Source organism: Ochotona princeps, chromosome 10 (genome assembly GCF_030435755.1).
Source record: "Ochotona princeps isolate mOchPri1 chromosome 10, mOchPri1.hap1, whole genome shotgun sequence".
In the NCBI taxonomy this organism is placed as follows: domain Eukaryota; kingdom Metazoa; phylum Chordata; class Mammalia; order Lagomorpha; family Ochotonidae; genus Ochotona; species Ochotona princeps.
Window position 1 is genome coordinate 7,352,385 of NC_080841.1, and position 144,179 is coordinate 7,496,563.

Genomic DNA, 144,179 nt, shown 5'->3' on the forward strand with positions numbered 1-144,179 from the left:
GGGCTGGCTGGGCAAGGATAGGCTGCAGCACCAACCAGCAGGAGTTGGAACTGGGGGCAAGCTAGACTGAGCCAGGCTGAAGCACCCACAAATTGATGCTGAGGTGAGGTGATCCGTGTGAGTCTGGGAGAAGTGGGGCAAGGGGCCATGAGCCCTGGGACCAAGGGATCCACTGAGGCCCAGGTCACATGGTTTGGGTGCTTGGGACTGCCTGTGTGGTGGGTGCTAGGTCCATGAGCCCCTGGGGTAGGGGGTCCAGTGGAGCCTGGGTCACCTGGCCTGGGTCCTTGGGGCTGTCAGTGCAGTGGGGGGCTGGATCCGTGAGTCCTTGGAGTGGGGGATCTGGTGGGGTCTGGGTGACCTAGCCCCTGTCCTTGGGCCCACCTGGGTGATGGGTGCCAGGTCTATGAGTCCCTGGTGTGGGAGGGCCCATAGGGGTCCAGGTCACCTGATCTGGGTGCTTAGGCCAGCCTGAGCAGTGGGTTCCAGGTTCCCGTGGGGCCTGGGTCACATGGTCATGGTCCTTGGGCTCACCTGCATGGTGGGTGCTGGATTTGTGAGTCCCAGGGGGCAGGGATTCTGGTGGAGCCCAGGTCACATGGTCGGGGTCTTTGGGCACGGTGAGTATCAGGTCTCTGAGCCCTGGGGTGGGAGTTCTGGTGGGGCTCAGGTCCTTGGACCTGCCACAGCAGTGGCTGCTGGTTCCTTGAACCTCTGGGGCACGGGTCCCACAGATCTTGGGCTCACCTGTGAGAACTGGTCCTCCACAGTGGAAAAGATGGAGGAGTGGAGGCCTAGCCCAGATCCATATGGGATAGGGCAGCCCATTTGGGGCCTCCAGAAGACAGCTATTACCATAGCAGAGGCAAGAGAATAGAACAGATTGGACTACTACCCCAGCCCAAATAGGACAGCAAATATGAGGGCAAATGGATATGCTAAGCTGGACTATGTCAGCCAATGGATATTGAAAGTGTTCCCTTACTTACAGTGATGCAGCTAATAATCTCCTACATTGATGGGGGAACACCTTAGTGGCAGCATGATGGACTTGTGAAAATTCACGAAAGACAGCCATTGTAAGACTGGAGGGGAGAAGAATGGGGAAGGGAGAAAATTTGGGGAGGTGGCGGGGAGACCCCAGTGCCTATTAACCGGTGTCATAAAACAAACAAACAAAAAAGTGTTCTCTCATTTTGGATTGGCAAAATCAACATTTCAGAACTATCTCAGCCATTTGGGCAGAACGCTCAGAGCATATGCCATATCAGGACCCTGGGTTGATATTGGGTGGCCATCCCTCACCCCTGGGTGCTGGGGCAGGTGGGAGGCTGGGTGCTCCTTCTCCCCTGGTGTCCCCCTCTCCCCAAGTACAGGAAAAAGAAATGGAAAACTTGGAAACAATGATCACGCCCACCTCTCCCCGACCCTTGATCTTCCCACCCTGACACCCTGATCAATTATGTTAACATCATCTAAAATAAAATTGAAAAACAAAATAAACACCTAAAAATCAAAAGTGAAGGCAATTGTCAGGAAAAACATACTTTCAGTTTAATTTTATGCCTTTTTCTGTTTTGTCTTCCATGTGGTTGAAATTTCATTTATCTGTTCTTGAACTGATTTTGTATTTTGTCTTTGCCTGGAGCTGGTGCAGCTAATTCAGAACCACAAGTTGAATTCAATTGTTCCTTCCAATGTACATTATTAAGGATTTCTGCTTGGTGAATTTCAGAACGTGGTAGGAACTTTCTGAAGATATTGCTGCTTCTGAGGGAGCAGTTTGGTGGTGAATAACCCTGCAACAATGAGAGCACCTTAAGAGAGCTTGGCCTACCCAGTCTGGTGTCACCAAGATTTTTTTTTTCAGAATCCTTGTTGATGCTCCCAAATGGCAGACCCGCCCAGCTGGAGCACCATGCAGCAGGAGACACACTGATGAGTTCTGTTTTCTTTACCAAAAGTCTATTTGGCATCATTTGTGGTGAAATTCTGACCTCCAAAATGAGGAGAAAAATGGCCCTTTCTTGCAGAGAAAAACATGGTTCTTTGCTTTCTTTTCTACAATATACAAAGTTGGAATAGAAAACACATTGTATACCAATGAAATGGGGGCCTGTGACCCAGCAATCCTATCTGTTGCTGAGCTCTAATCTATATAACTGTAACTCAACGTTTTGGATTGGTAAGAGTTTAGCATGTACCGTGAATCCTGTCTAAGGCAAGTGCTTGAGGACGCTGCTGAATCAGATAACTCTAAAGAACAGATTTCAAGATAGCAAATGGAAGGAAGAGAAGAAAAGTGTGGTGAATAATGGCTCTTGCTAACTGTTGGTGATTAAATCTAAAATAGGCACTTCACAAAGATTAACAATGATACAAACTTACTCAGTAACATCTCACGAATATCTCAGTTTTTAGGGCCAAAAGTAGAACACAAGGGAGTATAATGTCTTAAACTTTTCCTTAAAGATCTTTCTATAATTTGTTCTACACACCAAGGCAGACAAGTGTATGACACTACGCTGTATTCATTCAGAGTCCAGAGTGCTCACCATTACACTATGGAACCGACGCTGTATTCATTCAAACAGACAACAGACAGGTTCACAGGTAAAGCAGTAATTTAAAAAAAATTATTGAGTGCTGTAAAATTGAATGGCCATCTTGCAGTGGAAAGCTGGGGAGCGGCTCTTAGGGTAGACCATCAGGGAGTACGTCGAGGCAGTGACCTGATTGGAGAGTTGATTGGGAAGGAGCAAAGCGAGGAAGCTGGAAATGGGCTGGCCTCCTCTGGCTCAGCAGTTCCCTCACCTTTGTGACTCTGCTGAGCCCACTGGTAGCTGGGAACTGCGGCTGCGTGCAGGCAAGGGCCTCTCCTCCCCATGGAGATGGCAGTGTTAGTTCTGGAGGATCAGGCATCCACCTGGAGAGGGCCAGTCTCTGGATGGAGAGTTCTCAATCCCATGACTATCCTGATCCCCCGAGGCCAGAGGATCGAGGCCCTGCCAAGCCTTTCCTGTTATATCTGTACATGTAGAAAGGACAGAGAACAGGGTGTTTCTTCTGGCTTAGCAGAGGACCAGGCACTGGCCTGTCTCCCTCTTTGGGAGGACCAAGGAGGGGAGGCTTTGTCACCTGCACGTGCTTGTGAGTGTCTCGTGCTGTGTAAGCTCCTTGAAAGCTGCATCTGTGTTTCCAGTGAGAAAGTCGTGCCTGGTCATCTCAGGGAGGCAGAGAAACCAAGTGTTCAGGTGAATGTTTCCCATGAAGAATAACTCATGTCACAGAATCCCAGGAGAAGGGAGATCACATAATGAAACACCTGTAAAACCTTGCACGTGGAAGGTATGACCAGGAAGTGAGAGAGCGTCAAAGTGCCATGGGAAAAGCAGGCTGAGGGAGGGAGAGAACAGCTTCCCCTCCGGACAGGCAGAGCCCTCCAGGGCCACAGTGCCCACCTGCTGGGGTGGGGTCGGGGCGAAGAGGGTGGACATCAGCCAAATAAGCCAGCGTTATACGCACTTATACAGTCAAAATCACACAGAATTCAAATTGATTCTGAAGGGAAGCTTTGAGCAGTTAGGAAAATATTTTCCTTCCAGATAAAAGGGAAAGGATGTAAATGAGAAAACCAGGCAGAAATAATTAGCAATAGGAGGACAGTTTGCAATGAAACCGTTCACTATATCTTGACAATAGGATGCTGAACTCTCTGCCATTGTCCATGCCCGCAGTGATGGACATATGACTGTGTATGAAGAACTATATTATAGTAATGATATAGAGGAACTAGGTGGGGGGAGGAAATTGGGGAGGGGATAGGGAAATGCCAGGAGCCTATGGAACTATATCATAAAATGATAATAATAATAATAAAATGTTAAAAAAATAGAATACATAAAATAAAGTGGTTAACATGGAACAATATGTGTGAATGGAGCTGAGCTTTTCCCATGGGCAATTTTTGATTTCAGTTGTAAGATACTTCTCAAATCAATGCTTTTTTTTTGCCAAAAAAATCCACATAAATACAATGATAAAAATTGAAAATAACAGACACAATGAATTTCCAGATAAATGCAAATCAGTAGAAATCAGTATTGGTAATACTAACAGTAAAAGTGGAATTTATGGCTGTATGAATTGGACAAAGAGAGATGCCCTTGATATTCTAAGATAAAGCTGGAATCTGTAATAGATGATAATCATATTTAACTGGGAATAAAGAACCTGACCCACAGAGGGAGTTAGTAAGAAAATTAGTTTTTTTCCCTCAGGTTTAATTTTGGAAGAAAAACAATGTGCAGATTTCTTACCAAAAGCTTGCCTGTACAAGAATCCAGGGTTAAAACTAACTCAGAGCCTGGATATTCGTCTTCAGGTCGCCTCGGATCATATGTATCCTGCAACCATGAGAGGTCTGACGTTCTGAACTTGACACTAATAGTTGGCTTTCCATTGGTTCTCAAGACGCAGAATGCAGGGAACGGGAGGGTGTGGATCTGAGAGTGTGTACAGCACAGCGCTGAGAGTTGGCATGGGGGTGTAGAAGGGTAGTTGCTAGTCCTTGGCCTGTGGTGTTGGCATCCCGTGTGGGCACCTGTTTTGAGTCCTGGCTGTTCCAGTTTTGATTCAGCTCCCTGTTCATCATCTGGGAAAGCAGCTGAGGACAGCCCAAGCCCTTGGACCCTGCCCACAGAGGAGACCAACATACGCGTCTGGCTCCTGACTTTGGATTGGCTCAACTTTGACTGTTGTGGTCAGGTAGGGGGTTAATCAGTGGATGGAAGACCTGTCTCTTCGTCCCTCTCTGTAACTGACTTTTATATTTATATAAACAGAAAATTGAGAACAGTTCAGCATTGACCGCTGAGTCCCTCAGCTGTGATCCCCACTGGCTGCGATGCAGTGGTGGCTGACAGTCCCTGTGTTTTGGCTGTCGCAGGGGAACCCCACGTGGGGAGAATCTGAGCTTCTGTAGGGCAGCTCGCCCAGGTGCTGACTGTGCGTGCACTCAGATATCCCTGGAGTGATCCCCCGGGGGTCGTCCCCAAGGCCTGAGTGCACCTCTGCTAACCCGTAGTAAGTGCTCACCTTACAGGGCCCAGGCGGTGCAGAAATGTGAGCATGCTCATGGGGAATTTCCTCCCAGAGGGCTGCGTGCGCTGCCGAACACCTAGGGAAAGATTCAACAAAGCGTTGTCCGAGGAATGCGCTTTAAACGTGGAACTCAAGAGTATCCAGCGATAAGTTTCCAACAAAGATGAACTCCAACAAAGAGCGTTGAAACAAAGGAAGCCAGGATGATTCAAGTTGCCTGAATCTCCAGCCATGACTGAGGATTTCAAAGTTGGCAGGTATTTGAATTCACACACATGAAATAAAAACTGAATGTTTGCAATGTCTAAAGGAAAGAAATGTGTATCATAGTTACTATTCAGTAAAAAGAGGTTACAAATACTAATATAGCATTGGCTATATGTAGAATTTGTAGAGATAAGCATTTTAATGATTGAAATAAAAATTGTTGCTGGCTGAAGAGGTAATTAACCCAAAGCAGGTGCAACAATGGAAAGAAAAGATGACAGCAAGTTTTATTTCTTAATTTTTTAATTGGAGGTCTGGAAGGAGGGAATAGAAATATTAAAGAGTTAATGGCTGAGAATTTCCTGGAATTGCTGAAAGATAACAATTAGCAGATTCAGAAAACCCAGCAAAGCTCAAGAAGATAGATAACCCTACACAATGTGGAAACCTGCTGAGCTGCCAAAGGAAGGATATACAGCATGGCAGGCTGGTGGCAGACCCCTCGGCAGCAGGGTGGGATATAGCCACCTTCCAGGGCCTGAGTAACACAGTGATATGCTGAGCAAATACACCTGCTCAAGAGCAAGGGCAAAGCAGTTTTCGGAGCAAATAAAAGTGGGAAGAGGATAGCAATTTTCAGTTCATTTAAAACATGTGCTTCACAGGCAGTCAATGACAAATGGGACTACATCAAGCTACAAAGCTTCTGTACAGCAAAGGAAGCAATTAACAAGATGAAGAAGCAACCAACGGAACAGGGGAAAATCTTTGTATACTACACAACTGATAGGGGACTAATATCCAGGATTTACAAAGAGCTCCAGAAACCCAGGGACAGCCAAAAAAACAAAAAACAGAACCCCCCCCAAAAAAAAACCAAAAAAAAAAACCCCAACCCTGTAAGTAAATGGGTGAAAAAAATGAACAGAGATTTTTCAAAAGAGCAGATCTCAATGGCTAATAGACATATGAAAAGATGCTCAGGCTCCCTTGCCGTCAGGGAGATACAAATGAAAACCACGTTGAGGTTCCACCTAACTCAGGTGAGGTTGGCCAACATCCAGACTTCACTTACAACACCTGCTGGTGTGGATGTGGGGAGAAAGACACCCTCCTTCACTGCTGGTGGGAGTCTAGACTAATACAGCCACTATGGAAATCAGTATGAAGAGTGCTTAGAGAACTCCAAACAAACCTGCCATATGACCCAGCTATCCTACTCGTAGGAATATACTCAAAGAAAATGAAAACTGCATATGCAAAGGGGATCTGTAATCCTGTGTTTATAGCAGCACAATCTACAGTAGCAAAGACATGGAAATAATCCAGATGTCTGTGCAGAGAGGAGTATTTAAAGTAACTGTGACACATTTACTCCATGAAATACTACTCAGCCATGAGAAATAATGTAATTCTACCATTTGCAATGAAATGGTCCCAGCTAGACACCATTATGCTCAGTGAAATAAGTCAATCCCAAAATGACAAAAACCATATGTTCTCTCTGCTGTAAGGGTCTTCATGTAAATTTTAAGATCAGTAACCCTTTCCATGCTTTTTTTTGCTGCATTCCATGTGTTTTTATAGTTTTGTTTTTACTTTGTTTCTTCCAAATAGTTTCTTTTCTCTTGTTGAAGTCGTTGCTGATTCACGAATCACACAGTGGCGTCATTTTACCAAAGAGGCTTTCGTGTTTTTTCATTTCTTCACCCATGCGTTGGTAAATCAGTGGTGCATTTTTTGACTCCATGGAGCTGTAGATTTTTTGTTTTAACTTCATACCTGTTGTTGACTTTGTTTCATGGCTTCTCATTTAAGGGAATGCATAGTGATGACACAATGGAGACTGTCATATCCAGATGTGAAAATACACTGTAGTATGCATCTCTACTTTTAAATCAAAGATGGGCTCCCAATGAAACTCTTGGGCATATCGAGACAATGGGATGCTGGCACAATGTCAGGACACTCTTAAATAAATAACAGACTGATGGATTTATAACTGGTTATGAAGGACTATGTTACTGTAATAATATGGGGAAAATCATTTGGGGGTAGGAACTTGGGGAGGGGGTAGGGAAATCCCAGATCCTATGGAATTATACCATAAAATTAAAAGTTAAAAATTAAAGCAAAACAAGTGATAAAACAAACAAAACCCCAAACATGTGCTTTATGAAGAAACATGAATGAAGAAATGGAATGGCTGTGAAAAAAACCTAAAAACAAATGCTAGGTATAAACAGATATGATATTGTTTTAATGTAATTCCTAATTTGTGCACCTCATGAGTGAAAATCAAAATATGGGCACAAGTAGCACATTGTGGAAGAAAGTACTTGTCATACTCTACAGAATAAGATGTAAAAGTAAGATTCTAAAATTTGAAGATTGTTAAATGCTTACTGAATTACTTTGGGGCAGCTTTGAGAGAAATGAGATCAACTTAAAAGCGAAGGGCAGAACTTAAATATGCAAGAATCTGGGGAAAATAGCAGAATCAAGTAGGACAGTACAGGATGTTAGAAATTGATGTTAGTAGTAACCATACAAACAGTGTCTTCTCACTTAAAGGGATTGTTTTAATAACTCAAAGTAGCAGGAAGGTTAACAGCTTTTTTGTTCACAAAGAACTCAAAATATTAGGATGCATAAACGTTAAAAGGATGGGAAAAGATAATAATAGGAAAAGCCATCATAGCTACTAAAAGAGTACAAAATGCTGCCTTTAACACAACATGAAAGATTTTACTCCGTGTTAATAAAGGGTTCAAATCTTCAGAAAAGACAACTTTATGTATATGTAATAATAGCTTCAAATATGGAAGGCATAAATGGACAGAAGTAGAAAGAGAATAATGCGTTTAATCATTGTAGTAAGAAACTCTGGTAAATACAAAGTGTTCCCATAATTGTCCAGCCAAAGGGACACTGTATCAGGACATGAATGATTTCTGCGGCACTATTAGCAACACTGAGCTAGTAGACATGTGTACGCAGAACAGAGCACAAGTCAAGTAAAGAACATTCCAGTTTTCTTGCTCAGAGGAGGCATTTCATCAAGCGACATTTAGCAGACCATTTACCATCAACTTACTTCACCGCCTTTGCCACAGCACAGCTCAGGTAACTAAGCCTTCTTGATGGAGCATGCTCATTATCCTCCAGTATGCAACCCAACCCCTCTTTGTTTCTTTTTAAAAGAGCATGCTAAGTTGCGGCTAGAAACATGATAGTACTGCTTTTGAACTGGGACTGCAAATGAAGCTGCTTGGTGTAACTTCAAGGTGAAATGTTTTAAAAAGGAAATGGTTCTTGGGGCCAGCTGTGGTTTAGTAGGCTGAGCTTCTGTCTTTGGTGCTGACATCTGTATGGATGCAGTTTGAGTCCCACCAGCTCCACTTCTGATCCAGCTGCCTGTTAATGGCTCGGGATAAGTCCTTGAACTTATGCACCCGCGTGGAGACCTGGAGGAGCCTCCTGACTCTTGGCTTTGGATCAGTTCAGCTCTGGCTGTTGCTGGCTGTTAAGGGAGTGAACCAGTGGATAGAAGTTCTCTTCTTTTTTCTGTAACTTTGACTGTCAAATTAACATAAATAAATAAAATAAATCTTAAAAACAGGAAATGTTTTTTTAAATACATTTATATATTTTTATTGGGAAGGCAGATGTATAGAGAGACAGAAAGATCTTCTGTGTCTCTAAATTCCCGCAATGATTAGAGCTGAGTCAGTCTAAAGGCATAAGCCAGGAGGCTGTGAGGGATCTCCCATGAGAGTTCAGAGTCTCAAGGACTTTGGCCATCCTCCTCTGCTTTCCCAGGGCATGAGCAGGGAGCTGGATTGGAAGTGGAGAAAGCAGGACGTGGACCAGCATCCATATGGGTTGTTGGCACTTGCAAGCAGAGGATAGCCACTTAAACCCTTGTACCAGCCCCAGGAAACGGTTGTTAATTCAGTCTTTTGCTTTGCTCCATCCACAGACTGCAATGCAGGTCATGTTTTGGTGAGGGTCAGCCCTCCTTTTGCACAGGAAAGGTGACACTGAACGGTTGGAAGAGCAGCAAGACCCATCCTCAAGCCCCGTCTGCTCTCCACTCCTCTCTGAGAGAGAAATACACTTCATCCTTTCTTCCAGGCACTCCATGTTAGGCATTGTTACATTAGCTTATCACATAACTCATTCAGACTCCACATGTATGGAAATGGAAAAAAACTAAACCACTCCACAATTTTAAGTAATCCAGCAAAGAAGAAATTGTAATGGAAACTAGACTGTAAGTGAAAAGTAATAAAAGTGTTTTACTTCCTGCGTTTGTGTGTGATGTGTGACTATGTATCTTGTGGCATACCACTAAAGCAGCACTTATGTAGAAATTTATGGTCTTAAGTGTCTGTATAACAGAAAAGAAGGTAGGCTGAATTTTAATGAGCTGAGCATTGAGTTTGGAAAGCTAGGAGGAGCAGCAGAAAAACTCAAAGGAAGTAAACAGCCAGGATATAGGAAGTAGGTGTCAAAAAAACCCCACAAAACCAGAACGTTGTTTCTCGAAACACAGTCATGAAAGTGACAAGCCAAAGGCAAAACAGACCAGAGGGATAGAGAGCAGAGGGAAATCGCGTTTGGAGGAGAAGAGGGTGTCAGGCAGTTAGGATGGAAATGAAACAGAGTATTTTGAACAGATGCTCCCCAGTGATTTGAAAACTGAGGCCAATTAGGTCTAGGTCTAGGTGGGAGTGCAGGGTCCACAAAGGGGAGAGGTTGAGGGGAGAGCGGAGCCTGCGGCTGGCACCCAAGGGCCCAGTGCTCCTGAGGACAGGCTCACGGGATGTGTGGGACATGGCTCTGATGAAGGTGTCACACCTGCCATGCTTCCCTCTGCTAAGTGGCTGTTCTTTCCATTGTGAGCGCAACATGTGTCTTCTAGGGGTACTTTGAAACTATGCAAACATTCTGTTCCTCAGGGAACTGTGAATGCATTTGCTTATATCAGTAAAGATTTGCTGTTTGCAATTTCATAACATTGAGTTAATCAATTATTCTCCTGATTTACTTGGTGTTCAGACTGTCCCTGGTTTGGTGAGTCAGCAAGGTGACCCAGGGAGGTGACTGTGGTGTTAGGTTAAGCCATGTAAGTGAGGGCTCAGTAGATGTCCTTCGGAATGAGTGCTTTAGGTTTCCTGCAGCCTCTTGTCGCTACCCCAGGCCTGATGTTGCAGGCTGGCTTGTATGTCACCACAGCCCAGTTATTCAAATGAATCCCTAATTTCTGGACCACCAAGATGTGCCATGCTTGCCCAGAAACTTGTCAAATAGCCCTGGCTTCTTTTTGCAGAGGATGGAATTTTGTAGTCAGATCTTGGCACCGATCTCCCAGATATGGAGGTGTCCCTGTACCCAGGCCCTTCCAGGCAGAGCTGGAGTGTGTGTTTGTGTAGACATATTAATATCCATTTCTGTGTTCAGATGGATGAGTGTTATATGTGTACGTGCACAAGTTTGCATTGTTCATGTGAAAGTGTGTTGTGTGTACTTATGTGTAAGTATGCATGGACATATGGCTGTAGATATGAATGTGTTTGCACATTTGTGACTCTACATATATTGATATCAATATTTTACAAATTGCAATTTCCCATTATTAGGGTTGTATCCAATTCCAATCCAATGCATTGGATTCATTCTAGTTTTCCCCTCTTCCATACCTGTAACTTACTTCTTAGAAAATACACTGCATACTATTACATTTAATATATTTTTCACTTGATGAAACTTCTCTTTATAACCAATCTCTTGTGCTTTTTAAAATTTTTATTGTGTTTTACAATACATAGGAATTTCCTCCTTGTCCTGCTCTTTCTCCCTCCGCACTTTTCCTTCCAGCCGTTCCCCCTCTATGATCACAGCTGAATGGTCTTTTAGGGATAGTTCCAAGTTTACGTTCTACTATTTAACTGCATCACGGCCTTGTAGGTATTGACAAAGGTAGAAAATCAAATATCATTATAATGAAGGTTATTTAACTGTGAGTGCTCCTTTTATTCAGGAGTAGAGATGCCTGCTTTGACATAATCACTTCCTGGAATGCTGACTAGTCCAATATACAATTTATCTATGAGAAGACTTGTTATACCCGATCACCTACATAACCATTTGCATTTTCACGACGGCTGCCTTACAGCAGAGAGCACATGCAGTTTGTTTCTGCTGCAGGAAGGGCTTGCGTTTGAGCCCACTTCCCGTTTCACCTGGGCCCGAGCGCCCTGTGCTCACAGCCCCTGGAGCGCAAAGCTTCCCAGTCCACACGGAATTGTACTTCTGTTCCAGGGATTCTTTGTGAAGATTTATTTATTTCTTTAAAAGGCAGAGTTACAGAGAATAAGAGAAAGAGAAAGAGCGAGAGAGAGTGAGGCAGTGCATCTCCAGCTGCTGGTTTTATCTCCAAATGATCACAAGGACTGGAGCTGAGTTGGTCTGATACCTGGAACCCAGAACTTTTTCTACCTCTATGTGAGTGCAGAGGCCCAAGGACTAGGATCAGCCTCATACTTTCCCAGGCGCATTGGTAGGGAGCTGGATCGGAAGTGGAGTGGCTTTACCTGTTGTATCATAACCCTCACCCCTTCCCCCGCCCCTGCATCCTTGTGCATTCCTCTATGCTTGGTTTTCTTTCTTTTTTTCTTTTTTAAAGATTTATTTATTTCTATTGGAAAGGCGGATATACAGAGAGGAGGAGAGACAGAGAGGAAGATCTTCCCACCACTGATTCACTCCCCAAGCAACCGCAACAGCTGGAGCTGAGCCAATCCAAAGCCAGGAGCCGGGAGCTCTTCCGGGTCTCCCACGCGGGTGCAGGGTCCCAAGGCACTGGGCCGTCCTCGACTGCTTTATCAGGCCACAAGCAGGGAGCTGGATGGGAAGCAGGGCCGCCGGGATTAGAACTAGCGACCATATGGGAACCAGGCACGTGCAAGGCAAGGACTTTAACCACTATGCTATCGCGCCGGGCCCTATGCTTGGTTTTTAATGTTTGCTGTCAGGCTGCTAATTTGCATTGCTGCCCTCTATGGCTCTCCATCTGTGCCATGGTTCTGATTCTCTGTGGCTCAGTGGTGATACAGTGTTCATTTCTGCCTTTGGTGCCTAGCTCTTTGTTGTTTTAGCTAAAGGGGTGGTACAAGGTAAGAATGATTGATATTCCATTGACTGGTTCATTCCCAAGATGGCTACAAATCCAGGGATGGGTGAGGCTGAAGCTGTCAGCTTCATGGTGATCTCCCATGCGGATACGGGGTCATCTTGGACCATCCTGCTCTGCACCTCTCAGACCATTATAAGGGAGCTAGATTAGAAGTGAAGAAGCTGGGACATGAGATAGCACCCACATGGAATGCTGACTTCTCGGAGAGTAGCTTAACCTACAATGCCAGCCTCGTGCAGGGTTGACATCTGCGGTGGGTCACTCCCCTGCACGGATTCCCTCCAAAACCAGAGAGGGCTCTGACTGCCCATCATGAGCTTCTCCTAGACCACATGTACTGTTTTGTTTTCATTCTAAGCCTGGCTCACTCTCACACAGGGACACCTTTCCGTAGGGTCACCAGTAGACCCATGTGAGCTTGGACATCTGTTCTGGGAGAGGCTCCTACCAGATCATGTTACCCAGAATCATACTCTTGTGTTGGATTTCTCTGTACTGTGAGCACTGTCTTTAATTTGCTCTGACTCTGAGAATCGTTCATCACCGCGGGTGTTTTCCTAGTGCATCTCCACTTAATGACTGAAGCCCTGAATAATTCAGAATCATCCTGGAATGGAGAAGAAAGGAGGAATGAAAAAGGAAGAATATAAGCCCAATCTTTTCTTAGGCCTGATTAAACTCTTAGTAAAATCTGACAAATGTGCTAAGAAACAAGGAATCTACATGCCAATCCATCATAAACATAGATGCAAAAATCCTGAAGAAAACATTATACTCAAATCAAAATGATCCTCTAATAGAACACATAAATATGCCATGACCAGGCTGAATTTATTTTATGGATTTAATGTTAACTTGATATTAGTGATGAAATCAATATAATATATCATGGTCAGAGAATAAGCGGTGGAAATCATGTAATTTTAATAGGGTAGTAATGGCATTTGTTATTTTTTAATATATTCTGCAGTAAAATGTTTCACAACATAGAAGGCTTTTTTTGGTTTGTTTGTTTATATTAACTGACTCATGGATGTATAGTTTCTAGGGTCCAGTATATTACTTGTATGCAACATATAATGACCAAATCACGACGGTCAGCTTTTCTGCTGCCATGTTGTGGGGACCTTTGTACGCTTCTAGTTATTGCAGAACATATCCCAGAGAGTTGCAGATGATGGCTACTCTTGTAGATGTAGGACACCAGAGCTCATTATGCTGATCTGTGTTACAGTGCAGTTGGGACAGGAAACTCAAAAGATGTTGATGGCAGGAGCTCAAGACCTTGAGCACTAAATGATCGCAGAGTCAATATCTTGGGCACTAACTTGATATCTCTCAAGTGCATTAATGGGAAGCTAGATGTGAAGCTGAGGTACGATCCTAACCCAGGGATTCTGGAAAGGGATGTGGGCATCCAAAGATGTAGCTTATCTTACTGTGCCACAACACCCATCCCGATTGCCATCCCTCTGCTAGTGACCATCCCGACTGGGTGAGATGATTTTCCATTGGAATTTTGATTTGAGTTTCCCTGATAACCAATGATTTTGATTATTTTTTCACATGTTTGTCTTGGATATTTGGCTTTTTTTTTGAGAATTATCTATTCGCATAACTTGCTCATAAAAAAAGATCTTGGGCTGGCTCAGTAGTGTATCATGCTAATTCTCTGCCTGTAGTGTGGGCATCCCAAATAGGTGCCAGTTTGTGTCCCAAATGTTCCACTTTCAATTCAGCTCCTTTAATGGCCTTGAAAAGCAGTGGAAGATAGCCCAAGGCTTTAAACTTGTACTCATGTGGGAGACCCAGAAAAGGCTCCTGGCTCCGGATCAGTTCAGCTGTGGCCATTGAGGGCATTTGAGGGAATGAACCGGTGGATGGAAGTTCTCTCATTTTCTGTGTCACCGTTTCTCTCTTTAAAATCTGCCTTTCAAATGAAAATAAATAAATCGCATAAAAATATATCCGTTCATTTAAAGTTGGAGCCTCCAAGAGGGGGAAAGGTAGGGAACTCATCTATCTGTTGGTCACTGCCCAGATGGCTTCAGCCATGGCTGTGCCTGCCTGAAGCCAGGAGTCAGGGGCTTCTTCCAGATCTCTCACGTGAGTTGCAAGGATTTAAACACTTGAGCCATCCTCCGCTCTACCTCCAGACCACAGCAGTGAGCTCTATGCGGAGTGGAGCAGCTGGGTACAAACCGGTGTCCACATGGGATGCCGGTATTGCAGGCAGCAGCTTTGACCGCCACGCCACAATGAAGGGCCACATTTGTCCATTTAACAATTATTTGGATTCCATTTTTGCTTTTGAGTTGTTTGAATTTCCTATACACTCTGGCTATTACTCTTCTGTCAGATGAATATTTGGAAAATGTTTTCTCCCATACAATTAGTTTTTTTTTCTGTTTTTTTTTTTCTCTTTTTTTGTGATTGTCTGCTCTTTTGGCTGTATCTCATAGGTTTTGATGTTTTTATGTCAGTTTGTTTGCTTTCAAATAATCTCTTTTCTCTAGTAGAATTCATCAAGTGCTCATGAAGTATACGATGGCATCATTTTCCCAAAAGACTTCTGTGTTTCCTTTTAGTTAAGCATGTGTTGCTTACTTAGTGGCACATTATTTTAGCAGGTGCTACAATTTGTTGTTGATGTTGTTGTTGTTGTGATCGATGTGGCTGTTATGAAATGATGTCAATCCGAAAAACAGTAATATTATCTCAACCCCAAACAAATTTCATTTAACAAGTTTCTATGATTGGAAAATTTTCCCAAATTTAGATAGATGCTGCAACAGTTAAGTTTAATTTTTCAACTACCTCAAAAATGCAGATTTTACAACTCAAAGTAGGATGTCAATCAAAAGATTCTTCCCACAAAACAATCTAAGCACAATTTCTACATTATTTTAATCTTATACAGTATTTGCGTCCCATCATTTAATTCTTAGATTCTTGATTGTGTAGTGTTAGTTTTTTTCCCACAATCCCAAGACGCCAGACACAGCAAGCAAGCCACACAAGAGGCCTTTATTTCAACGAGGGAGGAGCATGGGGTAGGGAGAAGGTGAGAGCAGAGACAGGCAGTTAAACAACAGAGCAGAGGACAAGGAGAAGAACAGAGAGAGACGGAGAGCAGGAGGATAGGAGAGAGAGACAGACAGAGAAGAGCAGAGAGACAGCACAAGGAGAGAGAGGAGAGGGAGAGCAAAGGAAGAAACATCTTTACAGCCTGAAGTGGGTATGGGAAGTGTGGGGTCAGGGACTGGCAGTGGGCTCCAGTGATAAATGCCTCAGGGGATTGGTGGAGCACACAGTTTAAACCAGAAGGGCACTAAGCTTAATTAGGTGAGTGGGCCTTAAGGGGGCTGAGAGCTAGGAGGTTTATGGTAGTGCTGGGTAACCAGGCATTCAAGGGAACCGAGATCTAGGGTATTTAAGGCAGCACGGGGTTAGCAGGCATTCAAGGTGGCGCTGAGTCCAGGATGCTGGGGTCAGTCTTCAGAGTTCCTGTTTACATGCAGAATCAAATTACATCTAAATTTTGTTTTTTAATAATTGCAATTAATTAAAAACACCCAAAGCTGGAATTGCCTGATACTCTATTTTTTGGATATTCTGATGAAAGGTTTTTAACTGATTTTAAAAGAAACATAACTAAAGCTAAAACTACTGATTAAAAGGAAAAAAATTCCATTGCTACAATGGGACTTCATTTGTCATACTAATTAGATCCCCAGTAGTACAGGTTTTATTTTGGTCAGCAAGAAAAAAAAAAAAGGAAAAAAAAAGTGGAAGGCTGTTGTGGAAGTGCATAAGGTGTTGACCTGGTTAAAACCTTTGTGTCTAGGTTCAACCTAAGAAATGGAGGAGGTTGGTGGCAGGAGTACTGGATGCGAGAAAGAGGTCAGCTCTGGGAATCTGGGTCCTAGGCTTGGGACTTTTTTTTTTTTTTTAAAAGATTTACTTTATTTTTATTACAAAGTCAGATATACTGAGAGGAGGAGAGATAGAGAGGAAGTGGAGCTGCTGGGATTAGAACCAGCAGCCATATGGGATCAAGGCGAGGACCTTAGCCACTAGGCCATGCTGCCGAGCCCCATTGACAAGTACCAGAGCCAAATGGGATATGGGATAGACTGGACTAGTCTGCTACACATACTGGCAAACCAGAGTAGGGGGCGGGCTTGGTGGGGGTTATTGTGGGTCGCCCCGACTAGGCTGCAGCTCCCACTGGTTGATGTAAGGGCCGAACCAGACTGGACTGCAACACCCATTGGTTCCAGTGCAACTCGGGACTGAAAACAGAACCAACACAGCAATTGCAACCACCAGCTGATCGGGCTGATGGACTGTGCCGGGCCCTGTGCTTGCTAGAACATACAAGAAACTAATCTGGGAATACCTCAAAGTATCTTGGGAGATCTCCCCAATCGAACTGCTGGACTCAGAACTCTAACCAAGAAAAGACAGAAGACAGAACAGGACAATCATTCATCTCAGCTATATGTTGGCAGCGAAATATGGGGCAAACGGAGACTTTATGATGGACCATATCAATCAGTGGACGACCTCATCGAGCAAAACTGGCAGCGATTCATAACTGGTGAACTATTAAAACCACTTGAGCACATATCTCAGAGCATGCCCCACATCCGGGACTTGGGGTGGGCGGGAAACCGGGTGGGGCTTCTCCCTCAATATCCCCCTTTACCTCAGATACATGATGGAAACAATATTGACATAATAGTATTACCCACTTCCCTATCCCCCTGAACTTTTTTTTCTTTTCTTTTTTTTTTCTTTCTTCTTTTTCCTTTAAGTGTAATTAACTATGTAAAGATTGTCAACAATACAATAAATTAGATTAAACAAACAAACAAACAAACAAACAAAAAACCTTTGTGTGATTCTTGCAGTCCACCTCAGCTATCGGAACCCAACTGTTGAAACCGATCAGCTTTGCCACGGTGGTATGAAAATAGACACAAAGAAGTCTCCACACACATGACAGGTTCTCTGTTAGCGCACCTGCCAAGGGAAGCAATAGGTACTGGCTGTCTCTCCCTCTCGGAGGCCAGAAACCCCAAGTCAGGGTGCCAGCAAGGCCGTGTCTTCTGGCGGATCTGGAAGAGAGCTGTGCACCTCTCTTCTGGTTGTGGTCGTGGTCGTGGGCTGGTTGTGGGCGTGGGCTGGTTGTGGTAATGGGCTGGTTGTGGGCGTGGGCTGGTTGTGGTCGTGGGCTGGTTGTGGTAATGGGCTGGTTGTGGGCGTGGGCAGGCTGTGGGCGTGGGCTGGTTGTGGGCGTGGGCTGGTGGTGGGCGTGGACTGGTGGGCGTGGGCTGGTTGTGGGCGTGGGCTGGTTGTGGGCGTGGGCTGGTTGTGGGCGTGGGCTGCATCTTCAGTCGTTCTTCACTCTGCTTCGTGCCTCTCTTTCCTGTGTCGTTCGCCCATCGTGCCTGTCTGTGCAACTCTGCTTATGCATCAGAAGTTTCTCCTTAGCGAAGGATCTTAGAAACTACGTGTGGGTCATTCTAACCCAGTGGGAGAGCAGCCAGCCGCATAGACACTTTTTTCCTCATAAGGTCACAGAAGTACCAGGTGTCAGGATCTGAGCATGATTTTTTTTCCTTTTTCTTTTTAGGTGACACAGTTCCACTCACGTACTGCATTACATCAAGTGGGATATTTGAAAGAGTTCACAGATCTAGCCTGTGAGCTGTTTGCTGGCTTCTTGTTGAACTTCAGGTCTACTAAATTTGTTTCACAACTCTATATTTTACCTTGATTGGTAGAATTGTGTAGCTTATTTCAGTGCATTTATCAATCATGCAGGCACTGAACCACTTCCAATTCCATTTCTGCACAGAAGCTACTAAATTTAGTAATGACATTGTTTTACCACAGCACTATGTGTAAAAAAATTTATGTTCACACTGTCAGGACAACAATTATATACATATATATATAAACTTTTAATCAAATTTTAATAGCATTAATAATCATTGAAAATGTCATCTTTTATAGAATGACTCTCCTAATGCTTTGGTTCCTTGAATTTTCATGTATTTGGAATTCACAGTAACAGAAGGAGGGAAGGAAGAAAGGTTGTGAGCTGGTGAGAGACAGTGAGAGAGGGAGAGAGAAAGAGATCTTTCCACTGGCTCCTTCCCCAAATGGCTGCATTGGCCAGGGCTGGATCAGGCTGTAGGCAGGAGCCTGGAACTCCATCTGGGTGCCACCGTTGGTGGCAAGTGTCCAAGTACCTGGGCTTTGAGCTGCCCTTTTCCCAGGCGATGTGGTAGGGGTTGGATGAGATGTGGATCGCTGGGGCTAAAATTGGCACTGTGACGTCAGAAGAAGCAGCTTGACCTGCTGTGGCACAACACTGGCAATTTATCTCCCTCAAAGTCTTCTTTTTCTTTTTTAAAGTTTGTAACAGATTCAGTATAGTTCATAGATGAAGTTCTCTTGTTAGTATAGGCTTATTTTCCTTTAAAGTCAGAATTATTGAGAAACAGCGAGTGACAGAGATTCACTCTTCAAATGGACACCGTGCCAGGGCTGGGTTGTTCCGAAGCTGGGAAGCAGAAGCGGCTTCCGGGTCTGCCACGTGGTGCCAGGGCCCAAGGATGGGGGCCATCCTCTGGTGTCAGGCCATTAGCAGAGAGCTGGGCTGTAAGTGGAGTAGCCAGGGAATGAACTCGTACACATACGGGCTGCCAGCACCACAGGCAGGTTAGTCCGCTATGTCCCCACACTGGCCCCCATGGATACAGCTGTAAGATTATGATGATGGTCTCTGCCTCTCCTTTCCTCCCTTCCTCTCCCTTTCTTTTCTTCCCCATTCTTTCTTTTTCCTTTTGGTTTTTGAAGTAATGTATTTTTTACTTACGTTGCAGTCAAGTGCTTAATGTGCCACCAAATAAAATGTTTAACAAGTAAGGATGAGACCCGACATAGTTGTAATATAGGCAAGGGCCATAAACAGTAACTGAATGGGAGGATGGTCGGTTCCTCCATCTATAGGAAATGTTAAGGTCACATCGATTATTAAAGCAGCATAGCATTCTTAACCATAGGCTTGTCAAAGATTCCTAAAACTGTATTTGTAGCAATACTAAAGCAATTTTTTTTTGTTTTTCTTTTTTTAATATTAGCTTCCACACATAGAAGGAAACATGTTGTATTTGTCTTTTTGTATCTAGCTTATTTCACTTAACCTTATGTCTTCCTGTTGTATCCATTTTGGTGACAATTGGTAAAATTTCATGATTTTTATAGCTGTAAAAAAATACAGTTTTGTACATGCACATTTTCTTTTTCCACCTAATGATGGACAACTTGGCTTATCCCCTATTTTGACTGCTTGAACAGTGCTAATATAAACATGGTGATACAGGTATCTCGTTGACACCATGTGTCATCTTTTTGTGTAACATTGGCCCTGTATATGACAAAATAAAACCATGATTAGAATCCATGGAATTTCAGAAAACCATCTAATGACAACAGTACAAAATCAACATCATTCAATAATTTACAAAGCTATGCTTCTACTAGTGAAATTTACTTGCTACTTTTAAAAAATACTTATTTTATTTGAAAAAGAGAAGTACAAAGAGAGAGCTTCCATCTTCTTGTTTGCTTCTTGTTCACTTCACTAGTTCATGGCAGCTAGCACTGGCTCAGGTGAGACCAGGAGCCAACAACTCCAGCCAGGAGTTCCCTATGGGTGATGAGGCCCAAGTGTTTGGGACATTCCCACCCACCTAGTAGGGTATTCATTAGCTCGACACGGATCAGAAACAGAGGAGTTGGGACTGGACACAGGCACTCCAATTGGAGTCTGAGAGTCCCAAACAATGTTGTAACGGCTGCTTCCTGCTTATCTTGTATAAGACATTCTGGAAATAAGAATAAGCAGGACTAACTTGGGAAAGTGGCATTGATCTAAATGAAAAGTCATGTTTCATGGAGTGATGTGTAAATTGAACACTGAATGTTAAATTGTCACTCAGGAGCAGAGCCTTATTAAAATAGTTACTAACTTTTGACATTGTTATTGGCTTTTTCACAGATTTAAGTTTTTGAAGTCTCTTACAGTCGGTGTTATTGCTGCAGTCCTTAGAAATGGTAAATACTGATATTTTGTGAAATTTATGCTTTATCATTAAGCCTGTGGATATTTAATAGTAAATTTTCATTAGCTATGTACTGTTGTTTTTATTTCTTAAAGTGATTGATGTTAAAATGTTTATTGGGAAAAAATGTTTACCAGCCTCTCCCCTACCCACTATAAATCCTCAGCATGCATTATGTGATGAAAATGCCACAACAAAAGTATTCAGGCTACGCGATGGGATTGCTTAGTCTCCATTTCTTGCATGCACTGAATGAATTAATGGCCCGTGATGGCTCATCCTGCTCACTAACCCCACAGATTAGAAGCCCGATTTTCTGGATCAAACCCACTGAGCACAACATGAACCACGTTTCACCTGGGTGGTGCCAATGTCCGACAGGGTTGGAAGTTTGCTCACCACCATGACCAGAGGAAGGTAGCTGTTGTCAACTCTCCCACGTGGTGTTTTTATTTGCAAGTGCCCTGTATGCAATTCTAAAAACAATGGGATTAGTTGGGTTTCTGCAGCTTTCTTGCTCTAGGAAACACTGTCATTCTAAGTATACTGCTCCCTGAATGTTCATGGTCTTGCTGGTCATTACCATGACAGAAGATGATTGTTCCAACTAGGATTGCACAAAACTAGTTTATACTAATTTTAATGTAAGCACTAGCAGTATCTCACTTAAAAAACTTTGGATAAATGCTAGCCTTCCAGAATGCAGGGTTCTTAGGCTTGACTTGTGGCTGTCAGGGGACCCTGGGAGTTGAGCTCATCTATATGTGTTATGATGTTTTATGATCAAATAGACTTTTAGCAACTTCAACCTGGCAAAGGTCATTTATTCATAAAACTGTAATTTGGGTTTCACTTCAGCATATTATGTCCTATTTATTATTTAATTTTTACTAAATTAATTTGCCTAAATAAGTGTCTTTGTAGTAATGTGTCCCTCTGTCAGAATATATTAACTTTAATTGGGTTACAGCAAGCAGCTTTTATTTTTCTGTTTTTTTTTTTTTTTTTTTTTTTTTTTCTGGAGAATACAGCGTTTTTAGTTCCTGGGAGAGTGGGAAGATTATTTCCTGAGTTGGTTGTTTTCAAACCCTTGTATGCACAAGAACTGCCTAGAATACTTAGCAAAATGGCAAATTCCTGGCCTTCACTGACAATAGAACTTAAATGTTCAGTTCAGTTGCATTTTGAATGTTACTGACTCACTGAATACCTTTCCCTTTTTAAGTCCAAAATGCTTTCTGTTGTTTGATGTAACAAATACTTGGTTTCTATTCTGAATCAAGTAATATCTGATAAGTGAGTTTCCTGACTTAAGGGTACAGGGTGACACTTTGAATGTAATTACTGAATGGAGTGAGGTGTGTGATCAAAAACAAGCCTGGATGTTCTCAGGACAAGACTGGAATCTATAAGAGCTCCTGGAAGACATCACAGAAAAAACCACACATCAGTTTCAGAACTGTGTACTAAAGAAAATTTATCTTTTAAATTTAATTTTCTTCTTGACTCCTGTTTCTGTTTTTGAGATTTATGTATTTTTATTGAAAGGCATATTTACAGAGAAAAGGCGAAACAGAGAGAAAGATCTTCCTTTCAGTGGTTCACTCCCCAAGTGGCTACAATGGCTGGAGCTGAGCCTAACTGAAGCCAGAAACCAGGAGCTGCTTTTGGGTCTCCCATGTGGGTAGGCAAAGAAATAGTTAAAATGTTCACTGTGCTAAATTTGCTGATTAAAAAAAAAAACCTTAATAGAGGGTCTGGCACAGTGGCTCAATAGCTAAATCAGATCTGCCTTTCTAATAAGAATAAATAAATGTTTAAAAAACTTAATGGGATATTTACAAATATCATAATTTTTTATTTATTTTAAACATCTTTTTCTCAAATGTTACATGTGTGTTATTCAGTTTCTTAAAATGGGAGTTTTCTTTTTGTTCTTTAGAAAATATTTCAGTATATTGTTTATAGCAATTCCATGGTGCTAGGAAGACCAGCTACTAACAATGTAGCAATTCAATAAAAAATTTTAAAAATTGTTAAAAATGTATTGACAGAAAGATCTATGAAAAAGTCTAAATGGTGTTTAACTGAAATGTATATTGGTTTATCTCCAGTAAAGCATAAGTTGAAATGTGGTACTCCATTATTTTTTTTTAAAGATTTATTCATTTTTATTACAGCCAGATATACATAGAGGAGGAGAGACAGAGATGAAGATCTTCCATCCAATGATTCACTCCCCAAGTGAGCCGCAACGGCCGATGCGCGCCAATCCGAAGCCGGGAACCAGGAACCTCTTCCAGGTCTCCCACACGGGTGTAGTGTCCCAATGCATTGGGCCGTCCTTGACTGCTTTCCCAGGCCACAAGCAGGGAGCTGGATGGGAAGTGGAGCTGCCGGGATTAGAACCGGCGCCCATATGAGATCCCGGGGCATTCAAGGCGAGGACTTTAGCCGCTAGGCCACGCCGGGCCCGGTACTCCATTATTTAATGGACACTGTCTTTATAAAATACGCCCACCTTTGATTTCTTCAGGTTTCACTTGTTGTTCTGAAAACAGAGGCACTGAGTTGCAAGTGTCTTTTTCCTAGAAATTATTGTGATGGTGTAGTGATTGGAGACATTGCGAATTAGTGAATGCTACAATTTGCTAATGAAACAAAGACTGATGTTATCATTGCTTTTCTAGACCACCACTAAAGCCACCATCTGTTTGACAGTATGGATGGAGTAGTTCAAATTCATGCCTGCTCCTGAAAACAACTTTCTGTTAGAAAGCCAGTGATATCATTTTGATAGACATGGAATGATCTTATACTCAGAATTTAATTTGTGGTCTATATGTTTAATGTTTTAGAAAATATTAGTGGACTGGAGAATTGGACCAGAGGTTGAGAAGTGCAAGTGGTGAGAACGGGTTGAGGACAAGCCAACAGCTGCAAGCCCCTGGCTCAGGGCAGTGTATCAGAGGCTGTGGAGACTGGATGATGTACTGACCAACTGTAGACTCAACACAACGGTCAGTTTTGAAAGAATGATGATGCAGCCACTGATCAAGACATCTTAACCCTTTGATGTGGTCAGCAGAGGCAGGTCTGTGTGGAAAGCCAGAAAACTTCTTGTAGGTAGCGGGGTCCACCTTTAAGGACAAGTGGGAACACGCCAGCATGTTCAAGAGGGGGGCCAGTGTCTAAGCAGTGTTCCCACTGCAACACAAGTGCAGAGGCATGGTACTTTTAAAATAGCGGCAAGATTCCCCATTTTAACTGTGATGAGATTGCTTCTTCTTTGACCTACAATTCCAAGTTTATGGACTGGAATATTATAGTATTTTTAAAGCTCATCAGAAACTATACAGATTTGACGTTATGGTGGAGTTATTTAATGAAATATTTACTAAATACAGATCAGTATCCCAACCTGTACTTTCAGTATTTAAACTTTATTACTTCATTTCTTTCCCTCATTTCAAAGCAATATCTCTTTTGGAGTCTTAACATTCTTCTTTATCCTGTCCCTGCAATGGAACTGTCCCTTCACTTGTCCAACATTGAGCAGAGGTGTCTAAGGTTGACATGGAGAAAGACCGTTCCTTGCTAGGCTCCTATATGATGGTCCAGGCCTGTGTTCTTACAGGACCTAACATGCCCTTGGAGAGCTACACGTTTCTAATTACATTGCTTACTCCTTTTTGACCCTGGAAAAATAGAACCAGTCAGGATTTTAAACTTTGGACATTGGAATAAATCAATAACAGCAAAGTCATTTAGCAGACCTTCAAAAAGCAGAGGATTATAGGGGATGCCAGCTAATATCACTTCAAAAAATGAGTATTTTAAAGAAGTTATTTATTTTGAAAAGCAGATTTTATAGAGAGGAGAAGAGAGAGACAAGGTCTTCCATCCACTAATTTACTCCCAAGCTAGCTGCAATGGCCAGTGCCTATCTGAGCCAAAGCTGGGAGCAGAATCCCTTGAGGGTACAGGATCCCAAGGCCTTGGGCCATCTTCCATTGCTTTCCCAGGCTGTGGGCAGAGAACTGGATGGGAAGTAGTGCTGCTGGGATGTGAGCTGGCACCCTATGGGATCCTGATACCACAGAGAGGATTGGCATGTAGTGCCACTATTCCAGCCCCTGAAAAATTAATATTAATGCGTTGTCATGAAAATTTAGTGGCTGGTGCCATGGTTCAACAGATTAATCCTCTACCTTCTAGTGCTGAGATCCCACATGGGCACTGGTTTGTGTCCTGGCTGCTTCACTTCCCATCCAGCTTTCTTGTGGTCTGGGAAAGCAGCAGAGCATGGCCCAAAGCTTTGGGACCCTCTAACCATCTGGGAGACTAGGAAGGCCTGGCTTCATATTGGCTCAGTTCTGGCCATTGTGGCCATTTGGGGAGTGAACCAGTGGCTGAAAGATCTTCACTTCTTTGGCTCTGATCTTCTCTGTAAATCTGTCTTTCAAATAAAAACAAATTAATTAATTAATCAACTAATTAATTATAAAAAAGATTTTATTCATTTTATTACAGCCAGATATACATAGAGGAGGAGAGACAGAGAGGAAGATCTTCCATCCAATGATTCACTCCCCAAGTGAGCTGCAACGGGCCGGTGCGTGCCGATCCTAAGCCTGGAACCTGGAACCTCTTCCGGGTACCCACGCAGATGCAGTGTCCCAATGCATTGGGCCATCCTCGACTGCTTTCCCAGGCCACAAGCAGGGAGCTGGATGGGAAGTGGAGCTGCCGGGATTAGAACCGGCGCCCATATGGGATCCCGGGGCTTTCAAGGCGAGGACTTTGGCAGGTAGGCCACGCCGCCGGGCCCAATTAATTAATTTTTAAAAGAGGAATTTAGTCTATGTTGAAAATGTAACTGAAAACTATTGAAAGCTTTACTTTCTTTGCCATATCATCTTATTTGTATTTCTAGAACAGTTTAAAAGTATTGTGTATTTGTTGTGCCACATATGCTGTTGGGAAAAATCTGTCTAAATTGATTTTAAAACAACCAAAATGGCATAAGACTAAAGACTGAAGGCAATTATAAGCAACAAAGCAATAACTCAATCTGAGTAAGTTTGGATTTTTCCTTTTGATTTTTATTACATTCTCACAAGTAAAGCTGATGCTTAGTACTGCAATGCTAGGGATTTTCAAAATCCTGGCTCTTTGTGAACAAGCATAAAAGGAAAATAAACTGCCCATGAGAACCTAAGAAAATCTAGAATAACTTACACAATCCAAAATTTGGCAGCAAATATATTTCTTCTTTGTACAGTCCCAAGGAAAAATGTCAGATATTTATAGACGTACTAGATAAATGATATGAACAGGCTTGCTGATGGAAACTTTAACATTTAACATTTCTAATTTTATTAGAAACATTTCAAAGATATTGCATGCTTCCTTTTTTATTATTTTATTTTTTTATTCATTGATTACATTGTTTTATGTGATACAGTTTCGTTGGAACTGGGACTCACCCCACCCCTCCCCCCCGCCCTCCCCCCATGTGGAATATTCAAGATATTGCATGCTTCTTACAAAGGAACTGGAAGATTTATAACTCTTCGGCCATATTTGCTTTTGGCTTTCTCAGCTCTTGTGTGGAGGATTTCCTTTCCAGTGGGAAACATTCATTGATGTTTGTAGAATTCTTGATTTACCGTTGAGAATTAAGGTAGAATTTTATTTATTCACCTACTTATTAAATGCTTCCAGCCTTTCTGCCTTCGCTCTGGAAGAGGCACGTTTCATGCAAGGGTTGGCAGTGACATGTGCCCCTCTCAGCGATGGAGAGAGCCGGTTTAGAAGGCAGATGGGGAAGGCTGTATAGCAGGCTTCCCTACTTAACATTCGCATGATGTTGTGTGTGGCCTTTCAAGTCCCCAGGCTCCCTCTGCCTCATCTGAAATGGGAAGAATAATACTATTACCCCAGAGGTTTGTAGAAATGAAAAGAGAGCGCCTGGTTTGTAGACAAAAGGCAGAGCTGAAATTTCACTGAGGTCATCTAATGTTTCTTCACATGTATTCATGTTTTTGTTAATAAAATGAAATAATAATACCTGCATTACGTACCTCATTGTTTACACAGAAGTGTCCAGCATATATTAATCATATACTGATGCGCTTTTTAAATTCAGCAACATTCGTGAATCCATAGTCTGAATGCATTGTGGGTGGACACAGTATGCAGTAGGGATTTATTGAGACAGTAGCATGAGAGTTCAAAAAGATTAAAAGATGCTTTTTTTTTAAAAAAAGATTCATTTATTTAGTTGAAAGACTTATACAGAGTGAGGGAGAGACAGGGAGAAAGAGAGCAATCTATTCCCTTAGTACATGAAATTAAGAAGCAAAAGATAGAAGTTTGAAGTGCTTACCATTTTATACAGATCATCTGTTGAGATTAGCTAATAGAGGTAGTCCTTTGATTTAGATTTTACCTTCAAGTTTTCAGAATTTTTTTGAGTCCAAGTCCATTGAGTAAACACTTATTGAGTTCCAGTTGGTCCATCTGCAAAATGATCCCTTCAGAAATTCACAGTGTAAGGACATACGGTAGATGGAGGTACTGCAAAAAGTTCGTGGAAAATGGAATTAAGTATGAAGTTTGCTTAAAGAAATCTTGAAATTCATCCAATGTTTTTCTGTGACTTGCATTTTTCCCATGAAGGATTTGAAGACCCACTGAATGAGCCACATGAAGTCTGGACAAGATGAAGACAAGCACTCATCACAAATGAATTTATCCCGCATCCATTGACGTACAGTTTTCTGATATTCTATTAGGAAACCTGTGGAGGAGAGGAGAGTTAGCAGCAAACATGTAGGAAGTAAGAATGACCTCCATGCTAGCATGCATATGCTGAATGCGGGGGCGGGTAAGAGCAGTGTACGAGACACGTGAACAGCTACTGGCTTTTACTTCTCAAAATAGGAACGTGTCTTTGTGGTGACATTTGATAGTGCACAATTTAGAGGCAAGGTTCAAGGTAGTGGGACACTGCACCACAACAGAGTTCATGGTTAGAAGCAAGGCATGAAAGGGAGGAGTGTGAAACCAAAAGGCCAAGTTCGTTTTTTTGTTTTTTTTATTGTGTACTCAATTTAAACTTAATGATTGTTTGCTCTAAGTTTTGAAGAGCTTAACTAAGCATTTTAACTTCCTGCGATTCTTTCGTCGTGTACTGGCAGTTTGTTTGCCAGTACACTGTTAATTACAGTTTTCATTGACAAGAGGGGTTGTTAATATAGTGAGCAAGTAGCCTGTTAGAGCGTTAGTGGGGCTTATTGGCATTAGTGTCTGCCTTTCCAACAAAAATAAATAAATCTTAAAAAAAAAAAAAGAAAGCAATTGTCAAGGTCAGTAGCTGTTGCTGAGGGCAAGTTTCTTAGAAGTTGCTACCCGTTTCCCAGCCTCAGCACAGTTACCGCTTTGGTCCTGAGTGGAAAACCGAGCAGGTGACTAAGTGTAAATCGTGATCTTGCACATGCTGCCTGTGGTAGACAATCAGATCTTGTAAGGAGGGGTTAAATGCACTGTCAGTTTGATAGGGATTCACCCTGGGCCATAATGTTCCCAGTGGCTGATGCTGTTCCTGTAAAGGAAAGATGGCCACACTGTGAGCTCTGGCCTCAGAGCACAGCGTGGGTGGTGTGGCTGAGGGTGACACGTGCCAGTCTTTGCTAACAGGAGCTGAACAGCTCTCCGTGCAGCGTTCCAGGCCTGCTGATGTGCTGCTTGCCCTTGACACCGAGATCAGGAATGTGCAGCTGATTGTTCAGGTCCAGGCTGGTGGTTTTTACTTGGATTTTGTTTCTAGGGAAGAGTTAGATTTTTCTTTCCAAACTTGATTTTTTTCTTTATAAGACAAAATTCTAGTTCCAACCAAATAGGAATGGCTGTGGCCTGTCTGGGATCCCCGGTGTTTTCAGCCTACATAGCCTAATGGAAATCGGGCATCTCCTCCTGATATTAGCATTTCAGTTAGCAAAAACACTTTTTTTGTTGTTGTTTTACCAACTTTTGGCTGGGATTTTATTGCTAATCTCTTCTTAATTACGTGCTATGGTGGCTAAATGTGCTGTTCATTGGTGAAAATTTGAATAAATGGATGTTTACTTAATAAGCATCTCTAATGAAATATTCTAATCACGGGATTCATGAGGATGTTAACAAAAATATATTTCATTGTACAAAAGTTCACTGCTACTTTTAGAATTTCTCTGTTAAAGTCACAGTTTCCTATCTACTGGAAATGACTATCATTATTATTATTCTTTTAACTCAGGCACTGCTACCAAAGGCTAGCATTTACTAAGAACAAACGGGCTGATGCTGAACTGTCCACAGGGCCTGACCACCTGCCGATTTGTAGAGCCAGGTGGAGGTTTGAGGACCAGGCTGCCCCTCCCAGCTTCTGCTACAACTTCACTGGGTGCAGATGCATCTGGCCATGGCCTGTGCCTCAGGGAGAGGCGCTGTAGACACGGTGAGTCATTGGAGTTTTATTTACTGCTGAGGACTATGTACAGGCTGGCATTTTTATTGCTATTCTGGGATTGCATGCATCATTTTCTATGACTGCTGTTGCTCAACCAGGTTGCAACTTGGGGCGTATGGCTGAGAAAGAAAATGTTATCTTATTGCAAATTCTCCTTTTAATTATCAGGGATTTGGAATTTTAATCCAAGAGATTAATGTTGTACAAATAAATTTTTAAAATGTGTAATACAAATAAAACCTCCAAGAGTTCAGTTTCCAGTATTATTTTTAGATGAGTTTACAAAAATCCAAATGACTTCAAGGTGATTTCTACATTGCAACAGTGATAATCCTTTGTTACATTTTGGAAAAAAAAGGATCTGTAACCTCCATTTAATTATTTGCATTGTTGTTCTAAGGTTATCTGAATGGACGTGCCAACCTGCTTTTACATTCTAATTATCATGGAAATCACACAAATTTGGACACATGAACGCTGAGTAGCTTTTATCAGAGATGTTTCCACTTTTTGCTACCAGAGGCAAAAATGCACTCTTGAAACACTGGGTGTTACATACTGTAAAAAATGTTAACACTTCACTGTCCTTTGAGCATTTCTGTGAATTTTGGCCATATGTGGTATCAGAAAACCCAAATAGAAATGATGCAATTGTAAAAGCTAGCATTTTGTTTCAAATGCTTACAAATAAAACTTTATATAATTGAAAATAGAGATGTATCACTGGTAAATAGTAAGTTTTAAAGTAGTAATATGGCAATCTTTTTGCTTTTGCAGGTGGCTCAGATAATTAACTATTTTTGGAAAAATGGAAATGTTAAATTAAAAAATAGTATCACACTGATACTACATCTCTGTTATGATGGCTGTGACCCACTGGGGGTCCGGCAGCTGCTCCGCCACTTCTCCCATGGAAGCAGCTCTTGGGGCTGAAGGTGGAGTCCGGGCGGGTCCTGGACCCTGCTTCCCAGCCACATCCCAGCAGCAGGAGGATCTCTGACACAGGAGGTGTGTTTTGTTTGTTTCAGATTTGATAGGAGGGTATCACATAGGTGGCATCTAATTTGTAAGTAGAATCTTGGCTACAGAGGGAGTTGGGGTACGTGCCATTCACCTGTCAGCCCTGTGACCTGTGCATGCACAGAGGTAGAAGGCAAGAATGAATTCTGAGCGCCAGTCAACTGGGTTGACTTCTCGCTGCTGTCACCCTTAGCTTCTCCCGGAAGTTCCCAATTCAGTGTGTTTGGGAGCTCATCAGTCCTAGTGACTGGAGGAACTGATTTGCTCTTTTTACCCTGTTTCAAGACAAAGCTGATGAGGGGCAGCACAGTGGCTCCCTTGCATGCACTGCCATGTTCTACGCCGGTGGTCTGACTCAGGGTCTGGGCTGGTGCTTTAGGTTTCATGAATTACAGTTGCACACTTTGTGCTCTAGTGAAAATCTTGATGTTCTTGAGGATTGATTCAGGTGGTCCCCAAAGCACAGCGTGGATTGGTGAGGCAGTTCTGGGAGGAGGAGAGAAGAGACATCAGAATGAAGGGCATCAATCACCTTTGTCACCAGCGCCCAGACCCATTAAATCATTGTTGCTTTGTCCAAGCTGAGCAGAGGCTGGTCGCCGAAGAAAGGGTTACAAACAATTGAAGAATTATCGCTCATCCCTGGGCATTCAAATATATTTCTTTTGAAACATACTTTTTCGCAATTTTCTGTTTTTTAAAACATAATTCCCCTTGTTAAGATTCCAGGAAATAATGTAGTTTTGTAATATTCTAATGAAATAAATGGAACCTGGACTCTCAAATATTTTCATGTTTTTAATGATTTGTTCATTTGTTGAACACATACTATATATGTATCAGTATTCTGTGAACTTGCAATACATTGGTGAAAGATAACGCATGGTGTTACCAGTATCAATTTTTTAAAATTTTATATCATTTTATGACACAGATTAACAGGCTCTGGGACTCCCCCAGCCCCTCCCCAAGCCCTCCCCCATACTGAATTCCTCCATGTTGTTACAGTAGTACAGATCATACCCAGTCATGATGCCTTCATTGCGGGTATGGACCATGCGGAGAGTCCAGCATCTTATCAATTTGTGAGGAGGACAGGCACACAACTGCTCAGTCACTACCTGAGGAAACAGCATATTTGGAGAGTTCCAAAAGTAAGAAGACAAAAAGTAAGTATATAAAAAGTAGATAAAAGTAGCTAAAATAGATAAAAAGTGTATAAAAAGGGTAGTAAGTGAGGGCTTTATCAGCTTTCTTTGGGAATTGGCATCTGAGTTGAGGATGTTGGCAGTGTAGGTCATATGGATGCCTGGGGAAGAATGGTATAGTCAGAGGAAAAGGCCAGTGCACAGAATGAGAGATGGGATCACTTCAGCATCTTTGAGGACAGGAAACGTGTTGACTATGAGTGGAGAAGGCTATAAAAAGAGGAGAGAGAGGGTTAGATACAGATGGGAGGATTGGTAAATGCAGGTTTTAGTATACTTCCATGGGAAGCTGTATAGATGGTTATTGGTAGAAAAGTGATCTAGCCGAATCAGAGCCACACAGAAAAAGACACACACACATACACACACACACACACACAGAATATGAATCTTGCATCTACTGCTTCACTCCGCAGTGGCTGTACCAGCTGTCTAGCCCAAGCTGAAAGAAGCAGTCAGGGACTTTATCTGTGTTTCCCACGTGGATGGCAGGAGCTCAGCTATTTCAGCCATCTCTGCTTTTCTCAGCCCAGTAGCAGGGAACTAGATCAGAAGTGGAGCACTTGAGTCATGACCCAGTGCCTGCCCTAGGGAAATCATGTTACAGGTGGCCAGCTCTGCAGGCCTTGGCACCAGGATTTCCCTCTGGGTATCAGAGTAGGTGAATATGTTATTTACTGTGACTTTAGGATAGAAAACCAGGAATTCTCTTCTGGGCTTTTTCAATCGGAAAAATATACTAGACATTTTCTTGGCAATATAGAGCATCTGGAGATCTAAATCTGCAGGCTTAGGGGAAAGATGAGCACTGAAAATTTGGACCTGGGTTTGGCCACAGTGTCGATGCTTTGGGAATCCATGAGCCAGGGTGAGATTTCCAAGGGAACATAGAATGAGAAGAGAGCCAAGAGCAGAATGTAGGAAAAATGAAATCTGGCTGAGGGGTCAGCAAAGGAGGCTGGGCAAAAGAATGAGCTGGGAGGAAATTTAGGGAAATACAGATGAGGGAGAATGCAGAGGCTAGCATAAGGCACACTGTGTCAGGTGTTAGAGGGTATCTATTAGGAGGGCATTAGAGAGTGATCCCTGTGATTTGCAAGATGGAAGGACTTGAAAAGGTGGGTTGGAAGAACAATGGTGAGGATAAAAGCATGTGTAGGAGTATCAGCAGGGCTTCCCTGGCTTCCTACTTGCACATCTGAGGCTCCATTATATCATTTGGGGCTATTCCTACATTGCCTCCCTCCAGCTTGACTTGGGCTGGAATGCACACCAGCAAAACTGTATTCTTTAAGAAGAGCACCCAACAGCCTTGGATACCTACCTGATGATGGCCTGTTTTGACTGGATGAATAGAAAACTGTAGTATTTTAAGCATAATTGAACGTTGTATCTAGGGCAAGCTCAGCAGAGATTAAGTAGACAGTGGATGCCCTGGTTCGCAGATGGAAAATTTGAATAATTTACGAATGAAGTTCTTTCCTTAAATATCAAGCAGTTCGTTGAATTCTGTTGGCATTCCTGGATACTAATGCACATAATGAAAGAATCTACTCCATGATACATGACATCTGGACTAGGTTAGGATAACGGCTACAGCCAATCTGGCTGACAATAGTGTGTGCTCTTTTGACTGCCTGCGGGTGAATAAGACAATCTTTTAAAAGCAAATAAATACATTAGCACAAGACAGGCAATGTTCTGAGGCGGTGCCAAATCGCCAGCATGGTGCGTGAGGATTTCTCTTGGGGGTTGCGGATCTGGGGAAGATGTGTTTGGGGATATGCCATGCTGTTCTCTGATTGGCAGTGCATTCTCTCCTCCTCCCTGTGGAGAGAAGTTGGAAGTGCTGTTTAAGGGTTAGTAGCTCACGCCAATATGTGAATGTGGCTGTCCTAGCTGTTTCCTGACTCCCCCTCTGTGAACATATGTTCAGCTTGGCTTCTCCGCCATGTCTGGAGGAGGCTTCCAGAGTGGTTCTGGGCAGAGTTTGGCACTTGGCTAAGAGCATCTGATCCCACTTCATTCCCCACAGTCTGGCTGCCTGTGCCAGTTACCGGGGGGTAGGGGGAGGTGTGGGAGCTGGCAACTTGAGATTTGGGCCTGCTCCATGAAGTGGAATGTGACAGTTACCGCACGTGTGAGACCGTGTTTCGGGGTTAATGAAGAAGATACCTTGACTTGGCTGGCTCCAGCTGGGGCAATGGAGACATGTTGTAACCATTTCTCCATCAAAAGGACTGAGGTGACTGTCACATTGAAGTAATGTGTGTGAAACCAGTTGTCAACCGCAAGACATACTGGAAGTGAGGTTGGAGCTATTGTGTATTTCACAATGATTAGGGTTATTTCCTGTGGCCCATGGCTTGAAATACGTTCCAAGTCCATGATGCCGGCATGTGGCTGTATTAGGGTATAGTAGCCTCGTGCAACATTGATGCTTCTACATCCATCTATACACAGTCAATCTGATGGTGACAACACAGCAATATCCCTCCAGATAAAGAAAACTTGCGGCATGAGTTGAAGTCCTGCTAACTGCTGGCTTCTGAAAAACAAATTGTATATAAGCTAGCTAGTATAATTATTTCAAAGGAAAGAAGCTTTGCAACTGAGTTGTAAATCCTTCATTGCCACAACAAAGGAGAAGTCAACTCTTCAGGTTCTCCTTGATGTTGGACAGATGCTAGAGGTCGAATCACGTCTAGAAGCCATGTCGTCTTGGTTAGACGAGGTCAGGCCTCAAGGCCCTTAGAGCAAAGGCTGGGCCCAGTACAAGCCCTGGGATTCAATCCACTGTGGTGCCAGGGTATTTTTTTTTTTTTCGGTTTTCAAGTCCTGATCATAAAACTTTTTGAAACAAATTCTTTTTTTTTTTAAAATATCACAGAAGAATATATTCCTGGTTGTTACAATTTGAAAGATTAGTGTAATGTGTCTGGAACTGAAAAAATTACAAGTGTGGGGGAGATAAGGTTGTCTGCAAATGAAAAGTCAATGTCAAACAGGAAAGAAATGTGTCACATGAATTATTTATAGCCAAATAGCATAGACTCTCCACACTACAAGAAATAGAGGACCAATTTGTTGATAATGTTATTTAAGTAGAAATGTGGTTTTGAAAAAAACAAGAGCTTTATATTTCTGGAGGAAGTGTCAGTTGTAAAGTCACTTTGGAAAATACTTTTGCATTTTAGTAAACACTTCAAAACGTACGCCCTCAGAGGTGCTTCTGGCATTTGGAAGAGGGAGAGATGTCTGCCAGGGGTCACTTCTCGGTGTTCCAGGACATTGTCCCTGAGAGCTGAGAAGCTGGGTACGTGCCACACAGTCATCTGTACTTTGCTGGATAGCTGCTATTGGAGTCGTCGCATGGAGTAATAGTGCGAAAATGGATGGACTGAAGTTTCATATATTAATAAGAGAGAAGCAAAAAGGAAAACTTCATAGCAATATATCCAGAATTTCATTTCCATGAAATTGGCAAAAAGCAGCAAGACAGAGCAACATGGTGAAATAGAAAACAACATGATTTAATGTACAGAGAAAAGTAAGGGAATAAGCACAATAAAGATAGACAACCTATGGCGGGAAGACACGAATGAAATGGGGAAATCCAGTGGACTTCAAAGATGCTGATGATACTGTTTCTTAAGATGGTTTGTCATTGTTCTTACTCTTCAAAAAATGTACTGGAAGGCCTGGTGTGATGGCTCAGTGGCTATTAATCCTTTCTTTGCAAGCTCCAGGATCCCATAGGGGTGCCGGTTTGTGTCCCAGCTGCTCTACTTCACTTCCAACTCTCTGTGTCCTGGAAAGAAGTAGAGGATGGCCCAAAGCCTTGGGAACCTGCACTCACAGGCGAGACCAAGGGGAGGCTCCTGGCTTCAGACTGGCTCAGCTCTGGCCATTGTGACCACTTGGAGACTGAACCAGCAGACAGAAAATCTTCCTCTCTGTATCTTCTTTTCTCTGTAAATCTGATTTTCAAATAAAGATAAACAAATATTAAAAATGTACTGGGTATGTTTATCTTTTAAGTATATTTGGAATTTTTTATTTTATTTTTTGATAGAGTAAGAGTAAGTAAGCGTGTGCACAAATCAGCTCTCAGCCACTGGTCCACTCTCCAGTTGTTTACAATGGTCAGGGCTGAGCCTAATAGTGGTGATGGGGCCACAATCTATTTTTCCCTTATGCGTTGGAGTACCCAGTCAGCCACTGGAATTGTCACTGATTCCTCCCACATTACTGGAGTTGGGAACTGCAGCCAGGAACAGGACCTAGGCACTCCATTCCTGGTCTGCCACTAGACCCAATTCTTCATCCTTTTCATGTAGATGGCTCTGCCTGCTGACCCCAGCCTCCTGGGAAGCAGCTGTGACGGCTCAAGCAGTTGGGTTCCGGCCACTCACTTGGGAGACCTTGGTTCAGTTCCCAATTTTGATTTAGGTGGAACCATTGCAAGGATTAATGGAGTGAGCAAGCTGATGGAAATTTTGTCTCACAAAATACAACAAAAACGGTCATTCGAACGGGAGACCTGAGTAACTGTTTTCTGATACTCTTCTCTCTGTGACTGAATTACAGCTGAGGATTTCATTGCAAGGTATAAATTGTGTGCTTAATTTTATTTAAAAATTTTATTTTATGGGGCTCTGCACGGTGGCCTAGTGGCTAAAAGTCCACTCCTTGCATGGGCTGGGATCCCATATGGGCACCAGTTCTAATCCTGGTGGCTCTGCTTCCCATCCAACTCCCTGCTTGTGGCCTGGGAAACCAGTGAAGGATGGCCCAAAGCCTTGGGACCCTGTACCCACGTGGGAGACCTGGAAGAAGCTTCTAGGTCCTGACTTTGGATAGGCTCGGCTCCAGCCATTGTGGCTGCTTGGGGAGTAAACCAAGGGACAGAAGATCTTCCTCTCTGCCTCTCCTCTCTGTATATCTGCCTTTCCAATAAAAAAAATTTAAATATTTAGTTTTTTAAAACAAAGTTTTCAAAAAGTTTTGGATGAAAATGAGATTGAAAGGGAATATGCATTTTTTCTGTTTACTTGTTAAAGATTCCTGCTACATACAGTATATCCTTTGGGCCATCTCTGAAGGTAAGCTTCATTACTGTTACATGCATGCTTATTGTCATATATGTGATCGCCAGAACTGAGCAGATTGCAAAACGGTGAAGCTCTTTATGCGTTAAACATCACTTCCAGTTTCTGTTTTCTTCAGTCCTTGGTAACCACCATTTAGTCTTGAACCAGGCTAGAGCCCTTGTCTAAGTGGAATCGTACGCTGCTTGCCTTTTGTGATAGGTTGATGTTGGTTAGCGTCATGTTCAGGAGACTTTGCTACATTGTGGCATATATCAGAATTCCTTTTCTCCAGGCTGATATTCCTCACTTGGGATGCTTCTTTCTGTTGGCTGTCGTGAATAGTGCTGCTAGTCACAAGCATATGCAACTACCCATCTGAGGATGTACAACATCTAATGCTGCTCTGTACTGGCATCTGAAACAGCAATCTTGCTTGAGGAAAATAAAAAAAAACATGTATTTGCCTTTCTTGGATGGTTATGTTACCATAAGTCAATGAATTCTTGCCTCTTAGATAACAAGATCTCCAACCATCAATGTGCCCTTCCACTGGGGAAAAGAAACAAAAGCTGATGGGAACAGACAAAGTTGACATCAGGGGCTCCTTGTAAGGGCTTCATTTGAAGACCTTCTTGGGATTCCTGCCCTAGCCCGTGCTGCCCTGCTGCAGTTACATCTGTTCTCCGTAAGACCACTTTGAGACCACTTCCATTTCGTCCAAGACTTTGTGTAGAGAGCTGCTGGGAGAGGGTAGAAGTGCAATGGGGCGTGAGTAGTTTCGGGACTGAGTGGATGCGCTGACCTCGCTGCTGCTGCTGTTCCTCCCAGGAGGTTGGTCACTCGTGGCACGTGGATTGGAAGTGCTGCGTGAAGGTCTGGGCGGAGGTGATGGCAGAGTCCTGGGAGTTGTTTTCTCCTTCAAACACCCCACTGAGACAAAAGCAGAGCCTGATTCCGTCTGGAACCACATATCTATAAGAAGGAACTAGCCATGTCTAGCTGTGCCACTTGCCGAGGGCATCGCTATGCCACTGTGTCCGTGCTTCTAAGGAGGGGCACGGTGTCCTGGATATCCACTTGACTCTTCAAGTGCTCACACACATCACTCTGGGCGAAGTCTGTAGGGTTGAAGGCGATGGTTGGTGAGTAGACCATATCAGCAAGCACCTGGGAGACCATGGCAGTCCCGGGTGCTGGGTGAGGTAATACTGAGGCAGTGACTGCACGGCCCGATTCTGCAGCACTTCAGAACCCTTTGCAATTTCCTTTTACAGGGTCCTGCTTAACCTGGGAGTATCAACACCACTGACAATAGGTGGGGATATCTGAGGGCCACCCAAATGCAACAAGTCAGGGGAATAGTACTTGTACTAATAGGGCATGTACTAAGGCAGCGGAGGTTAGGAGAGTTAGGGGAGGTGCTGCATAAGGAATACCCTTCCAGCTCTGTCCTTCAAGCTTCAGCTCTTTCCTTTTGTCTAACGTACCTGCTTGACTTGGAGGCCTTCTTCGTAATGTCACACAGGCCATCCAGTTGGTGCAGGTTTTTGTTGCAGAAGATCAAAAACATCAACTCAGAGAAACTCACTTTGATGATCTTCAGTACGGCAGTTGTAGGAACATGTCCACATCATTGTCTGCCAAGCCTGGGTCAATGTGAAGTTTCTGGAGGTCAAGAGCTTGATGGGAAGCATCGTATCATTTGTTCAAGGTCACCTGTCAGTACTCCATTTCCTCTGGTTTTGCTTGGCACAGAGTTGGGTGCAGTAGGCTGGCTGCTGGAGACAGGTGTCTTTTGGTGATCAGCATCTTGGATTTCATGTTCTATAGTGGAGAGGCCATGATAGAGCCTTTGACAAAGAGCAGGCCTAGTTATTGATGCTATGAAAATTAACCAGTGTGAAGTGATCAGTGAACTTACTCTGGATTCAGTTCACCTTCCATGTCTTGTTATACTTTCTGCCATATGCAACTGTGGCCTTTAAACAGTCCAGTGCAGTTCCATCCTGCATTTTATCATTTATTTCTTTCTCTCTGAACACTTTTCATAACTACATGCATGTATAAAGTCACTATTACATTTCAATCTCCTTTTGGTGCACTGCATGATATATGGAGTACATCATTTTTTTTTAGGATGTATTCACTTTTATTGGAAAGGCAGATTTACAGAATGATGGAGAGACAGAAAATTTTTTCATCCATTGGTTCACTCCCCAAATGGCCTCAATGACTGGAGCTGAGCCAATCTGAAGCCAGGAGCCAGCAGCTTCTTCCAGGTCTCTCAGGTTCCCAAGGCTTGAGGCCATCCTCCACTGCTTTCCCAGACCCTAAACAGAGAGCTGAATGGGAAGTAGAGCATCCGGAATGTGAAAGAATGCACCCACGGGGTCCTGGCTCCTACAAGTAGAGGGTTAGCCTGTCACACCGGCTCCGGAGGATCTCTTGATGGAGTTCCTGTGTGCATCCCTTGTTGCCTGCACTCCAACACCCTGGTGGCAGTATGAACGTGCAAACTCACTTCCATCATGTTCATAATCAAGATTCCTCTTGCAAGAATTACCCTGGGAAGAAGCCCCCCTCGTCTTCCTTCCTTCATGAACACTACTGCTGGCAACGGGTTCTCCTCATGGTGCTTTGCCTGGCTGCACACACCCTGTACCACCAGTGACTCGAGCGAGCTGACGTTAATACTATCACTTTTACCTTTGTCCCTTGTGCTTCTACTTCCATTTTCGGGCAATTGTTACCATACTCAAGGTATTGAAGATTTCTTCTAGGTTTTTCTTTCTAAGTTTAATAGTTTAGGTCTTTGGTCCACTTTATATTATGTTACCTATAGTTAGTAGGTTTTTCCAGCACTGGTGTTGAAAAGAAGGTTCTTTTCCCACTAGGTAATCTCAATGTTCTTGTTGAACATCCTTTGTGGGTGCAGAATTTTATGTCAGCGTCTTGAAGACTTGATCCAGCTGTTTCCAGCTTTCATTTCAGTTTCTGAAACTTCTGCTTTCAGTCTCCTTGCCCTACTTTTCTTCCGGTTGCTTTTAGCTCTTGTTTCCTTTGGCTCACCATCGTGGGTTACTGTGTGAACTGCTTACCATTCATTTGGCTTGAGATCTATGGGATACATAGGTCAGAAAAGAGGTCTCGGGCATCAGTTCCTCAGCAACATTTCTACCTTGGGTGCTTCTCCATTTTTGAAACTTCAGAAAATCTGAGCAGGTTTTTTTTTTTTTTGTAGTTTCTCAGTCCAAACTTCATTTCCTAATGTCACAGACTCCATATTTCCCATCTCTATCTTTGTTCCATTCTGTGTTCAATCTTTACCTCTGTTTTTTTTTAAAGATTTATTCATTTTATTACAGCCAGATATACACAGAGGAGGAGAGACAGAGAGAAAGATCTTCCGTCCGATGATTCACTCCCCAAGTGAGCCGCAACGGGCCGATGCGCCCTGATCCGAAGCTAGGAACCTGGAACCTCTTCCGGGTCTCCCATGCGGGTGCAGGGTCCCAATGCATTGGGCCGTCCTCAACTGCTTTCCCAGACCACAAGCAGGGAGCTGGATGGGAAGTGGAGCTGCCGGGATTAGAACTGGTGCCCATATGGGATCCCAGGGCTTTCAAGGCGAGGACTTTAGCCGCTAGGCCAGGCCGCCGGGCCCCAATCTTTACCTCTGTTTTACAAATCATTGACTTTCTCATTGCTATGTTATCAAGTTTTTTAGTTCATCCTTAAATTTTTCAAAGTTAACGTAACATTTTAATTTCTTCTGGTCTTTGAAATCTGCTAACTCATAGTATGGTTTCTTACTCCGTCTGGCTGTCCTTTTTCTATTTGCTATATATTGTTGTTATCCTGCACCCCCCACTGAGCAGGTGCATTCATCCCCTTATCCCCAATGTGCTTGCATTTGCAGTAGGGCCTAGGCTTCAGTGAGGTCCTGAGAGTGCAGCCCTTGTGATGGTACGGATGACTTAAGGTAGGGGAGGAGCAGGGCTCTCTAATTCTTTGCTATGTATATGTAGCGGACACTGTGTGACTATATTCCCAGAGGACGTCCTTAACCCAGGATTCAGTCTCATCTCAGATTTCTAACCACTAGAAATGTGAAAAACAAGTATTTGCTGTTGAAGCCATCTGATTTGTGGGAATCTTTTAGAGCTATCCATACAGGCTAAGATATTACCTAATTCCCTCTCTGTTTTTTTTTTTTTCCCTTTAAAAGTCTTGATTATTTATCCGTTACAGTCAGTGCCTGTTTATTTAAGCAGCATCAGAGTGAGGCAAGGGCTTTGGCTGCTTGGCTGTTCCTGGGGTCTCGCGTCCTCATACTTGCTGGTTTCCACTCACGTGTGCTGACTGTGAGTGAAGGACGGCTGGAATGTCTCTCTGCAGGCGTCCTTGGAGGTCTGGTGCACCTGGTTTCTCCAGAGAAGCAGTGTTTGCTTCTGCCAGACAGTGAAGGGCACTATGGTTCGGACTGTTTTAAACTAATTTTCCACTTGAAGTTTTCCCTGCCATAAAAATGATAAAAGTGGTGAGATTGTGTCTGTTCTTAAGTTAACCTTAGTGTAAGGAGTTCTCCGGAAGATAATTTTTTTCTCTGCACCCATGGCCAACCCTGGTTAAAAAGTCTTTCTCACTGTGTCTCTCTGGGACTGCTTTCAGCTTGCTCTTAAACCAAGAGGTCACCTTTTCTGGACTTTGACTTCCCGGAGGGTTGGGACCAGACTCCTACATATTTGTTTTGTTCACCTCATCTGTAGCAAGGTAAAGCAAGTTGACCTGCATATACTGTTTGGGAATACCTTGGTTTCAATGTTTAGTTATCTTCAGAATTTGTTATTTCTTAATGCTTTTGACTTTTGATTTTTCCCACATTCTTGCCAAATCAGATGAATTTAAACGTGCATTGTTAAAGAAGTATTTAATCAGAGGATGACCAGCCCAGTATAATAGTGGACATGGAATTCCCATCTGACTTATATATTGGAAGCTTCTCTGTGATAGTATTATTTATATCTATCTCATTTTCATTGAAATGGAATAAATTGTTCTGTTCACTCTTTGAACTCCTAATTTAAAACATCATTTTATGGGATGTTTTTATTATATTTATATTCATACTGCTGTATATTAATGAACCCTGAAATACCGTGTCTTTAAACAAGTGAAACTGATTTCTTGCTAACAAAAGTTCCCATGGTGATAGAGGAAAGGGGTAATTTTGCTGCGCTGAGCATTTTGGGATATAGGTTCCTGGCATCTTTTCTTTTGTACCTGACGTTACGATGGCAGATGGGGCAGAGTTTCTCTACACAGTGTTTTGGGCCAGACCCAGATGCTGTGGACAGGCTCCCACCTGAATCCCAGGGCCTACTGCTCCAGAACAAGGCTAATCCTTGTGCGGCTGGCACATGGAGTCCTCGCCTAGGAAGCTACCTTATGGCAACAGATCTGAACCTTGGCATGAGCGCCCCAATCTCGGGCAGACACCTGCTCAGACTTCTCTGCAGGGTGTTTCTCTAGGCACCCTTCTTCCTAGGCACAGAATAAGCTTCTCCCTTTTCCAAAGGAGACAACTCAAATCCATTCTAGCTATACAGCCTGTGCAATATTTAGGATGCCGCCTGGCACTGACACTCAGGCCTTTCTGAGCAGGAATGTCTGCGGTCCAGCCACCTATGTAATACAAGATTCTGAAAGTTTTTAGATGGGAGAGGTCTTCCAGAATCCTTATGAATTAGTCTACCAATTATCACGTGCATTCAGTAGCTCTGCCTGCTCCTCACAATTCTATAACCTCTTTCCATTTTATGTTACTAAAATAACCTCTGCTCTTGGACCAGAATCACTTTTGTGCTCCTTTGTTCCCAGGGATGGGAATATTTCCCAGAAGTGAGATGCATGCTGATTTGCCTGTGTCATGGGATCCTTCATCAGGGCTGCCTGCTTCTCTGGTATGTCAGTGTTGGGTGAGATAACTGTTTATGCTTTAAATCATGTTTCTATACCTGTGTGCACCTGCTGTGAGTACAGCTGGGCTCAGGACAGGTTCCAGTTCCAGCATCATTCTGTGCCTTAGCTAGCTGGCCAGTGATGGTTTGGAATTTCAAAGATTGTTGCTTCTCCAGATCCCTCTCCAATTTGACTGTTTTTCTCAAGCTCCCACCGCCCTGCCAAGATCTTTACAGACATTCAAAGCCTAATTGCGGATGTTGTTATAATCCTGCCTCTAATTGTGTTTCTATAGTTCCTTGGTTTCACCTCTCTGTTATATATACAAAAACAAAACAGAGGAGAGCAAGAAGTGTCTTTAATTGGGTCCATATGCCAGGATTTCTGAGTCTCAGCTCCCACCCAGACAGAATAACCCAGTGTATACTTAACACTTCACTATATTTTATGGTGGTGATTTGGGTTGTTTATTGGAATTATTTTCATTAGCCAAAATGGTCCTAATGCATACATGTTGAGCCTTGAAAGAAGCAAAATAAGGGTAATGGTGTTTGCAATAATGTCCTCTATCAAATACTGAGTTCCATTCCCTTCTCCGTGATTGTGTCTTATTTTGGTAATGCACTTTTAGTAGACACTCGCACCTGCAGTTATGACAACTTGCCTGGAAACATTGCTTTGAAGTAACAGTGGAATTGCTTTGAATGAGATGAAAAATCAGCCCCCACATAGAACAAACATTATCTTAAGAAAATAAGAAAAAAAAAAACAGATCATTTTCAGATTCAGAGACTGTGACATGTTGTTCTGTTTTCTGCCGCCTCTGTTTAAGACTCCCCTGGACCGGTGTGTAAAGCTCAGCCCAGCCCGGCTTTCCCAAGGTCAGAAGCATACTGAGAGTTTTAGGACGGCAAGGAGGTCACTGGGGCTTTTCTAGTCTAGGTTACATCCGAGGAAATAGGATGCCTCTCAGCTCAGTGTTACATGCTTTTGGTTTGGATCCCCCTTTCCCTGGCACTTCTTCCTTTTCTTCTACCCAAGGCTGCAAAGCAGAACATGCAGCCTGAGATTTGCAGGGAGGAAAGGCTCGTTCCGATTCAGCCTTTGGTAATTGCAAAGTGATCAGGAGTTGGCGAAGGAGCACCAACAGACCATCTATTCTTGGAAATGCAATGAAGAAAAATACCAAAAATAGACTCTGAGGGAGGAGCAGAGAAGGGCGTTTCACACTTCCCCATACTCTTTTTTTTTTTTTCCAAAATGCTAAGAGGAAAGTGAGGTATTGCTTCAAAAATTAGCCTGTAAAAGCAAGAGTAAATTGTTTTGATGAGGAGAAGCTCTTAATGAAACAAAAATGGAGCAAAATGCAGCAGGATGTTCTGTGCATAAGTGTCCTGGTCATTTGAAATTGAAGATTTCTTGAGGTGCCATTTAAAAAGCTCCAGAGAAAAAGTCTTATTTTAAGAAAATTCCAAAATATTAATGACCCCCCATCAAACCTCATCTATTTGCTGATAATCTGTGTAATCTGTGTCAAACTTACCTCTTTCAAATTTAACAATTCATTCAATAAATATGAAGCAAAATCTGGACCCTTTAACAACTCTGTCGGTTTTGCAGCAATGTTACTGTCCTGAGAAAAGCTGTGTTTCAAAATCAACTCTTGAAGCATTCTCTGTTTCCTCAGCTTCCCAGAGCCGAGATTCATCCGTGGGAAGGGCGTCTGCTCGGGGCCAGCCGCCAGGTGGAACCCTGGGCAGAGCAGTGGTAAGCGAATGCCAGGAGAGCAGGGGTCGGGGGTCTGCTTCTCGCTGGAGCTGTGTTGTGTGAGCGGGAAAACAGAACTCCCCAGGGCCAGTGCAGGAGGGACAAGCGTGAAGAGATGGAGTCTTCTCAGGGTGAGAGAAGAGTGGGGAGGAGAGGAGAATGTTTGCAGGTGTAACTCTGAGCTTAAAATTCTATTCTCTTTGAAGTACTTTTGTAGTGTAAGTAAATATTGAAATACATGTTCTTGATGCTTTGAATAATTCTTCTTGATGCTTTGAATAATTGTTGGAGTGTGGTAGGGTCAACGGGATGCCCTGTAGACCCCTCCCCTGGGTTCAAGGTCTGTGTACGTGATAATCCTCATGGCCGACTCCAGCACTGAGGGGCTCCAAGAGCAGCTTTCGCTCCTGTGAGTTGCTTAGGCCTCTGGCCAATGCTAACTTTAAATCAATGGCTTCCTCCCTTCCTGTCCCCCTGACTGAATACAGTTCAGTGCAGCTAAATGAACAGCCTGTTGTAATTATTTACTGAAGAATGAGTAGTCAGGGTGGGAGAGAATTACAATAGATTTTGCTCACCGTACATGAACAACACTGATGAACTGTGATGACTAATACGAGTATTGAGAATCATGGAGGGTATAGTTGGAAAGCTAACTATTGCAGTTCTTTCACTTTTCTGATGTTTGAAGGCCTTTGAGTTCTGTATGTCCTGGGCATTGAAAATTATGCCACTTGAGCAATTTTTTTTAGAATCCTGGGCTTCAGTCCAGGCACCTGCAGCGTTGGCTCATGCTAAACAGAGAAATGCAGGCAGTTTATCTCTGGCTCTTTCCTGTTCCATATCCCTAGTTTCTCGCTGTGCCTCAACTGTCAAGGATTATCCTGCCATTTGTCAGTTGTCATTAGCTCCTATTGGTGATGAGTGAATGTGACTTTTCTGGTGGAAAACCCTTGAAAGACTCAAGTTGCTTTACCAGGAAACACAATTCTTTGATTCTTCAAACTGTTGTAGATTCCGGGTGATACTGAGTGAATATTTTCTGAACACTTAGCCCATTGCAACTAACTCTTCTTGGCACGGCTGGCTCATTTCACCTTCTCATCAGCTCTGTGACACAGATTCCATTTTCCTGATTTTCCAGTGCAGCCAGGAGGGCATGTTGTGTAACTTTCTGAGGTTTCCTTAGCTAGTAATGGCCCACTCTGGGCCCTGCTGACGGTCTGGCAGCAGGGCTGCTGCTTGTATCAGGCAGTGCGATTCTGCCAGAAAGCATGAAGGGGAGTGGGGCGTTGCTCCAACGCTGTCCTTTTCTCCCCTTCCTGTGTCTTGCTTGTTTTCTCTATGATGTCTCCATCATTTTTGGAGAACACCTGAATCGGAAGATGAGCTCCAATGGTGTCTTAAAGGCCTGTAATCACAAAGTAATGTTAAGAAGGGAAAACATTAATTACCCTGATTGGCTCAGCTCACATCGTATGAAGGCATTGAAATGTCACAGTGTAACTCATGAATATGGACAATTACTGTTAATATAAATGTGGAAAGTAAGCTAGAGGTCAAACGATCCAGCTGTCACCAAGTAGGCATTCAAAGTAATGAGATTGTTATGTAGAAGAGCTACTTGCACTCCCATCTGTGTTGTGGTACCCCTCAAGGGGCAATCACATGCAAAAGAAGCATACTATTTACGTATGGGATAATGTTCAGCCATCAAAAGAAAATCCTGTCATTTGCAGCCTCATGGGTGGAACTGGAAGGTATCATGTTGGAGCCCAGTAATACATATACTGCATATTTTTGTATATGGAACCTTAAGAAATTTCTACAGATATAGAAAGTGTGACAGAGATCCTTGGAGACTGGAAAGTATAGGGGGTAGGTAGGAGGATAGTGGGAGGTGGGACTATGGGATTAAACCAATGAGGCAGTGGACAAGTTCTTGTGTTTTATATCATAGTGGGGGGGGCTATTGTTCATAATAATCTGTTATATATTTCATTAAGAAATCTAGGGGAGAAACTCAGAAGCTCCTAACATGAAGAAATGAAAATCCAAGTAGAAATGCCATATACCTTGTTTAATCATTGTATTTTGTACTGGCATATGAATTATTACACTTTACTGAAAAAAAAGTATGCAATGATTATTTGTCAGTTAAAAAGAAAAAAAGCAGAGGAAAAGATAAAGATGAGAGAATCTTTGTTTTGGAGCATGCCTAAAGCAGAACTAACAGACCTTGATAACCTTATCTTACTGCATTTCCAGCTTTTCTAAAAATGGTGACATGTACCAGACACGAAGCTCAGTGTTCAGAATTGCTTCATGCTCTGCAGCTTGAAGTGTTGATGTAGTAGTTTTCTGTTCACACTGAAATTTCTCAAGTCAGTGGTTTTCAGATGTTGATGAAGCAAATAATTATCACAACTGCAACTAAACCAATCAGTAAGGCTGAGATCAAGATTAAGGTGCACTCAGAGTTTATCCCAGTGTCAAGCCTTTTAGCCTCTGTCAACAGTTTTCTGGTAGTTACTTGTAGATGTGTTTGAAAGGCTTTCTGTGCTTGTTTCTGACTTCATCCTCTTGCCTAACAACCAGAGTGTGACGCCTGTCATGGAGAGCAGGGTATCAGAGCCCATGTTATCTGAAGAGTTTTAAAAGGTAATATTGTTGAGCCCAGAGTTGTGGTGTAATGAGTTAAGCTGCCACCTGAAAAATCTGTATTCCATTTGGATGTCAGTTCATGTCCCAGTTACTCCACTTTCCACTTAGCTCCCTGCTAAAGGCCTGGGAAGCGCAGCAGGTGATGGCCCAAATATTTGGACTCCTGCCACCCTTGGTAGAGACGCAGAGGAAGATTATTGCTTTGGCTAGTCCCAGCCCTGGCCATGGCGTACATCTGCAGAGTGAACCAGCAGGGAAGATCTCTCCGCTCCGCCATCTCTTTCTGCAACTCTGACTTGCAAGTCGATCAGTCATTGTTTTCCCCTTACATAATATTGTTGCCTGAACCCGATCACATAGGACCCTTTGTAAGGACTGCAAGGGCTGTGGGATTATTGGTGAGTTAAATAGGAGTGACTCAAGAGTGTAAAGTGACTGCTTTACTGTCCATTGTAAAAGGTACTATTAGTTAATCAAAACCTATTTTATTTAAAAATGTTTCAAGTCCCAAATAGCACTTATTTATTCGCAATCAATAATTTCATACTTTGTTCATTTTTACTGTTCAAGGCATAGCTAAATGGCATCATTAGAATAAAAATCAAATTATAGCACAGCTGTGTTAATTATGAAAACAGATGAAAGCTCTAGTCCTTCTCCTTCTGTTGAGTCAGGCTTCTGTGTCTCTACGTTCCTCCAGCCTTCTCTTTCTCAGGCTTTCCCTGCTGCTCCATTTAACCTTGCAGTGGGATGGAAAGCCTTGACTTCCATGTCGCTTCCCCAGGGTCCTCCCATAGTTCCAGAAGGCATATTTTGCATTCCTTGTCTGCAGTAGGGCAAAGCATGAGAATGTAGGGAGATTAAAAGCGCTTTCATGATATATTTCCTCGCTTTCACATTTAATCTGTGCTTGAGGATACTGTGACCCCAATTATAAAATGTACTATTGTTTCAAGAAAGGCAGCTTTGCATCCACTTTTTATGAGTTGAAATTGAACTCTATGGAATATGGACCAGGAGAAATTATTTACAATCTGTCCAGCTGCCCACTTTTCCTTTTGGCTGGAAAGAATATCCAATTGTAGTCCCATAATGTCCTCATGTACTCTTCCATCAGCCGCCATCCCTTAGGGCAGGGGAGCTGGAAAGGAGGAAAGCCACGTTTGCTCGGCTCCAAGGTACCTGGCAAGATGAATAATGTAAATGAACCTACTGTTTAGCCCAACAGCCCTTCTTAACCAGTACACAGATAAATAGTATACTGCAAAAGTCTATGGCCAGTGTAGACATAAGGTTCATCTATAGACATGTAATCTCAAAAACACAAGAAATTCTTTTTCCCCCTGGAATCCATGCTGGCGCCTGTAAGAAAGCAGCCAAACCTGGTTTAATTATTATGCAAAGAACATGATTTAGAATTGTGATGTTCATCACTACTCTGAACTGTTAAAAGGAAAAAGGAGGAGTGACTAAAGGGTCACAGTGAAGTTCATCATCTGAGTGGCCGTGCAAAGCTGTCCCCATCAAGAAAGTGAAAAAAAAAGTATCAATTCCCAGCAAGAATATCAAGATCTTGGAATCATTTTCAACCTTGTTTTTTTTTAATAAGTTCTCATAAAAACTGATACATACATATTCCTTGGACCTTGCCTTTTTAATGTTTAGGACCAAACGTATTGAGCAGTTTTATAATATCCTAATTGATGTTGTTTTCACAATTGTCAAATTGTAGTGTTGGGATGCCATGTTCCTATAAGTGGTTGTCATACTTCATAGCTAGTATTTACTTTTAGTATAAGAGTTTAAGTATAATTTTTTGTGTGCATGAGCCAGTGCACTGGATAGTTCATTTTGGGGTGAATCAATAATACAGAAGAATGAATACCATTTTGGTGGCATTTGTATTTGGAAGGGATATTTTCAATCTGCCTTAAAAATTGCTTCCTGTGCATTGTTCTTCACCTAATGAGGGAATTTCTGGACCCCAGATGAACTTGGCTATTCTCTATTGCCATGTTCAGTTCTGACTTGTGGACCGTGATGTTCTAGATCCAAATTGAAATTCATCAATGCCTGTCTTGTTGGGAAAATCACTAGGAAGCAATGCATCATGAAAGCATCTTTTAGACACTTGGGGTCTGGAATTGCTCAGGATCATGTTTTCCTGTGGAAACGTGGTGAGTCCTGGATCTAAAGCTTCAAGCAGCGTTGGAGCGTGGCAGGGAACATGTGATATCTGCAGTAGATAACTTCACGTGCCAGCTGTTTGTCTGTCCACCAGCTGAAACACGTGGAAGTTCAGCCAGCAGGTGATGGAATCCCCCGGCAGGTATATCATAATGTTGAATTTCTTTCCCACAAGAACTTGCTGGTGTTGTAGCCTTTCCATCTTGCCTTTCCTGAAGGGTACCAGGTCTAGAGGCTGAGGGGAAAGTAGAGCCCACCCGTTGCTGATTTTATAAGTGCTTATCAAGAAAAAGCAACAAAGCTATAAAAATGTACAGGCAGCTTCAAATGTCAGGCTGTATTTTCCAAGACCCACTGTGACTTGAGGCCGTCTGCTGTCTCTGGCTTTTGCCTGTTTGCATTGGTCTTTTCAAAGCTTTTGATTGTGTTTTATCCTCAGCGTTTTCACTATAGTAGATACATTTTTAAACAAATACATTCACGTTAGCCTTCACTGTGAGAAAGAATGAGCTTGCTCAGTTGCTTAGCTTCGTTCAGTATGGATATTTACAGTTCAAATGGTTTTTGTCGTATTCCAAACATCCCTGGTGTGAAAATAATGGTCATTTAACTGGTATGGGAGCAGTGAGTGTGGAGAATATATTCAAACAGGAAATTGTTTTATTAATTACTCAAGTCCTTTTAGACGCGCTTAGGACACATCCGTCGGGGCTTGTTTGCAGAGGTTGTGGCAAGTGGTATTTTGCTAGGAGTATAATGGTAGGGTACTGAGTTTCCACACTGTCTGGATGTAAGATGAGAAAGCTTTTGTCATGGCACCAAGAACATTCTCTGGTAAAGGACACTCATTTCAATGAATGGCCTTGGGACAACTGGATATCCATATGCAAATGAATGCAAGCAGGCTGCATATAAAAATAAGTTCAAACTTTATCAGACACCCAAATGTAAGACCTGAAACTAAGCTGCACACATAAGGGAGGAAATCCTCAGGATCAGATGAAGCAAAGGTTTTTGACTAACACCTCAAAAACATAAGCAGCAAAATAAAAAAAAAAAGGTAATTTGGATTATATATCAAACTAGAAACTTCTATACAAAAAAAAACAGAAACAGATTGAAGAGGCAAACTTCAGAATCAGAAAATTATTCATAAGCATTCATTTGACCAGGGATTAATATGTGATGCATTAGATGTATTTTAGCTAAGCAACAGCAATAACAAAGAATGTGAGTTTAAAGTGGACAAGGGGTCTAAATAGACACTCTCAAAAGAAAACATGGAAGTGGCCAAAAAGTCTGTGAAAAAAAAATGCTCGATGTATCTAATCATCATGAGGATGCAAGTTAAAAAACATAATGAGGTATTACGCCACTCCAGTTAGGATGAATCACAAAAGACAATAATACATACTGTAAGAGCAAAGAGAGCCCTTGTACAATAATTGGTGGAAACATAAATTAATGAGGTTAAGTTGGTAGAGGTTACTTATCAGAAAATAGAACTTCCACATCCAGTCATCACCCTTTCTGTATATATATGAAAAGGAAGTACAATCATTATGTAAAAGTAATACCTGAACAATCACATTTATTGCAGCAATATTCATAATACCCAGGATGTAGAATCAGTGGAATGACCATTCGGTGGATGAAAAGGCCGGAAAATAGACATATGTACAACAGAATATTGTTCAGCCATAAAAAAGTTGAACTCTTTTCCTTTGGATAGAACTGGAAGACATTATGTTAAGTGAGATATGGCAGACACAGCAAGATGAACACCACATGTTCTCACTCATTTATGGAAGCTAAACAAATGGATGGCGTATGTGTAGAGAGTAGAATAGAGGTCAACAGAGCCTAGGAATGGTGGGGGGAGGATGGAAATGAGGTTGATAAAGAGTACTGAAACTGTAACATGGGTGGCATTAGTTCTGACCTAGCACAGAAGAGAAGCTGTAGGCTAAAATAATTAATTATATGTTTCAAAGTATCCGGAGAACAGTATGAAGATTGCCAACATGTGCAAACAATATTGGTGAGGTAGCAGTGCTCTCTTGTCATTATATACATATTGTATATGTGTATAAAATAACATTGTATCTCATAAATAGCACGGATGCTGTTTGTCAATTAAACAAAAGCAATGGACAGGCATGAAGCGAAGGACAGAGGCATTTTGAATGGAAGAGAGCCTCTCCGTGACTGCGGTGAGTTGGATGACTGCAGTCTCATACTGGCTAGAAAGAACAGCAGAGGTAACTGATTTTGTTTTTAACATTTATACTCCTATAGCCAGGCTTTGTTCAAGCACTTTATGTGTGTCGTCTAACTTAATCCTTACAAGAACAACACATGGTAGGTGCCACTGTGACCTCTTTTAAAGGGGTGGCGATGGGGGGATGGTTTGAGGGGTAATGAGAGAAAGGGAACTGTGAGGTTGGCCTCCAGGGCCCTCATTGCATCCTATGTTCTGCAGTGTTAGCTTTCCTGGCAGACAGGTTGGAAAGGGTCCTAAGACATTCAGGATAGCTGAGAAAACAGACCCTAAGGTCATGAAAGTAATCACAAGCGAATCTAACTAGCTCATGGCACAAAAGAGACTAAAATTGAAATCTTCTGGTACATCAGGCAATATATGATTGAGTACAGGAACTGGGAGTGGGGCTTGGTACTGTGCCTCCAGTATGATTCTGGGGCATCCATCATGCCTTGATGGTGGTGGACTGCCTGAGTGTCCTGCTTGCTCTGGCCAGTGTAGCTGGTTGAATCAGGACATCTTAGCTGCTGAACTGTGGTTCAGTGTGTATCAAAACAAGTCACATAGTATGTCATGAAAAGTGTAGGTCAGAAAACTTTTTCTGTGAGCAGCCAGATGGTGTTTGAGACTTGGGAACTTGATCACCTGTTCCTGGAACAGAAAATCACACAACACCTTATTTACTCATCAGATTTCTTTACATCTAAAATGTTAGGACAGGTACTAGACATCTCCTTAAATGAAAAACCATAAAACAAAATCAACAATAGGAAGAAAAATAGGAATTTTACGACAACATGAATTAAATAACATGCTAATGAATGACCAATGTATTGCTGAAGAAATGGAAAAAACAGTGTATTCTCTGTAGAATGAAGGTTTCCATAGATATTAAGTCCATTTGCTCTAGTGTCTGGGTGAGCTCTGTTGTTTCCTTGCTTAGTTCCTGTCCCAATTAGCAGTCCATTGATATTAATGGGATATTATGGTCCTCCCCACTATTATTTTTTGTAGTTTGTTTCTCCTTTTCAGTCCATTAATATTTGCTTCACATAGCTAGGTGCCCTGGTATTTGTGAATATACATTTACTATGGTGATCTCTTCTTGTTGAATGGGTCCCTTGACCATTATGTGGTGTCCTTCATCTCTTTTGATGTTTTCCACATCAAAATCTGTATTATCTGACGTAAGAATGGCTACACCAGTTTGTTTTTCTTTTCCATTAGCCTAGAATGCCTTTTTCCATCTTTTCACTTTTGGCTTCCACCTATATTTGTTGTTGAGATGCGTCTCCTGAAGGCAACAGTTAGATCAATTTTGTTTTATGATCCAGTCTGCTAATCTGTGACATTTGATTAATGAGTCAAGGCCATTTACATTCAGGGTTAATGTGGATAGGTAGTAATCTGGTCCAGTCATTGTTTAATTTACTCTTCTGTTGTTCTTTTACTGGGGTGTTCTCCACATTTGCCTTTGGTTTTGGTAGGTGCTATTCCTTTATTCTGTCAAGAGAACATCTTTAAGCAACACTTGCAGTGCAGGTATAGAAGAGACAAATTCTTTGAGTTTTTCTTTACTGTGAAAGAAGTTTATTTCACTTTCAAAGACAAAGGAAAGCTTTGTTGTGTGTTATTCTGAGCTGACAATGATTTCCTTTTAGAGTCTGGGATATGTCACCCCATTCTTCTCTGGCCTGTGAAGTTTCCTCTGAGAGGTCAGCTGTGAGCCTTCCTTGGGTTCCTCTGTAGGTCAATTGATTTTTTCTCATGCATCTTTAGGAATCTTTTGCTTCTGCTTGACTGATAAGACCTTGATTATCACGTGTCATGGTGAAGATCGCTTTTCTTGAACCCTATTGGAGTTCTGTGCCCCTCCTGTATGTTGTTTCCCAATTTTTTCTCCATACTGGGTAAGTTTCTGTTTATTATTTCGTTGAATACCTCTTTAAACTCAGCTTCTGATTTTGCACCTTCTGCAACTGCCATAGCTTCTATATTTGGCTTTTTTTTATACTACCTCTTAATTCTTCAGTATTTTTATTTTTATTATTTTTTTAGTTTGACTCAGTTCCACTTCCAGTTTTTTGGTGGTTTTCCCATTGTGGCAAGAAGTAGATTCTAATTCAGAGATTCTTTCTTCTGCCTCACTCAGTCTGTTACTGAGGTTTCCACTGAATTTTTAATTTATTTCATTGTGTTCTTAATTTCCAACATATCAGCTTTCATTTGATTTATTGCTGCTATTATGTGTACAGCATATTTTTTGAATTCCTTTAACTCATGTATGTGCTTTTCGTTGTTGATAAAAAGCTTTATAACAAGTTTTTGGAACTTTTTAAAAAAAGATTCACTGGGCCTGGCGGCGTGGCCTAGCGGCTAAAGTCCTCGCCTTGAAAGCCCTGGGATCCCATATGAGCGCCGGTTCTGGTCCCGGCAGCTCCACTTCCCATCCAGCTCCCTGCTTGTGGCCTGGCAAAGCAGTCGAGGACGGCCCAATGCCTTGGGACACTGCACCCGCGTGGAAGACCCGGAGGAAGTTCCAGGTTCCCGGCTTCGGATCGGCTCGCATCTGCCCGTTGCGGCTCACTTGGGGAGTGAATCATCGGACGGAAGATCTTCCTCTCTGTCTCTCCTCCTCTGTGTATATCTGGCTGTAGTGAAATGAATAAATCTTTTTTTTAAAAAAAAGATTCACTTACTTTTCTCAAAAAGTAGATTTACAGAGAGAAGAAGATACAGAGAGAAAGATCTTCCATCCTCTGGTTCACTCCCCAAGTAGCTGCAAGAGCCAGACTTGAGACCAACTGAGGCCAGGAGCTCCCATGGAGGTACAGGGTTCCAAGGCTTTGGGACATCCTCTGATGCTTTCCCAGGCCACAGGCAGGGAGCTGGATGGGAAATGGAGCAGCCAGAATGTGAACCAGTGTTCATATCGGATCCTTTTGCATGCACTGGGTCCATGTTTTAAAATCCTGTACTACCATCTTGCTCTCCCATTTATCATATTGTTAATAAAGCATTTAGATGGAGGTAAGTGGTGGGGGAGAGAGAGAGAGAATGAATGAATGAATATGAGTCTTTGGAGAGACAGAGATGACAATTCTTATCAGGCAGCCAGTAGTAACTTGGGCAGAGCCTTTGTTGGCTCATGCCAGGATGACTAGAGTTGCATGGGATTCCACATGGCAACTTGCATTAGATATGACATGATCTGACGAGGGAGTTTGGTCTGTTTATCTTACAGAGTCAAGGTGTGTAGGTTACGGCCCTATGCAGGAGTGGTTCAGGGTGTGTCAGTTACACCCCTATGCAGGAGTGGTTCAGGGTGTGTCAGTTACACCCCTATGTGAGGGTGGTTTCAGGTGTGTTGGTTATGTCCCTGTGTGGGGCTGATTCAATTGCTTGTACCTCTGAGATGTTGGCAGTTGCATTTGTTTTGAAAATTTTCGAGGTAAAAGTCATTTAACTCAGAGTTCTAAGTCTCTCAGATGAAATTTTTTTTTTTTCCTGTGCAAATCTTTCTGGGACTGAATCCCTGCTTGGAATACATATTGCTCCACAACAGTTACTGGAAAGTAGATTTATCTAACCTGTGGCTAAAGTTGATCACCTTCCTATTGGCTTACAAGTGTCCTTTCTCATTCCCTTGTCCTATCTTAAAGCCTGTCTTTTTGTGAACAGTCTTTCACTGATTTTTTTTTTTCTCTGAGATTTCCACCTGCTAAGCTTGTGGTGTTAACCCAACAACCATGTTTCAGGCTAAAATGATTCCTTTACTGTAGAAGTTTGAGCTCTGAAGCACATATATAACCCTGTGATGCAAATAAATATGGGAAATACTACTCTTCAAGATATTATAGGGTCTTCCTTTTCCCTCTAGAAGCTTTGCTAAAGTTGCAATTTTCTGTTGAGAATATAGGAAGAAAAAAGAAATTCAAGCATGCTTCAAAAATAAATAGGCTTTTAAGTAATTTAAAACTTTTTTTTTCAAGAAGAAAGATGAGCATAGAATAAGAGGGTTTCCATAGTAATAGCAATTTTAGCTATTAATTTTTTCTTACAGATTTTATTTAGTGAGAATTTTAAAGTAAAATTTGTCATAGATATTGGGCCTGGGATTTGGTTTTCCTTACTTACAAAATAATAAATTAGTCTGTCTTTGTCATTTTGTGCATGCTGGCAGAAAATGTAAAATATGTCTAGGCTAGAGACAAATGATTTTGGTCATGGTACAACATGCTGCGGAAAGCGTCAGCGTATTTGAGTGGTCCCACAGCTCTGAAGTCCTACAGAAGTCACACAGTCTAGCTCAGATTCATGCTTAGTACAAAGTGTTGGCACTGTGGATAAGTAATCCCAAGTTTGGGGGATCGTCTGTTTATATAGCAAGCAATAAACAAAACCTATTTTTCATTCCAGGGCCGCAGTTACAGCAGAAAAGGTGTAAAAGCAACATACAGAATAGGAGGCTGTCTCTCCCAACCATAATTGGAATGACTGGAGTTAAGGGATTGTATTGAACTGATCTGCAGCAACGCACACAAGGTGATCTGGCCAGCTCCTAGAGGAGACACTGGGAGAAAGAGAGGCAAGCGTGTTAGGCAGCGCAGTGTCGTGGAAGGCTCCATCCAACCCCAAAGGCTGTTTCCCAGCCACGATCTCTAAGAGCAAATCAACGTTTGCGTATTTCATCTGATACCTCTTTTTTTTTTTTTTAAATTACCAAAGTTTAAAGCACACAAGCCTAATTAAACATAGAAAAATTCTGATTAAGTAAAATTAATTCTAATCTCTGAATATGGAAACTTGTTTATTGAAATTGATTATTGAAAAAACATTTGTTTCTTTTTATTTTATTGCCAATAAGAAATTTTTGCAAAATATGTCATCAAATTAACAGGCGTCTGTGGCAGGGGTGAGATAGCTCAGAGCTCATGTTTAGCACGTGCGCACTTAGATCAGAAGAATGAAGAAACTGGTGTGAAGCTAATAAGCAGACAGTCATTTTTGTTTCATTAATGTCGTCAGTCATTCATGGCCATTGTTCATTCTGAAACTCAGATTGAGTTAATGGATTAAGAAAGATATTTGTGCTTTTGTTTCTGTCTGGAGGCATGTGACATAAAATCCCTCGAAGAAAAGCAAGCAAAAACTCTCTGTCCTCTTCATGATAAAGGGTGAAACAACTGTGAGTGACAAATTGAAGTTTGTAAATTTGTATAAAATCGTAAACTAAATGACAAGTTGTAAATTAAGGAAATATTTTTAAACTTTCATGCAACAGCTACGACAGGGCAGAGTCCTTTAGGACAAAAGCAGTCCAGTGAATCATTTTTCAAGTTAAACATGAATAGTAAAGTGCATAAGAAAACCAGGATGTTTTGAATTGTGAAGTGCTGGTGCTGTATCTTTAAGGAAAAATTTCATTTCTGATTGTTCAGTGTTTAAATTGTAATAACTAGAAACTTGGTATTATTCAGCACCAACAAGTCATGTGTGGATGTGTTGTTCCATTCCCTTTTGAGTTTGCATAGAGTTGGCACCAACAGAGTGTAGGTTTGGGAGAGGGGAATAATTTGGCTCCATTTTACAGGGGTAATAGCCATCGATCATGTAAAGAATTCAACTCCTACAGTATGGATTCTGCACTTTATCTGTTAGGAGTTTACAACCGAGACAGAGTCCACACACACACACACGAAATTGAACAATTTTTGTAAATTTCAACATTTTGGAGTAGGGCTTTCTTCATTTCGTTCTTCCATGTATTTTGTGATATTTCAAAGTCTGTAAATTAAATTTTACATTTAAGACTGGAGAAAATGACTACTTCATAATTTTCTGTGGTTTTTACAAGTAGGCAGAGAATGGAATTTCTTTTTTTGTTTTAAAGATTTATTCATTTTATTACAGCCAGATATACACAGAGGAGGAGAGACAGAGAGGAAGATCTTCTGTCTGATGATTCACTCCCCAAGCAGTTGAGGACGGCCCAATGCATTGGGACACTGCACCCGCGTGGGAGACCCGGAAGAGGTTCCTGGTTCCCGGCTTCGGATCGGCGCGGACCGGCCCGTTGCGGCTCACTTGGGGAGAATGGAATTTCTGAAATGATTTCAGTGTTGCCATCGTTTTAAGCAGGTGAAACTGGAGGTTGGAGTCTGTCTTCAACTGTATGCTCAGGTATTTTTATATCTTTGCAGAAAAACAAGCTAATATACGATGCTGGCAATTTACAAAGATAGAGTAGGCTACTGTCTTCAAAGAGAAGTCTGAGAGGCAGCTAGAGCTTCCTTCCACTGGCTTCCTCCCCATATCGCCTCGACAGCCTGGGTTGAAGCCAGGAACAGCAGAGTCAGGAGTGGCCCCGTGTCTCCTGTGGGGGTGCCAGGGACACACGGGCAAGCCAGCACAGCTGCTGCCCCGGAGCTGAGGACTGAAGCAGCTCAAGCTCCTCAAGCAGGATGTGGGCATCTTACCAACCAGCCTAAACACCTGCTCCCAGAACTGCTGTCTCCTTAAAAGGACTTGGAACAACATTCATTTGAAGGTTTATCTTATTTATAAGAGTCTGGTTTTGTTGGGGGAAAGGTTGTGTTGGATTCTCCATACATAGTGAACTAGAAATATCTGATTTTCTCAGATGCAGAATATACTTGGAAGACATCTACAGATCTTGTGTCTTAGAGTAGGAAAATTTGCTCACTGATGCACAACTTGAGCTAACATTGAAATTTCCTGTTATGAGATAAATGTCCTGCTCAATAAAAAAGTGAGCACCATGGAAATGACTCTAAATCTCAGAGACTAGTTGGTCAGAATTTCCTCTTTCTCTTTAACCACGAGAGCTGTCAGCCCTATTTCAGTGTCTTAGACCTAAGTCTCTGATGCTTCTCTGCTATGTCTGCCAGCATCGCGGGGCATCTGGCCCAGCTGTAGCTTACACAGAGATGTCTGGTTCGCATGAATGTGCCTTGAGCGATCTTAACCTGCCCTTGCTTGGTGCTGTGATCTGTTGGATGTTGTCCAGCAAAAAGTTTCTTCTGTTGTAAACCCATAGTCAAGGTCAAGACTGTGAATTCCTTGCTGCAGTGGAAAAGCTTCGCAGTCCTGTCCTTTCTCTTTACACCAAGATTTCTTTCTCTTGACTTGGTATTGGCGTCAGAAATGACTGACTTGATTGAATAGTACACATTAGACTTCTCCGGATGGAGTAGCTACATTCCGATTCTTTTTGCTTTCTGTTATGAAAGTAATCATTTTTCTCCTTGGTGACAACAGTGATCTGGCAGCCTGCAATTGTCATCTTACTCAAGCTGTGCAGAATGGATGCCAGGGTGCGAAGTGTGGCTGCAACAGGGCGGCAGCCTGGCTCTGCCAGCAGCGTACTTTCAAAAGGTTTTTAAAAATACATGACAATTTTGATCAGAAGAAAATGTGCTTGACACTTGGGTCTCTAGGAGAGTGTGTTTTATATAAATAAGTAAACACATATCTTGAGTAAGTGATATAAACCAGCTTGACTCTAGTAAATCAAGCGAAAATATTGTCTATTGGATTTATGGTTTCTGACAAGGAGTTTTTTTAGAAAGGAGATTTTTTCCCCCATTCCAGTATTTCACAAACATAACCCTGTAGCTGTAAGAGATTCATGTGTGTCGCAGAGGGTCTCGGCTTCTAAAGGCCTCTTGGGTGGGAATGTGCTGCAGCCTGAATTGGGATTTGAATCTCCAACGCATCTTTCTCCTTTCCATCTCTGAGCAGGGGAAAAGTCAGTCATAAATGGATACAACGGGACTAGAATATGGGCAATGGGTCCTATTTTAATCAGCAAACCAATTAAGGGCAAGAGCCTTTTCTATTTTTTTTTTTCTGTGTAAAATAAGAACTAAGTTGAGTGCTACAGAAGTACCCTTAAGGCACTTAAATGTTTGATGACTGACTAAAATTACCAGAGAACTTTGCTTCAGTTGGGAAGTGGAGCCAAGCTTGACCAGCTCAGGCTAGGCAGCTCTGTTGATGGAGCAGCCTTTCAGCCAGGTGTGCCAGCCTTGTAGAATGAGGTCATACACAGAGCTGATGCACCTGGGTGTGCAGGAGAACTGCAGCTCGCTGTCTGCAAGCTCTCTGATCGGAAGCTGAATAGGATTTGACACTTGAAGCGGCCTGTTTGGGTAACATCCAGAGGCTCTTGGACAAGAGTGCCCATTGTCCCAAGGAATTTGTTCCTGCATCTAGGAGGTGGTTTCTGGAATGCTGCAATGAGGTAAAATGGCCATGACTTCATGGCGAGTCATGGACCACACTTCCAAACACCAGCACAGTTATGCATGCATGCCTGGGCTGAAAGAGCAGATTCCACTGAATGCCCGTCCTGCAGGTCACAGGTGTTGTAGAGCTTGTGAGCCACCTTGCTATCATCCTTCCCCAGCCGATGCAGTGGGCCTTTGGCAGGACAGCTCCCTTTGAACTCTGGATTTACCAAGTGAAGAAGAGGACACTGGGAGGGACCTCAGATGTTTGCATCTGTCGGCATTTAGTCCAACATGTCTCTTAAGAGTATGTCTGGGTTCAGGTTAGGAAGAGGTGAGACCACTCACCCTCCATGTCACTTCTGTTTGTTTTTGGGAGCTGTGGCTGCCCTTCCCAGCTTGTCAGTGCCCTGGGCCAGCCAGTGGCTTGTTCCGGGCTAAGGAGTATTGCTGGATGCAGAACTCCCGGTGTGCAAACCCAGCAAGACCTAGGCTTAATGAAGATGAGTAGGTAAGTTAGCTCCTCAACCCCAGTCATTCAATTCTCATGAAAATATAGGGAGAGAATGTCTTCAAATAAAGAAAACTATGATTCAGATTCTTTCAGCTTTATTGATGATTTTCTTTTTTTTTTTTCCTTTTGTGTTGATGATTTTCTAATGAGAAAGCGAAAGGAACACAGCAGATGTTTTTGTAAAAGTTGTTTCAACACACTGTTTATACATGCTAGAAGTTAGAAGAATATTACTGTTCTAGAACTCTCTGTTCACATCTTCAAAGAAGGAAGTCCGGAGCCAGCTCTTGTGAGGACAGCACACTGAGAAAAATTGGCAACATGAGAACTATCATCACCATGACACACACAAGTTTAACAGTTAATACATGTTGTCTAACCTAGGTAGTGCTTTTTCTTTTTTTAAAATGATTTATTTATTTTTATTGGAACGTCAGATACACAGAGAGGAGGAGGAGAGACAGAGAGGAAGATCTTCCATCCAATGATTCACTCCCCAAGTGACCGCAACGGCCGGTGCTGTGCTGATCCGAAGCCAGGAGCCAGGAACTCTTCCGGGTCTCCTACCTACATGGGTTCAGGGTCCTAAGGTTTTGGCCATCCTAGACTGCTTTCCCAGGCCACAAGCAGGGAGCTGGATGGAACGGAGGTGGAGTGTCTGGAATAGGAACTGGCACTCATATGGGATCCTGGAATGTTCAAGGTTAGGACTTCAGCCACTAGGCCACCGTGCAGGGCCCAAAGTGGTGATTTTTCAACTCAAATTCCTTCAATAAGGAAGTGATAGTAGGCTGTTTATGGGTTTGATTCAGCTTTTGCTAAGCAACATGTGTACATTCACTGTATGCAGAGACTTGACAAGATTCATGGAAAATGGGACTTAAAGGTCTCTCTTTTGTTATAAATGAATTCTGAAATCCAACTCAGTTTTTCCTAATGCACACTGCTCATGAACTTTTGAAAGATCCCTTGTGTAGTTATATTTGTGTATAGATATTTACATTTGTATGTGCTTATGAATAAAAGCCTTTATTAGAAGTCCACACACTCTCAAGATAATATATTCCTTAAAACACTGCCAGATGGCACGGAGTTTCCAGAAGAATATATTTTTTGATTGATACTTTATACACAGTAACTTCTCCTGCCAGAACTTGCAGCAAATCTTCTGTCATCTCATTTATTGCTCTTTATGTTCTAAATTACTGCATGTGGATAGAGACTACATTTTTCCTCATATTACAGTGTTGTATTTCTAGCACCTAGTTTGATTACAGGTCCGTGGGTAACTTACAGTGATTTTTTTTGAGTTCCAAAATGATGACTACAATCTGATTATTTGGTTTTTCTTTTTTCTTTATTTTGTAAAGATTTGGTTTTTCCATAATAGATATCCTAATCTTTTAAATGAGTGGCTAATTCTGAAGCTGTGATCTTTTGTCATATGTAGTTTGTACCTACAAGCATCAATCCTTATTGTAAAGCATGCAGAGTAAAAAAGAGTAGTGAATAGAAAAGGGGGATTGTTTAATAGTGTAACAAGTCTGGGCCCGGCACAATAGTGGCTAAATCCTCCCACTGGTGCTGGCTTAAGTCCTGGCTGCTCCACTTCCCATCCAGCTCCCTGCTTATGACCTGGGAAAGCAGTAGAGGATGGTCCAAAACCTTGAGATGCTGCATCCATGTGGGAGACCTACCTGAAAGAGGCTCATGACTCCTGGCTTCGGATCGGCTCGGTGTCAGCCATTGTGGCCACTTGGGGAGTGAACCAGTGCATGGAAGATCTTTCTTTATTTCCTTCTCTCTGTAAATCTGCCTTTCCAATAAAAATAAATGAATCTTAAAAAGATATTAGTGTAGCAAGTTTGCATAAGCTAGTGAAAGAGCTCTGTGTGTTTTGTTGGCCCATATCCTCAATTTATGACTAGCTTCCATTTCTCGCAATGGTTCAATAAATATTATGTTAGTGACACCTGTTCAAATATTTGTAGCCACTGGCGACTAAATGTGGCCCCTATACATGTAAATCTTCTACATCCTGGAAACTCTGACATGGGGCAGAGGGCAGATGGAGCTGAAGTGACTCACCAGGTGTTCTTGTTAGGCAAGTGAGACCCATGTGGTCTGAAGTGCACGTGAATGGGGAAGAATGTGGCAGAAGCGATAAAGTGATGTGACTTATGTCCAGTACTGCTGGCTTTGAAGGTGGAAGGAGTGTAAGCCAAGAACTGCCAGCAGAGAGAAGGCAAGATAATTAATTGTCCCGTAGAGCCTCCAGAAATGCAGCCATGCTAATAGCTTGCTGTTGACCCATTAAGACCCGTTTTTGGACTTTGGATTTCTCTAAACACAGAATGAGCAATTTGGGTTGTTTTTAGACACTTTCTGTGTTGAAATTTATTGCAGTTGCTGTGGGATGGCAAGATATTCATGTGTCATTGTTCTCTATAATAAGTAAATATTTTACCTTTGTACTTATAAAAATTCTATTTGTACTATGCTACTCATTGTATGTGTCACTTTAGGTTTAATTAAGAGATTCTGTTGGGTTAAATGTCTGATGTTGGATTTAAGAAATTGTTTAAATGCAAGCGTGAGAGTGAGAAAGTTCCCATCCCATGGTTTATTTCTCAGATGTTTCCAACAACCAGGACAGGGACAGGCCAAGGTCAGGATCCCACAACTCAGTGGGAGGCTCCACATGGTGGCCGACCCACCTGAGTCACCTCAGATGTCTCCAACAACCAGGACAGGGACAGGCCAAGGTCAGGTTCCCACAACTCAGTGGGAGGTTCCCACATGGTGGCCGACCCACCTCAGTCACCTGTTACCTCACACGGTGGGCTTTAGCTGGACTCTGCAGCTGAGGGTGAACCCGAGGCTTGACCCAGGCGCTCCCCTGAGTAGCACGGACACCCCAAGTGTCATCTTCACCATCCAGGCACTCTCCAGCCCCAAAGGCTTGACTTCACAAAGTGCACGTAGTGGCGCTGGCTGTTGAAGTCCTGGCATCTGCTTTCTCCTGCTGAGTAACTTCAGTGTTTACTCAAGGGATAGACCACTGGGGGGACTGAGAGGTGGATTCAAAAACTCGGGGAAGCTGAGTGTGATTCATTATTTGTGACAAATCTTCTAACACAAAATGTTAACTCGGGAGAATGGTGTGGGATATGAACAGACTGATTGTATGACAAGTTTTCTAAATTTAAAATGAATCATACAAAAAATTGAAGGATAATTTTTATAGCATTTTATTACAAAAGAAAAATTTCACAGTGATGTTTACTGTTAACTATCTTCACAAACAAAAAACAGATGTCCTAGCTATAAAACTTCTCTTATCCAAATACAGCCACTTTGTTTGTGTGTCCATCCACTTGTCTTGGAATTACATGTGTGTATATGTAGATACATATATGCATAGCTATACATATATGTGTGCACATATACATATAGAGTTGCAAACTTGCTCATTATATATGGTTTTACTCTATTTTTAACATTTTAAAATATTTTTCCATATTAAATAGGTGTCTATAAAACATTTATAATATGTATCTATTTATCTATCCACATATATGTATGTATGTATATAGCATTGTGTAGTAGCACATACTCTTATTTTGGAATTTTTAGGATTTTCAGTAACAATTTTTTTTGCTTCTGTATGCTTCATTAATTGTAAAAAATGTTCAGATAAACAAGAAGGAAATTAATATTTATAATAGTAAAGCTGAAATACTGCTCATTCTACACCCATCAAAAAATAAGTGTGTGGGCCTGGCAGCCTGGCCTAGCGGCTAAAGTCCTCACCTTGAAAGCCCCGGGATCCCATATGGGCGCCGGTTCTAATCCCGGCAGCTCCACTTCCCATCCAGCTCCCTGCTTGTGGCCTGGGAAAGCAGTCGAGGACGGCCCAATGCATTGGGACCCTGCACCCGCGAGGGAGACCCGGAAGAGGTTCCAGGTTCCCGGCTTTGGATCGGCACGTACCGGCCCGTTGCGGCTCACTTGGGGAGTGAACCATCGGACGGAAGATCTTCCTCTCTATCTCTCCTCCTCTGTGTATATCTGGCTGTAATAAAATAAATCTTTTAAAAAAAAATAAGTGTGTGGATATAATAGCAATGTTGTCTCAGAGAATATATGTTTCATATATGTTTCTTAATACTTCCTGCATCGTTTTTAATGACTCATTAGTATTCCATTTCACTTTTTAAGATTTATTCATATTTATTTGAAAGGAACATTTAGAAAAGGAGAGAGAGAAAGGGAAAGATCTTCCATTCACAGGTTCATTCCCCAAGTGGCTGCAATGGCTGGAGCTGAGCTGATCCGAAGCCAGGAACCAGGAGTCTCCCACTCAGGTGCAGCATCCCAAGGTTTTGGACCATCCTCTATTGCTTTCCAAGGCCACAAGCAGGAAGCTGAATGGGAAGAGGAGTAGCTAGGGTATGAACTAGAGCCGTTATGGGATCCTGGCAGCACTTGTAAGGCAAGGATTTAGCCACTGAGTCACTGGGCTGGGCCCAATATTTTATTTTACTCATGTGTGGAAGGTTAGTTAACCAAAATACTTTTAGTTATGTAACATTTTGGCAAACAAACCTTAAATTGTTCTCTTACGATAGGTTTAGAGAAGTACAATTTACAGGTAAAAAGGTGTTTGAATTTTATGCCCTTGGATTCCTCTTTCAACGAGGGTTTTGTAGAAATCTGAGAATGTTTGCATGATAATTCAGAAATGCACACGTAGGCACTGCACGTGTGCAGTGTGGCTTGAACTCATGTTTCAGTTTGCTTCACTCAAATATTATAATGTCAAGGCTTGGTTTTTGCTCTTTGTGAATTGCCTTTTTTGTGATTGCTCATTTTGTACTGGGTTGTGGTTTATCTTTTACACTAAACATATTTACTGCATGTTTTGTTGTCAACGTTTTAACTCTCAGTTCTATGATTCTTGTTGGAAAATGGATCATTCAATTCTTAGCCAGGCAAGTCTAGTTTTCTGAGATTCTTCCTTGGTTGTCTTATGCAGAAAGGAATTCTCTAGTGTATAGTGAATATTCACCAGTTTTCTAACTAGTGTTTTCAAATTTAAGACTTTTCATATCCAGTAGGTTACATGTTTGTGTTATATGTGACATTAATTGAAAATGGTTTAAGATTGATAATTATACATTCACTTATCTGTTCATATTTGCGATTCCAAGTAGTCCTGTGACATTATGTAATTCTCCTTGCTACTGGGATCTGATTGTGGGCTCTTTATTTTATTGTGTTAATCTTTTGTAGAGTTAGTATTGTGATATTCACAAAATAATAGTTTGAAAATGCTTATAGCCATTAAAAAGGAACATATTCAGTGTTTTTAGTACTCAAAGTTAAGCCTATTAAAATTCAGTTTCTAATCCTTCTTCCTGATGATGTGTCTTCACAGTGCTCTTTAAGCTTTCTATAAGCATTTATTTTGTATTCTTTAAGGTGTGATATCTAGACATGTGGAATATATATTTGTGTAGATTTTACTTTTATTAATACAAATTTCTATTTATGACATACAGTACATTTCTCTTGGATTTTTCTTTTATGATATAATTCCATAGGCTCTGGGATTTCCCTTTCTCCCTCCTCAAATCCCCTCCCCTTTAAATGATTGCCCCCATATTATTACAGCAGTATAGTCCTTCATAAACAGTCACAGGTCCATAATTCTGCTATTTAAGTATATCCTGACATTGTGGGTATGGACAATGACAGACAGTCCAACACACCAACTGTCAAGACAAATTAAACTGTTTCACTGGGAGTCCATCTTTGATTTGGAAATAGAGATGTATATTGCATTGCATCTTCATGTCTGTATGTGATAGTCCGTACTACCCAATTATTATCCATCCCCTTAAATAAAAATCAACAGAGAAAAAAATAGAAACTTTATAACATAAAGTTTAACATGCTGCTGAATGTTAAACCAACCTGTATGTCAGGGGTATTTCCCAGCTGGTCTGGGTGAATGATCTGAACTGATGTGCTGCTGGATTATGCTGGCTAGTGCTTTGTTGAGGGTTTTTGCATCATTGTTCATCAGGGATATTGGTCAGTAGTTCTCTCTTTCTGTTGTATCTGTATCTGGCTTTAATATTAAGATCATTGAGGCTTCGTAGAAAGGATTAGGAAGGATTGCCTCCCTTTGTATTTTGTTTTTTCACAGCTTGTGGAGGATTGGGGAAAGGGATTTAATTACTAATTCAATCTCAGTCCTTGTTAAAGTCTATTTAAACTATGAATTGCCTCATGATTCAGTTTGTTAGATTGTATGTGTCCAAAAATCTATCCATTTCTTCTTGGCTTTTTGATTTGTTGGCGTATAGTTGCTTGTAAAGTTCCTAATAATTCTCTGCATTTCTGAGGTATCTGTTGTTATATTTCTCTTTTCATCTCTGATCCTATTGATTCATATCTTCTATCTCCTTTTGTTTTTTTTAATTATTATTTGTCGGACTAGTGGGGTATTTTTCAAAAAATCAACTCCTTGATTCATTGATCTTATGTATTGTTCTTTTGGTCTCCATTTGGTTTATTTTCTCCCTTATTTTGTTTATTTTCTTGCTAATGTTTGGATTGCTTTGCTGTTGTTTTTTCTAGCTTCTTCAAATGTATGGTTAGGTTTTTTTTTTTTTTTTTTTGGTTGGTGCTTTTCTATTTTCTTTACTTAAGCACTGATTGAGATGAACTTTCCTGATAACAATGCCTTGATAGTGCCCGTAAGTTTTGATATATTATGTTGATATTTCCAGTTTTTTCAAGCGATTTTTAAATTTCCCATTTGATTTCCTCTCTAATCCATTGCTCATTTAGAAGCATATTATTCAGTGTCCAGTTCTTTGCATGTCTTATGGGGTATTTTGACTTATTGGTCTCCAGTTTCACTCCAAAATGGTCTGAGAGAATGCGTGGTATAATTTTGATTGTTTAAAATTCGCTGAGGCTTGTTTTGTGAACTATAATATGATTAATACTAGAGAAAATTCCATGTTCTCATGAGAAAAGTGCATTCTTGATGTGTAGGGTGAAAGGTTCGGTAGATATCAGCTAAGTTTGTTTTCTCTAGTGTCTGGATGAGCTCTGTTGTTTGCTTGCTGAGTTCCAGTCCCATTCATCTGTTCAATGATTTTAATGAGGTATTAAGGACCCTTAAAATTGTTGTATTGGAGTCATCTCTCTCTTTCAGTCCATTAATATTTGTTTCACATAGCTAGGTGCCCTGGTATTTGTGCATATTTATTTATTTATTTATTTATTTATTTTGGATTTTTTTTTATTGTATTGTTGTTGACAATCTTTACATAGTTAATTACAGTTAAAGGAAAAAGAAGAAAAGAAAAGGGAAAAAAAAAGAAAAAAAGAAAGAAAAAAAAGGTTCAGGGGGATAGGAAAGTGGGTAATGCTATTATGTCCATATTGTTTCCATCATGTATCTGAGGTAAAGGGGGATATTGAGGGAGAAGCCCCACCCGGTTTCCCGCCTACCCTAAGTCCCGGATGTGGGGCATGCTCTGAGATATGTGCTCAAGTGGTTTTAATAGTTCACCAGTTATGAATCACTGCCAGTTTTGCTCGATGAGGTCGTCCACTGATTGATATGGTCCATCATAAAGTCTCCGCCTGCCCCATAATTTGCTGCCAGGAAGGGTGGGACTGGGGCCCAAGGACTTGAACCTCCGGCAGGCAGCTACCTTGCTGCCTGCCGGGGGGCCTTGGGATGGCCACGCCTCAAGCCTGGGAACACACAGTAGCTACCACGTACACGTGGGGAGCTGCTCCCAGATTTGCCGGAACCTCGATGGCTACCCCTTTTCTGGGTGAGTCCCGGGGGTCTGTGTAGCGAGTCTGGGCCTCCCCTACTGCTCGCCATGTGGCTTGAGCTGGGGGAGGAGCCAGGAAGGGTGGGACTGGGGCCCAAGGACTTGAACCTCCGGCAGGAAGCTACCTTGCTGCCTGCCGGGGGGCCTTGGGATGGCCACGCCTCAAGCCTGGGAACACACAGTAGCTACCACGTACACGTGGGGAGCTGCTCCCAGATTTGCTGGAACCTCGATGGCTACCCCTTTTCTGGGTGAGTCCCGGGGGTCTGTGTAGCGAGTCTGGGCCTCCCCTACTGCTCGCCATGTGGCTTGAGCTGGGGGAGGAGCCAGGAAGGGTGGGACTGGGGCCCAAGGACTTGAACCTCCGGCAGGAAGCTACCTTGCTGCCTGCCGCGGGGCCTTGGGATGGCCACGCCTCAAGCCTGGGAACACACAGTAGCTACCACGTACACGTGGGGAGCTGCTCCAGGGTGGCCAGTGCGCCATTTGGCGCCAGGCTCCGCCTGCTGGCCGCCCGGCCAGAGAGTTTTTGACTTTTGGTTCATTGACCTGCCTGGGAGGCTCCCTCCTGAACCCACAGTTCTGGGGGCGTGAAGCACTGTGCTTGCTAGTAACCTGATCTCTGAATACCTCAAAGTCTCTTTGGGGATCCCTTCAATCAAAATGGAGGAAACAGAATACTGGCAATGAGGGAATCCCAAATGAACTTGAGGCTTGCACCTAATGGTCCTCAGAGCAACCACGGGCAGGTGCGTGATTTACGGCTAGGAACAGGCCCAAACTGGGAGGTAAGGGGACATCACAACTGGGATTAGGCTCCCACCAAGGAGTGTATGTGCTGGAATGGGGGCTGCATTCTATCTAGGAAACAGTTGTAGTCACCCGAGGCACTAGTGTGGGCTGGGATTGGATGCACCAGGCCAGTTCAGATCCCAATACCATCTGGTGTTATGGAGAACCAGGGTAGATGTGGGACTGACTAGGCTGGGTCTCACTTCTCTTCTGAGCCATGTTTGAGCTGTATGTGGGTATGGACGAGCCATGGCTGGGCTGAAACATCCAACAACAAGAACCAGAATGGGGTGAAAGCCAGCCAGGAAAAACCACTGTTCCTGCTAGGACAGGAGGTGAACTGAGTAGGGTTGGCTCAAGAACCCCCTGGCAAGCGCAAAATCTGGCATTGGGAGGGGTTCTGATGGAGGAGCCTGGGCAACTCCTCTGGCAGGACACAGTCCCTGCAGGTAAGCGCAAGAAGCATGATAAGAAACAGCCCAGAATAGGCCATGGGAAGTTTCCCACTGGCATACATTCGGCGTGGGTCAGGAGCAGACCAGGCTGAATCAGTTCATGTCAACCACTGGCAAATCCGAACACCAGAACAGAGTGTGGGATGGGCCGGGTTTGGTTGTGACAAAACCAGTACACATTATGGAACGCCAGGGCGTGGTTGCCTGTACTGGATATGAATGCAGCACCCATCCAGCACACGTGAGATCCAGGAAGGAAGGGGCAGAGCTGGCGGGGGGATTAATGGGCTGGTCCCCTCGCCGGTCAGCTACTCCCACTGGAGAGTGTTGGCTGGGATAGAGACAGACCCGACTAAGCAAGGCTATAACACCTGTACGCTGCATGTGGACTAGATCAGAGCCGCAGCATCAGCTGGCAGTAGCTGGCACTGGGGACTAATTCTGTGCATATATATTTATTAAGGTGATTTCTTCTTGTTGAATGGGTCCTTTAATGATTATGTGTTGTTCTTATTCATCTCTTTTGATTTTTTTCACATCAAAGTCTGTATTATCAGATATAGGAATGGCAGTGCCAGCTTTTCTGGAATATCTTTTTCCATCCTTTCACTTTTGGTTTCCACCTATATTTGTTGTTGAGATGCGTCTCCTGAAGGCAACAGATAGATCAGTTTTGTTTTATGATCCAGTCTGCTAATCTGTGACATTTGATTAATGAGTCAAGGCCATTTACATTCAGGGTTAATGTGGATAAGTAGTAATCTGGTCCTGTCATTGTTGAAATTACTCTTCTTTTGTTCTTTTACTGGGGTGTTCTCCACATTTGCCTTTGGTTTTGGTAGGTGCTATTCCTTTATTCTGTCAAGAGAACATCTTTAAGTAACACTTGCAGTGTAGGTGTAGAAGAGACAAATTCTTTGAGCTTTTCTTTACTGTGAAAGAAGTTTATTTCACTTTCAAAGACAAAGGAAAGCTTTGTTGTGTACATTACTCTGAGCTGACAATGATTTCCTTTTAGAGTCTGGGATATGTCACCCCATTCTTCTCTGGCCTGTGAAGTTTCCTCTGAGAGGTCAGCTGTGAGCCTTCCTTGGGTTCCTCTGTAGGTCAATTGATTTTTTCTCATGCATCTTTAGGAATCTTTTGCTTCTGCTTGACTGATAAGACCTTGATCATCATGTGTCATGGTGAAGATCGCTTTTCTTGAACCCTATTGGAGTTCTGTGCCCCTCCTGTATGTTGTTTCCCAATTTTTTCTCCATATTAGGTAAGTTTTGTTTTGTTTTTTTATTATATTTTTGATAATCTTTACATAGTTAATTAGGGAAAAAAGGTCCAAGGGCTATAGGAGAGTGGGTAAGACTATTATTTCCATATTGTTTCCTTCATGTTTAAAGGGGGGTATTAAGAGAGAAGGCCCCACCCAGTCTCCCACCCACCCCAGGTCCCGGATGTAGGGCATGCTCCGAGGTTCTTGCTCAAGTGGTTTTGATGGTTCACCAGTTATGAATCGCTGCCAATCTTGCCACTCCAAGCGTGATGAGGTCGTTGAAGAATCCACTGATTGACGTAGTCCATCATAGAGTCTCGGTTTGCCCAGTATTTCACTGCCAACATATAGCTGAGATGGTTGATTGACCTGTTCTGTCTTCTACCTTTTGTTGGTTAGGGTTCTGAGTCCAGCATTTCGATTGGGGAGATCTCCAAAGAAACTTTGTCTGAGGTGTTCTCAGACCAGATTCTACTAGCAAGCCAGTAGGAATAATCAGCCCAGCCTGGGTTTGCCCTAATCTAGTCCACATGAGGCGCACAGGTGTTGTAGCCCTGCTTAGTCTGGTCTGCCCCCATCCTAGCTCATGCTCTCCAGTGGGAGTAGCTGTCCAGCAAGGAATCCACCCCTTATTCCCCTGCTGGCTCTGCCCCCTTCCTTCCTGGTTCTCATGTGTGCTGGTTGGGCGCTGCGGTCACATCTGGTACAGACAACCACACCTTGGCATTTTATATTGTGCACTGGTTTTTGTTGCAACCGAACCTGGCTTGACCCATACTGTTCTGGTTGCTCGGATTTGCCAGTGGATGACGTGGACTGATTCAGCCTGGTCTGCTCCCGACCCATGCCAAATGTATACCAGTGGGTAACTTTCATATTAGGTAAGTTTTTGTTTATTATTTCATTGAATACATCTTTAAACCCACCTGCTCTTTTTGCACCTTCTATAACTCCCATAATTCTCACATTTGGCCTTTTAACAGAGTCTCTTAAGTTTTGACTACTGTTTTTTGCCTTGATTCAGCTCTACTTCAGCTTTTGATTGTTTTCCTGTTGTGGCAAGAAGTATATTCTAATTCAGAGATTATTTCTTCTGACTCACTCATTCTGTTATTGAGGCCTTCCTAATTTGCTAATTTGCTCTGTTGTGTCTTTCAGTTCTAATAATTTCACTTGATTTGATTTCTGTGTTGCTGTTTCTTTGCGTGATATATTCCTTGAACCTCTGTATGTGCTTCTTGTTCTTGATAAGAAGCTTTATGAAGAGTTGTTTGAATTTCTTATCCTCCATTTTCTTGATGTATTCCTCAGTTAACTCTGAGGTTGGCAAGGATGTTTTCTCTCTCTCTCTTTTTTTTTTTTTTTTTTTTTTTTTTTTGTGGTGGGAGGCATCAGTAGTATCCATCGTGCCCCTGTCTGTCCTTCTGCTCTTGGTCACTGTTATTCTGGTTAAGAGCCTCTCCTTTTCTTAGGACAGGTTTCTAAGCTGTGTTGCCCATAGACGTACAGGTTCATTTTACTGATTGCGTTGGTATTACAGTTCTCTGTTTGCAGTCACTTGTGTTGCTGCCTCCATCAAGTTTCAGTCCCCGGCTCTTGTGCAAGTCTTCCAGCATAGTCTCTCTAGCCCCAGCTCCTGGTTCACTATTTCTTACTCCCTGTGATCCTATGCCATTCTTGTACTGTTGTCTGTACAGGTTTTCTCCCCCTACTGGTTCGAGCAATGCCCAGGAATAGGGAGACACCAGCTGTCCTGGGGATGTGAGTCTTGCCAGAATCTGCTGACCTCTAGGTCTGACAGCTACTTGGACTTATTTTGGGTGGGACATGTATGATGTCAAGTTGCCATGGTTTTCCCTGTGGGACCAGTGTAATCACTGAGCCATAATTGATTTTGCTCCTGGCTGTGTATTTGCACAGTACCTCCAGTCCCACAGCCTTTGCCAACTGAGCCTATTTTGGGAAGACCCTGTAGGTGTCAGGTCGGCCATGCTTTCCCTGTGGAATCAGTGCGATATGCTGTGCTGAAAGTGCTCTCCTGCAGCTGTCTGGGTTTTTGATAGCTCTCTTCTTCCTGTTCCTTACCTTGTCATGATTTGGCTGCTCAGCATTTCCCACTGGATGTCTCTACCGCCCCCTTTTGTGTCTGATACCATTTACGAATAAAGTAGGAGTTGAACTTGGAACATGTGAAAAACGCATGTGATCATTGGTTGGTGTGGAGTTTTGACAGTCACTTGGCAGTCTGATGCTTCTGTGTGATGCCCTTTGAGAAAGGGCAGTGAGCTGGAGTTCACCATTCTACCTCCTGAGGTGTGACTGCTCTGTTTAACAGCCTTCCACGAAAATATTAAAATGAAGACTTCTTCTACTTCACCAACTTGCCTCTTGTAGCTTTTCTACTTTTTCTATTGGATTTTCTGGAATTCTTCCATTTTTCTTTTGCTTCCTTTTTTTTTTTCTTTATGTCCTCTGCAGGTTTAGTCACATTCTGCAACATAGGCACTTTGCTAAAAAAAATCTCTTTTTGGTATTATGATCTATTAAGAATTAGGGTCTTCTATGATTTAAAAATGTATTTATTTCATTTATTTGAAAGGCTGGGTTACAGAGAGAGAAGGGACGGGAGATATAGAGGTCTTCTATCCGCTTGTCCACTCTCCAACTGGCCACAATATTTAGGGCTGGGCCTGGGCAAAGCTGGGAGCTTCTTCAAGGTCTCCTACTGGAGCATGGAGCCCCAAGGGCTTGGTCTGTCTTTGGTTGCTTTTCCAGATACAAGCTCAGGGAGCTGGATCAGAGCTGGGACTCAAAACAGCATCTAGGCGGTGGCTTCACCTCTCCTGCCACAACACTGGCTGTAGTCTTCTAAGACCTTACCCTAAATATGGAAAAGAATAGGCATTATATTTGAAGTTTTCTTGTGGAAAGTCAAGGCATTTGCATAAAGTCAGCATTAGAAACAATCCTTTCTGGTTTTCGTGTAAGGGGAAATGTTGGAGTGAAGATTTTACAGAAAGTTTTCTCCCATTCCAAGAGTTAATTGTTTCTATTTCTAGTGAGTATGATAAAATGATTCTCTACATTTTATACAACAGTATAATTTTTTATTACGTGACCCAATGCCTTCCCTTTATAGTTCCTTCACTGATGTTCCAGGGAGAGTTTTATTCATATATATTTTTTCCTTTTTGGAAACTTGGTTGAGATTTTTATTGTTCCTTAATACTCAAGTCATTTTTTTTTCTGTTTCTTTCTAGGTACAGAGAAGAACTCTTTTCTAGAGTATTTTAAGAATTCTCAATTCTAATTTTCAGTTAAAAAAATAGATACAGTCCATATTGATGTATAAGCCCTATTGGTTGTCATTTATTCTGTTACAGCCATTCTGTGGTGTTCTAAGATTTGGGTGTTTGCTGTGTGTGTATGTTATTAGCAGCTTCATCCATCGCTGGATAATCCAAAGGAGAAATCATGATTGTGAATATTAATAAACATTTTCTTTTTGTGGGAATATGTTACAAATTTTTTTCTGGAAAGTAAAATTAAAAGATGTTTCTTCTGATGCAAAAAAATTAAAGTCTTTATGGTTGAGGGCTTTTGAAAAAAATTAACAAAAATGTATACTACAGAAATATTATACATGGATTAAAAATTTTGTATACCAAAATGTAGTTTTCTCTTAATTCCAGCTTTCCACGTGCATTTCAAAGTGTCTGTATTATGGATGAAGTGGGACTTGTATGACTTTGGAAGACAGGATGAATTGTTTTTGATGAAATGGCCCCTCTTTTAAGCACACACTTGCTGTAAAGGAAAGTGAAGATTGGGGAAACAGTGGCACTTACTGTGACAGGCAAGTTCTTCCTAGTTTTCTCAGCTCCTACCATATGGTGTTTTTAAGATAAGAAGATAGAAACTAAAGAGTTAGGAAATTATTTTTTATGACAGCTCCTGAATGAAAAAGAGTTTTATAAAAAAAATACAACAGGCGAAACTCTAAGGAGCCTGTATGTTATATCAAATGTCATTATTTTTCAACACATACTTTGGCAGGACACAGTTCTCCTAGAGGATCCTGTGAAAAGTGTCTACAAATGGTCTATTGAAATTCAAGGCCAGGAGTGGAAGCTTGCTACCAGAATGGGGGTGCGTTGGTTGTTTGTCCTTTCTGCTCATGTTGATATGTGAGAACTGGGGAAGCTGCCCACAGGCCCGTCTCCCTTGAGGCTCAGTTCTTGACTGTGGGGTTTTTCAGTGTATGGAGACAGCTCCTGTGGACATCCTCTGTAGTGTTTATGGTGTGTGTCTGTGGGCTCTTCCCAGACCTGTATGGAGATTTCTAGGTGAACTTGAAAGATAATTTTACTTTGGCAGAAAACAGTTTGAGATCCATGCATGTAAAGAATCTTCAAGAAATCAATGGAAAAATGCATGTATGAGACAGCAGTTCTTGGTTTGCAACATATGTTTTCAGCCTACATTTAACTCTTCCTGTAGTTGCGGTTCTTATGCCGGACCAAGGTCTCAGGAGGAGCAATTCGACATCTGCCTTACAGCATATGACTGTGAAAGAAGAAAGGCCACAGGGTCACCTTGCTTTGGAAAGAATTGTCAGCCCTTCCTCTCTCTGTGGCTAAGTCAAATGCAGCCTGGATATGGGCTTCAATCTGGATATGCCTTGAAGTTATGGTAAGACTGGATGCTCCTGTGTTTTCAGTTGATGGTGAGATTAGTTTGCATACATCCTGTGCACCATAAAAGGAGTGAACATGAGGACGCATGTTAATTGCTTGGTCTTGCTGAGAACTAGGGACAGGCAACAGCAAGGCCTGGAACAGGAGCGTCGCGTTGGTAAGTTTAACAGCAAGGACACACAGGTGCTGGAACATTCCTTGTGTGACTTTTTCTGGCCTTAGATTTAGGACACTGCACAGCAGAAAGAACCTGTGATTGCAGCTAGACTGCATTTGAAAACCTGACTCTACCACTTCCTAGGTCTCGTTACTGCAATTGGGGTTCTAATCTGTTCTCACCTCTGAAAGGGAGGCTCTAGGAATTTCTCAAACAATTAAATGAGATGATGCATATAAAGCACTTGGTATCTTGCTAGGCTTATAGTAAGCGCTCTTTCTTGGAGAGAAAGAGAGGTCAGCCCATGGCAAACAGGTATGACTCCTTATAAACCATTCCATCTTAATGAGCGTGGAAAAGGACAAGGTCAGTAACCACTGGTGCATGCTCATGAGCCCGTGCTCCTTACAGTATCATTCAGCAGGTCTCTTTGATGTCACCCAACCCACAGGAAGGGCAGCAGGTGATCACACAAGGGACAGAATCTCCAAGCATTCACCATAACCTCAGTTAGAGGGTTTGATGTAGGCAGACATAGAACACCCCTCCCTGTTGCCAGGCTTGCATGGTTATCTGATACTACTGAGGAAGGGCTCATTTGGTGGACAGATAAGCTAATATGATTACATAAGGTGGCAAGTGTGGCTTCCAACTTGTGACTCTAAGCTAGCTACCTACCTATCCCATTTTATCCCCCACTCAGAGATTTCCAAGCCTTAATGTTAAGGGTTGCTGTAGGATGCAGATTCATTACTTATTCTGTAATGTATTCTATAATGTAGGCCTTTCATATCTTGGGTTCAGAAATCCCTCCCTATCTCATTTATCTCTCCCTATATCATTTATCTCTCCTTATCTCATTTGATGAGTCCACTTGACAAGCCAGACCCTTTCCAGTCAGTGCCGATGGCTGCATCCCCCACAGGGTCCTCATTACTCAGAGAAGTTGTTGGGATTCTTCTTGGCTTTTGAAGATGCATTTGTAGTCCTCCAGTGATTTACCAGAACAGTCTTATCTTTTGGATGCGTCTGGATGTCTTCCTCTCCTTTGCACCAGAGTCTGAAAAAGAAGGGGCCCAATATGCAACAGGCGCGGCTAGTTAAGGCACAAACCCGCGGAATTTGGCCCCTGAGATCAGAAATCCTGAGATATCTGGAGCCAAACATAAATGAGGTCACAGGCCACCCACAAATGCTAAAGGCTATCAGTGGGATCAAGAAAAAATTCTGATAAGGGCAGGGCTTTGTGGAAGGCTGAGATAACTGGCCTGCGGGACATGAGCGGGAAACAGGTAGCAAAGCTCCTGGAAGGCTCCTGCTTGCTCAACTCAAGCCCCAGGTCCCACACCCTGTTTATGAGAGGGAGAAAGGAGAGGAAGAGAACAAGAACTTCCTCGTCAGTTTTGTTGGGGCTTTTAAGTTAATCTTAAAACTGAAACCAATCTCTGTGATTTTATGCTTCATAACTATTCAGCTTAATTTGCAGGTCTATCAGCTGTTTAGTGATCCAAAGCCAACTTTCTTCCTTGGGTTCAAATTGCTTAGGAAACAAAGTTCCGGATGACTTTCAGGAGGAAGGAGTGTCCGGTGCACTCTGTTTCCAGAACATTCTTCTGTGGGGTCTTATGTTTAAACAATGATTCAGCTTAGCAGCTGCATCTGAATTGGTATTTGATTTTCCACATTGCCTCAAATATCCTATTGTATTTTTAAAATTAAGATTTATCTTATTTTCATTGGAAAGTCAGATATACAGGGAGAAGAGTCAGAGAGGAAGATCTTCTGTTCAAAGATTCGTTCCCCAAGTGGCCTCAACGGCTACAGCTGAGCTGATCCGAAGCCAGGAGCCCAGAGCCACTTTCAGGTCTCCCACATGGGTGCAGGGTCCCAAGGCTTTGGGCCATCCTCGACTGCTTTCCCAGGCCACAAGCAGGGAGCTGGATGGGACGCAGTGCTGCTGGGACTAGAACCGGTGCCCATATGGGATCCCAGGGCTTGCAAAATGAGGACTTTAGCAGTAGCTACTGTGCCAGGTCCATCTTGTTGCATTGTTCTCTGCAAAACTGTTATGGAAAAGACAGCTATCCCAATTTTCACTATTTCACGGAAAAAGTTCCTTTGTTGCCAAATAGATTTCTGAGGGAACAAGCAGCCTCTCCTGGCTCCCTGGGCTGGTGGTCTCAGCAGTGAGACCAAGGAGGGCTGCCCAGCACTGCCCTGGCTTCATAGTGGGCCTGGGCCCTAGGTCTTTCTGTGTAAACACTTCTGTCCTCCCCTGGGTTTCCAAACTCCAACATGCTAATGTGTGAAGTCCATATGTCATGCTAAGCCCCTCCTAAAGGCCCATAATCAAACCTCTGCTGTTCCGTTCTGCTTTCGTCTAATGACCTGACCATGTCCCTGCCTTCCTTCCAAGATCTGTTCTGTGTTTTGTCTTAATGGAATATTTTAATGAACATTATTAGGTGCTTGTAGTGTCAAAATGAACTTTATATCCGTCATATAATGCATTTTTTACCCAAATGCATTTTTAACCCAAATGCATTTTTAAACTGAATTTTCTCCTAATCATACATTATGTCTCACTAATTGCAGGCCATGACTGAAACATTCTGCAAAGGCTCTACTTTTTGAGCTCTAATTATTTCAATTTTGGAATTGAATTCAGAACAGGCAGGCCCTGGACATTCTAAAGTCTTGTTGACTTGTTGGTCCCGACAGTTGACAACTCATGCAAAGAAGGGTTATTGCCTGAAAGCACCTTGTCACTTGCAGTTCTGACAGGAGACAGATGGTTCATCCAAGTGGGAACATGAAGGAGAGTGTGGTGAAGATCCTAATTAAGACTGGGGCACAGGAAAAGCAACCAGTGAAGGGAGAACCCCTCTGGGACCTGCGTTGCCGGTGCGGTCCCCTGTAACTTCTGTGACTTCGCTCTAGAAGTCAAGAGAACCTCGTGGCAATTCCGGTTCCTGTGAAATGTGGCAGAAGCAGTTGGTACTCAACAGGAAGACAACACCTAGTGCTTCCCTTTGTTTTTGAAACCTGAAGGAAGCTGATGAATTATGGATCTCGGATGGTGTGATTCAGTAGGTTTTTCCTTATTTTTTTTTCTCTGCTTTCCAAATGTAGCATTGCTACCAAGGGCATGACTTAGAGATATTGATGAGGGTCCCTGGCAGGAACAACCTGGAAACTTACAATGTCTGGAGCTGCTGCTGGGGGCAGAAGACAGGACCACAACTTGGGGTCTCTTTATTGCTAGGAGAACCAAACATTCGAGCACACGATGGAAATAGATTGCCAATGGACAGGAGCCGGGACTAGACAAAGTCATAAATCAGAGATTTCACATATTGAGCCAAACTCTCTCAAGCTGAAAACTTTGTGTCTGTCCCAATATACTTATTTCTATACAAAGTTATGTATTCCAACAAAAAGCAGTATGACTCCTTACCTCAGATTTTGCTGCAGCTACTGGACTCTTAATCTATTATTTCTATTTCATTTTAACTACAGTCTTCAGGAATTGTTCCTGCTGGATATCTATACAATTCTCTTATTTTAATCCATTTTTTCCTTTTTAATTTTTGTTTGTTTGTTTTTCCTGCTACATCCATGCCACATCTCAGGCCCTGGTGTGAGGTTTGTGCTCCAAGTCTGTCTGCTGCCTCTAGGGTGTTTTTGACACTGAACTATTCCCAGAGATTTTCCTGAAATATGTTTCATCTGTTCATGTCCTACATGACTTTGTTTCTGATAAGATTTGTTTGCTTTGTTATTTATCCTGGGATTTTAGTTCTCGAGTTAAAATGTGAGTGTTTGTATATGTCCAGATGTACTCACATGAAGCTATTTTATAACTTTACAGAAAATGGAGATAAGAATACAAGCTGGGAATGTTGCCTGAGAGATTTCTAGTTAACATGAAGGTTCACTGAAGCATGGATACGTGCAGACATTGCACACGGTGCTTCTGGAATTAATATTCATTATTTACTTACCTGGAAATTAATGACATCCCTTTGACAGAGAGATCTGAGAACCAGGTCTTTGTTCTTGTCTGCTTCATGTTGTTTTGGTTTCTTTATAACCTCACTGTCATTTATGTTAGCTTCTGTGCATGGGAGTTCAATGTCATTGGCAGATCTTTCTTAGTTTTGTGCGATGTTTTGTGTGAAACCAAGTGTGAAGGCTTTAGGATCCGTTATTACTGTTGCTCGGATACCCTGCAGGATGATGCTGTGTGGTTTTCCTGGATGAGTTCTTGCTGAGTGGTGGGGATTTCTTTTTACTCAGAACACTCAAATCGGCCCCATGGGACTGCCCTCCCGGTTTTTGTTATCAGTCTCCCAAACGTGCTTGATGCCCAGTCCCTGTCGCAGTTTCCATGACCTGAATTTTGGAAGTGACTCTCTTTACTTTGCAATGACAAATAAACCCAATGGTTATGTCCCACTAAACTTATTTTGTGAGTGTCATTTAATGTATCCGATTCTCACTGCCATTACTCTCATGCTTTCTGAATGGAGTTTCTTCCCATCACCAAGAAATGAGAAAGTGATGGTTCAGGGTGAAATGCTATGCCATTCTGACCCTGTCATCTCCAGCTTGCACTCAGAGTACCGTGACAGCTGCAGCAGCCAGAGGCTCAGGCGGGTCGGCTTCTCTGTGTTCTCTTCCTTTCCTGTCCCTACCAACTTTCGTATTTTATACTCTTGTACTTCTAATTGTGTTAAGGCAACTATCTAGCTGCCTTTCATTATGTGATTTGGGGGGGATTGGAATGTCCCTTCTGCCCTTTTTTTAAATCTAATTCTTGTTCATCCTTTCAGACTCAGTTTAAGGATCTTCATCCCCAGGAAAACTTCACGTTACACTAAGTGGCTCCCTGTGTTCCCTAAGCATACAGCCTTGTATGCTTAGCCCTGGGGTGAGTGGTTTGTGCCTCTCACCTCTCTTTTGAACAGCACATTTTCTTGGCATTGGGACTCTCATGTTTGTTTTTTCTAACCAAGCTTTCACATAGTATATGCCCCACAAATCTCTAATTTCTTACATAGATTTAAGTTCCATCATAAAATACTGTAAATACTATTATCCAAAGGGGTCGCCAAATGTCTTCACAGGATAGCTCCAAGAGTTGAAAATGTATTCCCCTATGAAACTGTGTCACATAATACAATGTAATTAATGAATTAAAAATAATAAATAAATAAATTAATTAATTAATTAAAAAAGAAAATGTATTCCCACTGAGTACATTAACCAGAATATGCTTGATACCTTGAAGGCATTGCCAATGGGGAATCTGAAGTATTTTTGAGTATTACTCACATTGCTGCAACCAATTTAGTATATCTCTCAGATGACCAATTTGGAGAAGTAAACAACCATTTGCTAAAAAATATGCTAATTAGATTTTAGCATTCATCCAGTTTAGCTCTTGCTATCTGTATGCAGTTCTTAGAAAGTGTGATGTGGAGTTTGTGACAAAGTGGGACTGCAGTAGAGTAAGTTCTAATAGGGAAAAGAGCATAACTTAAATCAAAATCGGTGAATTATAGTCACAACAAAAGTGTATGTCTGAGCTTGCCATCAGACCCCTGTTTATTCTTTTTTTTTTAAAGACTTTTATTATTATTATTATTGGAAAGCCAGATATACAGAGAGGAGGAGAGACAGAGAGGAAGATCTTCCGTCCGATGATTCACTCCCCAAGTGAGCCGCAATGGGCCGATGCGCCCTGATCCGATGCCAGGAACCAGGAACCTCTTCCGGGTCTCCCACGTGGGTGCAGGTTCCCAATGCACTGAGCCGTCCTTGACTGCTTTCCCAGGCCACAAGCAGGGAGCTGGATGGGAAGTGGAGCTGCCGGGATTAGAACCGGCGCCGATATGGGATCCCGGGTGTTGAAAGCAAGGACTTTAGCCGCTAGGCCACGCCGCCGGGCCCCCACGTTTATTCTTAATGTTAGCTCCTTCATTTCTTCTTTCTTTTTTTGCTTTCTTTGTTGTTCTTTGTCCTAGTGAATGTATATATGTACATATATACCTATCCCCATGTATTAAATATACATACATACATTATATATATGTGTATGTATGCCTATTCCTCTAAGTATACCTAAAAGAGTGTACACACACACATACCTTTATTCCTAAATATACCTAAAAGTGTGCGTATATGTGTGTATGAACAACTTTTCTCCTACTCTTAAAGGCACTATGCCTCCTCCAGGTGAGCAAGTGTGACACTCTCTCCAACATTTAGACTAGACACAGCTGCAGGATGGTATCAAGTGAAGCCTAAACACTAGTGAAGATGTAAATCATCCAACAAATTGAGCATCATGAATTCTTGATGCCAGTGTGAGGAGAGAGGAGAGGAAGCTTCACCTCCTACCGAGCGTGCTGTAAAAATTCTGAAATTTATTCGGATGGATCTGTGTTGCAGAAAACCACATAGGACCCACAACTCTTATTATTATTATTATTATTATTATTATTGGAAAGCTGGATATACAGAGAGGAGGAGAGACAGAGAGGAAGATTTTCCATCCGATGTTTCACTCCCCAAGTGAGCCGCAATGGGCCGGTGCTGTGCCGATCCAAAGCCAGGAACCAGGAACCTCTTCCAGGTCTCCCACGCGGGTGCAGGGTCCCAAAGCTTTGGGCCATCCTCGACTGCTTTGCCAGGCCACAAGCAGGGAGCTGGATGGGAAGTGGAGCTGCCGAGATTAGAACCGGCACCCATATGGGATCCCGGGACATTGAAGGCGAGGACTTTAGCCGCTAGGCCACGCCGCCGGGCCCAGGACCCGCAACTCTTATAAATTAAAGGCATCAGAGAGGATGGTATTAATGATAGCAGAACACATTGCAAGTTTTTGTAAACATTTCACCACAGTACACATATTTTCTGGTAAGGAGCTTAGTTCTTAATGATCTAAGAAAAGGAAACCAAGTAAAATATTTAGCAAAATTGGAAAGTTTCAAGCATCTGTGTTTGCCAACTACTAGCAAACCCTTCCTGCTGAGTAAATACCGCTTCCCGCCAGGTGTGGGGGCTTCCAGGGCTGCTGGCAGCTGAGTGTTCACTGGCGGAAATGTCCCTCCCCTGAGGACAGACAAAACGCATTGGAACTGAGAGGCAGTGGGATTAAAGGGTGAATTTGTCTTCTTGGACAGGGAACTACAGCACCTCTGAGACTGTTGCCATATGACTCTACACGGTTGATAGCTAGTGGGAGAAGATAATCAGTTAACTAATTGTTGCCTGTAGAGTAGTCAGCTCTGTTTTTTTTCCCTAATCTTCAAAATAGTATCTATTTGTTTGACTGGGGTTGATAACTGGTATTCTGGTATCAGAGACATAGTGTGTGTTCTGGGCTGTTTATAAACGTGGAGAGTGGTGGTGAATGTGTTTCCTTGGGTTATAGACTCAGTGTGGAAAGCAACAGCTATGTCGGCATTGCTAAGATGTACCCCCTTGTTGGACTCTGAACTTCAACTCAGACTACATAGCCTGAATGTTAGAGGATGCTGTCTCTGGGTTTCTGTTCAAGGTCTATCATGGAAAATGTTCTCATATGAGAGAACTCATGTGAAGACAAGTTACTTGTTTTCTGAATTTCATCTTTCAATGAAAGGGAAGCACATAAATGTTACAGCCAAGCATAGCTTCACTTGGTCCACATTGATGCTATCTTCCCACAGTGGCAGTATTGAATGATAGCTCCTGTTAGTTTAAGTGTTTATGAGACAAACTGGCATCCCACATACACGGCCCCTTTCCCCTACTGCAATACTGTCTTGGCTATTACAATTTCTGGAAGAATTCATGTTGGGGATTAAGTTTGGACAGTGCAAGCCTGTAACCATGAAGGCTAGTTAGTGCCTGACAAGACCAGGTTTTTACATCCAGGTAATACACAATAGGCAAGTCAAGTCGAGTGAGTGCAATGAAATCCTTCCTTGGGAAAAGTAATCTTTTCTCTAACTTATTAAAGTTTCCAGACTTTCAGGCTTTTGATGAGCTTATTTAAAATCTATTGGGGAAAAATTAGCAGCTTAAAATGCTGACAGCATTAAAAACCAGTGAAAAACACTTGATTCCTCAAGGGCTCCTTCCATCACCTCCCCAACACTTTGATTTTTCCTATTTATCTCCTTCGTCTTTCGGTGAGAAGGAGAGAACCCTTTGAGAGGACCTCTCCAAGGTCTTAATCCATACTTCTTTCCAGTTTATCTTTTACATTCAAAACAAACACCTTTAAAAGAATCCTTTTTGGTGTGTGAGAGCTGAGTGCTAAGCCAGGTATCAGCAGCTAATTAGCTTCACATCTGGGGGGATTGTCAATGAACTCCATCTCTTGAATATTTATTAAAGGATTTGCCACGAAAAAGCCATTTCCACAAAAATGGAGCCTGCTGAATATTCTTAAACCAAGTGAGCTGAATGGGAAAGGAGGTGAATGTTGGTCCATTTCAATCCTGCCCTGCTATAGATTCGAGTAATAAAATCCAATGTCTGTCTTGTAATGACAGCATGACTCATCGATCTCATGTAAGCATTGCTTTTCATTTCAACATCTTAATTGGCTTCTACATTGGAGAAATTTTTTCTGTATGTCCAGGAAATGCTATGCTTGTTCTGATGTTCTTAAATCTTAGTATCTTTTTACTACCGTCTTTGCTGCCACGGGGGACCCCTGGGGGTTAGGAGAGTGTGCTGCCAGGGGCACAGGGTGCCTAGGGATTCTGGGCTGGTGTGTGGGAACTGTGTGCTCTGCTCTGTTGCCCACCTCAGTATTGAGTAGTCTCACTTTATTTCTCCTCTGATCAACACCCTGCCTTTGCCAAGGACCAGGCAGGTCATGGTTGCCTCCTGCGCCCTCTTACCAACATTGCACACCTGTGCCAGCGCTGCTGTCACATTCCCCTGTCAGCTACCTTCTCTGTGCCATTGCCAACATGGGTGTTAGTGTCATTGCTGCTGCTGTTCTCGGAACAAGGGTCCTCTTTGTTTTCTTGACTTTGACAGAAATGTCAACACTAACATCAAAATGACAAGCCGTGACAAAATTCTTCCAGGGACTTCCATTTTAGTGTTAACCTCCTTTCTGTGTCCATCATCCGGGAACCGAGAATTCAGGGTGACTTGGGTGTTCCACGGCTCTAGTCCCACTTCCTCTCTGAGCATGGTGGTGGATGGGGACAGAGAGAGGACTCATGGGAGTATCTGACCACGTCAGGGGGTCAGTGCCAAGAAATTTGAGACCCATGTTTATTGAGGAGATCGGCTGCTGCTTCTGTTTCCTTGAAAAAGGGCGGGAGGCAACAGCCAGTATGCTCTCCAGCAGAATTCTTGGAACATGCTGTGCTCAGGTAGAACCAGTAGTGCTTGGTGATCGCTTTGTGGCAGAAAGGTGGGAAACTTAAACTTAAGCCAAAGTTTTCACCTTGTGAAGTTGGAGATATTAACAGAAAATCAGCAACAGGATAAAGTTAAGGGAGTGTAACTGGAACCTGATTATAAATTTGTTAAATTTTTGACAGTCATGTCAGCGTTAAACATGTTTATAGGGGAAGCAGTAAATTTAGGGAAAGGCTGGGCTGAAGAAACAGATTTGAGAAAAATTTAAGCAGAGGTGATAGCTATAACCAAGTGGGTGAAACGACCACTTTAGGGAGGATGCTGTGAGGAAAGAAATTAGGAGAAAAGTGGACAGAAAGGCTGAGAAAGGATGGGAGAGGTAAGGTGGATTGTGTGTAGTGTCATGAATGATCAGGGACAGAGAGTTTAGGAATGAAGGAATGGCTACAGATCATGTGTAGACTTCAAGAACTGTGGAGACAAGGGTATTTGATGGTTAAAATGTTCCAATTCATCTTTAAAAAAAGCCCCTGTGACCAAAGATGTGAGGTGCGGGTTTAACAGTGAGACCAGGAGAGTCTCCCCCTTGTGTTCCAGCACTCTTTCAACACGTTTTCTTGGGTTGCCTCTTCAAGGCTGCGTTCTAAGGTCACAGGCAGAGAAGTCTTCCTGGTGGCATTGTTAAAATGGAAAATGGAATACTTAAATAACCAACGCTGGAGATTTTATTACTCTTACAATAAGAATGTAAGCATTTTAATGATAGTGATTGACTTTTATTGAAATGCACAGCATTTGTGATCAATGTTGGCCACAGAATTGTATTTTTAGTATATGGTCAGTTTTGTTAAATATATTTATATATTTTGGCAGGGGGGGATGGTTTTAAATCGTGATACCAGCTTTTATTGGGTGGTCAATTTTCTTTGTGTGTGTGTGTTTCTTTATATTTAAAAAAAAGTTGCTGTTTTTGTAGTTAGCAAAAGTAAAATGAATGTCAGGAGAGATATTAAATAGTGGTTTTGAATGAGTTCCTGATCAGGGACAGGTGTGGGATTTGGGGAATGGGTACGGCCAAGAGAAAGGGGAAAGAAAATGAGCTCAGAATATAAGAGTCAAGTGAGGGAAAAATCTGGAAAAAATCAAACTGCATTTAATTCTGGGAAGAAGGAAAAATCCTCCTGAAGTTGAAGAAGAAAACAATATGATGACTAGAGGCATAGCAAAGTTTTTACACGGATAGATGAAAAACTAGGATAGCTGTTCTGCTTCCTATTCAAAATAGTTCAAGGTGAAGTCATGGGCTAAAGGTAAGAGGATATGTGAAGAGTCTCACAGACAAGAGAAGCTTAGAACAGCACAGAAACGGTCAGAGAAGCTTTAAGGAAGGAAAGATTTGAATGAACACTGTTATGCAGTTTCATAGCCTCAATTTGCATCTTAAATTTTTGTTGAACCCCTGCAAGGTGTTCACAGGGTTAAAACCAGCCTTCTCATCTGTATCAGTCTTGGAGCCCAGAAAAGGAAGGAACAGCCCAGCTCTAATCATGAATGATATTGAGTTGCTATTGATCCAAGCAGTGTTTGAGAATAAAAAAAAAATTCTTTTTTTAAGATTTATTCATTTTATTACAGCCAGATATACAGAGAGGAGGAGAGACAGAGAGGAAGATCTTCCGTCCAATGATTCACTCCCCAAGTGAGCCGCAATGGGCCGATGCGCGCCGATCCGATGCCGGGAACCAGGAACTTCTTCCGGGTCTCCCGTGCGGGTGCAGGGTCCCAATGCACTGGGCCGTCCTCAACTGCTTTCCCAGGCCACAAGCAGGGAGCTGGATGGGAAGTGGAGCTGCCGGGATTAGAACCGGCGCCCTTATGGGATCCCGGGGAGTTGAAGGCGAGGACTTTAGCCGCTAGGCCACGCCGCCGGGCCCCCAAAAAAATTCTTTGACAAATCAGGGAGGAAGCATAGCTATAGTTTCTCAAGTGCAGAAACTGTCTGTGTCATCACAAAATGCATCTTCAAGGACATCAGCACATCCGTCCTGATGGCAGGTGTTTTATTAGCCCACTAAGTTCTTCAAGTTTTCTGCAGCTTGAAAAATCTAGCTTGAAGGAGTTTTTTGCCTTCCAGCCTCCCAAATGCTTGCAACATTGTTACTAGCTAGAATTAGGGTTGGTGTTGCCCGATGAGCATGGAAGAAGTGAGAGAAAGCTGATTCTCCGACTTCCCATAAGCGATTTATGCTTGGAGGTTTTCTTTTTCTTTTTTTTTTTATTCATTAATTACATTGTATTATGTGTCACAGTTACATAGGTAATTGGATTCTCCCCACCCCTCCCCAAACCCTCCCACCATGGTGGATTCCTCCACCTTGTTGCATAACCACAGCTCAAGTTCAGTTGAGATTCCCCCATTGCAAGCATATACCAAACATAGAGTCCAGCATCTTATTGTCCAGTCAAGTTCAATGGCTTCTTAGGTATACCCTCTCTGGTCTGAAGACAGAGCCAGCAGAGTATCATCCCGATCAATTAAAAGCTCCAACATACCATCAGTAAAAATTTACATCATTATGGAATTAATTGACATAGTAATGAGTAACCAATATGTTAAAAATAAATGTGAGTTCTTAACCACCTTCTGTGACCACCTCATTGACATTTCAATTTTAGTTTATACACAACATATAACATTCAAAACATAACATGTTATACATAACATCATATCATCTTAAATTAAGGCAAACATGTGGTATTTAACCTTTTGGGATTGATTCATTTCCCTTAGCATTATGGTTTCCAGTTTGGCCCATTTGGCCAGAAAGAACTGCATTTTGTTTTTTTTAATAGCTGAGTAGTATTCCATGGAGTAGATGAACCATAGCTTTCTTATCCAATCCTCTGTTGATGGGCATTTTGGTTGCTTCCATGTTTTTGCAATTACTGATTGTGCTGCTATGAACATAGGAGTGCATGTTGGTTTCTCATAAAGCAAGTGTTCTGGATATATTCCTAGGAGTGCTATTGCTGGATCATACGGTATGTTGAATTTGAGTTGTTTGAATGTTCTCCATACTGATTTCCATAGAGGCTGTACCAACCTGCAGCCCCACCAGCAGTGGAGTAGGGATCCCTTTTCCCCGCAACCTCGCCAACAAGTGTTGTTGGTGCTTTTATTCATGTGGGCCAGTCTTACTGGCGTTAGGTGGTACCTCATTGATGTTTTAATTTGGATTTCCCTTATTGCCAGGGAACTTGAGCATTTTTTCATATGTTTATTTGCCATTTGGGTTTGTTCCTTTGTGAAGTGTTTGCCCATTTCCCATGCCCATTTCTTGAGTGGCTTGTTTGTTTTGACATTTTGGTTGTTTTGTAGCTCTTTGTATATTCTGGAGATCAGCCCTCTATCACCTATGTCGTGTGCGAAGATCTTCTCCCATTCTGTGGGTTGCCTTTTTACTTTGTTGATTATTTCCCTTGCTGTACAGAAGCTTCTTAGTTTGATGAGGTCCCAATTGTTTATTTTGGTCTTGATTTCTACTGCATTTGGAGTCTTTTTTAGGAAGTGAGGGCCTACCCCTAAGTGTTCCAGTATGTTTCCAACATTTTCTTCCAAACTTTTGAAGGTTTCTGGATGTAGGTTTAGATCTGTTATCCATTTAGATTTGATCTTAGTGTATGGTGAGAGATGTGGGTCTTTCTTTTTGTTTCTGCAGGCTATCAACCAGTTGTCCCATCAGCATTTATTGAACAGACCTTCCCATTTGCCTGGATTGTCGTTTGTCTTTTTGTCAAAGATTATTTGGCTGTATCTGTGTGGGTTCCCATCTGGTGTTTCTATTCTGCTCCATTGATCTTCCTCTCTATCTTTGTGCCAGTACCAGGCTGTTTTGATAACCACTGCCCTGTAGTATGTCCAGAGGTCCGGAACTGTGATTCCCCCTGCTAACTTCCTATTCTTCAGGATGGTTCTAGCTATCCGTGGTTTTTTGTGTTCCCAGATGAACTTTTGAATCATTGTTTCCACTTGCATGAAGAATGTTTTGGGCAATTTGATTGGGATTGTGTTGAATGTATATATTGCTTTTGGCAGTATAGACATTTTAATGATATTGATTTTACCTATCCAGGAGCATGGGATGTTACTCCATCTTTCGAGGTCTTGTTCAATTTCTTTCTTAACTAGTTTGCAGTTTTCTTCAAATAGGTCTCCTACATTTTTTGTTAGGTTTATTCCCAGATATTTCATACTTTTCTCTGTTATTTTGAATGGTATCTTGCTGGTTAAATCTTTTTCCGTCTTGGGCTGTTTGCATACACTATGGCTGTTGATTTTTGTTCATTAATTTTGTACCCTGCCACTCTACCAAACTCTTGTATAAGTTCTACCAGTCTCTGTATTGAGTCTCTTGGCATTTCTACATAAAGAATCACGTCATCTGCGTATAGTGAGAGTTTAACTTCTTCGTTTCCCATTTGGATTCCTCTGATTTCTTTTTCTTGTCTTATGGCCTCAGCGAGTACCTCTAGGACTATGTTGAATAGTAGTGGAGAAAGTGGACATCCCTGTCTTGTTCCAGATCTCAGTGGGAAGGGTTCCAGTTTTTCTCCATTCAGTATGATGCTGGCGTTGGGTTTTTCATATATTGCTTTGATTATGTTGTGGATTTTTCCATCTATGCCTACCTTGGTTAGGGTTTTTAGCAGGAAGTGGTGTTGGATTTTGTCGAAACCTTTTTCTGCATCTATTGATACTATCATGTGATTCTTGTTTTTCAGTTTTTGGATGTGGTGTATCACATTTATGGAATTCCGAATGTTGAACCATCCCTGCATTCCAGGGATGAATCCTACTTGATCTGAATGAATGATCTGTCTGATGTGTTTTTGAATTCTATTGGCTAGGATTTTGTTGAGAATCTTAGCATCAATGTTCATCAAAGAGATAGGTCTGTAGTTTTCCTTCTGTGTTGGTTGTCTGTCTGGTTTTGGGATTAAGGTAATGTTGGCTTCATAGACTGAGTTTGGAAGGGTTGCTTCCTTTTCAATTGTTTTGAAGAGTTTGTAGAGGATTGGGGTTAGCTCTGTTTGGAATGTTTTGTAGAATTCTGTAGTGAAGCCGTCTGGGCCTGGGCTTTTCTTTGTTGGGAGATCTTTAATCACTGACTCAATCTCTGCTTCAGTTATGGGTTTGTTCAGGTCGTTTGTTGCCTCTGGGCTAAGTTTTGGCAGGTGGTAGAAGTCTAAGAACTTTTCCATTTCTTGGTGGTCTTCTGATTTGTTGGAGTACAGTGCTTTGTAGTAATTTCTAATTATGTTCTTAATAGTTGTGGTGTCTGTTGTTATGTTGCCTTTTTCATCTTTGATGCTGTTAATTCTTGCTTTCTCTTGTTTTTTCTTTGTCAGTCGGGCCAGTGGGGTGCCTATTTTGTTTATCTTCTCAAAAAACCAGCTTTTTGATTCATTGATTTTGTATATCTTTTTTTTTATTTCTATCTGATTAATTTCCTCCCTTGTTTTGATTATTTCTTGTTTCCTATTGTGTGTGGGGCTCTTCTGCTGTTGTTTTTCCAATTCCTGGAGGTATGTGTTTAGTTCCTGTGTTTGGCGCCTCTCTTGGGCCTTGACATGAGCTCCAATTGCGATGAGTTTACCCCGTAGCACTGCTTTGGCAGTGTCCCACAAATTTTGGAATGTTGTGTCAAAGTTTTCATTGGTTTCCATAAATTTTTTGATCTCATCTTTAATTTCTTCTGATCCATTGTTCATTTAATAGCATATTGTTCAGTCTCCAAGAGTTTCTGTATTTCCTGGGGCATTTTGAATTGCTGATTTCCAATTTCATTCCGTGGTGGTCTGAGAGGGTACATGGTATGATTCCTATCTTTTTGAAGTTATTTATATTTGCTTTGTGTCCTATCATGTGGTCAGTCCTGGAGAACGTGCCATGCACTGTTGAAAAAAATGTATAATCTGTGTCCTTAGGGTAAAAAGTTCTATAAATGTCTACCAAGTCCAGTTGTTCTATTGTTTGTATGAGCTCTGTTGTTTCTTTGTTGAGTTTTTGTTTTATTGATCTGTCTATTGTTGTTAGCAGAGTGTTAAGATCACCCACAATTATTGTGTGCATATCTATGTCTCCCCTTAAGTCTGTAAGTAACTGCTTCATGTAGCTAGGCGCGTTGGGATTAGGTGCATATATGTTCACGATGGTAATTACTTCCTGATGGATCAGTCCCTTCACCACTGTATAATGACCTTCCCTGTCCTTTTTGATGCGTGTAAGATTGAAATCTATATCATCTGAAATTAAGACAGCTATCCCTGCCTTTTTTTCTCGTCCATTGGCGTGATATATCTTTTTCCACCCCTTCACTTTCAGCTTCTTGGAGTCTTTTCTGGTTAGATGTGTCTCTTGTAGGCAACAGATTGTTGGGTGCTGTTTGATGATCCATTCCGTTAATCTATGCCTTTTGATTGGTGAGTTTAGGCCATTTGTGTTAAGAGTTAAAATTGAGAGGTTGCGATTTTGCCCTGCCATATGTATATGTTTTTGTGGGTGTTGATATCTGTGTAATTACCCTTCCTTGTGTGGACTTTAGTGGGGAGACCTTCCTGTTTGCCATCTTTGCTTATGATTCGTCTCCTTTTTTTCTGGATTTAGTGCATTTCTAAGGAGATTTTGTAGAGCTGTTTTGTGCAGGCATATTCTTCTAATTTCTCTTTGCTATGGAAGTATCTGATTTCATTCTCAAATACAAATGAGATCTTTGCTGGGTACATTATTCTTGGTTGACAGTTGTTCTGATTCAGGATTTGGAAGATCTTTGCCCATTCTCTTCTTGCTTGTAAGGTCTCTTCAGAGAAATCAGCAGTGATTCTGATTGGTTTTCTCCGGTATGTGATCTTTTCTCTGCTTCGTACTTGTCTCAGGATTCTTTCTTTGTCTTCGTTGGAGTGGAACTTGAGCACCATATGTCTGGGTGAAGATCTCTTTGGGTCATATCTGCTGGGAGTCCTCTGACCGTCCTGGATTTGGGCAGGGTTCATGTTCCAAGTGTTTTGGAAGTTTTCCTGTATAATTTCATCAAGTACCATTTGCATTCCTGACTCTCTTTCCGCTCCTTCAGGAAGGCCAATAATCCTAATATTCGATTTTCTGAGGTTGTCTTTCATTTCTTGTATGGTCTTATTGGCTTTGTTCAGACTTGTCTCTAGCTGTTTAATGAACTGGGTATGTTCGTTTTGTGTGTCTTCCGTTTCAGAAATCCTCTCTTCTGCTGTATTTATTCTGTTGGTTAGGTTCTCAATTTTGTGCTCTAAGTCAAGGATTTTACTTTTCATTTGTTGTATTTCTGTGGCTATGTGGTTCTTGAATTCCTTGAAGTCCTCCCAATTCTTCTCATTGTCTCTGACATATTTTAACATTATTTTTTTGAATTCCTTGTCTGGTAGATCTTCCATGTCTTCATCTCGCATCTCCGAAATAGACATTGGCCTTTGATCCTTTGTTGGTGGGGTGCTGGCTCTCCCATCTGGATCATTACCTTTTCTGGTATTTCTTCCCATTGTGTTAGTGTTTCTTTTTGAGAGACCCAGGCACCAGCATGCTGAGGGGTCTCCAAGCGCTATCCTGCAGAGATCGGAGCCTGCAGGCATGGAGTAGCAGGGTGCGGGAATTTTCAAGGCACTTTTGGTGTGTCTCTAGTGCACTAGACTTCAGGGAGGCACTTCCAAGGCCTAGCGGATTCAAAGCACACTCTCAGCTCGTTCCCTACACATATGCGAGCACAGGGCATGGGGGAATGAAGGCACCCTCTGTGTGCGCCCCCTGTGCGTGGGATCACAGGGCACGGAGGATTCTAGGTGCTTTCTTGGTGTGTCCACAGTGCCAGGGACTGCAGGGCATGGAGGTTCCAGGCGCTCTCTGGGAACACCTCCTGTACGTGGGTCTGCAGTGCCCTCCTGGCATGTCTCCCAAGCACGGGACTGTAGGGAGTAGGGTGTTCCAGGTGCTCTCTGGAAGCACCTCCTGCGCAGGTCCGCCCACCCCAGCGCTCACAAGGGACTGCACAGCCCAGAGCCGTGCGCGGGTTCCTGTGGGTCAGTACCACCCAGCTGTGTGCCAGTCCGCAAGGCATGGGGGAGCATTCAGTGCGCCTTTTGCCCTTCTCCTCAGCGCACAGGACTGCTGTGCGTCACCTGCTTGGATGTTTTCTTTAGGATGTTTCCATTTCTGAATACTGGGGGGAAATTTAAGCTGATCTAAATATATTGATAGGCAGTTAATCAGTGGGGGGTGAGCATTTTCATTTCCTTTCGTTGGTAATGTGCAGAATTGCCATGGAAACAGGACTGCCTCTCAGGAGCTGTGTGACAGTCCAAAGTCCATTCTGTATTGCAAATGGAAAAGGGGCAGCAGAGGAAGCACACAGATAAAAGAGGAGACGGGATGACTTTTTTTCATTCTGCCGAATGACTGTTTATATTGGGCAATACTGCAGGTTTGAAGGTTCAGTTTGAACATTCTCCAAATCAGAAGAGCCATTTAAAATATAATAGAGAGCTGTGCAAGCAAGTCATTTATAAAAATGAAAACATTTCCTATCTGCTTTTTTTTTTACAGAACAAGTTTCTCACTTCGGAGTTGTGGCTTTTCCTCACTGAGAACAGATATGTGGGAGCTAGCTGGCCTCCATGCCAGTAAAAGCATGAGACAGGGTTCCATGTAGTTGATTCTGGTGATTGCAAAGAAACATTTGCTTATCTATAGGACAACCATCAAGTCCCCTATTGTTGGCATCCCTTCCAGGAGATCATGGAGTGAAAATCCTGGCCACTTTGCATCTCACATATTTCTAGTTCCTAGCAGACAATTTGGGCCAAAAAGACATAATTTTACACGTGGTGTCACCGAAACCATTTAGGGGGTGAGGCAACGGTGATCAGCAACACTAGTCATCAGAGACAGTCTGGTTGAGCACATCCGTTTATTGTGAAGCTTTATAGACTAAGAAAGGGGAAAGCAGAAAGGCGTCTCCCTACAGTTCTCCCACCCAACAATGACACTATAATTGGCTATCTCTCTGGGCCCTGCCAGTCATGCATAAAACGTGCATGACTGGCAGGTATGCCACAGGTCACATTCAACATGTAGGCTGGAAGGTACAACTCAGGTCATTTTCACAATGTGTGGCTGGCAGGCAGGCTGTGGGTTGCATTTGACTTCTTAGAGTTACTTATCAAGAAGGTCCCAGTACAGCTCATGTAAGAACAGAGAAGAGAGACTGGGGTGCAGCCCACTGTCCTTGCCTGTATGGCCAGTGGTCAGGCCAGGCTGAGGTCTCAATGAGCCAAGACCATTGTCAGGGGGTTGCCCTGGGGACACAGTGTGCCCTGTACCTATGATATCCCACCTAGCCCAAGCAGCCAGAGATCCAGAGGCGATTTCCCACAGCTGTGCTCTTCTGTTTTAATCAAACTAATAGAGATTTTACAATAATTCCTCTTTTAATTGTGGTGAATTAACACCCAGAGTAAATGAACCCTTTTCAAGGTTGAAGGTACAATAAAGAAACTAAAACAAGTAATTCCTTTCACAACAGCCGTGTGTCCATGATTGCATCTTCTGGCACTTGCTGTGACACTGCCTTTTGTCTAGGGGTGCTGGTGAAAGGCAGAGGAGTGGAAGGTAGCCTGATGCCACAAGCTCCAGAGGCATCAGAAGACCGCAGGACTGGAAGAGGAAGCTCATTCAGGCTCTTCTTGAGCAGGTTTTGAAAGTTTTTTCAGAGGGCCTGGCATGATGGCTCAGAGGCTGAATCATCACTTTGCAAGTGCCAGAATCCTATATGGGTGCCAGTTTGTACACCGGCTGCTCCACTTCATACCCAGCTCCATGCTTGTGGCCTGGGAAAGCAATAGAGGATGGCCCAAAGCACATGGGAGAACCAAGAGAAGCTCCTAGCTTCTGGCTCCTGGCTTTGGATTGGCTCAGCTCCAGCCATTGCAGTCATTTGGGGAGTGAACCAGCAGAGGGAGGGACTTTCTGTTTCTCCTTCTGTCTATAAATCTGCCTTTCCAGTGAAGATGAATAAATCTTTTGAAAAGTTTTTCAGAAGCCCAATCTTTTCTTCCTGTAATAAATGATACGTTCATGCTAAGACTTTTGTCATCTTATATCCTTTTCCCAATTCCTCCACAGAAGCACAAGCTTTTCTAGCATGTTCTTGTTGGGAGAACCATTTTGTGTAGTTATCAAGCAGTATCTGTTAGCATTAAGTGGTGACATCCTTGAGTATCATTTTAATTTTTTATTAAAATTTATTTATTTTTAATGGAAATACAGATTTATATGGAGAAGGGAGAGACAGAGAGAAAGATCTTCCATCTGCTGGTTCATTCTCAAGTGGCTGCAAATGCCAGAGTTAATCTGACCTCAATCTAGGATTCAGGGGCTTCTCCTGGATCACCCACGTGGGTGCAGGGTCTTGAGGCTTTGGGCCGTCCTCGACTGCTTTCCCAAGCCACAAGCAGGGAGCTGGATGGGAAGTGGAGCAGCCGGGGTATGTACTAGCATCCACGTGAGATCCTTGACACTTTCAGGGGAAGAGGAGCCAATTGTGCCATTGCGTCAGGCTCTGGGTGTCATTTTAAACGCTGAGTGAATTCAATTCTTTCTGCCTATAAGACTTCCAGGTGACTTTTTTTCTTCACAGTGGAGCATCTCCTTAAATTGAGACTGTGGCTCATTCAGTAATGTCGTAAGTTAAAGATCTGTGGCATTGTCTTAAAGGAAACTGTAAGAGGAATTGATGATTCTAAAAATAAGTAGGGTCCCTGTCCCAGAAGTTCTTCCAATTTGTTTTCTAATTGTACTTGGAGTAAGAAGAGCTACTCTTTTGCTTTGTTCTTTCAATGATTCACTCCAAGACTCTTAAAAATGCAGTAGGCGATGCTACCACACGTTAGCCAGAATTTGAACCTGGGACTTAAACCTAGCAGCTCCAGTGCAGCATACATGTGCATCAGGTGGGTCTTACCTGTTCTACAAATGCCTACCTGAAAGGTTCCACTTCGTAACAAGTAAACTCATAAGTGAGGTTGGTGTTCAGAATATACTATGACTTAATTTGTCTCATTTGCTAAAGAACGAGTGCCTGCCTTGTTTTCTAACCAATGTGAATGTCTGTTGAGTGGCGTTCTCTGTCAGGCACTGTGCTGGCCTCTGAGATTGAAGGTTTGGATGAGACATCAAAGGTGTAAGCACAGAATGACTGTAGCTATGTGATGGGTCTCCAAACCTCTTACAGAAAACGTGTGTTAGGATAATCATGTTTTGATAATAACTTGTTTTGAATCAAAATAAATTTGTTTATTAATTTCAGTTTTCTCATGAATATTTTGAGGCATCCTTGTGTATCTGTAAAAGATCTCTTTAAACTTGAGACTGTACCGGTGTGGGAAATGCCAGAATACATGGGCATATTGACGTGTTTACGAGGCTGAAAGAATGAGTAAAACCCCATTAAGAAGTGTGAGAATGGTTTTAGAAAAAAAATCGAAGGAGAGAAGAGCTCTGTGAGGTCAGGAACACGTTTGTGTGAGATGATGCGCTGGATGGAGGTGAAGGGTAAAGCTGTGACGACGACGCATGCATAAAGCATAAATAGAATAGTTAATTAGCAATCAATTCAGTTTTATATAGTTAGCTTTAGGATCTTGATTCCCTTCAAGCCAGAAGACTCTGATTTTGGAATTTGGTAGAGGCTTTAAAGATCAGAGTGGTGAATGCTCGGCCTGTCTTGTTTTACATGTTCTTAGTTTTTGGTTTTAGAGGATGGAGTTTACTGAACAGATGATTTTGTTGTAGAGAATTAAGAATCACTAGATGCGAATGGCAGTGTGTCTGCCCACCCTTATACATGTGTCAAAATCCTGCCTCCTGGAGTGATAGTGGCAGGAGATATGGGGCCTCGGGAAGCTAGTTAGATCATGGTGTTAGGCACATAGGAGCTAGCATCTTCCCCTTCTGCCTCCTGAGTTCCAAGGAGGAGAGAGTCCCCTGGAAGCCAGGAAGGACAGTGCCTGCAGATACTGTATCTGCTGTGTGTATGCTTTAGGAACCGGGAGAAATAAATGATAGTGCCACCAGGCAGCAGGTGGCAGCTTGTCACAGCAGCCACAGTGGTCGGCTACAGTGATGTCCATGGGCACTCTCAGGCAGTCATTTGAGTTGGGCTGTTACGATTGGAGTCTAGGCTCTGCTGCTGAGGCTGTGACCAAGGGCTATTCATGTCCCTGGGAAACAGATGGGATTGGTCAGCAGCATGTAGGTCTGTTACGTTGCCTTGCAGTAGCCTTCAGTGTGTACTGAGGTGTGAGGATCTGCCTGTGTGCACTTGGTAAGAGCTCAGGGTACCATATCTTCCCGATGCCAGGTTCAGTAATGTTATCTCAGCATCTTGACATTGGACACTCCAGAAAGTATCCAATGCAAAAACTTGGAGTTTTCCCATACTCCTGAACTAGTTAATGACCACACACTACTGGATCCATCCTTTGAGGATCTGATCCACTAATCTGTGCTCAACTCTTGTCAATGATAGGAGAGAGTATCCCAGGGATCTATATTGTAGTACAGTGGGCTAAGTTGCTGCTTTAAACAGCAGCCTCCCTTTTCAGAGTGCCAGCTGGAAACCTGGCTACACGTCTTCTGATCCAACTCCTTGGGAAGTCAGCAGAATGTGGATTTAATGCTTGGGTCCCTGCTGTCCATTGGAGACTTGGACGGAGTTGTTTCTGGCTCTTGGCTTATGCTTAACCTGGTCCTGGATGTTACTGTCATCTCTCACTGTCTCTGAGTCTGGCCTTTAACATAAATAGTAAACAAAGTCTAAAGAAAACGGATACGGAATTCTTTTTTAGTGCTATGTTGTAGGTTACTAGCATGAGTCTGATCTAACTTGAAGTTTTTTTTACATGCTATTGATTTTCTAAGGGTAACTTCATCAGGCAAAGGCTTCTATCATAGGCAGGAATTTGTGTGTGCATATGCTGGTTTAAGCAGAGATTGTTTGCAAACAAGAAACATTCATTTGATCTAGCTTAAATGAAATTCAGAAAATAAGAGGAGGCTCTTCAAGAAAAGGAAGCTGACCTGTGTTGCAGAGAGCCTAGGGACGTGAGTGTGTATTGCCCTGTTGCTACAGCAGGGTTGCCTGTTCTTGGAGCTGAGAAGTTCTTCTTGTTTTGCTTTTTCTTTCAGAAGACATATTTTACAGTCTCTACTTTTCTCTGGATAACTGTTCTGTTCTTCCTCATCCATTTGATGATTAGCTTTATTCTTTGTACACTCAGAACGCTTAGATGATAGAAAAAAATACAACTTCAGTCTTCAACTCTAATGTATATTCCTTAGGTCCAACTTGAATGAACTAGCTGACACAGTGCAATTTGTGCTTGAGACCTTGTGGAGTCGGATAACTGATCCTGGCTCATCTGAAGTATTAGGTCCTACCATCTCAATTCAGATGTGAAAGTTCACACTCATTATCTGTATGTAGACACAGAGCTAGAGTCTACTCCGGTCTCTTGGTTCACTTCCCAGGTTTCCATGACAGTTAGGGCTGGACCATGGCTGAGGCCAGGGGCTGTGAGCTCATTCTAGGTCTTTCCTGCAGACAGCAGGGATCTGATTCTATGAACCATCCCTGTAGAATCCCGGGGTCTGTATCAACAACAGTTGCACGCAGGAACCACAGTCAGGCCTTGAACCTGAGTACTCCACTACGAGACTTCGGCAGCTTTTTCAAAAATTAATTATTTTGCTGTGATAATCTTTACATGGTTGTTTAGGGCACAAAGAGTCAAGGGCTACAGGAAAGTGGGTAAGACCATTGTTTCTACATTATGATGATGATGATGATGATGAAGAAGAAGATGATCTGGAGTAAGGGGGAAGATAAAGGGAGAAGCCCCACCCATCCTCCCACCCATCCCAGATCCCCAATGTGGGGCATGCTCTGAGGGTCCTGCTCAAGTGGATTTGTTAGTCTAATAGTTCTGAACTGCTGCCAGTCTCACCATTCCAAGCACGGTGAATTTTCTGCAGAATCCACTGGCTGACACAGTCTACCTTAGAGTTCCTGTTAGACCAGGTTTTCACTGCTAACACACGGCTGGGGTAGATATCGATTTGTTCTGTCCTCTGTCCTGTTGTGCTACCAGGTGTCCTCTGCAGGTTCCAATAGACCGCCATATCCTCCATGTGCACTTGAATATGTTATCTACTGTTCCATCTGAGCCTCTGAGGAGGCTCGGCTTTGACACTTGCACTCCATGGTCAGACCTGGAATCTGCACTTCGCTTCATGGTTGGGATCCTCAGATCAGCAGTTCAGTTGGAGGGATCCCCAAAGAAACTTCGTTTGAGGTGATCCCAGACCTGATTCTTGTATGTGCTTGCCAGCACAGGCCCCTGCAGAGTCCATCTCCCCAGTCAGCTTATGCATATACTCGTGGTTGCAATTGCCGGGTCAGTTCTGTTTCCAGCCGTTTTTCACACGAACCAATGGGTGTTTCAGTCCAGCATGATTCCGCCCAGCATCACACACTCAGCATTCATGCAAACTAGTGGGAGCTGCAGCCTAGTCAGGGTGACTCCCAATAACCCCCACCAGGCCTTCCCCTTACCCTGGTTCCTATGCTTGCCAGTATGAACAGTAAATTGGTCCAGTCTGCCCCACGTCCCATTTAGCTCTCAGACATGTCAATGGGCCTTGAAGCCTAATTCAACCCAACCAGCTCCACTATCCAGCCCACAGAATGGCGGGTGCCATTCTGTCCAGCCACATTTGCTCCAGTCCTGGTTTTCATGCTCTCCTGTTAGAGTGGTAACCCAAGAGGGAGGTGCCCACTATTTCCCTACTGGGCCCACTCCCACTCAAACTTGGGCATTTTTAAAGCAACATGTTTGTTTGTTTGTTTGTTTGTTTGTTTTAAGACTTATTTACTTATTTTTACTGGATAGAAGGAAAGACATTGTCCATCCACTGGTTTGCTCCCCAAGTGACTGCAATGACCAGAGCTGGGTCAGTCTAAAGCCAGGAACCAGGAGTTTCTTCCAGGTCTCCCACACAGGCACAGGATCTCAAGGCTTTGGGCCATCTTCACTGCTTTCCCAGGCCAAAAGCAGGGAGTTGGATGAGAAATGGGATATGATCAAGTGGCTGTATGGGATCCCGGTGTGTGCAAGGAGAGGGGTTCACCATTGGGCTGTCACACTGGGTCCATATCAGCACCATTTTCAGCCACTCTGCTAAACACGCCATCTAAGGGCAGTTTCTAGAATAGGGACATTTGGTTAAGGTAAACATCCCAAACTGTTTTTACTACAAATTTTAGACTACTTATGTGCAGTATCATTGGCGTGATTGAAACCCTAGTTTCTTTTTTTCTTTATTTTTTAAGGGTTTATTTATTTTTATTGGAAAGGCATATATACAGAGAGGAGGAGAGACGGGATGATCTTCCATCTGATGATTCACTCCCCAAGTGGCCGCAATGGCCGGAGCTGAGCAATCCGAAGCCAGGAGCTTCTTCTAGGCCTCCTACACAGGTGCAGGCTCCCAAAGCTTTGGGCCGTCCTCGACTGCTTTCCTATGCCACATGCAGTGAGCTGGATGGGAAATGGAGCAGCCAGGATTAGAACCAGTGCCCATGTGGGATCCTGGTGTGTTCAAGGTGAGGACTTAAACCACTATGCTATCGTGCCAGGCCCGAAACCCTAGTTTCTTTTCAGGGACATTAATGGATTAATACTTTATTCTTTCTATATTTAGCAACTCATCGAACTATGAGAAATAATGCATGACATTTTATATTTTCTGGCAAATCAAATTATTAAATGGTTTACTTGATTGTTGGAATACATAAGAAATGTTTTTCTTTATTGTTTTCCAAATGCGTTTTTTATTCTAGCATTACAAAGTGACCTAATTAACTGAAAAAGTATGTAATCAGCTCTTTAAAAATCCATAAAGCAAAGCATAATAAGCATAGTAACCCAAGAAATAATAAAGTATAAATTAATAATACAGAACAGCAGGAAACATATCTCACAAACATTATTAGCTCTGAAATAGAATTATTACGTTCCAAGGACTGACAAATAGTTTGTCAAATACTTCTTTGTTGCTGATAAAGATCTAGTTTGGATTTCTTTCTTTATTGAAGTCAATGTGAAAAATGCCAAAATGTTCTAGATTTTCTCAGTGCAGCTTTCATTCTGATGCTGTAAAGTGCGATTTTCTTCTCCTGGGGGTGCTATTGAGGAAAAGCGCCTGCGCGCAGGTCCGCTAAGGGAGCCGGTTCAGAGCAGCGGCCAGAGGAGCCGCCAGGCAGTGGAGGCAAACACTCCCCCACACGGGTGTCTTTCAAAGTCTGTTTGAGCTAGTTCCATTACTGCTTGACTTCAGGCAAAGTGTCTCTCCAATTCTTCAGTTTCTAAGATAAAGCAAAGAGATACAGGCTGTTGGCAGTGGTTTTGTTGCTGATGAAGGGAAGCTGTAGGTGCCGTGCCTGAAGACACAGGAGCCAGGCTTGGTGCAGGTGCGATGTGCCTCGCGGATGGCCTCAGCAGTGCGAGGCAAGGCAAAGGCAGGGCAGGCAGGAGTCTAGCTCAAGCTTCTGCACTGTCTCTGCCTACTGCTGCCTCTAGTGCCGGGAAAGTCACGCAGGTCCATCTGAACCTGTGGCCGGCATGATGCCTATCATCTATCTATCTATCTATCTATCTATCTATCTATCTATCTATCTATGATTTTGCTTGCTCCCTGATTTCCCTTTCTGCCTTGAGACACAGCATGATGACGATGGTATTTGACTGACATTGCTTTCCTGATTAGAGACAAGATTTGCCAGGCCAGAATTTTGGGAGGGTGGGGACACAATGGGCTAAGACATGCCAGAAAGGCTAAGACATATCTGATATTTCTCCCAGTGAATGCTGATTGCTTATTTTTCAGGGGAGGGTTTGGTTTGAGTGCTACTGATGCCAGCCTAGACTCCTGGCATTATCCTGGGAGTTGTATGCTTTGGGTGTTCACGCCGGCTCTGGGGGTCTAGGGAAGGAACGGAACATTCCATATCCAGTAGCTGCTTATGAGGGTGTGTGTGAGTTTGAGCACAGGAAATGCATGCTTTATTTATATAGGTTTCTCATTAGCAGCTTTTACTTGACTGAAGTTCAGAGTTTCTGCCTCTGTGAGGGAGCCAAGAAGGCTGGTTTTGTTACTGGGGCTAGGAAAGGGAAAGATGTGAGTCAGGTGAGAAATTGTTATTTTTTTCCTTCCTTGAGTTATGGGGAAAAATAGAAAAACATGTTTGAGGCTGGAATGCAGTTTTCATTTCTCCTCATTTCAGATTTTGCACGGAAGATGTGTTTGAGTTGTGCATTTGTCCTTGAAGGAGCCTATTTGCCAAACGTTTCTAGATCATCCACGGGCCAGACCCTATGCTCTATGTGAAGAATCAAGAAAGCTAAAATCTGAATTTTTGTAGATATCTTTTCAAGTCACACAATTACCCAAATAAGGTAAGTCAAGTTTATTGTATGTTATACCACTGGTGGCTTTTGGGGTTAGCATGTGGTGCAAAGAAGTATTTATGGCAGGCGTGGAGCTTCAACCAAGAGTTGAGGGGTGGGGTGCACTCAGGAAGAGGACGGAAGAGTCACCACTAGTGGGAAAATGGCCCAAATGCTTGGCCCCCTGAACCCATATGGTAGACTTGGGAAAAGCTCTGGGCAGCCTGGCCCAACCCTGACCGTTGAGGTCATTTGAAGAACAAGCCAGTGCATGGAAGAATCTCTCATTCATTCTCTCTACCCCCCACCTCTCTCTCTCCCCCAAAACCTCCTCTCACTCTCTTCCTCTGTCTCTCTTTCTCTTCCTTTAACTGTCTTTCACATAAATAAAAATCAGTCCTATGAATTTAGTAAACTTATGCATTTCTTTACTTTTATTTTAAGAGAATACCTAAGGATCCTGAAGCGGTAGCCTAGTGGCTAAAATTCTAGCCTTGCATGTGCCAGGGTCCCATATGGGTGCTAGTTCTAGTCCTGGTGGCCCTTCTTCCCATCCAGCTCCCTGCTTGTAGCCTCAGAAAGCAGTGGAGGACAGCACTAAGTCTTGGGCTCCTGCACCCATGTGGGAGACTCAGAAGAGGCTCTGGACTCCTGGTTTTGGATCAGCACAGTTCTGACTGTTATAGCCCCTCAAGGAGTGAATCAGCATATGGAATATCTTCCTCTGTCTCTCCTCCTTTCTGTATATCTGACTTTTTAATAAATAAATAAATCTTAAAAAAAAAGAGGATACCTAAGAAAGTAGGTGAAAAATTGTGGGAAAAGCAGCCGCATGGATTTCAAAATTATTTTGAGCCAAAAATGTAAGCTGAATTCATTTTCCATCGGATTTTGAGGTACTCTTAGAATTACAGGGAATGATGAAATACTTTAGCATGTGTTTTGTATATCTTCGTGTCTTATTAGTACAGTGTGCCTACTGGTAGCCCCATTGAGAAGTAAGGAGTTGGTCTGTGTTAGAGCTGGTTGGAAGGCCTCATCACTTGAGAAGAATTTGGTGGATTCTACCAGGAGAACTGCACGTACTCATTTTTGTTTTTAATGGCCCCAGTAAGTGGCAGAACGAATCTAGGCTCAGCATTTGCAGGCTTCGTTACTTCTGGTCCTCCAAAGCAGCCTGTTAGATAGGTAAGGAGAAGACGGTGCTCCCCGGGTTAGGGGTAAGGAAGCGCTGGTGCAACGAACACAGCAGGCTTGCTCGAGTGTAGTAGTGTGAGCAGACACAGAGCAGGATCTTTTCTCCAGATCTCGGTCTCTGAACACCAGTAAGTGTCTGATGAAGTTATAGCTTGCCGTCTGGCCAGCGAGAGCAGCAATGCCCTCCTGCACAGTGCACCCTAGAGGGTTCAGGGAAGAAAATATGGGAAGGGAGTTTAAAGGACTTTGTGTGCGCCTGCACACCTGGTGTGAACGTGGCCTCTGAGAAACACCTGAGTGGAATTTGGAAGTCTAGACTTCCGAGGACAAGCTTCCTTTCTTGATTTTTGTGCTTGCTTGTAGGAATCTCTTGACAGCCTCTATGTATCAATGATGTTTTATATTAAAGGAACATGCTGATGAAAGCAAAACTGTTATAACTTGAGAAAAAGGAAATTTACCTATAACTTCAAGGGAAAGCAAAATCTCTCTTGAAAATGAATGTGGCGTTCCGGAGTGGACACTGTGGGGCAGCCTATGCAGACGGCACTTAGGATGCCTGTGTTACATCAAACTGTCTGGGACTGAATCCTGTCTCCACTTCTGACCTTTACATGGGAGGCAGCAGGGTTAGTGACTGGAGTCTGGCTGTCTGCATTCAGCCTGACCTAACCTTGGCTGCTGAAGACATTAGGGGAGTGGATTGGCCAGGGAAAGGTCTGTTTCTACCTTCCCTTTTGTGTTTTTATTGTTATTGTTATTTTCCATGATATGGTTTTGTAGGTATAGGGATTCTGCCCTCCACTTCCACTTCCTCTGTCCCATTCTTCCTTCCCTAAACCATTTCTCCCCACATTATTGCAACAGTGTACTCCCTTACCAACAGTCACAGGTCCAGTATTCTGCTGTTTAAGTGTATCATGACATTGTAGGAACAAGCATGGCAGAAAACCAAGTGTCATTTTGTCAAGGTGTATTTAACAGTTTCATTGGGAGTCCAGCTTTTGTTCACAACTAGAGATTCATACTATAACATTTCTCCACTTCCCAGTATGCTAGTTTTTATTATATAGTTTATCTATGAGAATGTGTATGTATACATGTCTAACTATATTGACCCTGTATTTTGCATGAAGGTTATCTTGTGTCTTTGAGAATATGTGATATTTGTCCTTTAGGGATTGGCTTATTTCACTGCGCATGATGGTCTCTGGTTGGGATCATTGGGTTGCAAATGGTAGAATCTAATGTGTTTTTTTTTTTTTTAATGGCCAAGGAATATTCCATGTAGTAGATACAGCACAATTTCTTTATCCATTCCTCTTAAAAAGGGAATCTGAGTTGTTTTCATGTCTGCACTGTTGTGGATTGTGCTGCTATAAATATAGGATTACAAGTCACTGTTTCATATACAGATTTCATTACCTTTGGATATATTCCCAGGAGTGGGATAGCTGGGTCCTATGGTAGATCAGTTTTCGGTTGTGCTAGCATTCTCCATACTGACTTCCAGGGTGGAGGCACTAGCCTACATTGCTTCCAGCAGTGAAGCAGGGTATCTTTCTCCCCACATCCACAGCAGTTGGTGTTAGTAGATTTCCAAACACAAGCCAATCTCATTAGAATTGGGTGCAACTTCAATGTGGTTTTCATTTGTATTTCCCTGATAGCTTGGGAGCCTGTGCATTTTTTAATTTGTCTGTTAGCCATTTGAATTTGTTCTTTTGAAATATGTCTGCTCTCTTTCCAGTGGCGGAGTCGAGGGAAGATGCGCAAGAAAGGCACCTTGCAAGGGGAAGGGGAAGAAGGAGGAGCAGGTCATCAGCCTCGGGCCTCAGGTGGCTGAAGGTAAGAATGTCTTCGGGGTCTGCCACTTCCTTCCGTCCTTCAATGACACCTTTGCCTACGTCACTAACCTTTCTGGCAAGGAAACCATCTGCCGTGTGACTGGCTGATTGAGGTTAATCTTCACCACACGCTGCCATGTTGGCTGCCCAGGATGTGGCCCAGAGGTGCAAAGAGCTGGGCATCACTGCCCTACACATCAAACTGCAGGCTGCAGGAGGAAATAGGACCGAAACCCCTGCACCTGGAACCCAGTCAGCTCTCAGAGCCCTTGTCCGCTCAGGGATGAAAATTGGGCAAATTGAGGATGTCACCCCCATCCCCTCCGACAGCACCGGCAGGAAGGGGGGTTGCCGTGGTCGCCGCCTATGAGCAGGACTCCCCACATTATTTTCTGTTAATAAATGGTCATTAGGTTCAAAAAAGAAAGAAAGAAAAATGTCTGCTTATCTTCTTCACCACTTCTTCACAGGGTTGTTTGGCTGTCATTGAGTTTCTGAAACTCTTTGTGAATCTCAGATACTAGTCCCCTATCTGTTGTGTAGTGTGTAAAGATTTTCTCCCATTCTGTTGGTTACCTTTTCGCTGTTTTGGTTATCTCCTTAGCTGTACAAGGGCTTCTTGGTTTGATGTAGTTCCATATGTTAATTTTGCATTAATGTCTGCATTTTTGGTGACTTTTCTAAGACATCTTTACCAATGATTTTATGTTGAAGAGTGCTGCCTCTAAGAGTTCGGAGAGTAGCTTGATGGATCTGGGTGCAGATTTAGGTCCTCAATCCATTTAGAGCCGATTTTTGTATAAGATAACAGGTGGGCATCTTGCTTTTTTCTTCTGTAGGCTGCTATCCAGTTGTCCCAACAGCACCTGTTAAAGAAACCAACCTCATTCTGTGGATTATTTTCATTTTCTTGTCGAAGATTAGTTGACTGTACATGTGTGGCCTCTTTTGTGGGATTTCTATTCTATTCAATTACTCGCCTTTTCTGTTTCTGTACCAGAACCAAACTGTTTTGATGACTACTGCTCTATAGTATGTTTTGAGGTCTGGAATTGTGATTCCTTCAGCTTGGTTTTTGTTCTTCAGGATAGTTGTGTCTATTTGTGGTCTCTTGCGTTTACTGATGAACTTTTTTTTTGGGGGGGGGTCAGATTTACAAAGACAAGGTGAGATAGAGAGAAAGATCTTCCATCTGCTGGTTCTCTCCCCATGTGGCTACAAAGGCTGGAGCTGAGCTGATGTGAAGCCAGGAGCCAGAAGCTTCTTCCTGGTCTCTCACATGGATGCAAGGTCCCATGGCTTTGGGAAATCTTCTATTGCTTTCTCAGGGCACAAGCATGGAGCTGGAAAGGCAATGGAGCAGCTGGGACATGAACCAGCACCGTATGGAATCCCTGCACATGCAAGGCAAGGACTTCAACCACTAGGTTGTTGTGCCATGCCCTCCCACAGACGAACTTTAGTATCATTTTTTTCCATTTCTGAGAAGCATGCTGAGATTTTGATCTGAATCACATTAAATCTGAATATTACTTTTGGTATTATGGACATTTTGATTATATTGATTCTACCAACCCAGAAATAATGTAAATCTCTCTATTTGTAATGTTTTCTTTTATTTATTTTTTAATGGCGCATAATTTTCATCATAGAGGCATCTCTATCTTTGGTTAGGTTTATTCCAAGGTATTTTTGGTTCATCTCTGCTATTTTAAAGGAGACTATAATTACAAGTTCTTTCTCAGCTGTGAAGTTGAATGTATATATTTGGATAATTAATTTATATTAATTGAGTTTTTGTCTTGCTACCGTACTAAAGTCTCTTATGAGTTCCAGCAGTCTTTTGATTGAATCCTTTGACTCTCCCATATAAAGAAACATGTCATCTGTGAACAGGGATAATTTTAGTTCCTCAGTTCCAATTTGAATTCTTTTAATTTCTTTTTCTTGCCTAATAGCTCTAGCAAGGACTTACAATACTGTATTGAGTAGCAGTGTTGAAAGTGAACATCCTTGTTTAGTTCCAGATCTTACTAGAAAAGCTCCAGTCTTTCCTTGTTTAATATGATAATGGCATTGGGTTTTTTCATAAATTGCTTTGTGTTGTAGAGTGTTCCTTCTATGCCTATCTTGCTTAAGGTTTTTAGCATGGAGTGGTGTTGGATTTAACTAAATGCCTTCTCTGCATCTATTGAGATGATCATATGGTTCTTATTCTTCAATTTGTTGACCTGGTGAATCACAATTATGGAATTGTGAATGTTAAATCATTCCTGCATGTCAGGGATAAATTCCACCTGGTCCAGATGAACGGTCCAGCTGATGTGTTGTTGGGTTCTGTGGGCTGGTATTTTATCGGGAATCTTAGCATCTATGTTCATCAGGGCTATTGCTCTGTGGTTTTCTTTCTCTATTGTGTCTCTATCCGGTGTTATGGTGATATTGGCTTCATAGAAAGAGTTTTGAAGGATTGCCTTCATTTCTATTGTTTGCAATAACTTGTGGAGGATTGGGGTAAGATCTTCCTGAAATGTTTGGTAGAATTTTGCATTGAAGCCATCCAGTCTTGGGCTTTTCTTGGTTGGGAGGGATTTAATTACTAATTCAATCTCAGTCCTTGTTATAGGGATAGTTAGATTATTAATTTCTTCATGATTCAATTTTGATAGGTTGTGTGTGTCCAAAAATCATCCATTCTTTCATGTTTTTTTGTTAGTATATAGCTGCTTTTAATAGTTCCTTATTATTCTCTGTATTTCTGAGATATTCGTTGTTATGTTTTCTTTCTTGTCTTTGATTTTATTGATTTGGATCTTCTCTTTCCATTTACAACTACTACTACTATTGGTTTTGGGGAGTAGCAGGTTCTCAAAGAACCAGATCTTTGATTCATTGATCTTATTGTTCTTATTCTATGTTATTTTTTGTTCTTTTCTCCATCTGGTTTATTTCTTCCCTTATTTTGATGCTATATAACCAGGATGGAGATTTTCTGTTATTCCTGGAGTGTTTTGCTGTGGTTTTTCTAGCTCCCTCAGACTTAAAGTTAGCGTGTTTACTTGGCGCCTCTCTAGTTCCTTGTCATAGTGAATGCAATGAACTTTCCCTTTCCCTGTCTTGAACACTCTCCTTCTTAGGTAGATGGATGGATGCACAGACAAGCAAGCTTTCAAAAATGTGAAATTCTGCAAGGATCATGACATCTGAATCTTTTAAACCCATTTTGGCGAGAGAGGAAATCCTAGTATCACAGCTGTTGGACTGTCAAATGCTTCCCCAAGTGTCATGCTTAATGCGTCCTAATTACCTCACAGCCTGGCTTCGTGAGAGATTGTTGAGAGGAAAGTAGTTTAGGGAGAATGTAGTTTATAGTTTAGCTTTAGTATCTGTCTATTCACTCACATATTTTCCCTTTGCATCCCCACCATCTTGGTGCATATGTGATGATTGCCAGGGTCCGGTCGGTGCTCCGTACCACCATCCTCCCTAAACAATGATCCTGAAGGGGCATTTGCCATTCCTGAAGAATAGGAGTCATTTACTGTATGATGCCTCCTAAAATACTCACTTCATAGCAAGAGAAATTAGGAGTGGGGATTTTGCACACTTGTACGCTTTCAGCTCTATGGCTGGTGATCATGGTCTCAGACAACCTAACTGCATTTGAGTGGGATATATGTACAGATGACAGGACAAATGCTTCAGCTGAATTCATGTGTGTCTGGAGTTCCTTGTGGCAGAAGCATCAGCACAAGGGCTAAACCCAGGGGAGGGACTGAGGATCTGCAAAGCCTCATGAGTTTTGGAGAGCGACTAGTAGGATGGTGGGAGTTCCCCTGGACTGCCTGCAGTTTGTCCACTGCTGTGTTAGTGGAGGATATGGACCATCCCTATGTGCTGCTAATATTAATGGGGAAACGACTCATTATTCTTTGACAAAAATGCTCTTACAATGATATAATCTGATAAATATCTTAAACTAAACTAAAAAAAAAAAGCTAGCAGTATCCGAAGTATAGGGTTTCTTTCCTATATAATTTAAAACATTATTTGCACAGAGATCCTGTGGTATATAAGGAACTGGAGGAGACCCACAGCAGTTCATTTCTGCATGACTTGCCGGTTTAGAATTTCTAAAATTAGTTGAGAGAAAGGCCTGGATCATGTGTCAGTTGAGCACAAATTGTGACTACAGCATGACTTGAAAGGACACACCCTGACCCGGACTTCATCAGGCAATCCGCAAACAAGCAAACATTCCTGGCTCACAAGGAGCCGGGTGCATCTCCACACACTGTTCTTTCTTTATTTAGCTCCAGACTCTTTAAAAAAACATGCACTGAAGTCTCCGATGAAAAATTCATCCTGTGATAGCTTGCAGATGATTATTTCCAAAGCCACTAAAGGACAGATTTATTTTTTTACGTAAATATTTTGATCTACTCCTTAGGTGCTTGTCTCTCACTTAGCTCTTCGTCTTATCCACAGTCTAACTAAAGGTCGTTATCCTCCCTCATGCCTCCATCCTGCCATCTATCCGTAAAGTGATACACATGTGAACAACCACACTTGTATGCATGGATGCCACAGAGCTACCAGGGGCTCACAAAGAGAACGTGCTGTGCCACATAGGATGATGAATGAATCAGTTAATGTTCTTTGACTCTTCCCAGTGAAAGAAAAATCATGCCACCTCCTCTTCCTTGCTTGGATATCATATTTTCCTACCCTCCCCACCCCCATTTGGGAAACAGACTCTCACACCCTCAGTGAGCCCACAGTAAGTGCCAAGTATGAAGGAACACTCTTTGCTGTCTCCTTCATCCAAGCACACACAAAAGGGAGGCAGGCTGAACATTTGAAAGAAAGAACATTTAAATGTCAATATATTTTCCATCTCCTTTTAATTATCCCGCTTCTTTTTCCTCCTCCATCTGTCTTCAACACATAAACAGGCATGCTCATTTAAAGTGTTATTTCACTTTAAGGAGGTACTTTTTAGGAATATGGAAAATTGCGAAAGGAAGAGAAAAGCATTAGCCAACCTACATTCTGATTAACGTGGGAAGCGATATGAGTTGCTCTGCTTTTGAAAGTGGAAGCTAGAATCTCAAGCGTGCAATAGAGTTAGATGCTCCTATGACTTCATCTTAGTTCCTTCTCTTTCAGAGAGAAAATCAGAGAAGAAAAGAGGAAAATGATGTAAGTAAATATAGCAGCATTTGGCATCTACACCTGCCAGACATTCAAATGCTACTGTTGATCAACGTAATCTTAACTTCTGAATTATGAAGGAAGCAGCAAACCTGAGTCTGAATATGCGCAAAGGGTGTCAACTTTGCAAGTATAGGAAAGTGCTCTCTTAGATCTGCACTAAAATGAACTAATTTTCACCCTGAAGTCATTAACTGATAGTAGCTGATACAATTTTTCAATGCTACAAAGGCAAGGACTAGGTTTATAATTAGAATGCACAGCCTCACACAATGCCTGTAAGTTTGAAGAAAAAATGAAAAGCATATTCAGATGCAGTGGCTTATACTCTTGTTTATAAAGAAATATTTTTCAATGTTATTTTAATTCTTAGTGGAAACTTTTCCTCATTCATTTATCAATACCATTTGCCCATTTGAATTTGGACTTCAAGTGACCACGGCATTTCTTTTTATATTTAAGTTTTTGCAGGAATTATCTCCTGAGACACATGGTGGTAATATTGATTGGCTCATGACAATGATGCTGCCTTCACGGGCACCCTCAGTGTCCTGCTTGTCATCAGAGATTGTCTTCCTCTTGGGGGGTAATGGAATAAAATGTTGACTTTTTGAAAAATTGATTTATTTTGGAAGTCAAAATTACAAAGATAGAGACAGAAAAAGAGATCTTCCATCTCACTCTCAAAATGGCTGCAAATGCCAGTGCTGTGCCAGGCTAAAGCAGGAGCTGTATTGGGGCACACTCCCATGTGGCTGCAGGATCCCAGGGAGCTTTGCCCATTTGCCGCTGCTTTTCTCAAGCCGTTAGCAAGGAGATGGATCAGAGCAGGCAGGATCTGTTGAGGTGCCAGTATCACAGCCAATGTGTTTACCTGCCACAATGCCAGCCTCAAAATTTGACTATTCTGTTTTTGTTTTGCTGAGCTGAACTTTCTGAATACAGAGATTATACAGACATAGGAAGGAAACCCAACTTTTCTAAATGCCCTGAATGTGTTTCAGAATTAACCAGAGAGAAAAAAAAAATCATGATTCAAGCATTAAGCCATTAAACTGTACCTAATAGGCATTTATTCAATGGGCCTTATGAATGCAAGCCGTGCCCCATTTAAAATCTAACTGAAATGATTGCACATTTCATTAGTGAAGGTAATTACCAATTTGTTTCTTCCTCAAAAATCATGTCTGTATGAGAAACACTGCCGAGGGTAAACAGTGCTCGGCTTTAAGAAAAGGCTGCGTTTACACAGGGCGGGGAAGGTGGCAGATGGCTTCTCTTCTGGCTTAGTCTTTTCTCTCCGTATTGTATAAAAACTGAGACTCTGAAACAATTTCTAATTTTGTAGCACCATTCAGTGTGAACTGATTTGTTCTTCCTCTGTCAATTTCTCTGGTGCATTCAGTATCTGTTTCTTAATGTAAAAATCTCATACTTGTGAAGACTTACATGACTTACAATATGAAAAGCCCTGTGTTCAGTTTTGAAAACTGTCTAATTATTAATGAAGGGAAACCCTAGTGTCTTTTTACTACCTGAGCAGCTAACTAGCTGTGCAACTTGGGTAAGCAGGTGCACTCCTCCCACTTGGGTAAGCCACTGAAGTGGCTGCTTCTCTAAATGAATTATTCCCCAAGATTTCCCCTTTCCCTTTCAGCTTAAGATAATTTTGCCATTCCATTGTAAAACAACCAGTTCAGTACTTAGTCATGTATTGGTACATACTAACTGCCTTGGCAGTTTCTCATATGAAAAGCTATATATCGATTTTCAAAATAAATGATGCCTGTAAAATGTTTGTCTTTGGTGACAGAAGCAGTTTGTGTGAGTTTAAACTGCGCTAATGCAATAACGCTGACTGAATGACCATGATGCACCGTGGGCAGTGTTAGGCACGACAGCCGTGATGCTGAGCAGGACAGCTGTGTGCAAGATTTGGGTGTTGAATGTCCCAAAGACCCGTGGACTGGAAGCTTCATCACTTGGGTGTATTCCTGCGTGGTAGTCATTGTGTGACTCTTGAATTCTTACATGAGGAGAGTTAAAAGCTTGTGGCTTGAAGTCTGCACTTCAACACAGGCTCCGGTCATTGTCTTCTCTTGCGCTTGCTAGATGCCAAACTGGCAGAGCCATGCGACTCTTGCACTGCTCCACATTGCAAGCAAGAGAAAACTCCTCTTCCTGCGTAGGGGAGCTTTTCTCAGCTGTCCCATCATAGTAATGAGAAACTGACAGCCTGTCAAGCTGGAGCATAGGATAGGTGTTACGTGCAAACCTGTCATCAGTTCACAGATGAATGCCACATGAGTCCACAGAGGTAATGTCACCATCTTAGTTGAAAACAGCACCAGGGGCTCAAACAAAAACATGCTAACAATAATGAATGCAAATAGCTACACAGATACATATAACACTCAGACTTTCTTGCATATAATCCAGAGAATGTTGCAAACATTTACGTATCAAGATGTTGATGTAGTAGTCTTTCTTCTTTTATTTCTTTTCCTCATTTGTAGGTTTCAAATTGACAAAACAACAGGAGAGTTCTCTGTCAAGTACCACATCCTCTTCCCTACCCTTATAACTAAGTCTGTAACTTGAAACACCATTTTGCTTGGGATCCCCAGTGTTTTGAAGTACGTCATGTGGAGTTTTTATAGTGTCAGCCATGGCTGGTATTTTTTAGACGTTTTTTGATTAGACAATGATGGTGCATCGTTATGGGGTACCATGCGTGGTTTTGATCCATTTATACAATCAAGATACTTAATTTTTCATTGTCTCAAACATTTACTGTTTCTTTGTGATGTAAAAATTCAGAATCCTTAGGTCATTAAAATAAGCATAATAATAAAGATGCAATTGCAAAGTAAAAGTTTATGTCTCTTCAGAAGTTTTTCCAAGAAGATTTACTTGAGGTGGTAGCAGAAGTCATGGCAGAGTTGGGAACTGATTTGAATTCCAGCATCATGTAGCAGGTTGGGTGGTGGGAGGAGGATGGTAGGAGGGAAGGAGGGACAGAGAAAAAAGGGAGAGATGTGGGATGATTTTTCCTGAAAAAATACAAAGCAATAAATTAGGATAATCACCCCCCACAGGAGATAATTTGCACATAATGGAAACAATTACACTAGAGCAGATATGTTGGCTGTTATAATTTGTCATTGTAAATTCTGTGTCCCAGAAGAGGTGGGAGAAGGCAGAGGTGGATGGTCATGAGCTCATGAGTGAGCTGCTTGTTACAATCCACTGTTCTCAGTGCACAAAATATGCAATAAAGGCCAAGGCCAATTTCCTTTTAATTACTGAATATTCAGATAACAGTATTCTGACTTCTCACCTGTAAAGTATCCCTAAATTCTGAGTATTTCATGTTCATAAATATTAAAAAAATGTTTCGGTCATAGACTTTAAAATGATGTGTAGGTGGGCCTGCCTTGCGGTGTGGTGTCAAAGGCCACCTACAAGGCTGGCATTTTCTGTGTACCAGCTGCTGCACTTCCAATTTAGCTTCCTGAGAATGTCTGGGAAAAGCAATCAAAGATGGCCCAAGACCTTGGATCCCAGAACCCCTGTGGGGGACCAGACAGAGCTCCTGGTTCTTGGCTATGGTTTGACCCAGCACTAGCTGTTGTGACCATCTGAGGAGTGAACAAGCAGATGGGCGATCTGTGCCTTCTCCATAACTCTATAAATCTAAAAAAAAAGTGTAGGAAATTATGACTCAATAGTTTCATCTTTCTTTTTTAAAGATTTCTTTATTTTTATTGGAAAGGCAGATTTACAGAAAGAATGGAGAGAAGAGAGAGACATCGTCCATCTGCCGGTTCACTCCCCATGTGGCTGCAGCTGCCAGACTGAGCTGATGCGAAGCCAAGCTAGAAGGTTCTTCCAGGCCTCCCATGAGGATCCTGAGCTTCCAAGGGCTTAGAGTTGTCCTTGGCTGCTTTCTCAGGCCACAAGCAGAAGGGGAGTGGAGCTGGAGGGGAAGTGGAGCAGCCGGGACGTGAACCAGCTCCCACGTGGCATCCCGGCACTTGCAAGGCAAGGATTTAGCCACTAAGCCATCATACCAGGCACCGTCTTTCTTTCTTAGCTATGCAATATTTTCTTTCCCTAATTCCGTGTGTACATTTTCTGTCCTTGGGAGTAAGAGTCTCTTTAATTAATAACATATTTGGATTATATAAAGAAGGAATATTTAATTTAGATTTGATGGTCTGTTTTACCCACTAATTTTTTACTGCTGTATCTTAAAGATTCCAGGTGTTTATTTTATAATTTCTTATTTTTAAAAGATGTCCAGATATGAAGAGCATTTAAAAGCTCTTAGAAAATGCATATTATTAAAAAAAACGCATGGACTCCAAAATTGTTTTGTAGTACAGTAAGCATGTCTATTATTGTACTCTTCTCAGACTTTGTTTTTAAAGATTTATTTATTTTTATTACAAAGTCAGATATACAGAGAGGAGGAGAGACAGAGAGGAAGATCTTCTGTCCCATGATTCACTCCACAACTGGCCGCAACAGCTGGTGCTGCCCTGATCCGAAGCCAGGGGCCAGGAACCTCCTTCCGGGTCTCCCACAGGGGTGCAGGGTCTCAAGGGTTTCGGCCATCCTCGACTGCTGTCTCAGGCCACAAGCAGGGAGCTGGATGGGAAGTGGAGCTGCCGGCACCAGAACCGGCTCCCATATGGGATCCCGGGGCTTTCAAGGGGAGGACTTTAGCTGGTAGGCCCCCGAGCTGGGCCTCTCTCGGACTTTTTGAGGTATTCTAGCATGAGTTACAAAACACCTAGGCATTTTTAACTGTAATTTAAAGGTGTTAAACTCATTTTGAGTCTTTCAGGTGTGTTTTCAATCAATAACAGTTGGAATCCATGGACAATGTGTAACAGTGTTAGTTTCTTGAATAGTGCGTTTTTTAACTTTTGGGGTTAGGTTTTTCACATGAATAGCAAAATCCAACCATCGGGGGACGTAGGGTGGATGCCTAGCCGACATTCTCTGAAAACGCAGGGAGGTCAACCTTCTTCACACAATTTGGCAAGGGCTTTAATGTAAACGTGTGACGGGTGAGAAGCAGCTGCACAAGATTTTAAGAAAAGTGATGTGGGAGAGGTGGTTTGGCACTAGCGTGGTATATCCGTCTAGAGTTCAGGAAAGGACAAAACTTGCCAAAAATACTTGAAAAATGTTGTAAAATAAAAATGTGGTTGTGCAGAACTAACAGGATGACTTAACTCAGGGAAGTCCTGTTCCTGTGAAATGATTTTGTTATAAAGGATTCTGTGAAAACTGATTAAATGCTGAAATGTCTGGACAAATGACCTAATCAGAATGATAACTATGACCTTAAACAACAATTTTCTAACCTCAGGACTTTAAATTTATCAGCAATTCCTTCACTAGATGCTTTCATATTTTGGACTTATAAGAGACTGAGGCAAAGAAATATTATACCTTCTCTAAAGTGAACAAATTAATAATTTTTAAATTCCAGAAAAAAATAGCATATATAATAGCAATTCCTAAAATTTGATTTTTCTACCTAGAAAACCTAAAATTTGAGGTCAAGTGCCTTGGGGAATCTGGTAATGAAGAACCCAGCTGCAGTTGCAGGCTAAGCATTGGGATTAGTTCACTGTTTAGAGAAAAGGCTTGTTGGGGTCTAAGGTCTTTCAGGCATTTGAATATTCACAGGGAACTTCTCAAGCAGACTTCATTGTAAGTAAGGATGGATGTCATAGCTGTCAGCACCCGTTTCCTAGATTAGTGTTTTGCACTTTCAAAATATTTAATGAATATCTTTTGAATGGTTAAATTCATATCTTGTCTTTTCTCTTTTGAAATTGCAGGTGTATGTGTGTGTTAATTAAGTGTGAGAATGAAGAGCTATTAAGTGAAAGTCATTCTTAATTTATTCTATAATTGTAGTGTGCATGTGTATAATGTGTGGTAATAAAATGACTTGCAATTTGGTCAAATCGCACACACCTAGATTTTCCATTTCACAGAATACAAAATAACATCCTTAGTATGTCATTGCTGAGATACAATCAAACAATTTTAATGAAGACACTGAGCTAAGTAATGGTTTATTGTGCGTATAGTGTCTGGTTAGTCCTTTGATTTTTTTGCGTGATATCACAAAAATGCTTGGATCCAAGCAGTGTTAAACAGTAGAAGTTAACTTGGTTCACTGTTCTGAAGGCACGAAATCCGAGAGCATGACACTATACGGTGGCGAGTGATACAGTGATGGAAATCATCGAAAGGAGGGCTCAGAATTGCCTTTAATCCTGTTGATTTTTATTTCTTTAAGTGCCAAGAAATGGTGTCAACAGAAGGAATCTTGTTTATTACCCACTGCTTGGAATCTTTTCAAGTCCTAGACCTAAAGCCACATGGTTGCTTCTCAGAAAGACAGGTTTAGTCGTTTATCACAATGCGAACTGGATATTCCCTGAATTTCCTTAAAAACAAGACGTTGGGACGTATTTGATTGGCTGGATGTTATCTTCATTGAAACTAGTGGGTTCCTAACTGACATTGAGACTTCAGTGTCTCCTCAGCTTCGTACCCCAGGATGAGGATGCGGTTTATTTTCACTTCTGTTTGATATGTAAGAAAGGAACGATTATGAAAGAGGAAGTAAAAAAGTTGAGTCTTGAGGTTGTTTTTCCTTCAGTAAGTGCAAATGGATTCTAAATAAGCCCACATGTTCCTAGTTAGGTTTGGAAATTGGTTTCCTTAAATTGACCATTCCCTATAGTCCTTGGAAACACCTCACATGCCCCCCGTTTAAAGGCAGCTCTATTAGATTCCAAGAAAACAGAAAAACAGAATTCAATTGTGGACACCTGGTACTAACGTATCAGTCATCAGGGTGGTTTTTTTTTTCATGTCACTAATTCATTACATTTAGTGCTAGAACTTGATGTATAAGGCACATTTCATTTCCTTTGTGACCAGCCCCTTGTGCCTTTTATGGGAAGCAAAATATTTTCAATGGATCAATAGAGTATGTGGTAAGCATAGTACATACCTGAAGGTGTTGCTATTATAAATTAAGTCCGTGTCCTATTAGCACTTTGGGATCATTCTGTAGCTCTAATTTAAACAATTTCCTTTGCAAGATGAAGACTGCTGTAAAACTGCATTTCCTGTAAGAAAAGAATTATAAGATTTTGTGAAAGCTGGAGTAAAACAGAGTATATTTTTACCTCTTGCAGGGGTTCCATGAGTGAATGAGGCAGCATTTCTGTGAGGAAAAGGAAACATCTTTAGATGCTAAAACGCTTTTAGATTGAGGGGATAAAGAGTAATTAAGTGTTTTTTTTTTTTAACCGACACCAGTATTTCAATAATGGTCTAGTGCTTTATCAAGAAGAGCGAGTTGCGAATTTCATCTGCAGTAATTTTAACAGTTCTTGGTGCTCCTCTTTCAATATGTGTTCACTTTCTCTCCCAGTTTGCTCATCTGTCATAAAACAGACTGTCTCTAATCTCTGTGTCGGCTTAAACTCTCCTATCTGTGTTACTGGCCCTTCTGTTTCAGGGAGTGATGAAGGCAGTCGTGGCTGGTGGCTTTCATCGCTGTGTGTTAATATCATTCAGGACACAGCTCCATTTCTATGCGCCACTGTGGGAAAAGCCCGAGCAGGAGCAAAATCCATTCTATTGACTTCAAAAATGTTAGATGGCAGTTAGCTTGTCACCTGTTTACAGTCTGGTTTGATTTTTAAGTGTATTCACAAGCTTTATAATTTATCTTAAATGTGAAGAAACAAAATATTTGTAGTGTCAGAACGTGATATTATGTGGGCGTAGATTGCCTTAAATTTAGTTCACAAGGAGAGAAGTGGGGCGTGTGATATCTCAGATGAAAAAGCACGGAGTGTGTGCTCTGTGTCTCTCCCTCTTTAGGCTCAAGTAGATACACAGAAGGGTCTGGAGAAACCTCTTCCAAGGGAACAGACAGCCTACATGTGTCCTAGTGACGGTGCCCCTCTTCCAAGGGAGCTATCTTGTCAGTATTGTCTGCAAGCATGTTTCCGTGGACTGTTGACCGAGTCTGCTGGAGGAGCCTTGTAATGAAAAGTGGCTAACTGCCAAGTGCCATTGTGCTGGGTGCACCTGCTTGTGCTGAAGGAAGGACAGCACTCGCGGAGGGAGCCGTGGAAGAAGGAACATGCATTCAGTTGGGACTGTGTGATGATCTTCATCTGTTACAGACATGATGATGAAGTCTGTGCCTTCAAGGTGCTCTTAGAGTGGCATATTGTGGTGGACAAGGAATGCAGAGACCTTCACAGGGACTTGTCAAGATTCACTTGCCCCCTCCTATGATCCTCCATGGGTGGTCCCAGAGGTGTGCATTTGTGGGTAGTCATCCCTGGACCCAGGCATTCCTGGCCTATGCCAGAGGTCAGGAGGGGGCAGCACACTGAGCCCTGGGGAAACCAGCAGGGGGCTTGGCAAACTGAGAACCCCTCACAGGCGGCCTGAGACAGCTTGTACATATCCTGTTTTCCTCTGCTTGAAAGGTCCCCACCTTACAGTGGGGAAATGAGGGAACCTATTCAGGGCCACATGTCAGGCCATGTTTGCAGACTGCTCCTGTCAGGAAGGATTGGATCTAAAACTGACCTTTAAGTTGATTGGTGACTATGGAGAGTGGGAGAACCAATCAGGTTACTAATCCTGTGGGCTTTCTGTTTATTACCCTGTGTATAAGCTTCACTATTAGACCTAATAAGCAGATCGGTTGGTTGACCCTGGTCGTCTCCTTTCTCCAGTGGTCTCCACAGGGCTTCCATCGCCTCAGCTTGGGATCTTCCAGGAGGACTGCGGAAAGCAGCCTCGGGCATCCTCCACGCACTACCAGAGTTATCATTGGCCTTGATGTCTTCTAATTCAGTGGTTATTGTCACCCCGATAGAGCCCAACCTGCTGTAGATGTGCTGTTCAGAGCACAGGTGTCTGGTTATTGACGGAGAGCTGTAAAGACATATCCGGAGGTATCAGGTGCTCTCATGGTAGGTGGAGGCTACAACTGTATGCCTAGTGGTGCCTCCTGACATTGGATAGTAAGAATTGCTGTCTTCACACCTTGCCCAGTCAGCTCCTATTAAGGACTATGATCAGTTGACCTTGCCCTGTTAAGATTATTAAACTTCTTCCCTCCTGCCTCTCAATTGTTTTGGAGACACTGGCTATGTTTGGTAATGGGGTGTCGCCATTGATGGCTCGCACCTGCTCATCAGGTTAATTGACAGCGAATAGGGCACGGAAATGGAGTTTCCGCAACCCCACCCTTCCTACCTCTTTTCACGCCATTCAAGTTAATTGAAGGCGCAAAAAGCACAACCTGCCCCTCCTGCCTTCGCACCATCCACAACCGGCAGGTGGAGACCAGCCCCCTCCTGCTTCCTGTTGTGCTAGGTTAGGTTAGTTAACTGTAGGAAAACTTTGGGCCCTTCTTGCCTGAAACTTTTACTATGTGACTCTCAAGCTGATTGGAGGATGAGAGCTGAAAAACCCCTGACTTTTGCTGCTCGGGGCAGTGGCTACTGGAGCGTAGCAGGAGCGGCTGTCACCAAGCTTGGGAAATAGACTCCTCCTAACATGCTATACTTAGGTCTAGTGTGATCTGTCTTGCAAGCCACAATGGTATCTGATTGCCTAAAAAAGTTTCTTTTTCTATTAAAAGGATTGCTTAGAGTCCCATTGTCCAGAACCTGATTTCTTGGAGGTGTGAATGCGATTTATCTGAACGCAACACTCTTACCTAGAACAGTATCACAATGGCTCCTAAGAATTTGGTCTTGAAGCAAATTTCAAATTAGTTAGATTGTCTCTCCTAATTTGTTTGGACTGGTATTAATATTTTGGAGGAGGAAATTTCCATTCCTTCTTGTTCAATTCACCTGAAGTTTGCTTTGGGACATACTTTAGATGTAGGCTGTAAGATGGTTCTTCAAAAAGCTTATGGAAAAAATGAAGTGTGAAAAAAATACCGCATGGATTTAATTTTTTTATTAAAACAAGTCATGAGTTAAAAAAAAAAAGATTAAGAATCTGCAGAGCACAACAGCCAAAGCTCCTACATCTGGGCCACTCCCCACATTTCTGCCGTAGATGAGGTTGGGCCAAGGCTAGAAGCAGGCCCTTGACCCAGGCTTCCCACCTGAGCAGCACAAGTTCCACTACCTGAGTCAGCCAACTGCCTCTCTGGGTCTGCATTAGCCAGGAGAACGGAACCAGGCAGTAGGAGTCAGAACTGGGAAGCCAACTTTGGTATTCCAACATGAGGTTTTGTGTGTCTGCACCTCTGGGCTAAACATCAATGCTTCATGCCATCATTGCCAGAAATTTTTATTAAGTCCTCACATAAAGCTATATATGAGCCCGCTCATTTCTTTTTTTTTAAAAAAAACATTTATTTATTCTGTTAGAAAGGCAGATGTACAGAGAAGAGGAGAGAGAGAGAGGAAGATCTTCTGTCCCATGATTCACTCCACAACTGGCTGCAACGGCTGGTGCTGCGCTGATCCAAAGCCAGGAGCCAGGAACCTCCTTCCGGGTCTCCGACGTAGGTGCAGGTTCTCAAGGCTTTGGGCCGTCCTCAACCGCTTTCCCAGGCCACAAGCAGGGAGCTGGATGGGAAGTGGAGCTGCTGGGATTAGAACCGATGCCCATATGGGATCCTGGTGTGTTCAAGGCGAGGACTTCAACCATTACGCTATTGTGCCGGGCCCCCTCTCATTTCTTAACCTCTGTTTTTAAGTCATGTTTTTCCATTCTAGACTTATTTTGGGTTTGCTAATCTTGAGGTAACAGGATTCTTAGTACAGAGTTGAGTTAGCGATCAACACATGCTGAACCCTCTCAAGACCCTGACCATGAGTGGAGCTGTATGCTGGACACTCTGCCTCTTTGTAGCAAACGTGTAAGTGGGCTCTTTGTTGCCTCTGGTTACTGGGTAGGCCCCGGAAGTGGAGAACAGCTGAGTTTTCAAACTAGGCCATCTCTCTTCTGCGCTCACACTCCTGGGTGCACACTGTAATAATACTGCTTACTTTGCTGCAACAAGGAAATTAGTTTCACCTTTTATTTTAGCTTTCCTATGTTGGAAGCTAAGTAGAGTGCATGTAAAGGCTGAAAATCTTTCTGGTTTCGACAATGACATGTCAAGAGCTTGGGAAAGGCATCTTTTCTGTCCTTACAGCAGGTAAAGGCTGCAGAAATGGAGAGGTCTGTGAGCTTAGACTCAGTGTGAGCTTGCAGAGTAGAGTGCTGCCTGGACTGTGGAGTCACAGCTGACGTCTGCTTGCAAGGAGAGGAGACAATGGAGGAAGAAGCTGGCAGGCGCAGTGAGTGTAGCAAATTGCTGGAGATGGAGCATGGAATCCCTTGAGTATGGACTCCCTGAGGGTGAGGAGTCGCTGGGGTCACAGCCTTCCGGGAGCGGCTGCTGCACCAGGACCTAGCCTCCAAGGACTCCAGGTCCTCTCAGTGGAAGGCGCATCCGTGGCTCCAGCAGACAGAGCTAAAAAGGGCTCTTTGCAAAATGCATCATGAGACTCCTCCACAAGGAAGCTAGAGGTGATGGAGCCCCAGGGGCAGCCAGCGCAACCTTCCGGTCTCACCTCAAGGGGGAAGGGCCAAAGGCAGCAGGTGTCAAGGATTTAAGGAAATCGATTGAAAGTGCCACTATCAGAAAAAGGACTAGAGGGCTGCAGAAGTATGCCTGTGCATCATGCGGCTGAAATTCTCAATGCAGAGATGTGTGCCTGTGAAAAGATGTTGGCTTAATCAGGAGATTCTGGAACTCTCCCTTTTCCTCTGCATTAGCATTCTAGCAAGAGTGTCGTTGTCATGAGGGCGGCTCTGCTGAGAGAGCCACAAAATGCAGACTCCGGAGGATAAATGCTCAGGGATGCCAGAAGTCAAGAGAATACTGAATCAAAGACACCCTGTTGTATGAAGCTGCAGCAAGCAAATCCCAGCCCAACTCGGACATAAATTCTCCCACCGAGGCCTGTTTATGTCACTTCCTGTTACTGATGTAACACGTATTGCTTTTAACAAAAATCTGTGCATGAAAAAGGCAAGAGGAGGAAAATAAGCATCAGAACCATACCTAGATGTGACAGAGTTGTAGGAATTGTTAGAGAATTTAAAGTGTGTATTAGTCCATGTTTTATTGTTATGACAAAATGCCAGAGTCCGGGCACTTTATAAAGAAAAATTTATTCAGCTCACAATTTTGGAAGCTAAAGCCCAGGCTCCTGTATTCCCATGTGTTTCATCCTTTTTTCTGATAATCCCATCAGTGTCATTGCATCCTGGCAGGTGTATGTGATAGGAAGATATCACATGATGTGATAGAAGGCAGGCTTGCTTTTTGTAACAACCAACCCACATAGGAACTGACCAGGGCCCCACAGGCTGCATTAAACCCTGCTGAAGAAATTGCCTCTCGTGACCTAATCATCTTGGACTAAATTCTGCCTCTGTAAGGTTTCATAGCCTTCCTACCCTGCTCCACCAGGACCTACATTCTTGGACGGGATCCTCTGGGAGATGCACTCAGGCCATATCAAAGCTCTAGTGCTAGGTTAGTATGTTACGAACTTGAATGGAAAAAGCAGTCAACATGCAAGCACGGATGAGTAAGGTAAGTGGAGATACTGAGGGTCAAGAAAAGGAATATACAAAGGAATTATTAGAAATGAAGGGTGTTAGGTGTTTGGCCTGGGGGTTAATGTCCTGGGAATGTCCCATATCCACGTGTTCGGGTTCGGTTCCCAGCCCTGGATCCCAACTCCAGATTTCTGCAACTTCAGACCCTGGCAGACACTGGTCGTAGCTCTGGTGCCAGGGCCCCTGTGACCCACATGGGAGAACTGGATCGAGCTCCCTGACCCTGGCTCTGGTTTGACCCCAGCCCAGGAAACAGGCATTTTGGGAATGAACTCTTCATCCAGAGGCCAGAAAAACAACAAAAGCAATTATTTTGATGTACAGTTTTATAGTCTTAACATGGCTTAGGAAAAGGTCAGTGAGTGAAGACTGGTCAGAAAAAAAAAAACTTCTAGAATGAAATCAAGGGAGAAAAATGTTAAAGAAGCAGCAGAACATCCAAAGACAGTGGGGTGATGTCAAAGGTGTGAAATACGCATCATTCAAGTGTCCGAGAGTGAAGAGAGAGCGTGGCCAGGGGCTTTGATTTTCTAAAATTGACAGCAGATAGCAAACCACAGATCTAAGAAGCCTAGGAATATTAGGAAAAATGCCAAAAATTTATGTAGAGGCATGCGATATTCAAGCTATAGAAAGCCAAAGGTGGAAAATCCTGAAAAAGCAATGGGAACGTGGGATAGAGATGTTTGTCTAACTTGAAAGGAAGCGCCAGTGCGCTCACTGTGGCGCAGGCACTAAGCTACTGCTTGGGACGCTTACATGCTGTACCTGGGTGCCTGGTCAAGTCCCACCTCTGCTTCATTTCCAGCTTCTTGCTCATGTGACTGGAGGCAGCCAATGCGAGTACCTGAGTCCTTGCCATCCCGGTGGGACACCTGTAAGGAGTGCCAGGCTCTGGCTTTGGCCTGGTCCAGCCTTGTCGGTTGTGGGAATCTAGAGTAAGCCAGTAGGTGGAAAAGTGCTTTCTATTCTGCCTTTCAAATAAATAAAAACAAACAGCTAAAAAAGGATGAGCATAAAAAAGAAATACTGATGGTAAAATGTTTTAATTATTTCTAATTGATCTGAATATAACATTAAAACAATAAGTTATAGTGTGCTAGATGGTAATAACTTGGATAAGTAGAGGAAATGATCCCATTGTCATGGGAGAAGGAAGAAATTAATTTGGAATATTATGCTTTAAGATATTTGTCCTACATATGGTGTAATACAGTGGTAACAAAGTGGACTTCCATGAGTTAAAATTGTATTTTGTAAGTTCTGAAGCAAGCAACCACTACAGCAGCTACTAAAACATTTTGAAAAAGAATATAGTTGATATGCTGAGAGAGAACACTGAATAGAAGCATACTAAATACTAAATTAAAGCCAGAGAAATCATAAAAAAAAGTGTCATGAGTTGGGAGAATGCCAAAGAACTAGAAACAGAAAAGTTCCAGGATAGTTTTCATATCAACAATCACTTTAAGTATGAATGATCCAAATACTTAAGCATGTACTAGAAACATATATCACCTTAACAGTAGTGGGGAGAAATTTAGAGTAGGAGCATCAGACAGAACAAAGATTTATTGGGGACAAAGATAATATGCAATTGTAAAGAGATCAGTTATCCAATGAGGTATATGAAGACAAATTGATAAACAGAAAGAACTCCCAAGTTGACTGACTGATCAATCATACAGTCAGAGGAGTTTTGTTAAAGGTAGACCTTGACCAGCACAGCATTCTCAAATGGATCTCACCAGCACTCTTTCTCTGTTCCATCTCAAAACAACACAAAATACTTTGTTCTCAAGCTCTTTTGTAATGTCAGTCTTCACCAAGATAGATCCTGGTTTGGGCAATGAGATGGACGTTAGGTGAAGATCCTGCATGTGACGTTGGAGTGCCTAGTTGGGGTTCGGGGCCCAGAGCTTTTGTTAGCTTTCCTGCTCATGTTCACCCAGAGTCCCTGGCGGCAGTAGATGATGGCTCAGGCAGCTGTGTGCTTGCCGCTCCTGTAGAAGCCTAGCTCGGCTTGTCCCGGCTGTGATTGTTGTGAGAACTGGGGACTAGACCAGCAGATGGGGATGCTCTTTCTGTGTCTGTGTTTCATCGCCTTTCAAATAAAATGAAAATAGGTTAACGATAAGCTTAAGAGGAAAAGTATGCACAGTTGTTTTCAGTTTTTGACAGTATTTAACTACCACTGGAAACAACAACAAAAAATAGAGAACCCGCAAGTATTTGTGAATTGAAAATAATTTCAATTAGGCTATGGGTAAAGGAAGTCATAATTGATAAAAACAATTTTGAGATGAGTGCAAATAAAAGTTTGTGAGATGCAGCTGAAGCACTGCCTAGAAGGAAATCTGTCGCGTTAAGTTTACATATTAAAAATAAGAGAGATCTGAAGTCAGTAGTGCCGGTTCTCACCTTGGGACATTAGAGAAAGAGGGAAAAGTTAAGCCTATGTCCAAAAACGACATCCAAGAAATTAATGATATGAAAATGGAACAGAGTACATAAATGGAATCAAAAACTAGTTTATAAAAATTTCAATAAAACCTGACCAGACTAACCTAATGAAAGTAGAGAAGACAAAACCTACTAATATCGGAAATAAGAACTATTATCCTCATGATAATAGAACATCTAAAAAGGTGATAGAGGAATTCTGTGAATGGTTCTGCTCCTGCAAGCTTGATAACCTAGGTTTAATCAACCAATCTCATGAAACGCTCAATACACCAGAACTCGGGCTAAAAGGAACAGACCATCTGAATGGGCCTTCACTGATAAAAGAATTTGAATCCATAATTAATGAGCTTCTGAAAGAGAATGCCTCATTGTCAGCTGGGATCACATGGAAGTTCTACCGGATGTTTCTGAAAGAATTCCAGCTGTCTATGATGCCTTTCTGAAAATAGAAGCGTACAAAGAGATTTGGGCTCTGAGGCCAGCTGTGCTGTAGTATTATTCAGATGAAGGTGTTACACAGAACAATTCTGAAAACTCTTGCAATAGTCACTGCAGGTATGCATGGTGAACACCACACTTTGATTGCTCAAGGAATGCCAGATGGGACAGCTGTTTTGGGCGATGGCTCAGTAGTTTGTTGCACAAACAAAGCATGATCTTACAGATCAAAGAATAATGCTCCCTTCTATGAGAAGATTTGAAGAAGGACATGGAAAAAGAACTCATATTTAAAGTTTTAAAACAATGGTAAAAATAAACTTATTTATATGCAGCATAATTTGAAATCCATATACAGCTTTTATTATGCCCTTTCCACAAATATTTTTTTTAAAAAACCCTTGCATTTTCTACAGCTGATCTGAGCGTTCACATCTGTACAAAAACCCGGGCAGTGGTGTGCACAGGAGATTTATTTGCAATTGCCAAACTGTGGAAGCAAGGAGCATGCCTTTCAACTCAAATAGACATATAGATGTGCTGGGAGCCATCCCAACAATGGAATTTCACTCAGCAAGGGAAAGGAATATGCTACCAAGCTATCGTAAGATATGGATACATTTTGAGCATATATGGCCAGTTGAAGTTGGAAAATTACACACTGATACTGCATTCATATGACATTCTGCAAAAAGAAAGTGACAGAGGTAATTAATGTATTAGTGGCTTCTATACACTAGAGAGGGAGTAGAAGAGGGCCGAATGGGTTAAATTCAGTGGACTTATTTTTAGCCCAGTGAAACTATTTTGTGTGATTCTGCAATGCTGAATGTATTTGTTCTAATGAATACTTCATAGATATTGATAAATAATTTAGAACTTAATGTATACAGATATAAAAATAGCAGGCTTCAAGATTCCTGGATAGGATGCAGAAGATAACAAAACAATACGATAGGTTATAAATGTATGAAGCAATACAACTGGAACTGAGGGGGTCAGGGACTTGGGAGAAAGGTGCTGGTTTAAATCACTTTAGTCTGTGAGACAAAGGCAATGGAAATCGCACTTAAGTGTGGCAGGCACTCCGGTCCATAGAGTTATTACCAGTGGGCGTGTGAGTGGCTCTGCTACTACCTATGGGTATGGCAGGTGAGTAATGGCCTGAATGCATGGAAGGTCATGAGTGCTGTGTTTCTCATAGTTGTCATGGAGGCTGCAGTGACAGGGAGGAGGATGGAATGACTTCTGTACTGATGGCTTGAGTTGGAGGTGGCACTAGGCACCTATGACTGGCTTAACAGAAGGGTCCTCCCGGACACAGTTGTAATCTCGTGTTTCCGTTTGGATTAGTATGCATATTCCAGTGTTCTTTTTAAGCTGAGAGGACCCAAAAACAATAACATCCCAGAAACAGCCAATATTTCTAGTTTTCAAAGGTTATGACAAGGAAATATACAGAACGAATCTGCAGAATTTTTAGTGCCAGAAAGTGAGTCTGCAAAAAGCTTCACCAGTGGGGCATATGACAGAGGCATCAAGGGGACAACTGAATGCGCTATTGATGGTCAGAAGTGGATTGATTGAAGCAAGAAAATAAACAACAGCATTGGTGTTCCATATCAAAGTATAAAATAAATATCTATGAGTTCACTTAAATTACTGAGTAAATAAGGGACAATGCAGAAGAATTCCAGACAATTGATGAAGATATTTCAACCCCAAGCAGACAGAACATGACTTCCATTTCTTAAACTGTGGACTGCACCTAATAGATGCACGCTGTAGAAAGAGGGAGACAAGAATACTGCCAGAATGGATCAATCTAATACATGCTACCTTGAGCAAGCAATCCAGGGGAACTTCAACAAGTCCCACAGTGATATCTACCTTTGAGATGCTGAAATGGCTTTCCTTTCCCAAAACCTTCAATTTCAATCTCATTACAAGGTAAATATCAAAGAAGTCTTAATACATAAACATTCTGCAAAGTAGCTAACCATGGCTAGTGCATACTTTTATATTTTCTGAATATGAGATAAGTCTAGGACACAGTGCCAAGAGAGCATGATGGATAACAGAAACCTGAGGACCCCTGGATAGAGTCTTGGACACAAAAGGAAAATTCAGATAAAAGTGAGTGACTCTTAAGAAGGGTTGGCTGGAGAATCAAGATGACAGACTAGGGTAAGCACACGTTTAAACAGATGGAAAAACATTTACTCAGGATGAAGCAGAGAGGACTCATTCCAAGAAATAGGAGAGGACAGAACAACAGTAGAGGGGTACCTGGAGACTGACAGACACAGGAAAGCAGCGGACACAACGGTGTGGAGTTGCAGTGACTGATAATCCAGCGGCATTCAGCTAAAGGCAATAAAAACTCCACTAGCTGGGCACGGCAGCGTGGCCCAGCGGTTAAAGTCCTCGCCTTGAACGTGCCCTGGGATCCTATATGGGCGCCGGTTCTAATCCCGGCAGCTCCACTTCCCATCCAGCTCCCTGCTTGTGGCCTGGGAAAGCAGTTGAGGGCAGCCCAATGCATTGGGACCCTGCACCCGCACGGGAGACCCGGAAGAGGTTCCTGGTTCCCAGCTTCGGATCAGGGCGCACCGGCCGTTGCGGGTCACTTGGGGAGTGAATCATCGGACGGAAGATCTTCCTCTCTGTCTCTCCTCCTCTCTGTATATCTGACTTTGTAATAAAATAAATAAATCTTAAATAAAAAAAAAAACTCCACCAGCAGCCAGAACTCCACCAGCAACCAGGTGGGAAGGGACTTTCACTGGGAGCTTGGGAGGTGAATCCAGACAAAGAACTGTGCATCCTGCTGGTCCATTTGATTTGACCAGGAGCAGAGACAGAGCAGCAGATCCCAGATGGGCAGTGTGAGAACAGGGTGGATTTCACAGCACAGTCAGCCCCCGAGAACCGAATTGGGAACCATTCTGCTTAAGGAGGCAAAGGTAAGGGAAAGAACTGAGCACACGCTGAGCTGGGAGTGAACTCATTTCTGATTCAGTGAACTGCAGCAATGTGGCATTCTACAGGTTCCACCCAAGACAATTGTGGGTAGCACCATATCTGAAGGCCAGCAGATCAAGAACTCTTGTAGTGGCACATCAGGCGTCATTTTGTACAGTGTGGCAAAAGCTTTAGGACTGCAGGGAACTACAATGAACTGTGCATGTGCTAAACTCACAAGAACTCACTGAGTTCAATGGATTGCACTGGTCCCACAGGAAAATAATACCGACTGTGGCATTGCATGGGTTAAAATAGGTCCATGTGGCACCCAAACCTAACATCCAACAGGTTCTAGCAAGATCAGTGCCACCAACAACCTAGCTATATAGGACGCCTGGTGTCTCCCTAATCCTCGGACCTGCTCCAACAGAAAGTGGGAGAAAGGTTGTACAGACAACAATGCAGCCTCAGCACGATATCACAGGATGTGGAGAATGGTGAGCCAGGAGCTGGGGCTATGGAGTTCTTTCTGGAAATCTAACATAAGAACCCAGACCTGGAACTCGCTGGAGGGAGTGGCACAAGTGGCTGGAAGCAAACAGTTGTGTACCAACTGCAATAAGTAAAATCAAACTGTAGACCTGTCAGTGACACAGCTTAGAAACCTGCCCTAAGGAGAAGAATTCAATAACCAGAAGTACAATGACCAAGAGTGAAAGAAGAGGCATAGGCACAATGAATATTAGTGAAGACTCCCCTGCAAAGGAGCAAAACCTATGCCAACCTCACAGTTAACTGAGGAAGACATCGAGCAAATGGGGGACACAGAATTCAAAAAACTCATTTTAAAGCTTCTGATCAATCATGAGAAGCACATACAAGAGTTCAAAGAACTTAAGGAATAGTTTACACAAGCAACAGCAGCAAGAAAGCAAATCAAGGGTGATATATCAGAAATTAAGAACACAGCAGAGCAAATTAAAAGTACAGTGGAGAGTCTCCAAAATAGAAAGAAGCAAGCAGAAGAAAGAATCTCAGAATTGGAAGATATTTTCTGTCATCAGAGGGAAGCAAACAAAGAGCTGGAAGCGGAGCTGGATCAGGCAAAAAACAAGTACTCAAGAATTGAAAGACACTATTAAAAGGCCAAAATAAGAGTTATGGGAGTCCCAGAAGGTGCAGAAAGAGAAACTGGTTTTACAAATATATTTAATGAAATAATAAAGGAAAATTTCCCTAATCTGGAGAAAGAATTGGGAAACAAGATCCAGGAGGGGCACAGAACTCCCAACAGGCCTGATCAAAAGCGATGTTCACCAAGACACATGATCATCAAGCTCTCTTCAATTGAACATAAGGAAAAGATCCTTTAATGTGCACATGAAAAATCAATTGACATATAAAAGAATGCCAATTAAACTCACAGGAGATCTCTCACAGGAAACTCTACAGGCATGAAGAGAATGGAGTGATATATTGCAGATATTAAACGCAAAAAATTGTCAGCCCAGGATAACATATACAGCAAAGCTTTCTTTTGTTTTTGGAAATGAAATAAAACTCTTCCACAGTAAAGTTAAAAGAGTTTGTCTGTTCCAAACCTGTCCTACAAATGATACTTTAAGATGTTCTCTTGACAGAGAAGAAGGATAGCACCTACCAAAACCAAAGGAAAACAGGAAGAACATCCCAGTAAAATGACAACAGAAGACTAAACCAATGAACAACCCATTCCTAAAATGACAGGACCAAAGTACCACACATATGTATTAACCCTGAGCTTAAGCTCAAACATCATAGATTGGTAGACTAGATTAAACAACAAAACCCATCTATTTGTTGTCTACAGGAGACACATCTCACCAAAAAAAAAAAAAAAACCAGCAAAAACTAAGTCTCATGGATTTTGATTTTTTGTTTTTGTTGGTTTCATCTCTTCAAAGCAATTTCTTGTGATTAAATTCTTCAGTGACTCATAGATCATACAGTAACATCATTTTCTGCAGGAAGGTTCTTGATTTTCTTTTTCGTTTCTTCAGCAACACATCAACACATTAGCATGTTATTTAACTTCATGGTGTTGTTAATTTCTTTTTTTTCCTTTTGTTGATTTTGTTTTGTGGCTTTTCATTTAAGGGGATGTATAGTAGCTGTGTAATGGAGATTGTCATATCTAGTAACATGTTATTTAACTTCATGGCATTGTAAATTTCTATTTTTCTTCCTATTATTGATTTTGTACTGTGACTTTTTATTTAAGGGGATGTACAGTAGCTGTGGAATGGATATTAACATATCCAGATGTGAGGATACAATGTAGTATGCATCTCTACTTCCAGACAAAGATGGACTTACAATGAAACTGTTTACTATATCTTGACAATAGGATGCTGGACTCTCTGCCATTGTCCATGCCCACAATGATGGACATATGACTGTGTATGAAGAACTGTACTTTAGTAATGATATAGAGGAACTAGGTGGGGGTGGGGGTAAACTGGGGCTGGGATAAGGGAAATACCAGGAGCCTATGCAACTGTATCATAAAATAATACTGATAATAATAATAAAATATAAAAAAGAAAAAAAATAAATTAAGCAGAACTTAAAAAGAAAGGTTGAGCTTTCATAATGATGCACTTTTATTAGTGCCTTGCTTTTGACAGATGTTTTGCGCTAATATCAGATGATAATGAGAATAGAAATGAATTGGGCTGCAGAGAGTGTACATGTACTTTCTTTTTAAGAGTAAAGGATACTGTTAAGAGGTGCCCGTGGACGGTGTGAGGCCGGTAGCGGTCCCCGGCACGCCGGGCCCGGGTCTTCCTGGAGTTGGGTTGCTTGGGAATGCAGCCCAAAACGAGTGGTAAACTCCGTCTAAGGCTAAATACCGGCATGAGACCAATAGTCAACAAATAACATAAGGGAAAGTTGAAAAGAACTTTGAAGAGAGAGTTCAAGAGGGCGTGAAACCGTTAAGAGTAAAGGATGGTAGTTTAATAGGGAGGAGTTTTTTCATTGTGTTTCTAAAATAACCATTTTTTAAAGAAAAATATAGAATTAGCAACTTTTTCTTAATATTATTTAATTATCATTTTCCACAATGTAAGTTCTTTTTTAAAGTGACCTACCATGTTCCTGGACTGGCAGGACCAACATCATCAAAATATCCATATTATCAAAAGTAATATACAAATTCAACACAACTCAAATCAAAATCCTAACAACATTCTTCTCAGAAATAGAAAAGATAATACAAAAGTTCATCTGAAATACAAGAGACCACAAATAGCCAAAGGTATCCTGAAGAATGAAAATCAAGCAGGAGGAATCACAATTCTAGACCTCAAGACATACTACACGGCAGTGATCATTAAAACAGTTTGGTGCTGATACAAAAACAGAGAAGAAAATCAATGGAACAGAATAGAAATCTCAGAAGTGAGCCCACACATGTACAGCCAAATAATCTTTGATAAGAGAATGGAAAATAATCCAGGGGAAAATTCTAGTCTCTTCAACTAGTGCTGTTGGGACAATTGGATGGCAGCCCGCAGAAGTAAGAAGTAAGACCGCACTTGTCCCCTTACGCAAAAAGAAGCTCTAAATGGATCAAGGACCTAAATTTGCACCCGGAAACCACCAAACGTTTAGCTGAAAATACAGAAAGCACTCTGTAAGAAATAGGAATTGAGAAATACTTCTTAGAAAAGTCACCAAAAACAGTCAAAGATAAAGTGGTGATACATCAAACAAAAAAGCTCTGAATAACAAAGGAAATGATCAACAAAGTGAACAAGTAACCGATGGAATGGGGGAAAAATCATTGCACACTATACAAGCAAAAGGGGACTAATATCCAGGATTTACAAAGAGCTTCAGAAACCCAGGGACAGAAAAAAAAAAAAAACAAACCTGTGAATAAATGGGTGAAGAAAATTAACAGACATTTTCAAAAGAACAAATTCAAATCGATAATAAATATGTGAAAAATGTTCAGGCTCCCTAGCTGTAAGGGAAATACAAATGAAAACCACATTGAGGGCCCACCTAACTCCAGTAAGACTGTCCTACATTCAGAACTCTACTAACAAGACCTGCTGGTGTGGATGTAGCGAGAAAGGTGTCCTCCTTCACTGTTGGTGGGAGTGTAGGCTAGTACAACCACTATGGAAGTCAGTATGGAGAGTGCTAAGAGAACTGAAAATCGATCTGTTGTATGATCCAGTTATCCCACCTCTGGGAATACATCCAAAGGAAATGAAGTCTGCAAATAACAAAGTGACCTGTAATCCTATATTCACAGCAGCACAATCTACAATAGCAAAGACAGAAACAACCCAGATACCAAAAAAGGATTGGATAAAGAAACTGTGGTACATCTACTTCATGATATACTCCTCAGCCATTAAGAAGAATGAAATTCTACCACTTGCAACCATATGGCTCTAACTAGAGGCCATTATGCTCAGTGAAATAAGTCACTCCCAAAAGGACAAATATCATATGTCCTCTTTGACATAAGGCAACCTTCATGCAATCTATAAGATCAATGGCTTTTTCAATACTGTTTTTGCTACATCTCAGGGTTTTTTTTTTATGTTTTTGTTTTCATTCATTCAAAAAAAAGTTTTTTTATTTCTGATAGTTTCCTTACTTACGTAGGTCACACAATAGCATCGTTTTTCTCAGGAAGGTCTTTCACTTTTTCTCATTTCTTCAGCTACATGTTAGTCATCCAGTAGCATATTATTTAAATTTTCTATTTTTTCTCTCTGTGGTTGGTTTCCTTTCATGGCTTTTCATTTATTGGGATATATAGTGATTGTTTAGTAGAGAATATCACATACAGATGTGAAGATACAATGCGTTGTGCGTCTCTACTTCCATATTGAAGATGGACTCCCAATGCAACTGTTGATTATGTCTTGACAATAGGATGCTAGACTCTTTGCCAATGTCCATGCTTACAATGTCAGGATGCACTTAAACAGCAAAATGATGGACTTATGACTGATTGTGAAGGACAATACTATTGTATTGACATGGGGGAAGTTATTGGGGGAGAGAGACTTTGGGACGGGGAAGGGAAATCCTGGAGCCTATAGACCTTTATCATGGAATAATAAAATAAAGATTTATTTATTTTTATTGGAAAGGCAAATTAGATCTATGGAGATAAAAAGAGACAAAGAGAAAGGTCTTCCATCCACTGTTTCACTCCATAAGTGGCCACAATGGCTAGAGCTGAGCTGATTTGAAGCCAGGAGCCAGGAGCTGCTTTGAAGTGGAGCATTCGGGACATGAGCCAGTGCCATAAAGGATTCTGGCAGACGCAAGGCAAGGACTTCAGTCAATGAGGCATTGTACCTGGTCTGTGAATGAAGTTTTAAAAGTATAGGGTTGCCTTCCTCCCGCCTCTTTCCACTTATGCAGTTTGTCTCCCAGTTATTATAAAAACACAGTCACTCAGGCCATGGTTTCAAGATTAACTTTCTGGTATTTAAATGCATCATGACATGGAAAATATAGGAAAATGTAGAAAATGTATTATAATAATGTAAATTTAAATGTATAAGTATCAACGGAAGTTCTATTATTTGGGAGTACAGATTCTTTTTGTATTCAACCGTTATTTCCCAGTGTGATAATCTTGCTTGTAAAGTTCACATAAATGTGTATGTAGATGTATATATAGTGTGTGTGTGTATTAATTGTCTCATCAGAGAGAACATATAATATTTGATATTTTTGATATTTGTCCTTTTGGGACAGACTTCTTTCTTTAAGCAATAATGGATTCCAGCTGGAACCATAACTTCTTGTTGAAATGTAAATGATTCTGAAATTTAAAAAAAATTCATTAAATGAGTGAAAAAATCACTTGCAGATCTTTTGCTTTTGCTTGTAGAAACATAAGCTTTATTCACATTAAAAAATTACCAGTCGTTTTGATTATCACAATTATGCAGTTAATCAAATATCTACAAGTGAGTTATAGAAAAAGTGAAGCTGTATTGTAACATCATGTTTTCTCGTTAATCCATAAAGGGAAAGCATTTACATTTATTATGAGTGTGTTACATTAAGTGCTGTGTAGCTAATCTCTTTAAGGGTAATGGCGATGATAAATGCATGCTATTGTCTGGTTGTCGCCAAGTTAATAGTGTGGGAACTGTAGTACTTAACAAGCCCACGCGTGAAGAGATTAACAATTTCAGAAAATAACTTTGCAGGCCCTTCCAGCCACATTCCTTCTGTTTGAAGCCTCCTGGACTACGAAGGTTCAAGTGGAGCGAGGATTCCTTTTCTTTCACAGCAGATTCTCTTCTGTTTATTTTATGACTTCAAATAGTTCCTCTTTTTTGCCTCTTCGTAATACTCTTGTGAAGCATTTCACATCTTTTGTGATTGTCCTGCGGTTCTTGGATATTCCACGTGTGTATGTGGTTCGGTTTTGGAAGATTCCATTGCTGTGTTCTTCAGGTCCTGACTGTTGGCAGTGTCCTCTCTGCTCATGGGCCACTGGAGGCAGTCCACATCGCTGTCAGTGTTTTTGGGATAGCAGTGCCTCTGGGTCCTCCTTGGAATTTCCATCTCCGAACTTACATTGCTCATCTGTTCTTGCATACTATTCACCATAGGAGGCTTGAAAACACAAAGCATTTATTGTAAATTCCTGGTTTGGTCATTCCAAAGCATCTGTCATCATTGAGTCAAGTTTTGAGTCTTGTTTTGTTTCTTCAAACTGGTTTTTTTTTTTTTTTCACCATGTAATTCTGCTGAAATTTGGACGTGAAGTGTTGAATAGAAGCGCACCACTGATTGGGTCTTCCGCAGCTCTTGTATCCTGGTTCCCATTACAGTTGTTAGGCTGTATTGACCATTTGCTATTGCTACAGTATAGTGTGGTGTCAGAGGCTTGTATTTCCTGTGGTTTGTGTTAACCCATTTTTTTTTTTTTTGCTGCTATTACAACATATTTGAGACTGATACAATGTAAGAGTTTATTTAGCTCAGCTTGTGGAGGTCAGAAGTCCAGGTGCTGGTATTTCGTTGGTATCTGGCACATCATCATGGACTGCAGCCCAGCACAGGTGTGTCATTTCAGGCTCCCTATGAAGCCACAGCTGCAGTCCTGCAGGTCCCAGGGTGTTATCTGGTCCTGATGACTTTCACATGGCCCCACCTCTAAATGCCAGTAAGATGGATTTTCACGTTGAATCACCACTGCACAAATTTCTCAGATTCACTTTCTGCTCACAGCAGTGCTCCTGTGTCTGCCTTCCATGCGGTCTTTGCTTTTCTTTTTTTATTTTCTGGAAACTACTCGTATAGGGTCTGATCCTCATGGGTTTTTTTTATTTGTTTGTATTTAATATTAGTTTATTTTTATTGGAAAGACAGATACAGAGGAGAGACAGAGGAAGATCTTCTGTCCATTGATTCACTCCCCAAGCGGCCACAACATCAGGAGCTGAGCGAATCTAAAGCCAGGAGCCAGGAGCTTCTTCTAGATCTCCCACGCAGGTGCTTGGTCCCAAGGCTTTGGGCCGTCCTCGACTGCTTTTCCAGGCCACAAGCAGGGAGCTGGATGGGAAGTGGGGCTGCCAGGACACGAACAGATGCCCATTTGCGATCCCGGTGCGTACAAGATGAGCATTTCAGCCACTAGGCTACCATGCCAGGCACTCACTTTTTTTTTTTTTTTTTTAGTATTTATTTACTTATTTGAAAGGCAGAGGCAGAGTTACTGACACACACACACACACACACACACACATCTTCATCTTCCATCTTCTGGTTTACTCCCAAGCTAGAATGGGCCATTATGAAGCCAGGAGCTTGGGACTCCCTTCAGGCCTCGGTGTATATGACAGGAGCACAGACATTTGGGGGCTGTATCTGCTACCCTCCCAGGCAAGCTGGTGGAAAGCTAGACTGGAGGCGGAGCTTGAACTTCTGCTTCTATGTAATGCCAGTGTTGCAGGTGGATTAACTTGCTGTTCCACAGCTTCTGATGCTAATTCTGGTAGCTGAAATTCTTGATTATTAGGTTGGAGCCCTCTTGATGTGGTAAAGAGACAAGTGCTTTTAACACGATAAGGTTTCATATAGGAGATGGCCCTTCTGTGAACTTGAGTTGGGTATTTCCCCTTCTCTGCATTGGGGGCCATGAGTGACTTTCTGTGGACATCTGCTTCCTGCCACGTGGAGAGACGGAGGGCATTTCCTCCCCTTGGGGTGCTGTGACTTCCTGAGGAGAGTTCTGGGTGACTCACCTCCCTCCCACTGGAGACAGAGAGAGATCTTTCAGTGATCTTCACCTTGTCAGAAGGAGCTCAGCATGGGGGCCCTCTGCACTGGGCCTCCTTGTGGGGTTTAGCCCTCCAGGGAGTCCACTGGGACGCCTCAACAAGCTTGGGAACGCAGGTTGAGGTGCTCCTGCAGGCCCGGCTAGGGCCTGAGCAAGGAGGCTGGATTTCCCGAGAGCTCTGGATTCCCGATGCTGCTGTCGCCCCACTGGAGCTGTGACCTTTGGATCTCAAAAGAGACCTTGGCTTTCATGACAAAAACTGTTTTTCTTTAGCTTTTTTTTTCCTTGTGAGGAGAGGAGTAATGACGTGCAAGCACTGGGCGTGTCAGAAACTGGAAGTCATATCTGTTTCCTGTACAAGGTAGCCTGACATTTTCAGCGTTAAAATTTAACATTAATGGCTCGGAGAAAATGGGATCTGTCTCGAGTTAATTTTACTATTCAATTCAATGGTTGATATTTGTGTTAAACATAATTTATTTGTTTGAAAGGCAGAATACTGGTGGAGATAGAGAGAGACAGATTCCATCTGCTGGTTCACTCCCCATATGCTTGCAAGTGCAAATCTGAGCCAGACAGGAGCCTGGAACTTCATCCTGGTTTCTCTTTTGGGGCAGGGGCCCAAGTCCTCATGCCACCCTCTGCTGCTCTCCCAGGTGCATTAGCATGGAGCTCAATAGAAATCCAAGCAGAGCTTGGACTCAAGCCGGCATTCCAGTACAGGCTGCTGGCAGCACAAATGGCAGATTAGCGTGCTGTGCTGTAGTGCTGACTTGTTGGGATCTGCTTACGTGAAAGTTGTCATAATACTGTGTAGTCTTTGCCCATTTTCACTATTCAATGAATCATCTCCATTAGAAAGGTTGTTCCCCAGTGATGTACCTTTGACTTTCAATAGGTTTTAAATATTAGATGAATTTCTGTACATGTGGTAGAAATGCCTTAACAGCATCTATATTAATTACCATATTTTCATGAAAAAGGATCTGAACTTGGGTAATGTATTCAGCCACTAAATTCATAGCACAGCAGTTCTCAGATAATATGAGCAGGGAATTTACAGGAGTGATTCTAATCTATCTAGCAACGCAGGAAATTTGGACCAGCATTTTATGTTTGACTGATTAAACTTAGAAAGCCACAGAAAGCATCCTATGGAATTTCTTTGTAGTAGAAAGAAACAAACATTAGTAAAACCCAATGAAAGCGAGACAGGGGCTGAGAGGTTTTTTTTTTTAGATTAATTTCTTTTTATTAGAAAGTCAGATATATATAGAGAGAAGGAGAGTCAGAGAGAAAGATCTTCCATCTGCTGGTTCATTCACCAAGTGACCAGAATGGCTGGAGCTGAGCCGACCCAAAGCCAGAAGCCAGAGGCTTCTTCTGGGTCTCCCACACAGATGTAGGGTCCTCAGGCTTTGGGTCATCCTCAAGCGCTTTCCCAGGCCACAGGCAGGGAGCTGGATGGGAAGTGCAGCAGCTAGACATGATCAGGTACCCATTTAGGATCCTAGCAAATGTTAGACGAGAACTTTAGCCACTAGGCTACCACGCCAGGCCCAAGGACTGAGAAGTTCTCCAAATTTGTCATATGAGAGTTAAACTATTGGGCACTTTGCTATACTTTACATATACTGTTTTTCTTGTCTGTTTTATAATTGCAGCAAATCCATTTGTCCCCGGGAAGGCATTCAGGAGGTTTTGTGTCTTTGACTTCTAACATCTCCCAGACATGGTGACACAGATGTCATTATGAAATGCCTCTCAGATGTTGTCCTGTTCAGGGCACAATTAGTTCTGTCCTTTGAAATCAGAAGTATCTTTTAATGAACTCCATTTAAATTTCTTTCTCCTATTTTTGTGTTCATCTCATTGAAGAACAATCTCAGGGAAGATTAACTTTTAGTGTTTCACAGTTGTGCCTGCAAAACTATCTTAATCGAGCTTTCCATATTTTGTCTGCTAGCCGTTGATTTACCCCATGCTTTTCAGGTCTTCATATGCAAATGAATGACAAGGGTCTTCATATTCTGTTTTCACAATCATTCATAAAATCCTGAGCACACCGTCTGCAGGCCCCGGGCACACTGTGGGTCCCTTTCTCCCGCAGGAACAGAGGGACGTGTGTCGTTCATGCCCTGCTGTTCATGCGTCTCTTGATGGTCCACAAACCTTGATGGAATCCTCCAAAGTCATAATGAATTTTTAAATTAGGGTTTGAGGAGGTACTGTATCAAACGTTTCGCTGAAAGCAAACGCCCTAATGCCCATGACATATATTTTGAAAACCGTTATCAACTTATGAAAATCTCATCAATGACATCTGTCTGGAATGCTGAGCGTTCTTCCTGACCATTGGAGAGGCTGAAGGATGTCAGCCAGTCCTGCTTGGTACGGATGAGTCCAGACTGTTCCTGTGGAAACCTTCAGGTGAGCAGCTGCAGGAACGTTTGCCAATGAGTTTTTTTTTTTTTTTTAAACTGTCAAAGTTTAAAAAACTTCAAGTTTTGGAAACTCTAGGTATTTTATTTCTTCAGTTATGTGTTTTTCTTAAATATGCCTTTGATGTTACAACAAGATATTAAAATGAGATACAGCTTGAGAAATTGATATATATATAAATATTTCACACAAAACTTCATGTGCCACATTTTAATTTATAAATTTATGTGTTTTAATGTTTCTATTTAAATTTGTCAAAAATACTTTTGCGGCAAATGTATTTTTACTGCAGTTAATTCATCAACAACTGTTTTATACTAAAGCTGGTTAGTGAATATGTTATTTTCAGACTGTGCCGCCAAAGGAGCTCTTGCTACAAACCAGACTACACTTTATGAAAAACAATTATTAAACATTTATTCTCATTTTATTTAAATTGCTTTTAAAAACTGTTTATTTATTTGAAATGCAGAATTACAGAAAGAAAGAGAGGTTTTCCACACACGGGTTCATTCCCCAAATAGCCACAGCCAAAGCCCGAAGCCCAGAATTCCATCTGAGCCTCCTACATGAGTTGGAGGGGCCCAAGTACTTGGGGGCCATCTTATGCTGCCTTCCCAGGCGTGTTAGTGGGAGTGGGCTCAGAAGTGGAACAGCCAGGACTTGAAGACAGAGTCAAAGAGGGGCAATGAGGGAGAAAGAGAGAGAGACATTTTCCATGTACTAATTCACTTCTCAAATGTCTGGCACAACACGTCTGGGCCACTCTGGAGACGATAGTCAGGAACCCTACTGAGGCCTTCCAGAGGAGCTGCAAAATCTCAACTCCCGGAGCTTGTACCTACTTTCTCCCAGTATGTGGATTGGCAGGAACCTGGATCCGAAGCAGAGAAGCAGAGACCAGAACCAAGCATCTCAACAGGGACTGTGTGCATCCTAAGTAGAAAAACTCACCCACAGACTATATCCTTTTACAAATTAGCTGTTAAAGCAGCTAAAATTTCTACCAGTAAGAGTTTAGCAATTTTTAATAAATAATTAAGAACTGCATTTGACAAACTGCAGCTTGTAGGCCAAGGGTGTCTGTCATAGTTACATTCGCTTGGGTGTGGCTGCTTTCCCCTAGCGAGACACACTAGAAGCTGGTAGGTATAACAGATAGCCCAGGACCCTGAAGACAATGGCTGCGTGGGCTCTCACTGAGACTATGATGGTGCTATGATGCACACTAGTGTGATGATTGCTATTAATATTGCAACTTGCCACTAGAAAGAGACAGTGGGAAATCCGGGAGAGATGGAGGACATTGAGGGAGGGTCATCAGACTGCCGTGTTGCAGGATGATGTTTCCAGGGTCCTAGCCCTGGCTGACTCATACACATCAGTGTAAATGGAAAGCTGTGCCTAGCAGACAAGGGCGCACGTGAAGATCCATGTCCAAATAATAGACGTGTGGATGACATCCACGGGGACAGGTCAGGCAGACAGACTCACTCCATGAGGCTCTAGGCACGTTGTTTCAATGAGAAGGTAAATAAAGTATTTCTCTTGTGGAGTATATATATATATATACACACCGTACACATGTATGTAGAATTTTACAGTTCCATATAATGTTATTTATATAGCACTATAAATATTTATTTTTAATTCTCTATATAGTTTTTATTTATTTATTTTTCCATTTTCAAATTATTGTTTCATGATACAGTTCCATATGCTGTGGGATTTCCATGAATTCTTCCCCTAACCCCTCCTTCCTCCACTGGCTTTCCCTATATTATTACAGTAGTATGCCTCTTCATGAACAATTATATGTCTATCACTGCGGGCATGGACAATGGTAGAGAGTTCAGCATCCTATTGTCAAGATATAGTTAACAGCTTCATTGGGAGTCCATCTTTCATATAGAAGCAGAGATGCATACTGCCACTGTATGTGTCTTCTTTTGCTCTTGGTCATTGTACTTCTGGCTAGCAGATTCTTCTCCTTAGGCTAGATTTCAAAGCTGAGTTACCCACAGGTCTACAATTTAATTTTAGTTATTGCATTTGGTAACTGGACCCTTTGTTTGCAATCACTTGTGCCAGTCCCTCCAGTTAGTTTCCAGTCTGAGTTCTTGTGTTAGGCTTCCACCATGGTCTCCAAAGCCCCAACTTCTGGCTTTGTGATCTCCACCTTCTGTGATTCCCATGCTGAGACTGCACCATTGTGTGTAACTTTCTCCAACTTCTGCTTCAAGCAGGTCCTAGGATTAGGAAGATACCAGGTGTCCTAAATAACTAGATTATTGATGGGGCTGATCTTGCTGGAACCTGTTGGCCATTGGGTCTGAAGGCCACCCGGACCTATTTTGAACATGCGATGCCATGGGCTCAGTGCAGCCCCCATGGGATCAGTGCAACCCTCATGGGATCAGTGCAGCCCCCATGGGATCAGTGTAGCCCCCATGGGATCAGTGCAGCCCACTGAGCTGGAAGTGACTTTGTTCCCAGTTTAGAGCATGTGCAGCTCACTGTTGTCTCTCCAATCTCAGCCTTTAACATATTGTACAAAATGGAACCTGATGTGCCACTGCTAGAGTACTTGATCTCTGACCATTAGGTCTGGGGGCTACCTGGACTTATTTTGGGTGGAACCTGTAGGATGCATTGGTGCAATACACTGAGGCAGAAATGAGCTTGCTCTCGCCTTAGTGCATGCACAGTCCTGTCTCAAAGCCTTTACTTCTCTACCAAAATGGCACCTGTTCCAACTCTGGTAGGGGTCTAGGCTGTGAGATCCACCCTGTTCCCACACCGCCTGTTTGGGATTTGTTGCTCTCTCTGCTCCTGGTTGAATCAAACAAATCAGCAGGATGGGCCGTTCTTTGTCTGGGTTCACCTGCTGAGCTCCTGGTGAACTCTCCTTCCCACCTGGCTGCTCGTGGAGCTCTAGCTTCTGATGGAGCTCAGATCAACACTCACTGACTTTCCCTGTAGTATTTGATCACTGCAATACCACATCATTGTCTTCACTGCTTTCCCTTGTCTGCCAGTCTCCAGGTGCCCCTCTGCCATCAGCCTGTCCTCCTATTTCCTGGAATGTGCCCTCTCTGCTTCACCCTAGCTAATGATTTTGCACCTGTTTAAATGAATCCTTACCCTATTCTGCCAGCTTGACTCTACACCTATTTATTTGTTTTACCAGTAGCATTACAGAGAGACAGAAAAATCTTCCATATGCTGGTTCACTTCCCAAATGGCTGCAACAGACAGGGCTGGGCCAAACAAGCCAGGAGCCCACAATTTCCTGTGTCTCTCTTGTTAGAGCAGGATTCAAAGAGTTTATGCATCCTCTGCTGCTTTCCTAGTTCACTCTGCCAGCCCTGGAGTCATATATATGTATATTTGGCAAGTAGACTGGCCATACAAAACAAATATTGAAATATGAAATGCATTTGGAGGTGATAAATATCAGATGTATAAATGGGGGTAGGTTGGTTGGTAGATGGCAGTGGGCATATAGTATGTAGGTATCTCAGGAAGGGAGCTGAATCAGAAGTGGAGCAGCCAGGACATGAACCAGCACCCATATGGGATGTTGGCACTTTGAAGTGGAGAATTTGTTAGTTTAGCCAATGTGCCAGCCTGAAAATTATTCTTGTTAGTCTGGTGTTTAGCTATAGATTTAAAGCGAAGACAGGGTTAGTTGGGCAACTGGCCTCTTTGTTAAGAAAGCCACATTCCTTATTGGAGGGCCTGGTTTCTGTACCTTCCTCTGGCTCTGATTGAAGGTTCTTGTTAATGTAGACTCAATGAGGAAGGCAGTGGCTCAGCTAAGTAGGCCTGTGCCACCAGTGGGGGAGACCTGTTTCTGGATCTCTGCTTGGACTGTGGTTCAGCTCTGCTTGTTGTGGACCTTTGTAAAGTGAACCAATTGATGGAAGCTCCTGTTCCATTTCTATCAGTAGAAAAGGAAAAAAACATCTACAGTGTCTTGTGATTGGGACAGCTCAGCAAATGCTGATTCTCCTGGAAAATCAACATGTTTATCCATCATTTACAAGTACAAATCATGCAGTCAGGATGTTGTGACTCATCATGGCGATAAATGGGTCTTTTTCCAATGTGTGCAAGTCATTATGTTCGGAAAATAAAAATATGTGAACATTTATAGTGATCTGTCAAAATGGAGCTTTGTTGGAAGACTGCATTATTTTTGAAACCTTTATATGAATAGTTTTCCTTTGGGGCGTTTCTGAGGATCTTAGTTAAAACCTGTCATGATTCAGC

At 42.3% G+C, this 144,179-nt stretch overlaps 1 protein-coding gene across 1 annotated transcript; it reads left to right on the forward strand.

Annotated features, from left to right (window-relative positions):
- Positions 1–31,236: 31,236 nt before the first annotated feature.
- On the forward strand, positions 31,237–105,771 carry LOC101518756 (small ribosomal subunit protein uS11-like). The gene is given in 4 exon segments (XM_058669685.1): positions 31,237–31,356; positions 44,137–44,216; positions 105,250–105,462; positions 105,464–105,771. Coding segments are annotated over 4 exon segments (666 nt in total). The 3' UTR covers positions 105,717–105,771.
- Positions 105,772–144,179: the final 38,408 nt, after the last annotated feature.